Source organism: Alosa sapidissima, chromosome 22 (genome assembly GCF_018492685.1).
Source record: "Alosa sapidissima isolate fAloSap1 chromosome 22, fAloSap1.pri, whole genome shotgun sequence".
NCBI classification, from domain to species: domain Eukaryota; kingdom Metazoa; phylum Chordata; class Actinopteri; order Clupeiformes; family Clupeidae; genus Alosa; species Alosa sapidissima.
Genome location: NC_055978.1, coordinates 19,218,654 through 19,362,832, shown reverse-complemented (window position 1 = coordinate 19,362,832; position 144,179 = coordinate 19,218,654). Strand labels below are relative to the sequence as shown.

The window sequence follows — 144,179 nt, the reverse complement described above, 5'->3', positions numbered from 1 at the left end:
TGTATAAATAAACTCTCTCCTTCAATCCTTTAAGCAATAATAAGCCTAATAAGGCTCATTTCCATAATGTTACACTTTCTTCATGGAATTGTGTGGCATTTCATTCATTCATCATTGCTCTGTAAGTATTCTTGCGTGCGTTCATTTTTGAACAGAATTCACAATCAAATTGACAGATTCACATTGTCAGATTCAGATGGGGTTTTTTTTATGTTTTCACGAGTGAAGTGCACTGAGTAATACTTACTTACTTAGTATAACTTCATCTAGATAAGTTCCTTTACTTGTCTTTTCCAGGCAACCGGTTTCCAAATTGATTAAAGTGTAGTTGTATAGTTAACACATCAGATTTTACAGTGTACATTACTGTGTGTACATAATTTAAGTGTAATCGGCCCATTTGGTGTGTTCGTGATTTTTGTGAACAAAATAGAGTTTCATTTTAAAACAAGTGTTTCATTTTGTAAAAGATCCGAGGGATACTGTTATTTGGCTGTGGCGGCTGTGTGTTAATTGTGTTTTTTGAAAAAAAATTGAATTTGAAATTTCAAGCAATGGAAGGAAAAAACTGTAACAACAGTTCTGCTCACACCGTTCTCTAACCATTTGCTCCACGATCTTACGAAGCCCCCTTTAGTCAAATAAATCTCCTCAGGTTGTAATATATTCTCTTTTGACAACTCAACTGTTTTGACAACAACTTTGTTTTCTGGAGATTTTAATCATTTTACATCTCTGAATGACAATATATCTTGTTTTATACTTTGAGAATCCCCACATTTTTTTGTTTACCTCCCTCGTTTAGATCAGAAAACCGTATCGGAAATCAGTTTCCGTCCTTTAATAGAGCATTGTTCAATTTCCAATAACCTCATAGTGATGGAAAATCTGAGGGGTCTGTTTATCCGGACAAATAGCAGACTGGGGAAACGTAAGACATGATCAATCCAGGATTTGAGCGTTACGTTTTTTATTTGACATAGTGATGTCCAAACCTCCTGCACATAGCTGTACATGCAGTACTGTGCATATCTGTCTATATGTTTTTCTTATAATCATTTCTTATAATATATTCTGTAAATACGCTGCATATAGTATTCTTACTACTATTATAAAGTTACTGCTACTTCATTGCACATATCTGTAGCCTACATGTTGTTCATACATTGTTCATATGCTATAGGCCTATACTGCTAATACGCTGCACATATTTACCTTCTGGGTTTACCTTCTGTAAACCAGCTATTCTTTTCAATTTCTTGTCCTATCTGTCTATGCACCACCCGTCTATAATTTATATATCACATTGCACTTTCCAGCTTTTTTGCACTTCTGGTTAGACGCAAACTGCATTTTGCTAACTTTGTACTTGTACTGCATAATGCCAATAAAGTTGAATCTAATCTAAGACCCAGCAATTCAAGTTGAATCTAATCTAAGACCTATACGTAAATCAAGCACCACACTGGCAAATTTGCAGTGCATGTATTTGAGTCCTACTGCACTCTTTGTGTTGCACCCTGTGCATGTAAAATGTGTTATATAAATAAATACTTACTTACTTACTTAACAGAGCGCACAAACTTTCTTTTCAAAAAAAGCTGACGCAGACCGCACAAACTTTCTTTTCAAAATGGCGGACATAGCATTTTTCTCAATTTTATAGCGACACAAGGGGTGATTGATGACATTTTTGGGGAGTGTTTGGGGGTGTGTCTTACATAGGCATGTTAGTTTTTCCACAGTGTTTCATTGGTTGATAACAGTTCAGGGGAGAGTGTTGTAACATAAAGACATAAAAAGCATCGGGTAGGTGTGTACCGAGCAACTAACTTTCAAGAAAGTCAAACCAATAACTTGTCAAAAGTTTCTGGACCTGTATTTACAAGGATGGCTGAATCGCATACACCAAGAGTATCCGTTTCCAAGAAAAGAGTTACGGTCACGTCGGTTAGCAACAGGCTAACGGATCCTGAAATAACTTTTGCCATCCTAGAGTGCCCCCCACACTCATCTCTGTGGTCCATCACGCAGAGGTCAGGGGTCAGACTGTGAGGGTCCCTAATACAGTTCACTGATTCTTGGGAATTTGTAAAAAATAGGTTTTAATTTTGAAAATAAAAAGTTAGTGAAATTATAAAATCTGAAGGTACATCATTATAGAGCAAGGTCTTGGCTGTTAAGCAATGTACTGATGCACTCTCCTCATTTTATATTTTCCAATAGGTAAATTTATATCATTATATGGGAGAAAAATCACTTTCAGTGACATTATACACAATACTCTGCATGAATGCAGGTACAATAAATGTTAACATTAAATCATGTTCATATCAAAACATCAAAGTATCTTGCGTTCATATCAATATACATATTAATGCAAAACATGCTCTTTATGTAAGTGTAAATAATAAAACACTTTGATTTACAATATTTTATACCATATAGGTGGTCAACACTAATAACACTTTTATTTTATCTATATTACAGCAATATTTGACTTAGTAACATTTCACACAAAAAACTACGGAGCCCTCCGGGTGACATGGGGGAAAAAAACATGAAGAAGAAAAAAAACGAACCGGGAGGAACAAAGGTCCGTTAAATTCTGTCAATAATTGCATAGGCCTTTGATCATAATTGTAGCGCCGAGCTTAGTTGCATTGTGATGTTCCTGTATGTTGTGTGTGTGTGTGTGTGTGTCAGAGGCGTATCAAGCTTTTTAAAAGTGTGGGGGTTGTGGGATAGGAAAATGAAACACTCTGGCCAAATTATAAATAACTCCCTACAGGGACGTTGTAAGTATTTTCTAAGAGGGGTGCGGACTATATTGGTGTCCGGGAGTTTCTCCCCCGAAAAAAAATGTAAATTCTGATTGCTAAAAACACCATTTTAATGCAGTTTAGGAGGGACAGAAGAAGCAGCGCCCGTCATATGTGTGGCTCATGTGACATGTAGGCCTACATGCTACCTGCTATCACTTCACTATTTGACACTACCCTACATGGAGACATATCTCATGTTATAAATCAAGAAATCATTTCAGAAATTATGTTTTGTGCATATGGGTTAGCAGGCTACAATAAATTTCCTAACAGACAGCTGCCTAATTTCGAGGTATCACTAATACCTATTAAATAAATGTAAGGGACACAGAACTGTAAGCTCAAATTCAAAAACGTTTGAAGTCTACCCACACATATGCAAAGGGAATATAAATAAATTGTGTTGCATATAGCCAGCTTAATTAATGTCAATTTAAAGATTATGATTAGCAGTTTCTATGCATTTTTCCATTGATCGTTACAGGAAGCCACGTTGTTGTTTAAACTATTGTTGCTTCTAGCCCACGTTACCTCCAGTTTCACTTGCTGCAGGGACGCACACATTGCATGAGCGTTCTTCTCGATGTAGCCTGTCTTGATGCCGCCGTTTGTAAGATCAGATCAAATAAGACGTTCTAAATGGAACGCGATGTAATTGAGCTGTTCCTTTCCAAGCGTCTTGGAGACGTACTGTATGTGTGCTGACTGGGCTATGTCTATATAGTTGATGACACCAAATTAATAAGTAGGCTATGCTGCAAATGAGCAGACGTGTGAAGCACCGGGCATAACTTAATTTCGCGGCTACATGGAGCAGTAGTAGGTTAATTGTTGAGGAGGCCCATAGTTTGAGAAAAGCTGCAGATCATAGGCAGAGAAAGCATAATGCTCTGAGAACAGTAGCCAAAGGTTTTCCTGCAGAAACAGGTGCCTTGGTGCATGCACCCCGCTTTCACTTTGACTCCCTGCATTGTGACAAAAACTGTCAGTCAGACAGTGAATTTTGGTTTACTAAATTAGCATAATGGGGTAACAATTATCATTTCAATTCCATCTGAAATCTGCTCACTGCAGACGTTACAATGCAGACCCAAGCAGCAGCATAGCCTTGAAAGACGCACACTTTGAATTTGATCAGAGCGGCTCTGGTTCTTCACCTAAATTGATGTGATTGGCTGGATGACCGTTCAATCAAATCAACAGACCTATTTGTGTCTCTGTGTGTGAGTTATAGATACGGTTCCAACTCTTTACGGGAGCGTTTATTTCCATATTTTACTTTCAATTTAATCTGACAAAAAGTGTGGGGGATAGAATCGTGTTCCAGCAAAATTGTGTACGTTATAACACCCACATCCCCCACGCTTGCTACGCGCCTGTGTGTGCGTGTGTGTGTGTGTGCATGTGTGTGTGTGTGTGTGTGTGTGCGTGCGTGTGTGTGCGTGTGTGTGTGTGTGTGTGTGTGTCTGCACGCAGGTGTCTCCCCCTCCCTCCCGTGTCATAGGCCTACTGTATGTAATGTGTCCAGAAAACCCACAAAACGCAACAGTGATAGAGCAATCATAGTATCATGATATGATTGCCATCTGGCGGTAGTGGTTTGTGGGCCTATTGGGGTCAAGTAGGAAGCCCAGCAAGTTCCAAAAGTAGAAAAAAAGTTTTGCGAGATCTCGCAAAACTTTTGCTAGATCCCGCAAAGGTTTTGCGAGATCCCGCAAAAGTACATTGTTTTTTTTTTTCTTCTTCATGTTTTTTTTTTTTTTTTTTTTTTTTTTTTTAACCCATGTTTTTTTTCCCCATGTCACCCGGAGGGCTCCGTAAAAAACCTTGCATGCTTTCAAATTCATATCAATGAGTGATGAAAATACACTCTCTGCTTACCGTCACCGTTACAATTACATTAACACACAGGATTAAAATCCCTTGGCCAAAATCCAAGGTAAAAACACATTCAGAAGCCCCTGCTCAAGTTTAACTTTAAAACACACTACCCACAAATCCGTCAACAAATGGTCACAAACACAATACAAATGGCCCATCCAACAGCAGTATATAGTATGTGGCATGTCATTGGGGTTATCAAGTGGGCACCCTCATTCACCGATGTTTCGTTAAGTTAGGCCCACGACACCTCATGAAGGCTTAACAGTGAAATATCCAATACCCAAAATACTCTTAACCAGCCCAGGCATGGTCAAGGTTAGCTAGGTTGGTCCTTCCCGTTGATGTGGACTGAACCATAGCCATAAAACCCCTGGCCAACCAACCATCAACCTAGGCACAGTCCATCACAAACACAAAACAAATTAGCCAGTTAGGTTAGGCCCCATCACAAACACAAAACAAATTAGCCAGTTAGCTTATGCCCCATGCTGCCACCATATTACCACAACAAAAAAACCTTGCATGCTTTCAAGTTCATGTCAATAAGTGATGAAAATACACTCTCTGCTTACCGTCTCCATTACAAATGCAGAATGTTACAAGACTTCACAGCTCTATGTGTGCTTGTCACTTAAGGTTTTACAAAATTACTAAAGTCATTGTAGTAACTTTGCATCTAAGAATTTTCATGTTTGGATTCATAGCCATATAATTGAGTGAACAATGTGTTTCTTTAAGTATGATGTAATGACTCATTTAGCAACATTTTAGAGTAGTATCTCAGAAAACAATGCACAAGCCTTGGGACACATGAGCAAGCCTGTAAAAACATATAATATGTTCATATCATCACCAATAAATAAATAAATCAGAAAACACACTCCAATCCTTCCAACTGGGCAGTCACCATCGGTGACTTTACATCATTTGAATACCTGTGCGTGCACACATTACTGCAAGTCTTCTCCTCAGATTTTATTATTGACTATTTACATGTCTTCAAAACATTCAGCTAAAGTCTTTCTTGAAGAGCTAGGTGATATGCTGTCAGTCATTTGCATAGAGTTTGACTGTCTTATCAGTCAGTCTTATCAGATTATATCAGAGGATCTAAATTTACATGTGGATAATCCTGAAAACAATTATGCCAAGGAATTAATGTACAGGGGACCAACACACTCTCTTAGCCATACCCTCGACTTTGTTATCACAAAGGGTCTCAATGTCTCTACAACTGTTAAAGACCTGGCCTTTCCCGATCATTTATGTGTGTTCTTTTATAATGTATCTATGTTCCCACACACTCACAACATTTCTATGATGACAAAAAAAGGAGAATCATAAATGAGCACACAACTGCTCTCTTTGAGCAAGCACTTTCACAGACTATTTCACAAGACTATTTGGATGACTTTAACACAAAAATGGCAACCATTATGGTTATGGATGACATTGCTCCATTACAATTCAGGAAAGTTAAGGACAAACAAAGCACCATGGTAGCAAAATCCAGCGGTTAAACTCCTAAAAAGAGAGTGTAGGAAGACCGAAAGAAAATGGCGTAAATACAAACTTCAGATCCGCATTGAGATCAATAAAGAGATGCTCCGCACATACAGTATAACTCTGACGTATGCAAAGGAAGATAGACTTTATTTTCTAACATCATCAGTAGAAGTTAAAATAACACTATTTTCTATTTTCAACTGTCAAGAAGTTAACAAATCCCCCCTCAAAATAAATGCCTGAACTTCTCTCAACTAGTCATCTTTTTCAAAGGTAAAATTGACAAAATCAGAGTCAACATATCAGCTCAGTTACTACTTCAACATCAGGAATTTCCAGCTACAAATAGAGGGAAACTTAACTTGATAGAGAACAGAGTTCAGCTTGATAGACTACAAAACACTTGAAAAAAATGGTACAGCTCTGTCGCCAAATGACTATGGTTCCCTAGAATCTCTTTGTCAGTGTTTTGAGCAAATGAACAAATGGATGTCTCAAAATATTCTTCAGCTGAACAAAGAAAAAGGTTGAAAGCAAAGTATACTGTTAGAAATCTAGGTGTATTAATTGACAGTGATATAAATTTCAACAGCCACATGAAAGCAATAACTACTGTAAATCAGATTTTTACCACCTCAAACATATTGGCAAATTTTTGACATGTCAGTTAGCCTACTCATTTGCACCACTGGTTAGATGAAAAATAATATTTCACTCGTGCAATGACAATAAAGTTGAACATACTCTAATCTAAAAACTTAGAAATATGAACTAAACGTGAATTTAATCTTAGTGGAACAAAATCTTCAGCACATCTTCTACTTACTCAAAAATATATGAACTGACTTACAAAGCGTATAAGAAAAATGAACCGCCTCATTCTCAATACCAATTTAAAAATTTTGCCTGAAATTGCACAGCGCCTGCTTCAGAGGCCACCTATCCAATGCTTGACCTCTTTGGACACTGTAGTCAGACAGAGACACTGTAGTTTCTTGGGAAACAATCAGAATAACTGTACTGACACAGAGTTACAAAGGCTAGAATATAGATTTTTCTTTCTGTCGGATTACAAGCATCTCTGAACTGACCACATTTCAGCCCTCTAGGTCACTTGATATGACTTAGAAACACAACTGAGCCCTAGCACCAGGTCTTGTGGAGCTGTGTGCAACAGTAGATCAATATAGAATGAAAATGTGGGTACTTTAGACCATTATTTGCCAAGATATGCTCATGCGTTTTCGTAAAATGCCCTATGGAACCATAGGCCTATTGGTTATCCAAAATGCATACTGACAATCAAATGCTTACATGCATATGAACCCCTTTTGTGTAGAAGCATAATCTTGGTCTCAAATAAAAGATAACACTCTGAAGTTTCTTGTAGACTATTTGGATTGTATGTCAGGGTTTCTGATATAGAATGACTACACAAAATATGGAATAATTACACAAAAGTCTAATTTTTTTCATTTTCTTTGTTGCTTCAATGGGTGTGTATAAGATGGACTATATCTGCACATCTAATATTGGATATAACAGCATGAAGATTCCATTTCTATGGATTCCTGTGAATATGTCAAGACCCAATATGCTGAATCTACTTATTGCTAAGGATATACACTGCAGCTAGAAGATAGGGAAGCATCAAAGGTGATAGAGGGGGAGGAGGGCATTTTTAATGGAATTTAAGTGAGACATAGTAAGATTAATCTGACAATGTAAAGCACTATACAGATTGTACATGAAAAAAGTTGTCATGTTTGGAGTCCAAGCTTTCAAATGGTGTATACCATTACCATTACCAATGTAGCCGGGTGAGATGTTTACAACTACAAGACCTTTTATCAATCCAGTTGCAGTAGCCCTATCCCAACCACAATTCATGAACTGTGATGAACTGCTCTACTTGTGATTGTTTTTAGAGATTTTAGAGGTTTTATTCCGATGAAACAGAATTTATGGCTGGTGCTACAAAACTTTTAACCTCTGTAACACCAGTGTTACTTGCAAAAAAGTTAACGTACAGCCCTGATCATGCTTACTGCATGCATCCACATACCAGGCTTCTTTCACCAACACTAATGTTATAACGTTAACATCCTTTTTGAATTAGCGCATATGTGTGGCTTACCATGTTAGTCTATACTCATATCTATGAGCTAACACTGCTAGTTAAGAAAATGATAGCTAATGTTTGTGAAAGCTGGCTTCCACAAAAAACTTAACATTTACATGGGAAAAGATAGATAAAACACACAAAACATCCTTTCCTTAACATCTATCACAATAGTCATTATTGAAAGCATTTGAACACCATTTAATGATAGCCTATTGCTAATTGAACCAATATGTTTCTTATTGAATGTTTGCCACAGTGCTCACAATTGTTATTTGTCATCTGTTCTTCACATCTTACATAAAGTTTACAATCCAGTTTTCAGAACAATACAATGTATTATTATGAATTAGCATGAGTAGGGGCACTAGATGATGGTTTAAGATAATGTCAGTGATGCATAATTCCTACTGGTAATGACTTTATTTTTTATGATATTTGATGATATGGGGATGGCTACTTTTAATAATGATATTGCTTAATTGTACTTTATATTCCTTGAAAAATGTTTATCTCAGTGCTTAGGATTATTTAACTTTTGGTACAAAAAATAACAAAGTTGTTAAGCAAGAAGCTATTGACTTGAGTGGTATAAGTTTTGGAATTGTATGTTGTAATGAGGCCACTGTCACCGCCGTCAGATTAGTGTCCACAGTCAGTTTTAAAGTCACCATCGTCAGAAGGAGTTTTATTTGTTTTAAATGAACAGGCTTACAATATGTTTCTTCAGTGCTGTTGAGTTATTAAAGTATAATAGTCTCCTTATAATACAAAAAAATATGTTTGTTGAAGATTTCTGTCCCACGGTCCGTTTGCATGCAATTTCTGAGGCCCCCCTCCTTTAAAATGGATTCAACTATTTATACAATTATTATTATTTTCAGAACACATACCCAGGCATATTTGCTAAAAATGTCTATGTGTGTCAACGTATATTTAAAGTTATCATTCTACTTTGAGTATATAGGCATCCACCAAGTCTGCTTGAAACTTAAAACAAAACAATTCTCTTGTAATTAACATGCATATTTTTGTGAAGTGTATAAGAATCCTCAACAGATAACCAGTCGGTGACATCTTTGTCAGACAAACGTACACCTGTATCTTTAAATACAGCTTCTTTTAATCTTGTTTTATCGCCGAAAGACCCCTCACTGGATAGTGTGTATAGTAAACCACATTTAGAGGGTCCGCCATGATAACCTTTTCACCAAATAATGATTTTGATAAAATTTATTGTCACCCACACAAACACATTTACAATGGTAAATCTAAATAGTTTAAAAGCTAAATAGAAAAAACACATTTTCATTGTCATACAAATTAATGATAAAAACATCTACAGTATATGTACATACAGCTGTTATATGTTGTCTATGACATGTTTTTTCAAATTTCACATACTGTTACGTGATGGTTTGTTAATGGAGGCCCCTACTGTACATACAATAGGTTAGAGCAGTCTTCAGACAATGAGCTAGCAAGCATCATTTGTTTTTAAGGGCATTAAACTTCACTATCGTTGGCTAGATCAAGGCGACGCATCGGGAAAAGACGCCTCTTGATCCTTTGGTATCTATCCAAGCCAACACTCCATTTGAACAATCTATCAACCTTTTTGAAATGTTTCAAAATGAGTAGTTTCTCCGCCTACAAACACATAAAAAAACATGTAGTAGGCTAAAGAATAAGGCTATGTAAGAATATTCCAGAAGCAAATCATTTCATAGGCTATAGGCCTAGGCCTCAACTTACCAGGAGTGGGCGGGTTTATCTCTCCTCACTAATATTTGCGGTTGTAGGTCTAGCCTCTCCTATTGTGCTCTGTTGGATTCTTTTGTTTGGCCCTCTCTTCTCTTCTCGGATCAGGAAACAAGTTCTTGCTGTCTTCTCTATAACACCACTAAAGATGAGGTGCTTTTATTCTCCTCCCAGGCTAAAAAAGAATGCAATAGTCTTTTGACATTCTTCTCTAAACTTAGACCTTACCTTAAACGTATGGTATTGTTTTACCCTGAGTTGAGACAGTAAGACGCAAGCAGCCATTGAGGCGCCCGCGTGTGCATGTGTGTGTGTGTGTGTGTGAGCTGGGTGTCTCGTGACTGGCGATCTGCGTTTTTCAAAAATCAAGATAAGAGTTAAGCCTACCTCATTTCTTACATTCATTAGGGGTTGTGTATATGACCCTTGTATGAATAGGAGGCTTGCGTGCATGGTCCTTTGTATGAAAGGCCCAATAGTTCAGTTACTGTTATTTTATTTTTAAAACGCTCTCTCAAGGATGATTATCAGATAAGGTGCATTTCTTCTCTAAACTTTGACCCTAACCTTGAACGTGGGGTATTGTTTACAGCGAGTGGAGACGCTGAGACGCAGCAAGTGATTGAAGCGCACATGTGTGCGTGTGTGTGTGTGTGTGCGTGTGGCTTAGGGTGTCTTTTTAAACAAAAATCAAGTCTACAGACAACATTGATGATAGAGATGAGGCAAGAACACGGATGAAGACATAAAATAGAAGTTTATTTCATTCTTAAAAGTAAACACGTTTAAACATCAAATGTGCAGGTGGTGATGTTGAATAACTTTTATATTGCATCATCTCATTTGGCTCATTCGGGGGTGAGCTGAGTTCAGACTATACCGATTTCATTTCAATATCATTCATTTCATCATTTGGAGGTATAGGCGGGGAATATTGTAGACCTGTAGTTTTTACATTCAAATAGTACTGAATTTCTTGTAAGGTTTGAAACAATATAGGCAAATCTATTAGGTGAAAGGTCATTTTTCTTGGTACAACAAGATCATGCTTTCTTGCGTTCATTCTTCTGAAACGAAACACGTTAATCCGAGTCACATCCTTACACATACGGATAACTAAAACATCTTTGGAGAGGCCATCGATATAAATGCTCTTTGAATAAGGTTTGTACAAACTTTGGTTAATCATAACCTCAATCAAAGCACTAAACCCACTGAATGGTGTAGCAATGCTCTGATTTACACTTTGGCATCCCAACACAAACAGAAAAAACTCATGAGGCTTCAATTTAAGACATCTTATAAACGGGGAGAAACGGCATCATGGCTAACTCGACTCCTCCTCCCGAACACTCGTGACATGTCCACATTAATCTCCGCTCCCTCCCGAGCAAAACAATGTTCCAAGGCAGTTCAGGCTGCGGCTCCGTCTCAAATAACGCTGACCCCTCGCCGGTTCCAACATTAGCATTTTCATCAGTGAGGTAATGCTTTGCAGGCTGTAATGGGACCCTCCGCGCTGGAGAAGGAATTCTCTGCTCAGACATTTTTTCACACAATGGGTATGTTGTAAAAGCACCGTCGGTTCCATTATTAGCATTTTCATCAGTGAAGTGAGGCTTTGCAGGCTGTTATGGGACCCTCCGCGCTGGAGAAGGAATTCTCTGCTCAGACATTTTTTCACACAATGGGTAGCCTATGTTTCACCTCTTATGCACGCTGATGCTGCCCAAATAACTTTCAGTGTCCCGCCGGCAAAAAGTCCTATGGGGAGTATCCATAGGCATTTTACAAAACGCATGGGCATACCTTGGCAAATAATGGTCTAAAGCACTCATATTTTCATTCTATATTTATCAACTTTTGCACACAGCTTCACAAGACCTGGTGCTAGGGCTCAGTTGTGTTTCTAAGGGATATCAAGTGACCTAGAGGGCTGAAATGTGGTCAGTTCAGAGATGCTTGTAATCCGGCAGAAAGAAAAAAACTATATTCTAGCCTCTGTAGCTCTTTGTCAGTACATCACACAGTTATCGTGACTGCTTCCTACGAAAGCTACAGGTTCTCAGCTTTCTATAGAGGTCCAGCACTTGATGGTTGACCCCAAAAGAGGTGGGAACAATGCCCTTGTAAATAGACACAGTGCAATTTCAGGCAAAAACTTGAAATTTTTACTGAGAGCTATGTAGTTAAAGGAGAATTTTAAAAGGGTTGCCTAGGCCTGATTGTATCTGCTCCTTTTATCCTCTCTGTTTTTACGACCCTCGTCCTAGATGGCCCAGCGTGTCTTAATGCTTAAGGAATGCCTGCGTTTGCAGCATAGGCTACATGTGTGTAATCCTACACTACCCCCTATTGTGCTTGAACTTCCAACCGCATGCCATAAGGCTTAAAAGAGAATTTTAAAAGGGTTGCCCAGGCCTGATTGTATCTGCTCCTTTTATCCTCTCTGTTTTTACGACCCTCGTCCTTGATGGCCCAGCGTGTCTTAATGCTTAAGGAATGCCTGCGTTTGCAACATACATGTGCAAGTTCAACCCCTACTGTGCCTGTACAGTAGTTTAATCACGCCCCCAGACCTCATTTGCAGTCAAACCATCAGAGGGAGAAGACGTACGCCTAGGAGCTCCAGACTCCAGGCTCTCTCTCGCAGGCATCCCCAGGACTCTGCCAGCCTGCCTCTACTACTAGGCCCAGGGAACCCAGGCTCTGAACCCAGGGAACCCAGGCTCTGAACACAGGGAACCCAGGGAACCCAGGCTCTGAACCCAGGGAACCCAGGCTCTGAACACAGGGAGCCCAGGGAACCCAGGCTCTGAACCGAGGCCTCTCTCTCTGCCTCGCAAGCCACACACACAGGCTCCGCACAAATTCCTCCTCCTCCTAGGCCACACACACTGACTGGACTCTGTTGTCTCACACTCAGGTTTTACAGACTTACAGACTACAGATTTTAATTTCTTTTATTTTTCAATAATACATTTTAAAAGTATTACTTTAGGTCTAAATGTTCTACAAGGTTTCAAGGTACAGACCAAAGTTACACCGCTGTTTCTAAAAGTTCCAGAAACAACGCCTCCCCTTCGTATGATGTCATAAGACACGCCTGCAGAAAGTAAGACCTCCCATCATGACGTCATAAGACACGCCCACCTCACATGATCAAGAATGATCTGGAAGGTAACGCCCCCCGCCCCCCTGAATCAGCGCATTTTTGATATGACTTCTGACCTTAGGGCCATCCATTATCTTGACAGAAGGTGTATTATTACTCTCTTACTGCAGATGATGGCTTTAATGCACTCCGGAGCATTGGTTAGTGAAGCAAGCAAGTAAGTTAAGCTAACATCCTCTGGCTGTTGTCCAGCCTTTATACCCCTTCAAGTCATCCCAGACAGCACACACTCTGGCTTTCCCACCATCTGTGTTTACAGATAACTGACCAAGTAACGTATGGTCCTCCACCTTTGCCCTCTCATCCTGTTATTCCTACATTCTTTAGGTTTTGCTTACATTTTCTGGCACCAACTTAGCCTAGAAATCTAGACGCACCCTAGCGGCGGCAAATTAATTTGCTCAGCCTGTACGTCTAGTATCAAACCATAGGGATTTCTATTGGCTAACACCGTGGATGTTATTCAATCACAGCGCTCTATTTTGTCTTAAGGCGGGCTTAACAGGATAACGACAGTCCTGCGACGGTGAACAATAAGGAAGGTGGCTATGGCGAATGAAGAGCGGTTGTTTGAATCGGCGTTGGCGTCAACTTAGGAGAAGTTGGACTTGTGCTTTTCTTTGAAAGTTGAGCAACACAATGCACTTAAGTCATTCCTTTCGAAGAAGGATGTATTTGCCGTTTTGCCGACCGGATACGGATATGGTCGTAGCGCTGGCCTATTGCATGCCTAGGCAGTTTGAAAGACAATTCTCTGCCCGGCCCTTGGATTAAGCGAGGTGAATGGTTCGATGCCAGACTATACATTTCAATGATATAGGATGGCCCGCCAGGCTAGCACCAACCCTTATTTATGACATTTTCTGAAAGGTCTGCTCTTTCACTTAAACCAGTCTTCCTTTCCCACACTTAAACATACAACATACAACTTACTAACCATAATTCAGCTTCACAAAATAATGATATTACACAGAATAAAGATACTACATAAAAGATATATAAACTAAAGGATATATTTCCATAAAACCCACAACAACGAACAGAAAAAACTCATGACGCCTCAATGTAATACAATGTATCTTATACACTGGGAGAAACTGGGCCATGGCTAACTCAATTTCATGCCCTCCTCCCGAGCATTCAAGACATCTCCACATTAATCTTCGCTCCCTACTGAGCAAAACTATGTAAGGCACTTCAGACTCCAGCTTCATCTCAAATGACGCTGACCCATCGATGGTTCCATCAATAGCATTTTCCCCAGTGAAGTAAGACTTTGCATTCTGTAATGGGACCCGTCGCGCAGGAGAAAGAATTCTCTGAATTTCTCAAATTCTCTGAAAAGAATTTTTCCAGACAATGGGTATGCTTCAGATCTTATGCTCGCTGATGCTGCTTAAAATGATGTTTTTTGCTTCATAAATAGTCTTTTGTTCAATCAAGTTCAACCTCACTCCAGGTCTAACCAACCACTGCTTCAATCACATTTGCTGGACTCTGCGTGCCTCTACTAGGCTCCGGACTGTGCGTCTCTCTCTCCCTCACATGCCAGGCTCCACAGTTCCTCCTAGGCCACAGGACTCTGTCTCACACTCAGGATGTCCTCACAGACTTTTTTTTTATTTCTTTCATTTTTTTTTTTCAGTAAATACATTTCAAAGTATTACTTCAAAGTATCAAAGATTTTTAAATAAAATGATTCTTTCTAAATGTTCTACAAGGTACCAGGGGGGAAAAAAGTTACACCATTCTCATATGATGTCATAAGCAGTGTTGGGAGTAATGCGTTACAAAGTAACGAGATATGTCATATCATATTTTAGGCCATATGTTAACACCCTGATTGTATGATCTAAAAGAAGCTTGCCTGCAGAACAGAGTCTTGGTACGAACCATTGTTTTGTATCATTCTCTCTCTTTGCAGTACAATTTGTTTTTTGGATCACTGGCTCCTGTCTTTTTTGCATCAAAGCGTACAAAATTATCCAACAGTAAACGACGGGAAGTGAACCTCACCAAGTTATATTGCACAAAAATCTTGTCAAAGAACGAAAAAAAATAACGGTATTAATAACTGGTTACCATTATTTTAGATAAACGGTTCTGTTCCAGAACATAACAAAAAGTTTCTGGTTTCCTTTCTGTTCCTAGCAAAACATCAAAAGTTTCTGGTTTTTGTTCCGTGAACCGGTTCAAAGCCTTGATTAGGACACATAAGAAGATGCTATATCTTTCATTTTAATGCATTTTCATTAATCACTTTTTTAAATGATTATTTTGTTTTCGGAACTGTAATTGGGTAATTGTTATTCACTTCAACAAAACAACACAACTGCACTTTTATTGATATTACACAAGAGCTCTAGCTAGGCTATATGGTTTTCATGACAGTCTAGGCTACCCATATCTGGGAAAGTATGATGTGATCATGCTTGCATATATCTTAGGTCAGCCTTTGGGAAAAATACTTTGTGCTGCATCCATGCCACCCGAAGCATGTTGGTAGAAATATCTATTCAAAAGCACAGTTGGTCTGTGCATGTCATGACCAACTTTTGATTCTTTGATTTGGAAAGCAAGTTCATTATTTTGGGCTGCTATTAGAATATAATTAGAATTTCAGCCCAATGTTGGATGTAGAATTTTGCTACAATTTCAAAATTGCATTACTCGGGATCCACTTACTGTACAGAGGAATGCTTCATATCCCCGATTTGTGTTTGTGAGATATAACACCGAAAGTAATGGGTGTGGAGATAGACAAAGCGCTGTGTGCACAATGGACATATGATTAAATGCCATGTATACCCAACCAGTAATATCATCATGGGAAATCTCAGGTATGCTCTTTCACGTGATATCTGTGTAATTTATGTGTGATAAGTACTCTGTGAGCAATTCAACAGAGAATGTGAATTTTGCGTCCGTTGGCCACATAGCCAGGGGTGGCCAGAGTTTATGTTGTGGTGGCCGCAGCCACCCCTTGGTGGCACCCCTGCGTCAGATAGGCCTCAGATAAATGTTGCCTCTACATACCATCATTCTTTCCTTACAGCATTGGGTACTGTCATCCTCTTTGACCAGTCACATTGAGTACACATAGAAAAGGCCTCCAACTTAAAAGTAACAGTTACATAAGAAATTAAAATTATATAAATTATTAAAATGATTTGTGCCCTACACATGACATGACTTGTCCATCATATTTATTATCATAGGACAGGCTGGGCACACATCACTATTTCCCACACACATACACAAGTCACATTCCATTTGGAAGTCAGTCAGGGGCAGACTCCAATTACATGAGCACTGACGGCTTTTATTAGTTATTTTTCCAAAATTGCAATAATAAAGAGCATCCTTCAAGCCTTTTGGATAACTGAAACAATATGATCATGGGGGAAAATAGTGCAAGAACATAGCGGTCATAGTCTATAGTGTTTAATAGATTAGCACACAGCGTTTAATAGAATAGGTGCATAGGCTACAATAAAAGTAAATAGACTATAACAGACTCACCACTAGCAGGCCTAGGCTATAGCTGAGCGCAAAATTTCATCATCACTGCAGTGTTTCCTCTACGTTTATTTCAGCATGGCCCGTGAGGGAAATTTGGTCTCTTCATTTATCCCAATCCGTGAATTAGTGAAACACACACAGCACACAGTGAACACACAGTGAGGTGAAGGACACACTAATCCCAGCGCAGTGAGCTGCCTGCATCAACAGCGGTGCTCGGGGAGCAGTGAGGGGTTAGGTGCCTTGCTCAAGGGCACTTCAGCCGTGCCTGCTGGTCGGGGTTCGAACCGGCAACCCTCCGGTTACAGGTCCGAAGTGCTAACCAGTAGGCCACGGCTGCCCTGAGATGCTGAAGACTGTTGATATTTGCCGACTTGCAGTGAAGATACAATTCTAACAGCGTCAGGACTGGATCGTCAGGCAAGAGAGCGATGGGTAACAGCTGCTTCCCCGATGAGATCTGATCTGAATGTGCCTGTGCTCTGCCTTTTATGCTTCTAGGGGCCTGAGAGATGTCTCTTTCTCCTAAGAACCCAGGCCCCTTTTAGCCAATCAGAACGTTTTTCGAACTTGGGATATTGGTGAAAACTCCTCATCATTTAGACCAGTGGTCACCAACCTTTTTGAGCCTAAGATCCCTAACCTCACCCTGAACAAAGGCAAGATCTACCTTGAAGCGTCAAAAGAAAATCAAAGCTAAAATACTTCCAATTTAAGGCCTTTTATTTAGGCAAATGTATCAGGTCAAAAATATCACATCCTCCACCCCCTTATACAGGCGTCAATGAGATAACAACACTTTAACATAGTCTTTACTTACATGATTTTGGTTTTGATTTTCAAATTGGAGTAAGTGTTATACGTCATGATAAATATGATGTTTGATCGCTGTTTTGGTATGAAGCATCTTTCACGTAATTAATGCGTACTCTAGAAAGTGAAAGTAAGCCTAGGCCTACAATGCACTCCGTGTCTGTGCACGTCCGCAATCGATTACATTCTTCAAATGGAGAACAAATTCCTGATCGCTAAACTTTTGTTTTTTATTTTCTGTCAGTTAGCAGTTGATGTAGAAGCACCTAACATAATTTGACTTCAGCGGTGACAAGTCCTGTTGCGAGAGAGAGAGAGAGCGCACCTGCAAAGTGGTGCTGTGCGCGTGTGTGTCTGCATGGGGTTACGTTCGGTTCAAGTCAGAAGTTAGTTTGTCCGGTCCCGCATTCACGCTGCTCCATTATTAGATTAACGTTATCAGACAGCACTGTAAATGTATGCAGGAATTTCTTGCATTATGATGGCTAGGTCTTGAATAAATCATGTGCTATCCTATCCCACGCTGAAATGTAGGCTACGCCCTGTAAACGTTAGCTAACATGTGGGTTTTTAATTGTCCTGTTATTCTCGGGATCTACTGGGCAAGTCCTAAAGATCTACTGGTCGATCGCGATCGACGGGTTGGTGACCACTGATTTAGACATTAAAATATGTATTGGCCAGGTTCTATGGGTAACTAGAAAAGCATTTCCTGAAGGAAATACAGTGCATGAAAATGCAAAAAATATTATGTAAAATATCATACAGAGTAAAAACAAACTATATTGGTTGCTAGGTAGATGAGGTTTAATATAGTTGGAATGACTGAACAGTTAAATAGGTGGATAGTTTATATAGTTAAATGATTTGCTTGGTAGTTAAGGTTTAATATAGTTGGAATGATTGAACGGTTAAATAGGTGGATAATTTAAATGGTTAAATTATTTAGGTAGATAATTGACGATAACTGACAGTTGGAATGGCTCTAATGTTTGCTAGCAGTTATGCTAACTATGTTATCAAAGATAATAATGTTAACCAAGTTACTTAACTTAGCTAATGTTTTCATTTTTAGTAGTTATGCTAACTAGCATGTTAGCAATGCTAACATGTTAACTATGTTAACCATGTGACTTAGCTAACCTAGCTAATCATTTTTAGTAGGTATGCTAACTATGCTAACTAGCATGCTAACATGTTAAGTATGCTTACCATGTGACTTAGCTTAACTTAGCTAAACTATCATTTTTAGTAGGTATGTTAGCTAACCTAGCTAATCATTTTTAGCAGTTATGCTAACTAACATGTTAGCATGCTAACTATGCTAACCACGTTACTTAGTTAACTTAGCTAATCGTTTTTAGCTGTTTTGCTAAAAATGCTAACTAGCATGTTAACATGCTAGCATGCTAACTATGTTAACCATGTTACTTAGCTAACTTAGCTAATCCTTTTTAGCAGTTTTGTTTAAAATGCTAACTAACATGCTAACTATGCTAACCATGTTACTTAGCTAATCATTTTTAGCAGTTTTGCTAAAAATGTTAACAATGTTAGCAATGCTAACATGCTAACTAGCTACAGTGGGTAGGAGTCATAGTTGATGACAAGTAGCAGTTACAATGGCTGAACAGTTAAAAAGTTCAGTAGTTTAAAGGGTTAAATTGTTTAAGAGCAAAATATTGTAGTCCTCACTACAATATTTCACAGTTAAAAAGTTCAGTAAAAAGTTAAAAAGTTCAGTAGTTTAAAGGGTTAAATTGTTTAAGAGCAAAATATTGTAATCCTCACTACAATATTTCACTCTTAAACAATTTAACCCTTTAAACTACTGAACTTTTTAACTGTTCAGCCATTGTAACTGTTACTTGTCATCAACTATGACTCCTACCCACTATAGCTAGTTAGCATAGTTAGCATGTTAGCATTTTTAGCACAACTGCTAAAAAAGATTAGCTAAGTAACATGGTTAATATAGTTATCATGTTAGCATTGTTAGCATGCTAGTCAGCATAGTTAGCATAACTGCTAAAAATGATTAGCTAGGTTAGCTAAGTCACATGGTTAACATAGTTAACATGCTAGTTAGCATAGTTAGCATAACTACTATGACTACTAAATGATTAGCTAAGTCACATGGTTAGCATAGTTAGCATTTTAGCAATGTTAACATGATAGTTAGCATACTTAGCATAACTACTAAAAATGATAAGCTAAGTTAGCTAAGTCATGTGGTAGGCATAGTTAACATTGTTAGCATGCTAGTTTGCATTGTTAGCATCATTATCATTTTTGCCAAAACTATTAGTAAACCTTAGTTAAGTTAGCTAAGTAACATGGTTAGCATAGTTAGCATAACTGCTAAAAATGAATAGCTAAGTTAGCTAAGACATATGGTTAGCATTCTTAATATTTTAGCATAACTGCTATAAATTATTAGCTAAGTTAGCTAAGTCACATAGTTAGCATTAACATAGTTAATAGCATTAGCATTATTAACATTTAAAAAAACTGCTAGAAAACATAGCTGAATTAACTAAGTTAAGTAACTTGGTTAGCATTATTATCTTTGTTAACATAGTTAGCATAACTGCTAGCAAACATTAGAGCCATTCCAAGTGTCAGTTATCGTCAACTATCTACCTAAATAATTTAACCATTTAAACTATGCACCTATTTAACTCTTCAGTCATTCCAACTATAGTAAACCTCATATACCTAGCAACCAATATAGTTTGTTTTTACTCTGTATGATATTTTAGTCCCTGGAAACAAATTGAGGTACAGAACACAAATGTTCAGATTCCAAAAATAATTCAGTGAAAATGCATGGATTCCAGTTGCTGCTACTGGAAGAAACTGGAATCCATGCATTTCCACTGAATTATTTTTGGAATCTGATCCCTTATCATACCTGTTCATTCTTACTCGTTGCTCGACTTATCGTGACTAAATTCAAGATGGCTGCAAACGCTAAACTTTGTGAAGGTACTGTCTGTATAAATCGTCTTGTAAGTAAACTACCAGTGCTTTTTCAAAGTTCTCAATGTCTCGTTTTTAAATGTCAGGGCCCTCGGAAGTCTACCAATGAAGTGTGGAGATACATTGAGCCTCGTAAATGGGTGTAAAACAGTGATTTATTTGCATGGCTAGCCCGATGCCGAAGCACCACTATTGAAAAAGCTGTTGGTAGCATCGGCTAACTAGCGCCAGATTTTGGAGTGCAGGGGACAAGCCAAGATGGGCTATGAGACATACGTTCACACTCGGTATCATGTTTCAATACACTTTAGGTCAATATCACACCGGAATTCTCCTTTAACACACATTTCAACAGATCTTTGGTTTGTTTCTCGTATAATTCTTTGATATAGAAAGGAAAATATCCAAGGCATTCCTGTGCTTGATGTGTGTAAGTATAGTGCACATGCCTCTCCCAAGGTCTACTGAGTCCTTACCTCTTATTACACTAGAAAGGCCATGACAGGTCATTTTGACCATTATTTTTTTCCCCCAACATTTTTACAAAATGACCTTGGCAGTACTAGTGTTAAATCTGCTTCTCCCAAGTTTCCCATTTTTTCTGCATCTTTCCGTTGAAAGGAAGCCTGTGCACACCCGCGCCTAATAGTACATCCGGTGATCTAGCACCTTCACCAAGCCTCTATTGACTGCTGTCATGTTATTTCATTACACAATTAAGCTATAGGGACTGGGGTCATGTTCACAGTTCGTTTGATTTAGCATACTATATTATACCCAGCTCCAGTGTCCTTTGATTTTCCCCTCTATCTTGACCTCAGTTCTCTCTTGTGTCTTATCTCTAATTTTACATCAATGAAGCAAACACTTCTACGTGAAAATGGCTTAAGTCACTCAAAGCATCCTCACAATTGATGGCAGTCCCCCGCTCATGTGACTGGGCTTTGTCAATAGACCCAGTCTTCTGCCACTCATTATCTCCTACCCCACTGTGACTGTTGTAAATCAATTAAATATCTTTTCTCTGGCTTTTAGCTCAATCTGAGGCTGCCTGTTTTTTGTCAAGTATACCTCTCTCAATCTTACATTTAAATCACATTTATTTGTTTAGTTTATCCTCTTAATTTATCTATATCTTGCTAGTTTTATACTTACCAAATTTCTTATATTTATTGAAAATTCCTTTTATTGTTGCTATTCCTCTTTAAATCCTTCTACATATTTGCTTTAGTATCTTCCTGTTTTAAACATTCATTATATGAATAAAGTGGTTTGACTTGACTCAGTGACTTAGCCTTTGCATCAGTAAGCAGATACCTTGATTATAGTAAAATTAATCAGAGGTATTGTCGTGGAAATCATCCACTTCCCAAAACCTCCAATCCAACTAGCACTCTGATGTCAAAGACCCGAAGGAGAACACCAAGACGAGAGAAGCTGAAGACTGTTGATCCTTTATTCACCGTATTGCAGTGATAATACAATCCAAACAGCGTCAGGACTGGACCGTCAGGCAATAGAGTGGTGAGTGGCAGCTGCTACCCCGATGAGATCTGATCTGAATGTGCCTGAGCTCTCTCCTTTATACTCTCGGGGGCCTGAGAGGCGTTCCTATCCCCAGGAACGTCACCAGGCCCCTTTTAGCCAATCAGAGCGTTTTGGGACTTGAGATATTGGTGGAAACTCCTCCTCATATAAACATTAAAAAATGTGTGTTGCTAGGCAGAATACATGTGTCCAGGTTCTATGTGTAATCTGTTGCCAGGCAGGGTACGTTTTGATTTGGTTCTATGTGTCACTTCAACTTTGGTTTCACTTCCTCTCTCTGGAAGTCCCTGCTTCTCCTTTTCTGCTAGCCCCTTCTATTTATGCCCTTCTGGTAAGCACCTTTCTCCCCCAGGCCTTGTTTTGTTTACTTCCACTCTTCGCCTTTGACCGTCCAGTCTCATGACTTCCAGTAAATGTTTGCATAACAGCTGCACAAACAGACTTCCAGTAAATGTTTGCATAACAGCTGCACAAACAATGTTTTCATATTAAATGGAAGGTCCCCTTAATAGACCAGCACACACACACAAGCATTATTATTATTATGTCTAGATAATTTATGTCTAGATAATATCACCACAGTATATTTATATTTGGGTCTTTTAAAAAAAAAATTGTCATACCCTCAGATAGATATATTATTCTGTGCCCCTTGCTCATCTGAGTTGTGTGTGTGTGTGTGATTGGCTGTGTTCTTAAATCCACAGGCAGATATCTTTGTGGCCTTTGGTGAGCTGTTCCAGGCTGCTAGCTCCCAGCCTGCCCCCTATGGTATAGCTGACTATCCCTCTTCCAGAGCCATCTATGCCATCGACCTGATGCTGAAATGGGACAAAACTGAACAAGGTAACACACCTAATAACTGCTCCTGCGGATGTAATTTATTGCTGAGTACTAGTGTTGGATTCTCTGGTTTCCCAGGAAAATGTTGCGTTGTGTTTTGGTATTAATGTCTGTATGTAAGACGTTCTCAATAAAGCTTGACGGTTGGATCAAGATCGGAGATTAGATGATTTTATTGTAGGGAATAAAACAAAATGAGTAGGCTATAACAACATCAATGACTGACAGGGGACTGTGGGGAGACAGAGGGTTTAAATACACAGGGGTTAACAGGGCACAGGTGAACAAGGAACAAGACTCAGGTGGAAACCATAATTAAACTAACAAGGATCAGACACAGGCACATGGAACAGAGACACATGGCAAACAAACGAGCACATGGCACAAGACACAGGAAGTAAACAAAGCAAACAGGCAAGACAAGAGGAGCAGACATGATGGAAAAACATTAGACGGGGAGAACAAGACAAGACAGAACAGGAACTGATCCTGACAAGTATATTCAGCTATACACTGCACAAAATAAAACCTAAGCAAGTGTTATTAATCTTTTATTAAGATCAAAAAAGTTTTTTAAAGATCAACACATCTATTTGAAATTGTTTTTAGTATTATACTGAAACTCTTTATACTGAAAACAATACCAACTATAGTTTCTGATCTTGATATAAGATTAATAACACTTGGTTTGATTGTATTAGATATGCAGTTTTTGAGGTATATCAATGTTGTTGGATTCACGATCGTTTTGCGTTGTGTTTTAGTTCTGATGTCTGTATTGAAGATGGTCAATAAAGCTTGACGGCTGGATCAGGATCGGTGATCAAAAGAATTTATTGTAGATGGTACAACACTCACTAACCGAGCACAGGCTAAGTCTCAAACAGTAAAACTGCACAGAGTCTAACAGGTGTAGTAGTCAGTAAAAGCGGGCCGCTGCTGAGCGTCTTGGCATAAGATGCTCCCCGAATCGCTTCCTCGATCCGTCTCGAAGTCCAAACCTGAGACAAAGCCTGTTATACTAAAAACATATCAACGTAAATCATGCCAACGTGGAAGGTACCAGCCATAGCTCAAAAATAATAGGAAGATGGAAAAGTACTAGCCCTGAAAACAGAATAACAAAGTGATATCTTATTCTGTCCATGCTATCACTAAGGCCATGAACAACTGTATGCAATATGGCAGTCTGACCTTCCTGATGGTAAATCCTATGTGTACGCCACACAGGCGCCTAAAGATTAGAACTAGGGAGTTAAACAAAGGCATGCACCTCTCCACGTCTCTACTACACACAAAAGTAACACAAAAGTAACACAGATGAACACATCAGAATACATACAGAAATACCCCAGATTTCTACAATGTCCATGCAGCTGTTGATGGCTCTAACAGCCTAAGTTAAAGTCCACCACATCTTGAAACAACAACCTTCCTTTAATATTCCAAGCTACTGATTATGCCCCATAAGGCATACTGCTGGGTCAATATCAAATTCAGTAGCCTAATGAGACACATTCTTGCCTCTGAGTGGATACCCGCTCCTTGACACTAGATTGAACGTTGTGCTTAACAATCAACAAATTGCACGTATGCAGCATTCACTTCAAAAATTCACATTAAGATTATACCATGACTGCTGCTCTGCCATATGTTTGACCAACTTGGGGCAGCTACTAAAATGCCATTGCAAAGCAGCAAACAGGTATTTGAAGCCGCTGGTGCCTCTGTGGAGTCCCGCAAACCTCAAGGTGTAGGATCCTCAAGAAGTTTGCAAATGTGCATAAACCTACTATTCGGCCACCCCTAAACAATGCTCACAAGTAGAAATGGTTGCAGTGGGCTCAGGAATACTAATTGACTAATTTTCAAACAGTTTTGTTCATGGATGAGTGCCGTGCAACCCTAGATGGTCCAGATGGATGGAGTAATGGATGGTTGGTGAATGGCCACCATGTCCCAACAAGGCTGAGATGTCAGCAAGGAGGTGACAGAGTCATGTTTTGGGCCGGAATCATAGGGAGAGAGCTGGTAGGCCTCTTTAGGGTCCATGATGGTGTGAAAATGTTTCTGACTGACCACTTTCTTACGTGGTACAAAAAGAAGAACCATGCCTTCTGTAGCAAAATCATCTGTATGCATGACAATCTTATGCTGCAAAGAATACCTCTACCGAGAATACCTATTGAGAACCTTTGGAGCATCATGAGGCAAAAGATATATGAGGGTGGGAGGTATTCACATCCAAGCAGCAGCTTTGGGAGGCTATTCTGCAAAGACAAGCAGAAGCTCTCCAAGAACTCACAAGTTCAATTGATGGAAGAATTGTGAAGGTGATATCAATGAAGGGGTTCTATGTTAATATGTAACTTGGCCTGTTGTAACTTGGCCTGATGTTTTTGATTAAAATAACTTTTGATTTAATTTGTATCACCTCTTAATGCTGCAAATTCTACAAATGACCATTTTTAGAAATTATAGCCTACTCTAACGGTTGATGACTTGAAAATTATACTGACTGTCATTTGCATGAACTAATTAGAAAAATCTGAGAAAAATATAATTTGCATAATAGGCTAATTTGGAACGCATGTGTAGTTGAATGCACAAGTCAGCCCATTTCTGTGAACTAGAACTAAGTTATTTTAGAAGTTTTATCATAGCTTCTGCATCTTCCATCTTCCATGTTATTCTAGCAGTTAACTGTAGACACTATACCAAATGAATTTGTAATAAGTCTTCCATCTTGGGTTTCCATATCCATGTCAGTCAGTTAGTATGTTGCTTTGACATGCTTCCACTAGAATGGTCAAGTAAATCGATGGCTCCACCTCATAGGCCCTACGTATTCCAAGTCCAATTCCCACTGTATTCATAGGCTCCACCCACTGGTTCTGCAACAACACTTGAGGGGTATTTTATCTATTTGCAAGGGTCCGTCCTCGTGGTGCTGCAGTCCGGAAGACTTGGGATCTAGTAGGCGGAGAGATATCTGAAGATCTCATTATAAATACACACTAGAGAGCTATGAAGGAGAGCCAAGTTGTCACGAATTAAATTCTGGACTGGATATCCCATTATGTGGAAGAAATGCGTGAGTCAACTTTCTTTTTCTTTTCTTTTAACACAGCGTTTTGCCAGGCATGCATAGCCCAGTTAGACCACACAGTGCAGTTGTAGTTTGCTTAGTGGCATCTCTTTAAGCAGTCATTGCTCACAATGCATTTTCGAAATTGTCGTCTAACACCCACCTAGCATTTCTTGCCTATATTAGGAGTAACCGAATAGCCTACACTAAAACTAAATACACTTTTTAAAAAGTTGCTCCAGACCACATTTGGACCACGATTGACGAATCCAATTAAACCATCCTTAATTAAACCAGAAGACTTTGACAAGATTTGGGAAAGAATCTTAAAAGACTTTGAATAAAGCTTAAATGGGGCATTAGTTAAAAGACGCCAGTCTTTCAATAATATTTCCCAAATCTTGTCAAAGTCTTCTGAGGCCTATCAGTAGCTACGTGAAGCTGTCTCCATAATGTTATTTAAGATTTTTTTTGTTTTCCTTTTTTCTATGAGATGGGTCGCACGATGATTGCAGTAGACCAGATGTAGGCTGTAGTTCACTGGTGCTTTAATGTTCCTCCGAGAGTGGATGTTCTATTTACTCAACCTCAAAACTCGTCTGCAAGTTCCATGATGAGCTTGAAGATGCTGTACGTGAACTTCAGCGACAGAGAGGCACTAGGCCTACTGTATGCAGTCTTCTTTTGCCACAGGAGCGCCAGTTATATTCTACATAGGCTAGGGCCAGTTATCCATTGAAAAAATAATAAACTATAGTGTCAACGGCTGCCGTTAACATTGAGCTTTGGTTTGACATAGCTTTGAGTTGCCTGTCTTTATGCCTATTTCGCGACATTTTAAAAGTAAAACTGTTGGAGAGAAGGGGGTCGCGAGACCTGGCCAATGATTTTGGTTGTGCCAGATAAACAGTTTAAGAGCCACTGTTATAGGGCTGGGGTTTCAAACTCATTTTCATTCCACATCAGCATCATCAAATTACCTTAGCCTGCCTGGCTCGACGGTCTGAAGCCGGTGTTGTGTGCCTTCTGGTTTTTCCCACCTACTGGTTTCCATGCGAGTGCTCGCGTTGTTCACAGCAGCAGGAGTTGTTAAAGATTCACAAACAAGTTGTTTTAGACGGATCTGAGGTCGCAATTCATATCTACGCCATGATCACACTACAACCACTCGGACAAAAGACATGTAAAATATAGGCTATATTTTTGCAAACTTTATAGCAATAAACTGGATTCGATCCTGCAATAAATATGCGCACCTATAAACCAGACCTCACCGAGGTGAAGTTAGTTTGATGTTGCACATTCGGATTCGACATTCAAAATAAGGAAATGTGTCTTTTTTCCATTACCTCCAAAGCCATGTGACCTATTGACTCCAAACCAATGCAGAATAGGTTTCCCATATGCTCAATCAGACACACCTTTTTCCCTAGCCATTGTATGCAGTGCACACTCTTTTGTTTGCCCTTATCTTATAACTCCTTCTCTGAACGGCTACTAGGCATATGGGTTTCAAAAGTCAAATGCTCCCTGAGACAAACATTTGAAAACTAACTTTATAGACCCTTTCAAGAGAGTTCCATTATCAGCATCATAGTTGGCCCCACAAGGCTTCCTTTTTAACATTCCATATGTTATCTTAATGCAGAGGAAGTAGATTGGGGCCCAAATAGCCCGTTCAAGCATTGTTTTTGTTTTTTATTGTTGAAAGGGTCCATATGGTATGGGCATTTTTAGGCTTTCCCCCCTTGAAATTGCACTGTGCCTACTCCAGAGGCCACTGTTCCCACCTAGTTTGGCCTACCATCGAATGCTTGGTCTCTTTAGAAAGCTGAGACCTTGTAGAACAGCTGTAGGAAGTACTGGCACAGAAGTACAGAGGCTAGAATACTGTTTTATATTTCTGCCGGATAACAAGTATCTCTGAACTGACCACATTTCAGCCCTCTAGGTCACTTGAGATGACTTAGAAACACAACTGAGTCCTAGCACCAGGTCCTGTGAAGCTGTGTGCAAAAGTACAGTAGATCAATATAGAATAAAAAAAATGAGTGCTTTGGACCATTATTTGCCAAGGAATGCTCATGCGTTTTGTAAAATGCCCTATGGAAACTCCCCATAGGACTTTTGGGTTCCCAAAATGCATACTGACAACAAAAGGCTTACTGTGTGGCAACCTCTTGGTGTAGAAGCATAATCCTGGTCTCAAATGAAAGGTGACACTCTAAGGTTTCTTGTAGACTATTTGGATTGTATGTCAGGGGTTCTGATATAGAATGACTACACAAAATATGGAATAATTACACAAAAGTCTCTTTTTTTGCATTTTCTTTGTTGCTTCAACGGGTGTGTATAAGATGGACTATACATCTGCACAACTAATATTGGATAAAACAACATGAATATTCAATTCCTAGGAATTCCTGTGAATATGTCAAGACCCAATATGTGGCATCTACTTATTGCACTGCAGCTGCACTGTAGCTAGAATATGTGGGGAAGCACCAAAAGCGGAGGAGGGGGAGGGGGAGGGGGGCATTTTTTATTAATCAAATTTAAGTGAGACGTAGTGAGATTAATCTGACAATGTAAAGCACCACACAAATTGTACATGAAAAAGGTTGTCATGTATTCCCAAAAGTCCAAGCTTTCAAATGGTGTATAATATTACTATGCTACATAACAATATGGTGCATAACATTGATTTAGAATGTTGGGGGGAGGGGGGTAGGTGTGCCTTGGAAGGCACACTGTTACATGACTGTTTAAGAACATTTCTTAACTTGAGAAAAATATGCTATCTTTTGCAAACTCGCTTCATTCAACCCATGAAGACATCGCGGGCTGGTGCGCTAAAATGTAGATAGTTTCTTCTCGTAGGGTACCATTTAAATTCTCAGAATGTAGGCGTCCTCACCCAAAACAGCTTTTGTTTCTAGTTGATCAACCACATAGAATAGTAGCCGTAGCAACCCAGCAGTTGTTTTCAAATAACGGCAACCACTCAGATAGCCTACCTCAGGACAACATGTTGCCTGGGTGTTACCTGCGTCATCAATTGATAGTAGCCTACAATAGTTCATTGCATCGCATGATAGCCGGAGATAAAGTTGGCTCAGTGAGTAGAGAATCATGCTAGAGAGAGTCATATTGATTTAGCAGGATCGAATCGAGTTTAATGGTAGTTGCAAACCATATTGTTTTACATGTCTTTTGTCCGAGTGGCTGTAGGGTTAATGGCGTATGAAAGCGACTTCAAACCGCCTGAAACAACTTGTTTCAAACAACAACTTGCAGACAACTGCTGCAGTGGTAGGCTATGACCAGAAGGCACACAGCACTGGCTATTGTTGCCCAAAGGGCCGGCCCGGGGGTAGGCCTAACTGAAAGACTACCTAAATCAAATGTAAAATAATATTTATGATATTATTGCACAATTGTCTCTGCATTCTGTTATTATTTAATTACCAACAAATTAGCAACCTTTGGAAGTAGAATTACCATTACCATAATGGCAAGTTTGTTCCTGTTCTGATGACACTTTTATATTCTTATACCGGTACGTTTCATAAGTTTCAGTATTACTGACATTTATTGCAAGTCAGCAGGCTAACTTTATTTGATAAATACATGTGTGTGTATGCTTATTGATTTACCAGAAAATTAATGTAATACTGTTTGTGCAATGTCATGCAACATTTGCTGAAAATTATGAGACAAGTCATAAGACTGGACTGTCTGGAAGTCATAAGATTGAAATGTCAAGGCAGGTAAATGGGTCCAAAAAGAGGAAGTAAAATTAGGTGACAGTGACACACAGAACCAAAATGAATACATGCCCTACCTAGCAACAAGTAATTACACAATAGAACCTGGCTAAGTGCATTCTGCTGATTTTATTTGATTATAAATACATGTGTGTGTATACTGATTGATTTACCAGAAAATTGATGTAATACTGTTTGTGCAATGTGTGGTGATTTTATTTGATCATATACATGTGTGTGTATGCTGATTGATTCACCAGAAAATTGATGTAATACTATCTGTGCAATGTGTGGTGACCTTATTTGATCATATACATGTGTGTGTATGCTGCTGATTGGTTTAACAGAAAATTGATGTAATACTGTTTGTGCAATATCATGCAACATTTGCTGAAATGATAGGATGATTAATTGACTTGTTGACCAGGGCTCTGATTGACTTGTTAACATGTCAATCACCTGTCAACGGGGAGAACCTTGATTTCTGATTGAACAGGTGACATAGTGAACTAGCTGGTTTGATGACCGGTATCTAAACTATTAGCTGGTTTGATGCGCATTGAGCTCAATGCAAATCAAACCAGCTAATAGGCTAACTGAAATAACACCATGCCAATCTATAGGTATTGTGAAGGTTAGATGATGATGTGAGGCTATTTTAATTCCAAAAGCCAAGGGAACTTTATCAGGATGCATAGTATCCTGGATCCATTAAATAACTGGCTTTTAAAAATAGAAATCTGCCTGACTCTATGGGAATTTAACCTAGGAGTAAGAATGCTTAAAATACCCCTGGAAGGAAGAACATTTATTTATATATGATACATTATTCATTCACAAAGAAAATTGGTGTCCTTAAAGGTCGGAGATTTCCTCATGTTTTACTTAAGTCATTACAGTTTTTCCTCGATCGTTTTGATCTGTGTCCACTCTGACATCACGTTCTCAAAACAGTTAACACCCGTGTCTGAACAAAAACACTCTGGACAAAATGACACATTTTGCTTGCAAAAGGCTGTTACTCTCTCAAAACACTTAAAACATGCAGCAAAAGCAAATCTTGCCTTCAAACACTACAACTTGTTGCCAATTCATAAACACTCTTTAATCAAACATTACACACTAGACAACAAAATGCAAAATCTAGTTCTAAAAATGAGCATTTTTGCTATGTCTGTTCCATTACTTTCTCATTTCTGGTATCAGAAAAAAAAAACTGTGAAAAGACTAAATGTAGGCCTTCTGAATAAAAAAATAATTTATTCATTCCTCCCAAGATGTAACTGTCATTGACATGTAAGACATGCAGCAAACACTAGCAAGATACTGTACATTTCATTGAACTACAACTTTCATCGAAATAGACCTACAGTAAACACCTTTTGTACTATTTTCTCCACCAAATAGGCAATACAGTACTTTGTCTAAATGTGCAAAGGAGTTTCACACAGGTGTATCAGAGACTCAGACTTGTACAAGGAATCTATACCACCTGTGAAAAGATGTTTTACTTTTGTTTAGCAAACAATGGAAAAAACCAATAGAGTTTGGGGCTTTTGAATGACACCTGTGTTAACTGTTTTGCAAAACACATTCGCAAGAGATGACTTTTGCTGTGCAAAAAAAGCAGTCATGAAGACCAAGTGGATTCCAGTTTACTTAAGCAGGTAAAAGCAATCGAGAAAAACTGTAATATCAATTTCCAAAAGATGATTTTATATTCCTCTTTTTAGTAAACTTTAGCATGGATTCAAAAACGACATATATATTACAGTTTTTTTCAGTCGCTAACAAGCGTTTGTCTAACCAGTTGTCACATTTTCTCTTAACTCTTAACACAATTAGCACAGCATCGGTCTTTTGTGGCCATACCATTCACACATTTCATGTTGTTTTCACACAATATGCAGTCAGTGAACACATTTCCACAATGCTTACATTTTCTTAACAGACAAGCTATACCTCCCAACAAAACTATGGATTGTTTTTGTAGTATTTACGAATGTTAACACACAACATCTCACAATAGCAAACACAATATTCCAAACCTTAGATATAAAAACCTCTGCTTCTGCTCTGCTTCTGATACCAAGCAGTTTTATCCCAGGTGCATCGCCTTGGATAATATCAGATGCGATGTTGATGAAAACATGTGGCCTAACTCTGAAGATCGCAGAGATTAGATACAGTAATTTTGTGCTTTTTTTTAGCCCCCCCCGCCCCACCCTTTTTTATCTGGGCTTTTTGCTGTTGTTTTTTGTTCAGAATGCTCTTGTGTGTTTCATGGATATTTTGTTCACTGAAAGCAATACTGTAAAACTTTTTCTGTTCTATCATACTGTAAACAGTATTTCTACTGTACCTCCTGTAGTAAAGGGAAAAAATTGATTGGCTTTTTACTGGAATGCTTTTGAATGTTGAACATTACATGTGGACGTGTTCCCAACCAAGAAATTTAGTGTAAAAATGGTGGGTAGCATGTTTTGCATGCAAATACCTGTAAAACTGAAACATAAGTCTATGCAGTTTTTGTAATGTCAACAATAGCCAGTATTTTGAAACCTGGTGTACCTTGATTGACTGCATGTACCTTGTGAAGTGAAAACAAGGTCTATTTGACAGAATAATTTCATTTTGAGTCAGATTTCCAGTGTTTTTGTAAAGTTAGTGTGTGCAGAGAAAGATGTGTTCTGTTTTGAGTTATGTAGATTGAGTTTGTAGATGTGTTCTGTCTGTGTTAAGAGTTTAGAAACTTTTCAAACTTTGATCTAACATACATTAAGGTACCAACCTCCCTAGTGAAGATGGGAGCTCCATCTCAGGACCCCCTCTATCTTATCAAACCAGCACTTAGACCCAGTCACCTTGAGAAAAAATGTCACAAATGCTAAACATATCTCATCATCCCAACAAAAGAGGACATGAGTAAAATACACACAACCCATACAAGGCTCTTACACACACACATATCCTAAATGTTTAAAAATGTATTCCTACACAGGCATAACAGAACATCAAGGAAAATTATAAAAATTAAAGCATTGGAGATCTACTCTTCAGTGATTTAGGCAAGCGCTTTGTAGCTAGCTAGAAGTTGGTTACAAGATTCAAGATTCAATACTGTATTGCCATACAACTCGGTGCAAGTTGCTAGGGATTTGCTTCAGTGTGCTCATGACAGGACAAAGACATCACCGTAGACACACAGAAAAATACATAGAACACATATATACATATACGGAGTCCCACACAGGATCACCTTTGTCATAGGCAGATAAAAAGGACACACTACTCACAACATACCTGGATGACAGTCCAGGAGGCTAGAGTGACAGGTCAGGTTAAGGTGATATGGTGCATAGGGATGCAGAGTGCAAATCCACAACTTTACAATAAATAGATAAATAAAACTAATATGGGTAGCATAAAAACATATAGAAGAGTATTGTAAAATAGTGTAAAGAGATGTGCAAATTATACAGGCTTGTTAGGAGAACCTTTTTTCCTGAGATACTGGTTCAGGGATGGAGAGCTGTTTAGAGATTTGATGGCTCTGCAGTATGTGCAGTTGAGAAAGCGGGAGGTTTTTGTTTTAATTGCTCTCAACCTTCTACCTGATGGGAGGATGGAGAAAAGGGAGTTGGCAGGGTGAGTCTCATCTTGTAGGAACTTTAGGCCTTTCCGGTGGATACGGGCCTCGTAGATCTCACAAATGGGGGAGAGTTTACAGCCACTACTTTTTGAGGCTGTATTGACTATCCAGTCCAGCTGCAACCTCTGCTGGACAGTAGAGTTGCCATACCAGACAGTAACAGAAAAGGTGAGGACACTTTCGATGGCAGCTCGGTAGAACTGCAACATTCCCTTATAGGCCACCCCAAATTTCCTCAACTGACGAAGGAAAAAGAGCCTCTGGTGGGCTTTTTTGGTGATACTGGTTATGTTATCCTCCCAAAGTTTTCTAGAGTGCAATGGATTCTCTGTGACGTCACACCTAAATAAAAAACAGACCCTCTCATTAAGAAACTTGATTCAATACAATTGTATGATTTTGATCACTGGCTCCTGTTTCATCTTCTTTATTCCGAAATAATTTACCTAACAACAATTTGAGGTGAATTTAAAACATACTGAAACTTTTGTCTTTTTGCTTTCTTTTTCCAGACATTCCAGTGATTGCTCAGTCCCCATGATTGTTTCATCATGCATCCCCAATCCTGCCAAGAGACCCAGGAAAACCAGGTGCTTTACGGCTATCCTGTCAACAGCAACCAGTATGGGCAGCCAGTCAGTTGGAAATGGCCAGGGAGTTCCAAGTTCCCAAGGAATCCCAAGTTCCAATTTCAACCAGCAGGTCAATTCCAGTCAGCATCACCTTTCATCACAGCATGGAACATACCCCTCACAGGCTAGTTACCATGGAAATGGATCTCATGTAATATCATCACCAAATTGGAATTCTGCTTGCCCACCTGCAGTTTCAGCCTCAGTCTCAACTTCAGGTCCTTATTACAGTTCCTGTGGATACAGCATTCAACCAGACAATTCCCAGATGGTACAGTCACATCAAGGAGCTGTGGCACAACCTACACACACACAGCACCGGCATGCGATAAACGGCTCACAAATGCCTGTGGCACAAAGCACCACTAGGCAACCTCAATCACAAATAACACAGAACTGGTGTGTGCAGACCAACTCACACACAAACATAAATGTTGTCCCAAATGGAAGTGTCCAACCTCAGACAACTGTTAACAATCTGAATGTCAATAGAGCATCTCACTCAGCAGTCAAGCAGTCACAGCAGTCAAGCTGTGTTACAGTTAATAAGCAGAATGTTCAAAACAGATCTGCTCTCACATGTCAGGCTATGGCCCAGTTGGAGTCCTTCTGTCTACATTATATTTCAAACCAAGACCGGTATGGACAACACACGCAACGCAAGAGAAAGAAGAAGGTGGCCCATGCATATCCACCAAATTCAGTTAATAGTGAACTGCAAAATATCCAGACGAAAGGCAGGTCGAGCTCCGAAGGCCCTACATTACAACCAAAGCAAAATAGCTTGATTCCCAATGGAACAAATGGACAAAATGTGACACTGGTCTCATCACCTACCTCACGGTTGTCCAGCCATGACTTTGGCAATGACGTAAACCACAGGGAGATTTCAAGGAGAAATGTGATTGGTAATTCTCCTACCACTTCATCCACAATAGCTTCTCAATGTCACTACTCAAACATCTCAACCCACTCACCTCCTCTCTCCTCTGATGTACAGAGGTTGAACCCTTCTTATCCTTATGGACCACACTCACAGTCAGCCCCCTCTCAAAACATGAACGTTCCCTCTTGTTCCACTGATTTGCCCCCCTCAACCACCAGAGACAATAGTCTGTCCCCTCCAGATAATGTCACAGTGTCAGATCTGTACAACCACCATACACCAAACTTGCACAACAAACCTGCCGTAACTCTGCAAGACAGAAATACTTTGCTCTTGAATCTCCTTGTAACAAAAGACACATGGAATATTGACCAAAGCATTGAATTTATGGGCTGCCATGGCTCTATTATTCAAGGGCCCCCTAACAAAAGTGTACAGACACACAGAGCAGTTGCAGTCGTACCTCCTATATCAAAGCAACCTGGAGATGGTGGCAAAGGGAAGGAATGGGATGACGCCCTTCCTATCAACTGTGCACAGCAACTGCGTTCTCTTGCTGATGACAAGAAAATCAAGAAGGCCATTGTTTTGCCTTTTGACACTGACAGTGCTGCTGTGAGGAAAACATGTGTGAAGTCTGCAGAGGTTGGCTGTCGTCCTGAAGCTGATGTCACTGATGAGTCTGCAGTCTGCCACAACTTGAATTCTCTCAATAGCCTGTCCCCTGAAAACAAAGATACTCCCAAGGACCAGAACAATGAAGAGTTATGTGGACCAGATGTTTTCTTTGGCATGCCTATAGTGACGTTCAGTCTGAAAATGGTGAAGATATTGGTGATAGCCATGGAGTTGAAAGAAGAGGAAGAAAGGGAAAAAAATGAAAGCAGAATGAACAACAAACCAGAATTTGCAGATGCTGTACTTGATCTTTATTGGGCTGGCAAATATCTCAACTACACTGTAGCAGAACTAGACGGTACATTTGAAAATATATTGAAGGAGGCTGCAAAGCTTGACACAAAAGAAGATAATATGGTGTTTGATGTCATGGACGTGGAGAATTTAAATCAGCTGAAGCAAAAGGGCCATATTCTTACCAATTGTTTTGATTGTGACATAGCCACAGAGTTAAATAAATCATCGTGGAGAAATGTAAATGATGAATCATTGGACATTGACAGAGAATTGGCAGATGAAGATTTTACAAGAGAAATCTGTGGATCATTGCTGGAACATTGTAATCTAAAGTCACAGGAAAGACACTTGCTCAATAGCATCCAAGCCCCAGATACCACATCTCCCCATGAGGACAGTGTGTCTCTGTCCATCCTCACCACTGCGAAAAGACACAGCTTCTTTGCACAATGAAAACTGTACAGCCAAAGCTGAGCAGACTAAACATGTCAAACCTGAAAGTCAAGATGATCCTAGACAAAAAGTGACAGTCTCCACCACCAACAACAGTGATAGACAAAGTGTTTCAAAAAAGGAAAACAAGGAAGATGATGTCTCCCTTCAGGTTTTAATGTCTTTAAGAAATCTCAATAGACATTCATATAAAAAATCAGATGCTGCTGACACTCAGAAGGACACAGTGTTTAACATTCTCGAGATGTCTGAGGAACAAACCTCACAACATTGTTTAAGAATAGGATCAGAAAGCACAGCTGTTCTTAAAATTAAAAATTCATCCTCACAAGATTCTGTGGACTCGGGTCATAACAGCAGAGACTTGGATCATGAGATGAATGTGCCTGAAGAAGGTTTGAAATTGTCTGAAAGACTCTGTGAAGAGGTGGAAACATCAGAAAAGGACTATTCAGTGAGCCCAGCTGATACGATGTTGTCCATCAAATTAACTGCTTTGTCATCTGAGAAAGAAGATAAGGTTGATTTTGAAAATGTACATCAGGACCTCATTAGTTCTCCACAGACAGATCCGCCATCACCTAGCAATGAGCATTCATATGAGTCCCCGAAGAGTCCAGATGAACCCATGCTGTCAATGAAAATAACAGTGTTGTCAATGGAGGAGTTTAAAGCATTGTCAAAAGAATTATGGGTAGACTCTGATGACAGTGTACACAATGTTGCTCCGTCTTCTCCCATTTGTCTTGACAGTGAAGATGATGATCTGGAGGTGGACTTGGAGCACACTTTTAAGACAATTGGAAATTTGAGTCAAATGATGAAACAAGAAAAGATTACTACATTTGAAGAAGAGATTCCATCCTTTCCCTCCATAGAGCAAGTGTTGAAACAGTGTGAAATACAGACAAGTAGAACAGCTACAAAAGGGCTACCTAGTCCTCTTAAAGATAGCAGGAAGGAGAAGGACACTCTGGAACATCAACTTCCATCCCAAGATGCTTGCAGAAAGGACCATGCTCTGACAACCCATCAGGGAGCCAAGTCCCCTGGACTAGAGATTCATATTCCTCACTCATCATCATCCAGGGGGATTAAAGCCAGCTCTCCCATCTCTCCATCTGCTCCCATAAGGACAACAAACTCTGATGTAATGAAGGAATCAAGTTCACTGGAGGCAGAAAGATCAAGTAATGATCACGAGACCAGCATCCCCACCAGCACTCTCCAGTCAGTAACCCTCAAAAAATGTAGAATGGAACCACTCGAAAATTGTGAGAATTCAAAGTTGACAGATGTCCTGTGTCCATCAGGCCATTCACCCCTGAAAGTGACTAAGAAATCTAATAACTCCCAAAAGATTGTTACAGACATCACAAAGACACCAGACAATAAAAGGCATATAGATAATGATGTAAGCCTCAATAATACCTCAAGGGAGAATGTTCTGAATCTAGCAAGTACTTCAGAAAATCCAGAATTGCCAAAGTCTTCAGGTGTGCACAGGAAAAGAAAACGTGTAACGTTTAAGCTGTATGGATCCCAAAAAGTAGATTCTAAGGAAGCAAATGGAATGGATCAGTATCACACAAATTGTGACCGTAATTTGCCTCCTCTACTTAATATTTTGTATTCCCCTGACCAGACATCTGCCAGGGACAAGATCAGGAAATGTTGGGGGGACAGTTTTGTGCCCACTCCTGTCAAATGCAGAATACTGTCAAGCTCAGAAGATAAGAACAGGGAAAAGAATGTGCCTGAAAGACCAGTAAATCACTATAAATTACCTAGAAAGGACCAGGAAGAGCAGCAGCGATCATCTGACAATGAACCCCAGTCAGAAAGGAAATCGTCTGGCAAAGACAAGGATAAGCAGCAGCAGCGATCATCCAGCAAGGAGCACCGGTCAGATCACAGAAAGCGTAAACACAGGTCCTTCAGTCTAGGCGAATTGAGACGGGAAGCTGAGAGGAGGAACACATCCAAAAAATCTCTGCAAGAAAAGCAAGACATGGGACTACATGTGATTAAACGGTATCAGCAGATTCACATGAAAGTGTGACCAAGAATAACGACGAGTGATAGAAAGTAAGTATGAAACATGAGTTGTTGTTGCTTGTTAGAATGCTTCCCCTTTGTTCCTGTACACAAGGTATCTTGAGTTTGTTTTTATGTTATTCTTTGTGGCTATATGGACAGGAGGAATGTAAACAATTGCAATGGAATGCTGCACATATAACATCCTTAAAACATATAATCTAAAGAAATACTCAACAACAGTGTAATTTTCCCAAAATACATATAACAAAGCTTAATATCAAATGTCTGATATATGTGTAAATATTGCTCTCCAAATTGATCAAAATATTCTCTTTTTTCCCCTTTTCACCAGATACTGATAATGAGATTTATTGAAATTGCACCAGGATGGGCCAATTGTATTCTGATTTGTCTCATATCTGGAGGTGTAGTAAATAATCTGTCATATTGGATTACTGTCTTGCCTGGTTGTTGGTATGTAGCCCAGCATTTTTATATTTTTATGTTGTATGTTTTATATTTGTTTTATATTTTATATTTGTTAATACACTATGCAGCATATTGTTGATTGTTGACACCATGTTACACCTTCAGGTTAAGGTTGAATGATGTCATTTTTTACTGTTTGTTTTTTATGGATATTTTTTATCAACAACGTCATGTCAAATGTGTTTTTATACAGTACATATTTTTTTAAATAAAGCAATACTGCAGCAACATAAAGGATAATGCCCTAGCTAACAAACGTTGCGCTTGTACTGAATGACCCAGATCAAGGATAAGAATTTCCAGAAGAACAAAGGTGAAAAGTAAATTACATTGAAAAGTAGTGTTGGCAGTAATAAAACACACATAATGTTGTTATCTGTTATTTTCGGATGATGACGAGAACTCGAGCACTCTGGTAAAACCCGATCCAAGAAGACACAAAGAGACTGAAGAGAGCTGCCGTTGACCACAAAGTTTAATTCACAAGTACTGTGCGAACAGAGATGTGTCGTAATGGGCAAGTCCCCATGTACAGGAGTGCATAAACTTTAGGGGAACAGGACAACGTGCTCTTACCGCAGAGTGGTACATAGGCCTTCACTGGAAAACATTTTTACACTCCATAAATTATTTGCCTAAAAGTTAGATTATTGCAAAGTGGATAGAAAAGAGGATGTGAATGCTTAGACGAACGTCTTACTATATAAAATGTATTTATACAACCCCAAAACAGAAAAAGCTGGGTTGTTGTGTAAAATGTGAATAAAAACAGAATATAATAATCTGCAAATCTCTTCAATTTATATTTAGTTGCAAATAGGACAGACAAGATCAAATGTTGAAAATTATAAATTTGAAAATATATGAATTTGATACCAGCAACATGTTTCAAAAAAAGTTGGGACAATGGGGTAACAAAATGCTGGAAAAGTTGTGTAATGATAAAAAAAAAGAGGAGGAATATTTCACAACTAATAAGGGTACCTGGCAACACGATTGGGTATGAAAAAGAGCATCCCAGCGAGACAGGATCTCTTAGAAGTAAAGATGTAGGGGTATTCATCACTCGATGAATTCATCATTCATCACTCATGATGAAACAAGGTAATTTTAATGCTTCTTAAGATAAAATTTTGATGTATTTGGGGAGTTCATCATACAGGACATAATATTAAAACATTCAGAGAATCCAGAGAAATCTTTGCAAACAATTGAAAGAGCTGAAAAACAAATTGGATGGCTGTGCTCTTTTGGACCTCAGATGGTACTGTATCAACACCAGACCTGTTTCCATACCTGTTATTGTACGGCCTCAGGAAAACCTCTGATAACCCTTGGCCTTGTCTGTGTACACAGTTTGATACTCAATTCAAAAACTACAGCCAACATTATATATATATATATATATATATATATATATATATATATATATATATATATGTGTGTGTGTGTGTGTGTGTGTGTGTGTGTATGTTGGCTGTAGTTTTTGAATTGAATATATTATATGAAAATGAACATTTTGATTATTTCATGAAAAATATTTAATTTGATGCCAGAAACACGTTTCAAAAAATCTTGGGACGGGAGCATGTTTACCACTGTGCTGCTTCACCTTTTAATTTAACACATTTCTGTAAATGTTCCATTCCATGAAGAAAGTGTAACATTATGGAAATATGCCTCATTAGGCTTATTATTACTTCAACGAGAGAGTTTATTTATACAGTTTATTATCACCAAGTAGGAATGGATCAAATGTTGAAGGTTGCCAAATAATACTGTCTGGAGGAACATGAGTGGCCAACAGCAAGGCCTCACTATCACACGGAAACAGTGCATCAGACACCTCAATCTCAAAACTGAACAGTATATGTGAAGCCTCACCAAATCCAAACTAGAGGCTAGCTTTAGGCAAGTGCCAGACCATTCAAAAATAACCACCCCTTCAAAAAAGGTAGAATTCTATGTTTAGGGACTATAATGAGGGTCCGGTGCTATGTATGTATAAATAATGCGTGAGGCAGAAGGTAATTGACCGGTACAATGGCACAAGGAATGACTGACGCAAGGAATGTAAAAACACATCTACTGATATTAACTATCGATCATAAAATTATAGCTTTATTTCAAGCAGAGAGGCTGATATGTTTATATACTCAAACACAATCTGGCTTCATGAAAAATCATCATAGACTGATGTTTGACCTCCTAGATTATGCAGATTCATGTCTTTAAAGCCTATAAGACCTATAAGGCCTTTTACATGATTTAACATACATTTCTCATGCAACCCCTTAAGGCTAACTCCAACATCACCATCTGCACAAACTGAAATGTGTATTAACATCCTGAGTTTGATACAAATAGTGCATTCACACTTTGTAATGTTTGTGGTAAATCTTGTCTTTATTGTGGTGAAAACAGATTGGCATTACATTCTATGTAAATGTAAAGCAGCGATTGTGAAAGTTAATGTGCAGTATAAGTTGAATTGAATAAGTTGAATTCGTAAGGATCCTAATTCCCAGGCTGATGATAATCCTTTCAATCATATGTGGACTCTTGATCAGCTAAGTGTGGGCCTATTGTGGGCCTACTGTCACATGCTTGTCACATGTCCACAGGAACAGTTAACTATGTAGGTATGTATACCTATATGTATACATACCTACGTATAACTATATGTATAACTATAAGGTATGTATACCTTGTCATGTCTTGATTGATTCACTCTCATCAACACTCCTCATGTGATTCTAAATCAGCTGACCTCCAACCATGTGATCCATATCAATGTAACCAATCACAAACTGGGTAGCCTATTTAAGGGAAGTTGACACATTAATCTTGGAGCCTCTGTAGCCAGAACTCCCGCACCCCAGGTGTGTAGCCATCATCCTCTGAGCAGGATATGTTAATTCTTTGATTGTTTCGTATGATCTCCTAAATATTCCTTTAACCTGGTTTCATAACTTTCATTTTATTCATTTCGATGTACTTTCTAAAATTAATTGGATGAGTAACTTATACCTGACAAATAAATAGGTGTGCCACAAGGAACGGCTAGGATTAGTTTTCGACGCCATAAGGGCTAATCAGTTGGAAGTGGCATGCTACCAGAAGAACTGACCATTGTATTGTGAGTGATCACTGATTTACTAGTAGTCTGGAATTAGACAACTAGAAAATTAGTACACCCTGAACCCTCTGACTTTCACACTAGGATCATTACTTGCATTACTTGTGTCTTGGTACCTCCCAAATTAATCAGCAGAGGAGGGCCTTCATGCTAGCCTAGAAATCTAGACGCACCCTAGCGTATGTAATTTGCTGCCCAGCTACCAACTCTCCATTGGCTTGCGAGCTGGAAAAATTCAACTTCGATAGGGCCAAACACATTGTGTATAGTCGTTAGGCGGAATGTGTGTGTGCGTTTGTGTGTGTGTGTGTGTGTGTGTGTGTGTGTGTGTGTTTCTCTCATCTTCTCAAAGGAACTCTAAATCTCATTCATAGTGACCATTGGGTCCTTGGCTACCTGTCTGACCAAAGCCCTTTGTCCCGGATTACTCAGTTTGGCTGAGCGGCCAGATCTAGGAAGACTGTTAGTAGTTCCAAACTTTTCCAGTTGAGAATAATGGAGGCTACCGTGCTCTTGGACACTTTCAATGCTGCAGAATTTTTTTGTATCCTTGCCCAGATCTGTGTCTTCACACAACCCTGTCTCGCAGGTCTATGGACAATTGTCTCGACCTGGCTTAGTTTTCACTCTGAAATACACGATCAACTGTGAGACCTTATATAAAGAGATGTCTGCCTGCCCTAATAATGGCCAATGAATTAATTTAGGCACAGGTGAACTCTACTCAAGTTGTAGAAGCAGATGCCAGAACCAGAACTCAATTTCAAGTGTCATAACAAAGGGTCTGAATAATTATGTAAATGGAAAATGTCAGACTTTTATTTTTTTTTATAAATTTACCAAACACTCCAAACACCTGATTTTTTTGTGGAGTGTTGGAGTATTGTGTGTAGATTGATGAGAAAAAAAGCCGAATTGAATCCATTTCAAGATGAGTCTGAAATATACTGTAACCAAATGTGGAAAACTTGAAAGGGTCTGAATACTTTCTGGTTGCACTGTAGGCTATATGGTTCCTGGCATACTGAGATGTTCTATGTCTTTCTGATTTCCTGGTTGTCAGGCTTCATAAGCAGAGAGACACAGTGAAACCAGCCTAATGGATAAGCAAGCCCTAGAAACAACCACTACACTGCCAATTGAGTGCTGGGGTCTCATGCCATGTTCAACCAACCACCAGCTCTCCGCCCAGCCAGCCAGCCAGCGAGGATTTGACACCAGGGATTCTGTAACATGGCGCTGGCCAATGGATCTGTTGCTTTGCCATGATAACCTGTTGTTTTTGTATGTTTGTTTGCCAACATTGTAGGCAATGTCTTATTTCAAATTAGTACACACACTAATATATATGTACTTCCTTAAAGGAACACAAATTTATGGAGTCCAGACACCGTTCATCTGATTATAAGTCTGTGTATAGACCTCTCCAGAATAAGTCCCGCCTCCTAACTTCCGTATCCATCCAACCTTCGGTAGTCAAATGTCTATGGGAAATAACATGGCGTTTTGAAAGATCGTACCTGTCAAACTCTGTAGGTGACAAAGTAGAAAAAGCTGCTGGGCAGATTGGCCTACACACTTCTGCCATCTAGTTTCCACTGGATTTTTTGATTTTCGGTGTCGTTTAAGTAGTATAGTCTATAGTATACTACTTAAACGGCACCGGCAATAAAAAATATCCAGTGGAAACTAGATGGCAGAAGTGTGTAGGCCAATCTGCCCACCAGCTTTTTCAACTTCGCTACCTACAGATGTTTTACCGGTAGGCTTATGATATTTCCCATAGACAATCCACGCCCGGAAGTTGGATGGAAACGGAAGTTACGGAGGCGGGACTTATTCTGGAGAGGTCAATTAGAGGTTTACTCAGTCGCTTTTAGTGCTTTTCTCAGAATTGGACCTCTCAAAACTGCTTGTTCAAACTCCATATCATCTTATCACTTGAGCACATCATTAAAGCATTTTGTCTTAATCTTGAATAAACAGCAAATGCTTTCCCAGATAGCAATTTCCTTTGGGCCGGATCCGCATAAAAGCCTTTAGATCCGCCTGTAGCGGACATACGGTATCTGACTGTGGGCCAGGTCTACTCCTGATACAGGTTTCAGCTCTGCTAGCAATGCTGTTTTATCACCGGTTTACAGATTTGTCCCAGGTCCAATTTCCGCAGCTCAACTGGAAGTCAGGATATGCGTTTAAAATACAAAACACTGATTTGGCCCAAACCTGTGATACGGATATGAGCCGAAGGACCATTTTTTCACAGCAGACCCAGGTGGTAATGATATTAATTAAGGTGCTGATTCTGCTAAATTGACTGTCCTTTCCCTATTTCATTGTCAACTGGCTGCTAAAGAAAGGTATTTTGGAATGGCACAAATTTAGAAACCATGGGGGTGCACTATGTTCCCATGGCCACTTCATTTCTACAGTAAGGCTGGAAAAGAAGATATAGTTGGCTCAATATTGATCGTATGTTCGTTTCATTATTTTTATTATTACCTAGCAGTGGTAAAAGTAGTCAATTGTTGTTTGTGTCAGATCTAACAGTGCTATGAAACAACCCCATATTCTTGCCACGCATGCAGAAGTCCAAGCAGTAATGTTAATCAAGGATCTTTGGTTTGCTCACTATCAATCTTTTGACATGATTTGCCAGCCTGGGTTTGACTAGGACAGCCCAACTTTTCAAGGTAGTATCTGCTTTTTATCTCTGTTGGTTTATTCAGAGAGAACAACAAGCAACCGAGCGATTGATAACTTTACTATTATTTTCCAGCAACAACAACTAGCTTAACTTAAACAAAACAGCCATCACAATAACTATTTTGGAAAAAACAGTGATAACCCTAACAGGATCACTGATGATAAAAAACGAGTGTAATTGTGACTTAGGCTATTTGCAAAAAGGAATAAATGGCTAATGTTTATTTTGTGTTGTTTCAGATTGACCATGGAGATGACTGAGGAAGACAGCCTGAATATCGATGGGAACAGTGGAATTAACACGACTTAAACTTTGTCTGGGATGGCACTTCTACAGGCAGGTTGTTGAATAAAAAAAAATAATAAGACACATGTGTAAAGTTTTTTTACCCCCCTTGTGTTTGTAGCCTAGCTTATGTTTATCAGTTGAGCTGTTGGGAAAACGTTACGAACTTTAGCCTGGGTGAACCTATAACGAACCTGTTAGCAAATGTGTAGCAAACAGATTTTTCAGGATAATTAGCCCTAATTACCAATCACATGTCAAATAAAGCCAGCTGATGTCTGATAAACGGGTCCGTACCACACACAATAAGCGGACCCGTATTGCATATGATAAACAGATCTGGAACACGTCAGTAACACAGACTACCATACGGAACTGGGCCAGTCTTAGCCCTTATTGGTACCAGATCCGTCAAACGGATCCAGGCCAATTTTGGACCGATGTGCGTTTGGACGCCGGATCAGGTCCATTATGCAGATCCGTGCCGGACGTTGTGGTAGGTGTGGCCCAGTTCCGTCCCAGTGTATGTTTGCTATCTGGGTTAGCACATGTGTGATTCTCCAACCAGGAGCACATTTGGCACTATGAGCTTATGGGAAAATTCATGTGGTGTTTTTTTATGATTCAAAGGATGGTACATTTTTAATATTACTGCACTTATTGTGAGCGTCTCAAGGTGAATACACATCTTGAGCAGACCAGACCAGCCGTCAAGAGTTGGGTGCGGGAAAGTACTGTAAACACCAGAAGAAGACATCCTTAGATGGTCAAGGGAGAGGTGATGGTATCAGCTGGTGGAGACAGAGCAAGGACACGTATAGACACTTGTCTGCTATGAAGTAAACAAGATAAAAAAAAGTCCTCTTACAGTAGCCTAAACTGGAGAGAACCAGAAAAATCCAAGGCAACACCGTTTTGCATATATATTTTTATGTATGATGGGAAGATGGTTTCCACCAATATAAATACTGTACAACAGGCCCGGAGTGGGTAATCGGGAGAATTCCCGGTGGGCCGCTTCACTTCTGGGCCGGTCGGGGGAAAAATATTGACATTTGCCACGTTAATCTATCTTCTCTTAAAATTGGCTACACACGTTCGCATTCTATGCCTAACACCGCAGCCTCTGCATGGGTTGTTCTCCCCTCCCAAGAAGAGTTAATTGGTTGGGTCCATATAGCCCGTCTTTTCTAAACAGTTTTCTCAGATACCAGTCGGGCCGGCCCTACCGTAGTGATAAGCGCCAAATATGCCAAGCTTCCAGATTTTTTTTTGAAGAAGAAGACAGACATAATAGTGGCAACTGGTAAAGAGAGATAGCCATGACTATAGCGTCGTAATTATTGGGCTAAATACTGGACGTTGTAGCGTTGTCAACCTATTCGCAAGCAACATATTCAATTAATTAAAATATTAGCCTTTTTGTATCATCCAATATGGCGATTCATAGACTTTGCAAATATTATGCAAATATTGATAACAAAACTCAAGCTTGATCTGTGCATGCAGTAGCCTAGGCCGAAAACAAAAGTAGCCTCTAAGCAGCAGATCAGCAGTCCCCAGCTGAAAATGATGAGCCCGAAATTAGCTATGACTACAGGGACAAGTAGAAAGGTTAATAGAGTTAACCGTATGATTTAAAGTTGTTTTATGTAAGAAAGAACAGTAGGCTATGACAGATCAACCTATATACCTTGTTTGCTCAGAAGTGGGTGTAGTAAAGGAGAAAATCACCAAACAACAACATGATAGCTGACCCATGCAGAAAAAACATGTAAACAATACAGTAGGCCTAGTTCAATATGCCTCTTAGTGGAATTATGGGATACATTTCAAATGCTTCATTTCTTCCTTCCTGTTTTTGTTAACTTATCAACCTATCCTTGTGGAATAGTGGAATATTGGTAGCCTATAATAAAAATTATACAGGATAGTAAGAGCTGAAAGGTTGCCTTATTTATCAAATTTCTACCGCCACTAAAAAAGTGGGCCGGTCTTGGGCCTGAAACTCCCGGGCTGAAAAGTGGCCCCACTCCGGCCCTGGCCTATCCCACGCTTCCACAAAGAGGCATATTGAACTAATGTTTAGGCTACATGTTTTTTGTATGGGTAGGCTATATTGTTGTTTGGTGATTTAGCCTACTCCTTTACTACACCGTCTTCTAAGCAAACAAGGCATATAGCTTCATCATGTAGCATACATATTTGGCTCTTTCTTACATTAAATAACTTTAATTTATCCTCTCTACTTGTCCCTGTAGTCATGGCCTCCTCATCACTTATTTCGGGCTCATCATTTTCAGCGGTCGACTGGTTGATCTGCTGCTCAGAGGCTACAATTTTTACCGCATAGGCCTACACAGATCGGTAGGTAGGCTAGGTCTACAACCCATGCAGAGGCAACGGTGCCATGCACAGAATGCGGAACGTGTAGCCTACTTTAAGAGAAGTTAGACTAACGTGACAAATGTCAATATTTTTTTCCTCAACCGGCCCAAAAGTGAAGCGGCCCACCGGGAATTCTCCCGATTACCCACGTTCTGGGATAGGCTACCCCCCGGTCCTGGGATAGGCTACATTTCAAAGGCTTTCTTTCTTTCTGTTTTTGTTAACTTGTGGAAAAGTGGAATATTTTTTGTTAACTTCTCAGTGAATTAATATAACCTTTACACATTTGTTGAACCATGGTAGGCTACTAATAAAAACTACAGGATAGTAAGAGCTGAAATGTTGCTTCATTTATCCAATTTCCACCACTATGGAAAACGTGGGCCGGTCTTGGGCCTGAAACTCCCGGGCTGAAAAGTGGCCCCACTCCAGCCCTGGGAAGAGGTGCTTATTATTGATGTGGATGCTGCTGCGGGAACGTCTAGCGAAGTACTCACTCCTCAAAACAGGATTTCTGAACCTGACGAACGCTTGTCGAACACTCCCGCAAGGAAAAGGCCGAGACCCATTCTTACCTCCATTGAGTCTGTAGGCCTAGTCTACTGTGACGGAACAGATCGAGGGGGCTCCTCCCGACAACACTGTCATGACTTTGATCTTACGATTGGAAAACGTGTCAAGAGATCGTCACTAACTGTATGAAAGGTAAAACGGAGGGATCTGAGAGTATCTCTGCGATGTGGTGCTGACAAAGTGTATGTACGTTTTTTTTTGCTGCCTGAAGAATGAAGCCCTTTTGTCTTTCTTTACACTCTCTCGTCAAGTGGGTGAGGATGAGAAAAAAGCTACACTGTAAATTGTCATTAGTTCACTTTACTTAAAAACTGTGAAAACCTGTTGCCTTAGAAAAAGCTGTTGTACTGTATATTGTATATAATATTATCATGGGCGGATTATGAACTTTCGGGCCCCTGGGCCCAGATGTATTAAGGGCCCCCCACTAATTGTCGTATATGAAGGGGGGGTTTAGGGGTCCTCCCCCAGAATTTTTTTAATTTGTTTGATGTGATTTCCTGTATTCTGGTGCATTTTGGGGATGGCCAATACTAAATTCAATCAGATTCATAGCCTACATCCTAATTTGTTGATATTGAGGTAATGATTCCATGCAAAGGCTTGGGCTTCAGGGCCCCCTGACCCCTGGGCCCGGTAGGCCCGTGCAGTAATCCATCCCTGAATATTGTTGATGTTAATTGTTGAAGTTCATACGAAAGTTGTTGTTACTCACACACTCACAAACGCACACACACACACACACACACAACATCCATATATACATGGATAAAGACACACACACATTCAACAAAATGTAGTCATTCAAACTAACTTGAGCTTCAAACTAACTTGCTTGCTTACTTAAAGATTATTAATATTCCAGTTGTTAATACAACTTATATAGCACATTAACTTCCACAATAACTGCTTTTTGCATTGACATAGAATGTAATGCTAAACTGTTTTCATTCAAATAATGACAAGATTTTACCATAAACATTACAGAGTCTGCACCCTGCATGTATGAAACTCAGGCTTTTAATACACATTTTTAGTTTGTGCAGAAGGTGATGTTGGAGTTAGCCTTAAGGGGTTGCATGAGAAATGTATGTTAGATTGTGTAAAAGACCCTATATGTGTATAGGGTTTATAGGCATATAAAGGCCTGCATCTGCATAATCTAGGAGGTCAAATATCAGTCTATATGACGATTTTTCCGATTTTTCATAAAGCCAGATTGTATTTGAGTATATACTGTAAACATATCAGCCTCACTACTTTAACTAAAGCAAACATTTTATATTCAACAGTTAATATTGAGATTGGATGTCAGTTGTCAATAAAAGACTGTGTCGTTACATTCCTTTTGTCACTGATTCCTTGTGTCATTGTCTTCTGCCTCACACATTCTTTATACATACATAGCACCGAACCCTCATTATAGCCCCAAAATGAACATGGAATTCTACTAAACATAGAATTCTATCTTGTTTTGAAGGGGTTGGTTGTTTTGAATGGTCTGGCACTTGCCTAAAGCTAGCCTCTAGTGTGAATTTGGTGAGGTTTCACGTGTACTCTTCAGTTTTGAGATTGAGGTGTCTGATGCTCTGTGTTTCCGTGTGATAGTGAGGCCTTGCTGTTCTGGACAGTATTATTTGGCAACCTTCAACATTTTATCCATTCCTACGTGATAATAAACTGTATAAATAAACTCTCTCGTTAAATCCTTTAAGCAATTATAAGCCTAATTAGGCTCATTTCCATAACGTTACACTTTCTTCATGGAATGGTGGGCATTTCATTCATTCATCATTGCTCTATAAGCATTCTTGCGTGCGTTCATTTTTTTGTTTTCAACCTGCTGCCCGAGGGCCAAATGTGGCCCTTTAGCTCCTCTATGGCTCCCTGGCTTTCTCTAAAAATGGAAGTTATGAAATATTTCTAACAATTTCATATAGTCGTTAAGCTTCAAGCTGTTGTCGTGGAAAAACTATCCACTTTCCCGAACCTCCAATCCAACTAGCACTCTGATGTCAAAGACCCGAAGGAGAACACCAAGACGAGAGAAGCTGAAGACTGTTGATCCTTTTTTCACCGTATTGCAGTGATAATACAATCCAAACAGCGTCAGGACTGGACCGTCAGGCAATAGAGTGATGAGTGGCAGCTGCTACCCCGATGAGATCTGATCTGAATGTGCCTGAGCTCTCTCTTTTATGCTCTCAGGGGCCTGGGAGGCGTTCCTATCACCAGGAACGTCACCAGGCCCCTTTTAGCCAATCAGAACGTTTTGGGACTTGAGATATTGGTGGAAACTCCTTCTCATATAAACATTAAAAAATGTGTGTTGCTAGGCAGAATACATGTGTCCAGGTTCTATGTGTAATCTGTTGCCAGGCAGGGTACGTTTTGATTTGGTTCTATGTGTCACTTCAACTTTGGTTTCACTTCCTCTCTCTGGAAGGTCCCTGCCTCTCCTCTTCTGCTAGCCCCTTCTATTTATGCCCTTCTGGTAAGCACCTTTCTCTCCCAGGCCCTGTCTTGTTTACTTCCACTCTTAGCCTTTGACAGTCCAGTCTCATGACTTCCAGTAAATGTTGCATAACAGCTGCACAAACAATGTTCTCATAGTAAATGGAAGGTCTCCTTAATAAACCAGTACACACACAAGTATTATTATTATCATGTCTAGATAAAATCACCACACTGTCCCAACACATTAACAGTTAGTGGTAATATCATACTGTACCTGCAGAAGAGTATGGCGTGTAGGCTATGACGTGCCTGAAGCTAATAAAGATAGCCTAATAGAGATGTTTAAACTGATTTCTTTTAAATGGTTCCGATATCTTTGCGGCCTCAGACAGATTTATTTGTATTTCTGATTTAAAAAATGGCCCTTTTAAGAGAAAAGATTGCTGCACTCTGCTCAGATGCAGCCAAATGGATTTAATGGGTTAATTAATAAGTATTATGAATTAATAATTCAATTGCAGTCTGATTATCAGAGAGTATTTTGTTTTTTTCCCTTGTTTTATAAAATCCAACAAAAAATAATCTCGTGACCTCGCATATTTGATGCTGTAAATTACGGAAAGACGGTGGGCGGGCATATATCCGGGCTGGGCTGTGCAGAGTATAGCCGTGAACTTCGCAGTGACCGCATTTAAGGAGCTGTATGTCATGTGGGAGAGAAGTCAAATGCTGGAGGAGTCGCGCTGCGTAAGTAGCCTATTTCATTTATAATTAAATTTAATTAATAAACTCATTAGGGTTCTCGTACGGAAATACTAAAGTTTGACAAATTTGGGATTTGCTTTGCCGGTCTGTCTGGCCAAGATCCATTGAAGCCCATTTCCAATGTCCTTAACACACAGGCACGCAAATACAATCGCTAATCCGGCATGTAGGCTACGTCTAGGCTATTTCTTTGGAATTAAGCAAACAACTGCGTTTAAAATATTCGTTTACATGATCGCTGCACTTTTGAAACGATTTGGTAAGAGTTAATGCTGTTTCTTGTAAATCATCTGTTTGACCTATCAGGCAGTTGTGATTTTTCCTTTTATGAAGTTTCTAGGCTTATAAGTTTCATTATTAATGTTGGAAAGTACCAAAAACCCAGACTGACGCAATAACAAAGGTAGTGTGGTGACTTTATCTAGACATGATAATAATAATACTTGTGTGTGTACTGGTCTATTAAGGGGACCTTCCATTTAATATGAAAAGCATTGTTTGTGCAGCTGTTATGCAAACATGTACTGGAAATAGTTTGTGCAGCTGTTATGCAAACATTTACTGGAAGTCATGAGCTGTTATGCAAACATGTACTGGAAATAGTTTGTGCAGCTGTTATGCAAACATTTACTGGAAGTCATGAGACTGGACGGTCAAAGGCTAAGAGTGGAAGTAAACAAGACAGGGCCTGGGGGAGAAAGGTGCTTACCAGAAGGGCATAAATAGAAGGGGCTAGCAGAAAAGGAGAAGCAGGGACTTCCAGAAAGAGGAAGTGAAACCAAAGTTGAAGTGACACATAGAACCAAATCAAAACGTACCCTGCCTGGCAACAGATTACACATAGAACCTGGACACATGTATTCTGCCTAGCAACACACATTTTTTAATGTTTATATGAGGAGGAGTTTCCACCAATATCTCAAGTCCCAAAACGCTCTGATTGGCTAAAAGGGGCCTGGTGACGTTCCTGGGGATAGGAACGCCTCCCAGGCCCCCGAGAGCATAAAAGAGAGAGCTCAGGCACATTCAGATCAGATCTCATCGGGGTAGCAGCTGCCACTCACCACTCTATTGCCTGACGGTCCAGTCCTGACGCTGTTGGGATTGTATTATCACTGCAATACGGTGAATAAAGGATCAACAGTCTTCAGCTTCTCTCGTCTTGGTGTTCTCCTTCGGGTCTTTGACATCAGAGTGCTAGTTGGATTGGAGGTTTTGGAAAGTGGATGATTTCCACGACAGTAGCCTAGCCTAATGGCGCCGGCAGCTGTAATTATGCTACGCACTGAGCGTACATTTTTTCCACCGATTAGACTGTTCATAAAATCATTCAATATCTACAACAACTAGATTTACTACCGCATAGTGGTAGGCTACAAAATATGACCGCCGCTCAGTCCTGTACCAGTTCCGCTCCTACTCCACCCCTCAGCAAACTTTTGTGTAGGCTATTATTCCTGTGTGTGTGCGCGCGCACGCTTGTGTGGGTATGCATGTGTGCGTGTTTGTGTGTGTGTGGGTGAAGACGTATTATGCAGCCAAAAGAGGGAATTCCACCAGCGGAGATTTATGTCACGTTGGGAGCCTATTTGTAGGCTGCGTCGCTGATTTATTCGGAATAATGTCGATTACTATGTAAACAGGAATATGCTCAAAACGTGACATTTTACTTGCTTCCAAACAGGTTAAACTATGAAATTCCATGAAACTTGGCATACCCCTGTGGTGATTTTATCTAGGCATAATAACTTGTGTGTGTGTGTGTGTGTGCGTGTGTGTGCATGCTGGTTTATTAGAAACATTCCATCTTATATAAGGATATTGTTTGTGCAACTGTTATGCAACATTTACTGGAAGTCATGAGACTGAACTGTCAGAGACTAAGAGTGAAACTGAGGAGGAATGGCAGTGAAAGTAAAACCAAACAGGGCTTAGGAGAAGTGGAGGGGTTTACAAGAAAAGGAGGCAGAACCAAAAGTGAAAGTACACATAGAACCAAAACAAACGCATACTCTGCCTGGCAACAGATTACACATAGGACCTGGTCACATGTATTCTGCCTAGCAACACACATTTTTTAATGTTTAAATGGGAAGGGGTTTCCACCAATATCTCAAGTCCCAAAATGTTCTGATTGGCTAAAAGGGGCCCGGTGACGTTCCTGTCCTATGTACCACTCTGCAGTAAGAACTTATAGAAATGTTTAATAAAGTTATCATTGCTTACATTTTATACACAGTTTGAGCAAGCTGTAAGAAAATGCAGGATGTTATTGTGAAGAGGAAAAAAAACAGGAAGACACCCCAGGTGTGGTGAAACTGATAACAGATAAAGAGGAACTGAACAGGAAAATAATAAGTTATGAAACTAATGACTGATGACTTGCTATTCTGCGCTACTAATAAAAAGAGCTTGCTCTGGTTCGGAGGCATAGACTGTTCTGGAGAAAGGGGGAATCCCTGCTCTGTGAACACTCTCTCCTCTGATCAGAGTTTGAGGGTTGAAAAGCTTACATGTTGTCGTGTTTCTTGTTTCTTAGGAAAAGGGGATTTTTCCTTGACAGAACTCATGGGGTCCGTCCCATTTCTCCCCCCTTAAAACTTCCACTTGGTTTTGATTGCCCTCAACATTAAAGCCCCCTCGACAAGGGAAGTGGAGGTGAAGATCTTTCCCTATGAATTGGGACACCACTATATGCAAATTAGCGTAGCGAACGTGCTCACCTACGTCACGCGCAGCGCCGACGTGTCTACCGGTAGTAGCCTGCTACTATTTTCATTCAGGAACATGCCCGTTCCAGCGGTCATTGTTGTGTGGGCTGTGCTGGTTTATCTACGTCTGGTTAATCAACAAAGATATACGTGTTCATGTGAATGCCAGAACACACACCTTAAATACTGACGAAACTACCCAGATCAGATGTATAACTTTATTTGATGGGCAGACTCTCTCAAAGCACTCAGCAGATATCATGAACATCGACAGATAGCTTCGTGAGATATTTTCTAATATTAGTGTTCAAAACTCAACAGTCCATCAGATGTGCATCAAACTAACATTTCAACAAAGTTTTGAAATCAAAATTTTAATATGCTTATTTGCGAAAATATATGAAAAATGTGGCTGGCTCGGTGAGCTTGCACGGTATCCTGGGTAATTTCATATCCCACTTCGTTTTAAGCCTGCATCGGTCCTGGCTATATTTTGAGGGTTGATTTTAAGGGGAAAATAGCACTTCCCCTTGCTCCCTAAAGTAATGGGACACCCTAGCCCTACACGTGCACACGCAAAAACGAGGGTTAAGGCAAAAATCTAGGGGTAGGGGAGGTATTGGGGCGGGCCCATTGCCTTGTTTCCCTAAAGTTCATGCACTCACTTGTATGTAGAGACTTGCCCGTTACGACATCTCTCTATTCACATGCACACCGTTACCTGATACTACCAAGAAGCACTTAAGAAAGCATCGCCATAACAAAACTGACATGACTAATGGTAAAAGTGTGTACTCAAAACACAATTTGATAGTGCTTAGGGGTGATTACTCAACAAAACCTGAAATTGAGAGCCAGGTGAAGTCAAACACATATTTTTTTTTAATAACAACTGTAAAAGAAAACCCACCAATATGATTAATTGACTTTTTGATCAGGGCTCTGATTGGCTTGTCAGCATGTTAATCACCTGTTGAGGGGAAGGACCTTCTGATTGGACATGTTACCTATGGAAACTAGGAGGCACTGAGACATGTATATTGCATAAAAGGCACAGCACGTTCTATGAGTAGGCTATGGAAATGCACCATAGTTTATCTTTTATTTCTTTGCATTGTGCAGGCTACATTCAAAAATACATTAGCATAAACAGAATATAGGAACAGGAAAATGTCTCGGATCCATTGTTTATTGCGACTGCAAGATTGGTAGCCCAATTAATAGTCAGTGATGGTGAACTATTCTGTTCTTTAGCCTGCAACTGTCCGTGCGGCACACCCTTATTCAACATGACTCCTAACTTTGGTTGAAAGATTACAGAAGCTAGGTTTAGCTGTGACAATATCCTGGGTAATGCCAGCAGCCAGACCAATGGATACCTTGTCTTAGCTGAATTACTGAAGCTAAGCAGGTGTGGGCCTGGTTAGTACTTGGATGGGAGACCTCCTTGGAAAACTAGGTTGCTGCTGGAAGTGGTGGTGGTGGGTGGCCAGTAGGTGGCACTCTTCCCTCTGGCCAAAAAAGATCGATTCCAATGCCCCAGTGCTGTGACGGGGACACTGCACTGTAGGAGATGCCGTCCTTCGGATGAGATGTTAAACCGAGGTCCTGACTCACTGTGGTCATTAAAGATCCCATGGCCATTATCGCAAAGAGTAGGGGGTTCCCCAGTGTCCTGGCTAAATTCCCAACCTGGCTCATTCAATCTGGCCCCCTAATCATCCCCCACTGTAATTGGCTCATTCACTCCCTCACTCTCCACCTCAAGCTGGTGTGTGGTGAGCGTTCTGGCGCATAATGGCTGCCGTGCATCACCCAGGTGGGTGCTACACATTGGTGGTGGTTACTAGTGAGGTCCCCACATCCATGTGACGCGCTTTGAGTCTCGAGGAAAAAAGCGCTATATAAATGTAATGTGTTTGTTAATATCCTAACAGCTAATGCTATTTTACACAGTAAAATCCGCATTTGAAAGCCTGGTCACCAGTTGCCAGTTTGTATGGCTAGTAATTTTGCCTACTCTGCATAATGGAAAAAGCTTTGTATGTCCCCTTTCTTCTTCTTGGGTGGCATAGCTGATCTACAAACCACAAAAAGGGCAAACATGTACATGCTGAAGGGCAAAGGGAATATCAATAGATATGGGGCAGTGTGGTGATTTTTAAAGGAACCATATGTAAGATTGTGGCCAAAACTGGTACTGCAATCACTTTTCAAAATACTGAAGAGCGGTGTATCCCCTCCCCCTCCCCCCTGACTCGAGGTTGCCAACCCTGATGGCGAAACACTACTGACTTTGTGATTAGTAGATAGGTGGAGGGTGGCGCATCAGGCCAAAACACAACATGACATGACAAAACACAACATCAACATCAGTTGAGGGCTGCAACTTCACTTTTTAAATGACAATATCCTGGCCGGACTACTGTTGTCAGTGATATAAGTATTTGAAATTAACATGATTTCTTAATGTCTAGTGACGTATCAGGGCCATTTTATGATTAATTGAAATATTTTTCTTACATACGGTTCCTTTAACTAAACATTTACGCTTGCATATTATTCTGTTCTTGGTGTGCATGCTGATTTATCAGAAGTGATGTATCTGCTAAAGAATGTTGTTTGTGCAAATGTTACTGGAAGTCATGAGACTGAGTCATGAGACTGAACCGTCAAAGGCCAAGAGTGAAGTAAACAGGATAGGGACTTTCCAGTCTGGGAGAGAAAGATGCTTTCCAGAAGGGCAGAAACAGAGAGGGTTAACAGAAGAAGAGATGCAGGGACTTTCCGGAGGAGAAGTGAAATCAGGTGACACATAGAACCAAACAAACACATACCCTGCCTGGCAACAAAGTACATATAGAACCTGGCTAAATGTATTCTGCCTAGCAACACACATTTTTTTTAATGTGCAGATGAGAGGGGTTTTCCACCAATATCCCAAAACGTTCTAATTGGCTAAAAGGGGCCTGGTGACGTTCCTGAAGAGGGAGACGCCTCCCAGGCCCCTAGGAGCATAAAAGGCAGAGCACAGGCACACTCAGATCAGATCTCATCGGGGTGGCAGCTGCCACTCATCACTCTATTGCCTGACAGTTCAGTCCTGATGCTGTTTGGATTGTATTCTCACTGCAATACTGCGAATAAAGGAATAACATTCTTCAGCATCTCTCGTCTTTGGTGGTCTCCTGCGGGTCTTTGACATCACAGTGCTTATTGGATTGAAGGTTCAGGAAGTGGTTAATTTTCCACGTCAAGCGTTTCTGAGAAAACTGCCAGAGGAAGAACACAATAACATTAAAGTACCTGAGAGCCCAGGCAATGGTAATGACACGCAAGCAGTTGCAATATGGCAAAGACGTGAGCACATATTTTAATGCAGAAAGGGGATGTGGTTTCCACCATTGTACAACGCCCCCTGAGTGCTGATTGGCTGAGCAGCGTTTTCGCGACATCCCAAGGAGGGGCGCTCCTGGGACCACCAAAGCGTATATAAGGCAGAGCACAGCCAGCAGAGAGTCAGATCGATCTCAGTGAGGGTACCAGCTGGTAACATTGCCTTCACCCTATTGCTTGACAGCTCAGTTCAGACATTGTTTGGATTGTGTTTTCATTGCAAAACGGTGAAGAAAGGATCAACAGTCTCGAGAACTCTGTCTGTGTGGTCTCCTTCCAATACTCGATTCCAGTGCAGTGCTGATTGGTGTTTCAAGAGGTTGATTGGTTCCAGAGTGCTAGTTACTGCAAAGTCTAGGAGGGTGGAATTTTCCACCACAGTAGGTCTTGTCTTTGTTCTGGGCCGAGGTTAGGGATCTTGGGCTCAAAAAGTTGGTGACCACTGCTTTAAAAGAACATCTAGTTATTTTCGTGTTATTGGTGTTATCGATAAATTCAAACTTCTTGCAACAGAGGTGTAAGCCTACAGAGGAGACCGCAGGTAAGTTGACCGTTTGAGGACTTACTTTCTAGTAGGGTTGGGCTATGTGTACAGTATAGTATGTATAGTTAACTCCAATTGCCATATGTCTAGATACATAAATACATTTATAATGTTCTACATATAATGACATCAGTATCAGTATAGTTACACCGCATATTATATATACTGTATATGGCCTGATGAAAGTGGACAGCTAAGTTATAGGGTACCTCAGTTATGTGCAAGAGCTGCTCCAGTGAAATCCGTGTAAAAAATGAACAGACAACCAATCTGAACATTTGCTTGTGCACCAACCAGTGGAATACATTGCCAGCCTTTGCTGGGCCTAGCAAAAAAGCTACGTAAGACTACTATCGCGGTCACTCATCTAAAATCTTCAGTAAGCATAGGTCAACCATCTCATTTCTACGTTATTACCGGCCAGGCCAACTAGAGGAGCGGCAGCAGAAAGTGTAAGGGAGGGGCTGCGATCCAGGCTACCAGAAACAACAAACCCGCAAACAACTTTATACAAATAAGGAATCCCGATTACCACTCCACTGCTGTCTGGGGCTTTTGCCAAATGCACAAAATACAAGCCTTATAGTGAAAGATGGAGGTCTTCTGATCCTATAACTCTAACAAAAGAATTCTTAAATCTTTCCTAAAACATGATGGAGAAGAATGTATTTGGCCATTCAGTTATATACACCACAGCTATATACAGCGGGGAAAATAAGTATTGAACATGTCAACATTTTTTTCAGTAAGTATACTTCCAGTGAGACTATTCGCATGAAATTTTCACCGGACATTAGTATTAACTTAGGTAATCCACACATATAAAAATCCAAACATTAATGTCGAGTATAAAAGTAGAGTTATGAGTAAAAAAGTGGAATGGCACAGGGAAAAGGTATTGAACACGCTAAGAAAAAGCAGTACACAAAGGCAAGGAACAAACTGGAATCTATAAGTAGTTAGAGAAATTATCCCTCCTATCTGTGCAAATTAATATAAGCTGGGTTAGTACATACTGGTAGGCTATAAAAAGGTGTTTTGTTACCAAGGTGTTGTGGTGATATTATCTAGACACATTTAATAATAATGCTTGTGTGTGTGTACTGGTCTAGTAAGGAGACCTTCCATTTAATATGCAAACATTTACTGGCAGTCATTGTGCAGCTGTTATGCAAACATGTACTGGAAATGGTTTGTGCAGCTGTTATGCAAACAATGTACTGGAACATGTAGTCTGCCTGTTATGCAAACATTTACTGGAAGTCATGAGACTGGACGGTCAAAGGCTAAGAGTGGAAGTAAACCAGACAGGGCCTGGGGAGAAAGGTGTTTCATAAATAGAAGGGGCTAGCAGAAAAGGAGAAGCAGGGACTTCCAGAGAGAGGAAGTGAAACCAGATGTTGAAGTGACACATAGAACCAAATCAAAACGTACCCTGCCTGGCAACAGATTACACATAGAACCTGGACACACATTTCTGCCTAGCAACACACATTTTTTAATGTCTCTATGAGGAGGAGTTTCCACCAATATCTCAGGTCCCAAAACGCTCTGATTGGCTAAAAGGGGCCTGGTGACGTTCCTAGGGATAGGAACGCCTCTCAGGCCCCTGAGAGTATAAAGGAGAGAGCTCAGGCACATTCAGATCAGATCTCATCGGGGTAGCAGCTGCCACTCACCACTCTATTGCCTGACGGTCCAGTCCTGACTCTGTTCGGATTGTATTATCACTGCAATACGGTGAATAAAGGATCAACAGTCTTCAGCTTCTCTCGTCTTGGTGTTCTCCTTCGGGTCTTTGACATCAGAGTGCTAGTTGGATTGGAGGTTTTTGGAAGTGGATAGATTTCCACGACAGTGTCACACAAGAAACATTTCATGATGGGTAAAAGCAAAGAGCTCTCCCAAGACCTTTGCAACCTTATTGTTGCAAAACATATCAATGGGACTGGTTACAGATGCACTTCAAAACTTCAGAATCATCCAGCGAGCAGTATTGTAGCCATTATCTGCAAGTGGAAGGAACATCACTGCATCATCAACTGGCCATGCACAGGATCTCCTTGCAAGATTTCTGATCAGGAAGTCAGAAGAGTAGCCCAAGAGCCAAGGACCACTCGGAGAAAGCTCCAGAAAGACTTGGAGGCAGCAGGTACAATTGTTACAGAGAAAATCATAGGTAATGCACTCCACCGCCATGGCCTCTATGCACGCTCATCCCGCATGACTCTATTGCTGAAGAAAAAACATGTCAAAGCTTGTTGAAAGTTTGCTACATAACATTTGGACAATCATATGAAATACTGAGAGAATGTATTCTGGTCAGGCAAGAGCAAAATTAAACTTTTCGGATGTCATACTACACACCATATTTGGAGGAGAAATGGCACTGTGTATCACCCTAAAAATACCCTACCAATAGTGAGGTTTGGAGGTGGTGGCATCATGGTGTGGGCTGTTTTTCATCTCATGATACTAGCAGACTTCATACAGTTGAAGGAATGATGAATGGAGTCATTTTGGGAGATTATTTCCATCCACCAGGATGATGAGGATGAGACATGGCTAGACCTTCCAGCAGGACAATGATCCAAACCATTCAGCAAAGGAAGATCTCAATTGGTTTCAGAGAAATTAAATCAAGGCCCTGACTTCAATCCAATTGAACAGTTTTGGAAGTTAACTAAAGATCAGGATTCACAAGATGGACCCCTGGAATCTTCAATATTAAAGGACTATCTGTTTAAAAGAATGGGCCAAACTCACACCAGAATACTGTGACTGAATAGTTTCGTCATACAGGAAATGCCTTGAAGCCGTCATTACAAAAGGCTTTTCCACAAAGTATTTAAGAAATTTCAGCAGGTGTGTTCAATACTTTTTTTCCTGTGTGATTCCACTTTATTACACATAACTCTACCTATGGACTTTAATGTTTGGATTTTTTTTATATGGGTGGATTAACTGAGTTAATACTCAGGTCTGGTGAAAATTTCATGCAAATACATTGGAAGTATACTTACTGAAAAAAATGTTGACGTGTTCAATACTTATTTTCCCCGCTGTATTAGCTATATGTGACATCAGCAAGAATTTCATCTAGTTGTAATATTAAGAATAATTCATTAGGACTATTTTCTGCTAAAACATTAAATATTTTTAGTTCAATGTAGGTAACAGTGTGAGGAAAGGAAAAAAAGATAATAACAACACAATCAAGAATTATTTTAATAAGACTGTAGTTTCACATCGCTTCACATGCATAATCGCTTCATTTTTGCACACCCTGGCTGACAGTCATGCATATGCATCAGTTCTTGGCTCAATTTCATTTCCAGTGAAACATTTTTATGTGTTAGCCTATGTTAAAGCAGGGTCTATAGAATTACTGCTTACACACTCCACATTACTGCTAAAGACACTGATGACACACAGGAGTAGTGATCTCAGATGTGTATATAGGAAAGGGAGTCCTGTACACCAGAGCCGACATAAAATGTAATAAAAGACTGTTCTCTGTACACTACAGGGCTTCAGGATCCTTTAGGAGCTGACCAGCTCATTTTAGGATCAGATCACACCAGACACAAGCAAGGATAAGGAACTTGATTCTGCCAGAGAGAGTCTTAGGCAAACACATACTGGACTAGTGATCTCAACTGTAACCCGAGGGCACTAGAGTAGGCACAAAACAAAACAAGACAAAAAGTTTAACTAACAGCTTGAAAATGTACTTACTTGCCTTTAACTTTGGCCCTGTCCCACTCAACCTGACATGCCCTGTCCGAATTTTTCGAACCCTGTCAGGTTAAGTTTTTTTTATTTTTACAAAATTTGAGGTCGGGAAATTTGGTCTGGCATTGCTCCATTGAAGTGCTTCTATGTCCGTATGATAATCAGCCGACCAATCAAATCGCTTTATATAAAAATACAACAGAACGGAAAACGGTGATTTAAGGCATTTGTTGAGAATGATGTTTTGGCTGTTCTTTCTACACGTCTCATGGTAGACTATTTCATTGCTCTGATTAGTTAGGTCAATCCAATTGTGTTTAGATGCATTTTTTTCCCTATATTTGAAGCAGTGTGTTTAAAGCAACCTTGAGTTTGAGAAAGGCGCTACATACTGTAAATAAAACTTCCTCAAATCACTGATTCTGCAGGTGAGGTGCATGTTAGTTTTCTTTGTCTTCAAGATGGTTGATCCTGCTGGAAATTCACTCGTGTGTTTGTGGCATGTAACTGCTGACTAGCACACTGGTCTTTAGACATGTAAATACCATTTGTTAATACGGTGTATCTGTATCAGTGGAAAAGTAATCAACAGGACAAGTGTGATCATTAATCTTGGACAAAAACTACAACCCCTATAGATTAGTGAAGCAGAAATAGCGTTGACATAAACCACAATTCTCTATTACATCATGATGTCATTTCTCCTTGATAACAACATACCATCTGCACTCGGTGAAAACAACCACATGAATGCATTGAAATTATTTGCTGATTGAAGATGTCATACAACTATTCTGATAAGCTAGATAAAACAGTGAAAGAAGGGCAGTCTGAAGTTGATGACCGCAGGATTGAGTCATGGAAAAATGATCTGACTAAATTGTTGAATATTCAGTGGCATGATGTTTATTCTTATCTTGCGGACACTCCTTAGACCAGACTGCAAACGTCAAATGTTTAAGGCGAAATGGCAGAGGCAAGGACAAAGGCAGAAAGAAAGGAAAATAAAAGTGGACTGGACAAATGACAATGTATAGCTGCAATGGGTGGCGTATACACAGAAGTAAATCACTAGTGATTCTGGCACCTTGGGAGATAGAGGAATAAGGGGAATAGCATGGAGAGTTTGGTAACAGCCCCTTTAAGTGCCTGATCATGATGAGCAGCAGCGAACGCAAAGCCTGAAGCAAAGAAGCAAATACAGGTTAAACAGGCAAATTCATGCATCCCATACACAGCAGATAACGGAACAAGCGACTAATATGGACCATGAAGAAAGGTTCGAAAAGTTTGAATACTACACCCCCAAAGACCAATCTGTGACCGTGGTCAAAGGAAAGGTGGACTCATTTGAAAGACAGTGTGAAAAAAAAACATGTGCGCAAAAATAGCATGCTGAGTGCTGGAAAGGATAGAAACAAGGTCATATTATCAGGGATGGATTACTGCATGGGCCTACCAGGCCCAGGGGCCCAAGGGGTCAGGGGGCCCTGAAGCCCAAGCCATTGCATGGAATCACTGCCTCAATATCAACAAATCAGGATGTAGGCTATGAATCTGATTGAAGTATTGGCCATCCCCAAAATGCACCAGAATACAGGAAATCACATCAAACAAACCCCCAACCCCCCCCCCCCTCCCACATATGCGACAATTAGTGGGGGGCCCTTAATACATCTAGGCCAAGGGGCCCGAAAGTTCATAATCCGTCCATGCATATTATAATGGTTGGATGTTGGTAGTTCACACAGGGCATTCCACTTGTGAACCTCTGGTGGGCCTGTGGAAAAGAGCGGGAAAAGATAACACCCTTCCTCCAAATTGGAAAAACTGGGAGATGTTCATGCAGCTGACTGAGATGATACCCATGGACGAGATTGGGGAACTGGGAATCTTGGGAAGCAGTAATGGGATATTAATGACTTTGCAATAAGAAAGAGTTGGATATACAGATGTGTGCAGATATAGATGTGTGTCTAGTGTAGTGCACTGTTTTGGGAGGAGGTCTTGTGTTGACTCTTGTGTTGACTCTTTGTGCAAAATATAATGGGGATGCGCAAAAGGAAATATAAGAGTGTAAAACATAAGACTTTTTCACTTTCCTTTTAGACCTGCCAGTGCTCGGCACTCATCATGCATCCTCAGTCCTACCAAGAAACTCAACAATATCAAAACCACTACGACTGTTCTATGAACCGCAACTACTATGGGCTGTCTGTTGAAAACCCACAGCTAAATGGAAGCCAAATCCCAAGTTCCAATTTAAACCAGCATGCCAATTTCGGATCCAGTCAGCATCACCATTCTTTGCAGCATGAAACATGCTCCCCACATAGTAGTTACCATGGAAATGGATGTCATGGGACATCTTTACCCAATCAGAATCATCTGTGTCCACTTGAACATTCAGCCTCAGCCCCAACTTCGGGTCCTTGCAACAGTTTCTCTGGATGTAGCATGCCACTGGGCGGTTCTCAGAATTCCCAAATAGTACAGTCACACCAGGGAGCTGTGGTACAACCGACACACATACCCTCTTCAAGAACATCACAGGACTGGCATCCAAGGAACAGCCCACTAACCTACTTGAGACACAGTACACCCCAACTTCAACCAGAATCAACACATGGCTGGCATTTACAGAACCACTCACAAAGTAATGGGAACGGCACAGTCATGCTAAACAGAGGATTACAAATGTTAAGTGGCCAACTTCAGGCCCCTGTTAAAAATCTTAATGTCAACAGATCATCTCTCCCAGCCCAGCCCCAGACATTACAGTTAGAACACCCTAGCTGTCAAGGTGTACTTCAATATCTACTTCTATTTCCGGCTACCAATATCTGTTGCTTAAAATACCAGCTCTATGCAATTTGGCATGCCTTATGTGAAAGGCAGAATATGCAGCAGTTTTGCAAACAAGGTCATGTTCAAATGCCTGTTGTCAATAAATGCTGCCGATCATGCCTATACCAGGTTGTGCGGATCATCTCTCATAAAATGAAGACAATAATGACAATGACCCACCACAGCAAGCATCAGCAATATATTCAAATGAATGGTGTGTTGAGTACCAAAGGCCATGCATTAAAGCCGCTTGCAGATGGTGGCAAATTGAAGACATGTGAAGACGTTCCACTGAAATGTGGTGATGACCTCCCATTGCTAATAAAAGACATTCAGCCCCTTGCTGTTGAAGAAGTAACAGAAGAGGCAATAACGGCATTAGACACTGACTGTTCAGCTATGAGGAAGTTGTCAACAAATGTAAAATCATCAGAAGATGGCAGTTGTCTTAAAGATTATTTCACAGGTGGTCAAGGCACAACACACCAAGAGTTTGTACTCTACCCAAGTACGGAGTCCGCAATCTGTTCAAGCACATTGTCTGCAGTCTGCCCAAACTTAGACTCTGTGATCAACCTGTCCCCTGAGAACAAAGATACTCCCAAGAACCAAAACAATGAAGAATTAAACCAACCTGATGATCTCTTTGATGTGCCTATAGTGACTTTCAGACTGGAAATGTTGCAAAAATTGGTGGCAAGCCTGGACCCAAAAGGAGAAGAAACAAAAAAAGATGAACGCAGCATGAACAAGAATGAACTAGATTTTGCACCTAGTATACTTGATCTGTATTGGGATGGCAGCTATCACAACTACATTGAGGCAGAACAAGGAGGTACATTTGCAAATATATTGAAGGAAGCTGCAGAGTTTGACACAGAGGAAGACAAGAAGATATTTGATTCCATAAAGGTCGAGGATTTAAATCAGCTTCAGCAAAAGGGCCACATTCTTACAAATTGTTTTGATTTTGATTCTGCTACCAAAGTAGATATGTCATCATGGAGAAACATGAGTGATAACTCATTGGATATTGACAAAGAATTGGCAGATGGGTCATTTCCAGAAAATTGCCATGAAAAGTCACTTGAGAGAAGCTTGCTCAATAACCTCCAGAACTTGGGCAAACATTTAGGCCAGGACCTTATCAGTTCTAAACCAGAAGATCACCCGTCATCAACTATTATCATTGATGACCAGTCATATGAGTCTGATCAAGACTGCTCTAAGACTTCAGATGACCCCATGCTGCCAACTAAGATAATACTGCTGCCACCAAATGAGTTAAAGCCTCTTCCAAAACAAACATACAAAGACTCTGATAGTGCGTGTGGTGTTGCAGCACCTTCAACCTGCGTTGATGTTAATTATTCTGAGATGAAGTTGGTACCAGACGATTCTGTGAACTCACAGGATCAAAATGAGGTTTTTCCTGAAGGTGGTTGCAGATTGTCAGAAAATCTCTCTGAAGAGGTAGAAACACCAAACAAGGACTTTCCCAATAGCCCAGATGATTCCATACTGTCCATAAAATTGCCATCTGTGAATGAAATAAAGAAGGTGGATTTAGACAATTTGTATCGGGACCTTGTGAGTTCTCCGCAGAAAGACCCCCCCTTACCTATTATTCTTGATGAGCATTCAGCCCGTCTTAAGAGTCCAGCTGATCCCGCACTGTCAATGAAGATAACGGTGCTGTCAATGGATGAGGTAAAGGCATTGTCAGAGGAATTCTGCAAAGACTCTGATGACGGTGTACATGACTGTTGCTCTGTCTTCTCCCATCTGTCTTCTCCCATTTGTCTTGACAGTGAAGATGATGATTCTGAGGTGAACTTGGGCCCAACTTGTCAGATGACCAGAGATCTGAGTCAAACATCAAATCAAGAACTGATTGCCATACTTGATGGAGAAGAAGAAATACTGTCCTTTACCTCCATAAAAGATGTGTTAAAACAAGCCAAGACAAGCAGTAAAAAAAGAAAACAAGATGACCACTTAACAAAGACAACTGGAAAAGAGCCAACTAATCCCCTTATAGATAGAAGGAAGGGAAATGAAGTTCAGAAGCCCCAGCAACACCTGCAAAAGGAATACAATCATCCAAAACTAAGCCGTTGGTCATCCATTCATCAAAAGGTTTCCAGGAAGGACTCTGCTCATACAGCTCACCAGCCAGCAAAGCCACATGGACTGGAAACTGTTGCTAATTCATCCCCCTGTGGGATTAAAGCCAGCCATCCCATCTCTTCATCAGCACCCATTAGGAAAAGAAAGTTCAGTGAAATGAAGGAATCAAGTTCACTGGACACAGTAAAGGGTTGGGAGCCTGGAAGGCTAGGTGCAAATTATGGACTTCAAAGCAGCAGCCCCACCAGCATTCTCCAATCATTGCCCCTCAAAAAAAGAATGCGATCACTTGGTGAATTTGGGAATTCAGTCAAGTTGACAGATATCATGGTTCCCTCAAACCACTCACCCGTTAAAGGGACTAAGACATTTAGTAATTCCCAAGACACTGGTGTAGACACAGAGCTAACAGACAGCAAAATTCATACAGATGAAGCTGTAGGCCTACCTACTACTTCAGAAGATATTGTTTTGAATTTGGCAGGGACTTCAAATGTTTCAGAATTACAAAAGTCTTCACGTGGGTGCAAGAAAAGGAAACCTGTAACTTTGAGGCTGTTTGGAGCCCACCTTGAAGACTTAAATAGAACAACTCAGCATTATACAGATTGTGACCGTAATATACCAATTCAACTTTCCATTATGCATTCCTTGGAAAAGAACTCTATAAAGGACAAGGTCAGAAAAAGTTGGGAGGACTGTTTTGTGCCCACTCCTGGGAAATCCAAAAGACTATCAGGTCCAGAAGGTGTGTACAGAAAAAAGAATGTGCATGTAGGACCAGTAGAGCATCAGAAATCACAAGGAGCACCTGGAAAGGACAAGGAGGAGCAGCAATCATTTGCCAAGGAACACCAGTCAGAACACAGGAAACATGCCAAACACATATCTGCCAGTCTAGGCAGTTGAGGTGGAGGTGATGCAAGGGTCCAAGAAGGTATGAAACATGAGTTGCTGATGCTATGTTTGAATGCTTTCTTTTCATTCCTGTACATTTTAGATGCCTTGAATCTATGTTTCAAGTTTTTGTCATTCCTTAAGGGCCATTCACACCTGGAGAGATAATTATAAGAATAACGGTAACAGTATGACCGCATCAGGTGCGGTGGTAATGTAGTGGCTAAGGAACAGAGTTTTGCATGCAGTCTGAAAAGTTGTGAATTCGACTCTCAGCTGCAACTGTTGTGCCACTGCAATCAATTTGCATCTGTAAGTTGCTCTGAATAAAAGTCAAGCCATAAAAAATTAAGATACGGACAGATCAGGATGAAATGCAAAACAGCACCATCAGGAGAACATAAAGGATAAATGATCCATGTTACAATGTTAATGAAGGTCTACTTCAGAGTTGGATGGTTTCTTGGCTCATGCTGCACACTTCAGTGTATGTGTATAACTTATCGAGTGAGTTTGTTATGTTCATAAATAAAATTCACCGACATTGCTGGACCACCTGCTATTCAACCGCTATTGTTTACTAGCAACAACAGCACAATAACATTGATTACAGGTCACCACACTGACAAGGCCGATACCAACTATGCAATGTTTGTTGACTTAACGCAATGGAAGTTAATTCAAGCGTGATTTATGTTTTGTAGCTAAGACATATTCAGAGCCTACACCGCCTACGCAAACAGGCTAGGCTACACCGTTGTTAGCAGAATTCAATGTGTATCAGCGTGTCTGCTGATATATATTCAATATAGCTAGCTACTTTATCATTGCTGGTGTGAATGGTCCTTTAATGAAAGGTCAAAATAAATTTAAAATATTAAAGGTAAGCATTTTGTCTGATATCTGAAAGAGCATATTGGGATCTGAAAACTGATTTTCTTTTTTCCCTCTTTCACCAGATATTGCAGATAAGATGACCTAAAATGACTATGTTGTGTTCATCATTGTTGTGTACAGCACTCCATTGATTTCTAAAGTAAAGTGTCTGGTACAACACTGTTGCAAAGTGGATTTGAACCCAAGCCAACCAATTGTCCAGGCATTGTTAATTTACTCTTTAATTTTGTGTTTAATTTTCCATTTTACTGAAATAAGTAACAAACAAATAGAGCATATGGACATACAAAAAATGTATTTGAATCTTAGTATGATGATGTATTACTCCTCTGTTATAGCAAATGTGGATATTATGAAACAGTTTTGGTCAGTGATTATGATACAGCTATACATTAATATACACTAACCAAAACCTTGTTGCTGTTGTGCTTCTCGGCAACCATGCTGCTATATTTTGCTGTGTAACCACATTCCCAGATAGCAAGAGGTTGGCGGACCACTATTGGCCCACTGGGGGCAGATCTATTGGTCCACTGGCGTTTTGCTCATTGGTTTTCTGGCAGTCCGCTGGCGGGTTGCCTACCTATGCCCCAGTATTTTGCCAGTATTGGTCTAAAATCTTTTTCATGTATTCAGTTATAATGAATCCATCATTTTAACAACATTTCATGTAATGTCTTAATATTCATAAAAAGTTACATTTAAAGAGATGGTCGCCCCCTCATTGGTCCAGCGTGGGAAGTCACACTAGTTTTGCGGTGATTTTCCACATAAATATTTTGTACATAACTCTACATTTGATATTGTTTTCAAGCTAATTCTTGCATTCCAATGATAATGCTATATTTCATGCATGCATTTACTGTATGCTAAAATGCTGAAGTTTTGTGCAAAAATGTAAGCTAGCTGTCACACACAACCCGATATTCATGTGACATTTCCAGTAGGCATATTTGTATGTATATTGTTGTCAGCAACAAATATGAAAGATGACATAGGGAGGGAAAGTAATCTCATTGCCACCTACTGGTTGCGTTCCTAGAGTTGAGCGGAGTGGATGGGATTTGTTTTTGGAAAAAATATATCTTGGTCAACATTGGGAACTTAGTTTAACTTAGTTAAATACACATCTACAATTGTGAAAACCAATTTACAAGTTACAAATATGATTTTTTTTTTATTTGTAGATATCAAAACACACATGCAAATCAAGAAATATTTGTGGATTCGCCTCTGCCCATATACAAATATTATTGAGACAAATTTAGCTCCATAAAAGTAGGCTACACGTTCCGCATTCTGTGCATTGCACCGTTGCCTCTGCATGGGTTGTAGCCTACCGTGTGAGTGAGTTCTCCCCTCCCAAAAAGAGTTGGTTGGGTCCATATAGCCCGTCTTTTCCAAAAAAAATTTCTCCGATACGGATAGCCGGGCCGGTGTTACATGGCAACTGGCTCCCATGTTAACTGGCTGCGTTGATGACGTTTCATGATTTGATGACGAGTCTTTGACAGATGTGGCCGCGTGCAGATTTGTCACTTTCTGATACACTAGAGACGCACACAAATATGCATGACATGTTTAAAAGTCAAAATTGTATGTAGTACTACATGCACTGGACCATGAATATGCCACCCAAAAAACCCCTAAATAGCATAAATTAACTCCACGTGGGTATCGAACCACGAATAAATTGACTGACTTGCTTACTTGGTAATCCGACGTTTATCCACTTGCGCCACGAACCAGCTGACAGCTCTCTCAGAAATTGACTTTAGTTGTATGATTAAAAGAAGGCAGCTAACGTTATTATAATTGTAACAAGTTAACATAGCTGTTCATGTTATCTGGCTACCATGTTATCATGCTACCGTTGCCCAAGCCATTTAGTAGGCCTTCAAAGTATCGTGGTTAAGTTTTACAAACGTTCCACTGAGGTTAGGCTGTGGCCACCCCTACCTGAAGTGGCTGTAGAGCCACATGAACGTCAGCAAATAAATCAAATAAAAATATGTTGCCTAATTGTGTATTTTGACAGGGAGAGTCAAAACTCTTAGGCTTATAGGCTATTAACGTTAATGTTGCTGACATGTAAACATGGGTTTGATGTTTTTTTTTTTATATTTTGTTTCCTAAAATGCAAGTTAGTGCTTCTCCTGTGGCGCAACGGGTTAATGCTTCCACATTGCTTTTTCACGCAGTCGACATGGGTTCAATCCTCCCGCACACACGTTTTTTATTTTATTTATTTATTTATTTATTTTTAGACCAGCAACGCTTCCTCAATTTAGGCTACACATACTAGGTGGCCACAGAGACCCTGACCAGCAGTCAGTGAAATGTTTGAAAACTTAACCATGATACTTTGAAGACCTATTGTACTGGCTTGGGCAACTGCTGTAGCAAGACAACACCATCAGCCGTGTTAACTTGCTACAATCATCAGCTGACTTCTTCTAATTGTATAGACTAAGTCAAGTAAATTTCAATGTAGCTTATCAGCTGGTTCGTGGCGCAAGTATGTAGATGAATGGTTATCATGTAAGCAGTTTCATTTAGGAAGCAGGTTCGATACCCACGTGGAGTCATTAGGCTGTTTAGGTATGTATTTTTTTGGTGGCATATTCATGGTCCAGTGCATGTAGCGTACTACAGCCAATTTTGACATTTCAATATGTCATGCATATTTGTATTTTACCGTCTCCAGTTTCCATCAGAAAGTGACAAATCTGCAAGCGGCCACATCTGTCAAAGAAACGTCATCACTCGTGAAACGTCACCAACGCAGCCAGTTAACATGGGTGCCAGTTGCCATGTAACACCGCCCTACAGTAGCCATAAGCGTCAGGAAGGATGGATGGTAGGAAGAGGCCAGGAGGGACTGAAACGGCCAGGTAGATGCTGCTAAATGTTCCAAGCTTCTAGATTAGGCCTACAGACAAAAGTGGCAACTGGTAAAGAGAGATAGCCTATAGGCAATGATTATTAGCAGTTATTGGGCTAATATTGGACGTTTGCAACGTTGTCAAGCTATTTGCAAGCAACATATTACATTTCTTAAAATATTAGCCTTTTGTATCCGATTCATAGACTTTGCAGTATGCAAATATTCATAACAAAACTGAAGTTTGATCTGTGTAGGCCTATGCTGTAAAAAGCCTCTGAGCAGCAGATCAACCAGTCAACCACTGAAAATGATGAGCCCGAAATTAGTGATGAGGAGGCCATGACTATAGGGATAAGTAGAGAGGATAAATTAAAGTTATTTCATGTAAGAAAGAGCCAAATATGTATGCTACATGATGAACCTATATGCCTTGTTTGCTTAGAAGAGGGTGTAGTAAAGGAGTAGGCTAAATCACCAAACAACAATATAGCCTACCCATGCAAAAAACATGTAGCCTAAACATTAGTTCAATATGCCTCTTTGTGGAAGCGTGGAATAGGCTACATTTCAAAGGCTTTCTTTCTTTCTGTCTTTCTTTCTTTCTGTTTAAAATGTCTTATTAATTATATATTTTAGTATTTGTTAAATTCTGTTTGTTGTCTGTCTTGGTGTCATGAGTACGCCGCATCCGGCATCTTTTGTCTTGTGTGGCATTTGTTATTTTGTAAATTTGTTAGGCCTAGGCTGTCTTGGTGTCACGGGCTTGTTGTGACTACTCCATCCGGCATATATTCTCTTATGTGTAAATGTCTTGTGAGTGCTGATTATCATTATATTTTATTACTGTGCTTTACTGTATTTACTCAAAAAAAGTGACCTTGGGTGCTTTGAAAGGCGATGTAACAAATAAAATGTATTATTATTATTACTTTTATTTTACATTTGCCCAAACTCTCACTTTCTTGCGAAAGTCATATGCATTGCTAACCTATGTGTCTATTTTATCTTGCTGACATATACCTCAGTAATTAGGATATTTTTTTTCCATACATAGGCCTAGACATATAGTTCATTTACTTATAATGAAACCTGACAAAAGTGATGTACAGTGGATAACTAAAGATAAAGTCTAAGACAAATAGTACTGAAAAACACACTGGACCAACAGGGGCGGAGCCAGACATTTGAAACATTGAGGGCTTAGCCCAGTGTCACACACAGGAAGACCAGGGGGGTCCGGGGGCATGCCCCCCCGGCAGAACATTTTGAAATATAACCCCTTAAATAATGACTTCTAGTGAATTCTATGTAAACTAATGGACACGTAGAGACTTTAAAAATGTGAGACTCAAGGTATATCTAACTGCCACTTTGGGTCTTTCAAGAGGGGTCTATAGGCATATATCCTATTTGATCAGCATGCACTTAGTTAATTAAGCGTATTTTATGAGTTATGGTTTGTATATTATAGGATAGTATACTATGTTGAGATAACCCTGATGGGATGTGACGTGGAAAATTAACCACTTCCTGAACCTCCAATCCAATTAGCCCTTCTATTTCTGCTCTTCTGGTAAGTCCATACCTGTCAACATTTAACTTTCCAAAAACTATATTTAATACGTTTCATACACGTGTGTCACCAATGGACTATATATTTATTCATGATGCGCCCTTCTCAGCTCGTCTTAGCGGCACGGCAAGTGGCAAATACTAGGAACAAACTCAGCGGAGAAAGATATCAGTAGATACTTCTGATTTGTATAGTGTTTTGTTCACTTGGATTTTGGAAATGTTACAGAGAAATATGTTAGCCCTTCTGCCTCCAGACCATATAGTTGCATCATAGGTCCTCTTGTATCAGACAAAAGACGATGACTGGCTAACCACTTTAAACTACTTTAGCAAAGTCCTTGGCTGCATGTTGTGAGCAACAGGCAAACGCAAGATACAATTGCAGTCCAATGAGATGCAACTTTATTCTCTGCGATCATGGCAATGTTAGACGATGTCGTTGGTGGAACAAATATAAGTTCGCCAACCTTGACTTGCCTTGTCTCCTTCAGCTGCGACGTGTACCGATGTATGAACAAGACAGTAGGCTATAAATAAATATCAGCTAATATCAGTTACAGCTGACAATAATGACAGATCTTTACTTAATGCTATTGAGTTTATTAGATATGGGTCCATACGTTTATCTACTTATATTGACGAGATGAAGCCGTAGGCTATGTGCTCTGCTCAGCTCAAATCTACGCGCTACAGGCGATTGTCACATAGAATAGTCTATAGAACTGGAATGTCAAATCAACAATATGACCGTGGCGGTGTTTGCGAATAAGCCCTATTGTAAAAAGCTACAATAATGATGATTAGTTTCTGTATTAATGCATTACATTGCACATTTGTCAAACAAATTTGAGTGTGCACAGTGACATAATCATCCCCCCTCCTCCCCCTACTCCTCCATTTCACCAATTGCCCTGTTACTCATCCTTACACAGGGGGGTGCAAGCGGTCATCGCTCTATCGCGATATCCGCTCCAGGCACTCCAGGACCACGGACAGCTACCTTGCCAAACACGCACTTCTCCCATACATTCTAGTCTAGCTGAAGCAATCATATAGAAGGGCGAACTAGTGAACAGACACAAATACATGCACACATATTATAATGTTATTTGCTATTCTACGTGTGTGTGTGTGTGTGTCTGTCTGTCTGTCTCTACCTGGTGAGTGAACTCTCTTGCGGGATTGGAACTTCTTTTGTATGGAAGTGGCACACATTTGGAATATTCCAGAATGCACTCAGTGTTCTCAGGGAAGCAGTCCTCACAACTCGCTGCCTGCAAACAGGGAACAGAGGGAAATTAAGATTAATAAATTGCAAAATACACATAACATGAAAAGACCATCACTGAAGCACTACTGCCCTCACATGCATCTTAAATGAACACATGCCTTGGCACAAGTCAGGTACAACCAAATAAGGGCTATGAAATGAAGAAAATTTTGCCTAATGCTACCCATACATCAGAATACTTTGACAAGATTTGGGAAAGATTGGCGTTTTTTAACTAATGCCCCCCATTCAAGCTTTACTCAAAAGACTACAATCTTTCAATAATCTTACCCAAATCTGGTCAAGTCTTCTGGTGTAAGGATGGCTTAAAATAACACTATAGGTTACCCTTCACAAACTAAAAATCCCTTGACTTGTCTACATATTGAGGTAGGTCAACAACCTGTTCACATAGACTCTATATATACAGTCTATGAGATAACTAGTGGATATGACAAGAAAAAATAAGTTGTACCAATTGTGTCATTGGTTTTCACAACTAAAATCCAAATATATAAGTTATCTGAACAACAGAGTTAAATTTAAGTCTACTTGGCTAAATATTACAAGTTAACATAACTAAAAGGGAAAATATTTTTTACAGTGTGATTTTTAACTAAACATTATTGCATGTATCTGTGTCTGTGTGTGCATGCTGATTTATCATAAATAATCCATTTATCATAGGAATGTTGTTTGTGCAACCGTTATGCAACATGTACTGGAAGTTATGAGACTGAACCGTCAAAAGCCAAGAGTGGAGTAAACAAGACGGGGCCTGGGAGAGAAAGGTACTTTCCAGAAGGGCATAAACAGAGAGGGCTAACAGAAGAAGAGATGCAGGGACTTTCCGGAGGAGAAGTGAAATCAGGTGACACATAGAACCAAACAAACACATACCCTGCCTGGCAACAGATTACACATAGACCTTGGCAACATATATTCTGCCTAGCAACTCATATTTTTTAATATGGGGTTTTCCACCAATGTCTCAGTCCCGAAACATTCTGATTGGCTAAAAGGGTCCTGGTGACGCTCCTGGAGAGAGAGGTGCATCTCAGGCTCTGAGAAGCATAAAAGGCAGAGCATAATTATCTTTGGCATAGGCACACTCAGATCAGATCTCATCAAGGCAGCTGCAACTCATCATCCTATTGTCTGACAGTTCAGTCTAGACTTTGTTTGGATTGTATTCTCACTGCAATATGGTGAATAAAGGATCAACAGTCTTCAGCTTTAGTTTGAGAAAAGCTGCAGATCATAGACAGAGAAAGCATAATGCTCTGTAGCCAAAGGTCTTTCTGCAGAAACAACAAGTGCCGCGCGCACCCCCGCTTTCACTTTGACTCTCTGCATTTCCACATTGTGACAAAAACTGTCAGTCAGACAATGAATTTTGCTTTACTAAATTAGCATAATGCAGTAACAATTAGCATTTAAATTCTACCTGAAATTTGCTCACTGCAGACGTTATAAGCAGACCCAGCAACACAGCCTTGAAAGACGCACACTTTGAATTTGATCAGAGCGGCTCTGGTTCTTCACTGGCTAACTTGATGTGATTGGCTGGATGACCGTTAAATCAAACCAACAGACCTATTTGTGTCTCTCTGTGTGTGCATTATGGTAGATCGGTCAACTCTTTACGGGAGCGTTTATTTCCATATTTTACTTTCATTTTAATATGACAAAAAGTGTGGGGGATAGAATCGTGTTCCAGCAAAAGTGTGTACGTTATAACACCCACATCCCCCACGCTTGCTACGCGCCTAAGGGGGATTGTGGTAGTTTTAGTCAAGTATGATACTCATGTATGCTGGTTTACCAGAAATGATCCATTTATTATAAGAGTATTGGTTATGCAACTGTTATGCAACATTTCCTGTAAGTCATGAGACTGAACTGTCGAAAGGCTGAGAGTGAAATTAAAAGGGACAAAAGTGAAAGTAGAACCAGACAGGGTTTGGAGGAAATGGAGAGGTTTACAGGAAAGAGAGGTGGAACCAAAGGTGGAGCTACAAATAGAACCTAGCACACATAATACACATAGGATAGGTTTCCACCAATAGCTCAAGTCCAAAAACATTCTGATTGGCTGATGACGCTCCTGAAGAGGGAGGCGCGTTTCAAGCCCCGAGAAGCATAAAACGCGGAGCGCAGGCACACTCACATCAGATGTCATGTCAGAGTGACAGCTGCAACTCATCACTGACAGTTCAGTATAGACATTGTTTGGATTGTATTCTCACTGCAATACGGTGAATAAAGGATCAACGGTCTTTCAGCATCTTTCGTCTTGGTGGTCTCTTTCGGGTCTTTGACATCAGATTGCTAATTAGATTTGAGTTCAGGAAGTGGTTAATTTTCCACATCAGGATTTCCATTTTTCACAGGAAACTGAGCTCCCCTGAGGTCATCTGTTTCCCGTGGGCGTGGAATGGACACCCAAAGAAGGAACGCAGTCGTGATTTCAAAAACTGAAAAGAAAATAAAAACTCTTCATTGAAGGTTTGACCATGATATCAATCGATTGAATAATTGAAAACGCAAGTTGCTAGCCTAGTCTACTTAACGTGTTGGTTTGTTGTGGTGCAGATATAACGTTTTCCAAACAAAGTCTAATTTGTCTGCCTTAATTGTTTGCACCTGCGAGTTGTGAGGGAAAATAACCCCACTGAAGATAAGCATGCGTTCTGACTGAGACTCCTGAACAAAAAAGGAAGAGGGACGTTTAAATAGGTGGGTTTCCAGCTAACTCTGGTTTTAACAGAAACTAGACTTAATGCTCTGCTGACTAGAAGATGTTAGTCTCCAACCTTTTGAAACAAACAAACCCTCGCCCCTTTTTGCAAGGGCAATCCTCCTAAATAATAGTCCTATGTGATTTTTACATTTCAATTATCAATATTATGTAGGCCTATACGCCTTTATATAGGCTATTAAACAACTGTATTTTCATCTGATTCTTGAATAGGCCTACTTAAATATCAATATGCAACACTACCAACATGTTTCTTCATTTCAATTTGATTTAATTTCCATGGGGAATCTAATCTATTTTTTTAAATGAAAAAGCAATCTTTTTGTGCTTCTGACTTCAGTGGACAATTCGGTTGTAAAATTTCAATAGCAATCACCAAAACCACCCTAAGACGCCTCTTCTAGATATTGCACATCTGAAATCTCTCCATGATTAAGATAAAAAAGATTTTGTTTTTCGCCAGGTAATGCACAGTCCAGCACACGATTTTCAGCGCTATACCAGTAGGCTATGGAGGAGAAAGGGCCCGTGAGATAAAGCAATTGTTTTTCAGTCCTTGAACAATCATGCACGAACCGTAGCCTATGGGACGAACATGGAATAGCCACAGAACTTTTGCAAAGTTATGCTTCCATTGGCTACACCAGATGAGCAAGCTTTTTTTCTGTTACTGTCTATGCGTGTGAGCAACGTATATGCGCTCCGCTTCCGTTGTTGTTTAAAGATTGAATGGGATGTTTAATGGCTTCTACATACCTGACGCACCCGACCGGTAGCGCGACAATCTGACGTCAAAATGACGTAGATCTCTCTGGCGCGCCAGGGTTTTGGCCGTGTAGCACACGGTAGCGCACCACTCATTTTTTTTTTTCAGACGAGCGCGACAAGGCGGAAACCGGAAGATGGACTAGTTCGAGGGCAAGCGAGTTGCAGTGTTTTGTTACAGTGGTGAATTTTTAATAGTTTGCTGGATAAGTTAACAAAGTTACCAGTGAGTTGCAACACATGGAATTAAGAGGAAAGAATAGAAACGATTTATTTTTAAACAAAGGATATCTATTAATCCTGAACAAAATCTCTTTCCACTTCAGGAAATTACACAAACTCAGCCAGCTGCTAGCTAGCTAGCCAGCTAACTAAACTGTTTAAATATTAAAATTTCCCTCAGGATGACTAAAGTACCTATCTATATATCCATCTATCTATCTATCTACCTGTGCACACACCTTGGAAACTACATGATAATGATGATGGTAGTTGTGAATAGTAGCAACCAAAGTCTGAAGTACCATCACAGAGGCTAGCTACTGGTGTTTCTTACTGCAGCTTCTTCTGCTGTGTAAGTAGTTAATGTTAGTCTTTTCACAACAGCGACACCTCTGTTCAGGAGAATATTGCAACTAGTGTTGCGACCACCAGCGCGAGTATAAATGGTTATGGCGCTTCTGTGACGTCACATTGTCGCGCTACTGGACGGGTGCGTCGAGTATGTGGGACGTTTAACGGTACCGATCCACTTGCACGACACTTCATTTTGTCGTGCCGCATTCCACTCTAGTCCTATGGGTGACGTCAAGCGACTTTAACGCGCCCGCAAAGCATTCCGGGAAGGCAGCGATTTGAAAATATGTCGTGCGTCAAAAAGCTGGGCGAAGCCAGAGAATGTCTAATAAGGGGAGAACTGCCACTCTCGGAAAATTTCCGGTTTCTGAACTAGTTGCAGTTCCTTCTGTGGTTCCACATGAGGGCGCTCGTCCACGAGTGCAGAATGCATGGAGGTCTATGGAGCTGTACCCCTCAAAATCTACTTTTCTCGGGATATAATTTTTTTTCAAGTAATTTGAGTATTGTATTCGAAAGGCGAGGCAAAGAAAATACACTTGGTTGAGTATTATATTTTTTGAAGTCAGTTCTTAAAAGCCTTTCAAATGTGTCAGACGTCATTCATTAGCACAATGCTAGCGTGTTATGTGCAACAACGACCCAACCTGTAAGAAATCAAAAGGACATAAGTACTCGTTCATTCAACTTTTGACCTATAACCCATATTGAAGTTATACAAACTACAATCAAATCTGAGATTTGTCAACGACAATCAGGTGAAAGAGACAATTTTAGCCGTCTAGCTCCATTGACTCCCATTCATTCTGCACTCATGGCGATCGCCCCCAGTGGAACTCTGGTGGAACTGCATCCAAAATTCAGTACAATGGGACTTAATACGGAGTGGCAAGGCTCTCCGTAGACGGGCTCTGGCGAAGCCCATCTTTATGCAAATGAATCCGTTGAACCCGAGGCGACTCTCTAATGAAAGGACGAGGTTGTAGGTCCTTTGTTCTACCACAACGGTGCCTGTGAAACTTTGGTTCCGCTTACAAGACAAATAATGTTTTAACGATCTCTTCCACGACCACCTAGTAGTCCATAAAACAAACGAAACTAGGATTTGGATGAATATATTGACTGTTGGTGTTTCTGGTGAGGATTTGAGATTGCATTGAGTAGTTTAAATAAAACAAGATTTCCAAATGGCTTGCATAGTTTGTTTAGGCTATTAATGTGTTGTATACTGTTAAGTACATGCCTAAAATTGTGGTCCATTTGTGGAAAAACACTTAAGATACGTTAAAACGAACTGAGTATGAGCTGGTAACTGACATTTAAAACAAAACGCCCACACACGACTGAACGTGGGGAGGCAGTGCGACATCTATGCGACACGACAAAATGAAGTGTCGTGCAAGTGGATCGGTACTGTAACAGGCTCCTACACACAGTTGCGTGCGCTGCAGTGCTGGAGTCGCATCCCATTCACTTTGCATGGACTCATATCATCTGTTGCCGAAGTGAATTGTAGGTCCGTTGCGTCGTTTCTCCCGCTGCTCGCGTTGAGAAGTTCAGCTGTTGCTGCACCGACAGACGGCACCGGCCAATCAAGCCAATCTACGGACGGCACCAACCAATCACATTACGGTTTTACTTCAAGTCATTTGCATAGCTACCGTCGGGAACACCCACTGGAATGCGCTGACGGAACGCAGCTGTGTGTGGGAGCCGTAAAGCACCCACCTCCTTCATTTAGTGAATTCCCGATTGATGCACGTTAGTCATAGCCTACCGTTTACTAGTTAGCTATAGCGCGGGAATGATGCCAAAAACCTCCCTTCCTACCATCCGGTGGATCCATCAAACGTCATGTCAAACGCCTACCAGCACGTTCATTGCTTTATCATGCAACAACAAATGTGTAGCTACCTCTCCGGAGGTTTTGTTTTTGGTGCATTTTGTCTGTTTGTCTAAAATCTAAGACAGTAGAAAATTATGTTTAAAGACTTAATTAAATTAAAAACATAATTTTCTACTGTCTTAGATTTTAGTTTCACATTGCAAGTAACGCTGAACATGACCAACAGGGCTACAAATTGTGGTTAACTAGTGTCGAGTTGTCGACAGCATATTGCGAGTAGGCCTAGTTGTGAACTTTAATCGTAGCCTATAGCCAAATTGAAGTAAATGCGAATTTATGATAAGCCTGTCAGTTCGACTGGCGACCCACAGTTGGATAAGCAGGTCCCCCGAAAAGTCTGCATTGCTACACTGAGGGCTTCTCTGTCTGCTGATGTTTTGCTCAAAGGTCCAGGCGGTCCACATATAGCCTTCATGCCATTTCAGCTGAAAACACTTTTCATTTGTTAGCCTATTATAAACGTATCTTTATTAGTGTCAACATTACAGTATTTAGGCTATGTTAATCTCAAGCCACTCTAAGAAATGGCCGTAGGTCTACTTTTAGAGTAAAGCACAGCAAAATCTATTCAAATTGCAGTCCGAGGGATATTGTCCATAAAACGTTGTTAAACTTAGCCTATAGGCTAGGATACATAATCACATATTTGGAGATTTGAAGTGGGCTCATATGCTTCCATAACGTATTGATGTAAGAAAGAGAAAATGTGGTAAGGCCAGCCTATGGCATTTCTCATATCTCGCAGATAATTGGTTGTCCTGTTTTGCCGATGGTTATAACGCATAATAGTTTGAGCAACAATAGCAATAGCTTGTCACTAATAACGACACAAATAGACTAATGAATGTTCATTTAATGAAGTTTCAACATTGTGCAGTGTTCCTACATTCATGTTCCAACACAAGCCTACATGTATCCATCATGTTCCAACAGAATAAGTACATGTTGCAACAATTCTGGGCACATGTTGGATACGTGTAAGTTCATGTAGGCTGCTTATAAAAAGGAAATTATTCTGATACATGTAAGTAAGGCAGGTGGTATGACGTTCGGTTGGTCGATCGGTTGGTTGATCAGATGGACGGTCGGAAGGTTTTAGGCACGATTCCCGCGCCATAGTTAGCCTAAAAAAACCTGTGCTGCGCGTCGGGAGTTCTTTGCATCCGCCTCGTCCATTAATTGTGAATAACGGGACACCTCGGCGGACGTTATCCCTTAGACCTACATAGTAGTCCTAAATTATGCGATAGCGAACGTCAAAAAGTCTAGTTGCTGCTTTTTGACGGACTGTCAGAAAAGACTACAGGCACCCAGGGTCAGCCGTAATTTAATCAGACCTGAACTAAATCGCTTCCTGAGCTTACAATTACGTGCCTTTTAGGCTCACAGAAGTGTAGTTTATAGCCTACATATGGACACAAATTGCATGCTTAAATAGCCTAAGAACTATTTTAAAACTGTTTTGTTAAACTATTAAACCATAACACTTGCCATCACGCATGCACCTCTTCCTCTCCCTATCCCTCTCTCGTGCACTCACACACACGATGGCAAAGCATCCTCTTTGTGACAGGTCTCTTACAAGCACATAGCCCATTGTGTATGCCTATGGAAATAATTGCTATCAGTCAGCTCTTGGATTAACATGATACACAGGATTTACACTTCAGATGCAAGTTGATAGACAATTGTGTATCAAAAGAAGAAAGAAAAGTTAGCATAATTAAATGCTTTTGAATGAAAATTTTCAGCATATCGCCATAGCCTAGGCTACTATCTACCCCCCTTTTTGACAACTGAAATATCGGTTATATATATCGGTTATCGGCCTCCTGTTTTTGTAATAATTGATATCGGTATCGGCCCTGAAAAAACCATATCGGTCGATCCCTAGATAGGAGCAGGCTTCACTCAATTTGTCTATTTTTAAACTTTAAGAGCGCTGGCCTGGATAGTTATACATAAAGTAAAGTAGGAGAGAGGCCGCACATATGCATAGTGCGGCCTCTCTCCTACTTTCCTTTAATTTCACGTTTCCATATTATTATAACCCGATTCAAAATTATTTATTATTTATGAATTAATTCGATTATTAATCATTGAATCAATTTAATCATTTTTACCACCTTTCCAACATTGCCCTTTTCATCTCGCGTACCCCCTAGTGGCAGTTTGATCTGCTGGAACATGGAATTGTGACGTGCATAGAGTGTATAGGGCACATCATGGAATTCTTGATTATGGCAAACGAAAATGAATGCACTTCTGGCTCTAGGCTATATTTTTGGACAGGGTCTTTGAACATGAGGTTTTGTCACATGTGTGTATTCTCACCTTGAAATACGTCTTTACATGACTGAAATAACTCTACACATGTTCCTATTACTAAATCTGTCACCTTTGCTTTGCAGGAATACCTTTGCCAATGACCCGACACATTGCCTCATCATGCAGTCCGAAACTCACTGTGACCCTCCTAGCAATCTCTCCCACAATGGACAATCAGTTGGAACTACAAATGGAAGCCAAATCCCAAATCCCAGTATGAACCAACACCACTATATTATCGGGTGGCAGCCACAACTTTTCACACAGCATGGATTACACTTTCTACAGACTGGTCATCATGGAGATGGAGTTAATGGGAGGTCATCAGCAGAACAGACTCCTGTGTACTTATCTGTAGGTCCAGGTTGTGGCACTCTTACCAGTGGACACAACATGGCCTCAGCTGGAACCCAGCACTGTGTGCAGTCACAGCCCATGGCCATGGTACAAAGTCAACGGACATTCCTCATTAACACGTACAAAGTTCGCTTACACAGAGGTAATCGGCCACAGGACAAGTTAAACAGTGACAAGAGTTCCTCCCATTCATCTCCTGTTTCTCAATCTCACCAATTCAGTGGTTCAAAGCAAGTTCAAAAGCCCACCATGGATCAGATCTCCAGTGGGATCTCGAATCACCAAAAAAGTTTTCCAAGAAAAGTTACTCTTCTCATCAAGCAGAGTGACTTGGTTTGTGCTGCTAAACCAGAGCATGTCCTTAAGGAACAAAGAACTGTTGTTTCATGTGGAGATGACCGTTCACAACAGCCTGAGCAAGAGCGCAACATGATTGGGAGGGGAATGGTACAGGCATCCTCAACTTTATCTACAGGACAATCAGGGAGCTCAGTTCTTCACATAAGTGACGGTCGCTTTAATGGTGTGAAATTAGCTAACAGGTCATCTTTGTTAGCTTCTCAGTCTGTCTTCACTACCAGTTTGACTAGCTTGCAATCCACCTGCTGCTCATCTGATAACGGTGTCCCTTCTCCGCCTACCATCATTTCCCAAGGTCTTCAGTCAAAGTATACCTCTTCTCAGGGTTTGAGTACTTCCCTCCCGACGAGGAGTAGTGCACATATTTCCACCTCCTACCCCAATAGCCTTCCTCCTGACCTTTCCAGGCCCACTCAGACCCGTGTTGATGTTAGAAACATGCTGGTGCAAACAGTCCAAGGACAATCGAAAACACATACGCAAAGGGCTGTTGCGGTTGTCCCTCCTACATTACAACAGCGTCCTGATGATGATGAAAGAAAAAAAGAAAAGGGTGATGAACAATCTATTAAGATATATAGTGTTTGGTCAGACGCTGCAGAAAACACAGATGAAAATATATCTAAGCCTGGTTGTCATCCTTCAGTAATTGGCATTGATGGGTCTGATGTGAAGTCCTCATCTGATCACAAGAGAGTAGTAAATGAAGGCTGCCATCAAACTGTTGTCTCGTTTAAAAAATGTGTACCTAACTTGTCACAATCAACAGAACAGAAATCTGATGTAGCAAAACATCCAAAAATAAAGGGGAGCATTGTCGATCTGAAATCAAAGACAGAGGAGATCACCACCCAACCAAACCAACATGCCACAACCAACACTCATCCAGAACAAAATTACGGACTATTAGGTTCCTTCAGAGACTCCGTAAAGTTTAGTCTTAGGATGTTGAAAGAGTTGATTGCTAATCTTGAAGCAGAACAAATCAAGCAAAACGGCAAGAGTGATGATAGCTCAGACCCTGTGCATACTTTACTTGACCTTTACTGGGGTGGAAGTTCTTATAACTACAAGACTGCAAAAGCAGAAGGTGTCATTGAGAATATACTGCAAGAAGCCACCGAGTTTAACATTGCAAATGATTCTGTGGTTTTTGATGGCATGAAAGTGGAGGATTTATATCAGTTAAAAGAAAGATTTCACATTCCTAAGTGGGATTGCAATGTTTCAGTGTCAGATGATATCTTTAAGTCATCTTCAAGAGGCATTGAGGAAAAAGTAGGAGGGCTTGACAAACAATCTACAGAGAACAGTTTTATCTCTGAAACCTGTTCTCTATTACCACCAGAGCACATTGAGACCATGGTAGGTGTATCTATGGAAGATCCTCATTGTTCCCTATCAGCCAAAACTTTGGACAAAGCCACTGATCTTGAGAGGACTGGCACAAATAATGCAGAAGATTCCCAAAAGCCAGCCATTAGCCTTTCAAATCTGCATGTTCCTGACAATGAAATTGTCACTGACACAGAAAAAAATGCTTTTTATAGCAGCAATGTTCCAAACATCCGTAAGTGTAAAAAACAGGATGATTGTGGTATCCTTGAGCTGGAGAAAACACCAGAGAAGGACTACACAATAAGTCCAAAGTCCCCTCCAGATTTTGCAGTGAAATTAACCATGCTGTCCTCTGAGGACATAATGAAAACGTTTGATTGTGAGAATAATGGCAAGATGAAAAATCTCTGTGAGAACCTGTCTTCAACAGCACCAAGCACGGCTGAAGAACCAACTCAAGGCTTTACCAAAATGAAGATGCAAGTGTTGTCACCAGATGAGGCAAAGTCCCTCTTTAAGCTATTATATGAAGATGACAAAGAGGGGTTGTGTACATCTTCTCCTGACACACCTCATAGGCATGCAGATGATGAGGATGAGACAGGGCTTGTTTCTCTGCAAAAGGGTAATGTAAACCCAGATCAGATCCAAGCAGAAACTGTTGATGGCAAAACTCTAGACTTGTCAGGTGGTGTTTTGCCATGTATTTTCGCTAACAATTCAGGTAAAGGGTTTCACAGCCACACAATTACAGCAGACAAGATGGTACTTGACAAGAACAAGTTATCATTGTTTAAAAAGGTGCAGCATAGTTCTCCTGAAAAAACCCTAACTGAAGAGGATGCAGTGAAACCAAGGTGTCTCCAACCCAAAAGCAGTAATGCACAGAAATCATGTGGTACAACAACCCTCAAAAAGCTATCCCATGGTCCAACAACCTCCCAGAAGGCTAAGAAAGGTTTTCTTTCATCAGCCAAATATGTGCATGGAGCAAAAGGGGTGCTGCATCCACACCTTCTCTCAAAATCCAACAGTTGTGCCACACTTTCTGTAAAGGATCTTGCCAGAAGCAATAAAAGGAAGTGGGTTGAACATGGTAGTGAAGATCAAGTAACATTAGTCACATCCTCACCACCCAAACCTTCAATTGTTTTCTCACCAATGGAAACATCTGCTAAGGAAAAGGTCCTCAAAAATTGGGAGAGCACCTTTGTGCCAACAAATGTTAAGTCAAGAAGACTGTCTGTCCCTAGTACAAAGGAGACATCCTTCAGTTCATCAGAGTTTAAACCTAGAAGACATGAGAAGACATGACAAATTAAGAATGAAGCCAGATATTGGACCATTAATAATTTTACGTCTGGGTGACATCTCTCAGTTACACTATTCAAATGAAGAGTTTTGTATGAATCTCTGTTAAATAATTTCATTGTAGATGAGGTTGACATTATGTTTTTTTCAGTATATATATATTTTTTAAATAAAACATTTACACCTATTTTTGGTAAGTGATGTTACTGTTGACCTTTATAACAAAAAAATAAAAAATGTATACACTGAACTTGCACATGAACAGAAGATAAATGACCATTCAGTATATAAATGTTGACTATATAAATATAAAAATGTTCAATTTAGGAAAAGGTCCTCAAAAATTGGGAGAGCACCTTTGTGCCAACAAATGTTAGGTCAAGAAGATTGTCTGTCCCTACATAAAAAGTACAAAGGAGACATCTTTTAGTTCATCAGTGTTTAAACCTAGAAGACACGACAAATGAAGAATGAAGCCAGATATTGGACCATTACTGATTAAGTGGAGAAAACTTTTGCAAAAAAAGAGCTAAAGCTAAGTTGTGTGTCATTGTGAAATTACTTTCTGGAAAGTTATATTTAATTTCAGTGACATTTCATTTCAGTAAAATGTCAGTTATAAGGTCCCTTGAAATGCATAACTCAGCATGTCTTTCATTGCCTCCAATTTCATTGACAAAAATGCTTCCATGATGGCATTCACAAGTATAATACAGTTTTCCCACCGTTTCTGGGCTGACCCAAGTCTTGTTGGTTGATGTGCCAGAGATGTTACCCAATCAGCAGCAGCTATGTAAACCCCACCATATTAAAGGCCCCCCTATGCAACATGTCCAACTTTAAAAGACAGTTTAGAAATCATTGTGATGGTTAAATGGCCTGTTCTGGCGAGAATGGAGGCTTTCCCTGCTTCTTCTACCGTCTCCTATAGTGGAAAACCAGCCTGGCAAGATCTGCACTAGTGTCCCGGCAGTGTCTGAGTCAGGAAGTCCCATGAGAAGCGAGAAACACAAAATGCTTAAAATTCTCTAGACACATGGCCCTGTCAAGCACTGATCAGCCATGCTGGCTAGCTATTAGATTAGATGGCTTCAATTTTTAGATGTTAATCATGGCAGAGCCAGCGAAAAGACCAAAAAGATGGATGTGAAATATGCACCCAAAGGTGTCGGAGGTCCGTATAGGAGGAGCTCCGGAGAGAAAAATGTGAAATTCTCCAAGAGGGATTCTTTTTTCAAAGTTCATAGGTGTCCCTGTGCACCAACCTTCAGTTGAACAGGTGCAGGTGAGGCAGGTAAGTATAATCCAAGAGTGAAAAATCAAGAATCACCGCACACTGATCACTGATTGATTTTTCACTCTAGGATTTCTTTTTTCTTCAGGCAGCCTTAAAAAAGGCAAAAAAACAAAACAAACAAAGACCCTCAATGGCTCACAATCTGCCCATACCTACAGTAAACAATGTAGACTCTCCCTACATTCAATATTTGTATAATAATGTATGTTTCAGTTCACATTAACATTGGCAACAAATAATGTTCCTTTTTCAGTATTTGAGTGTCTCATTAATGCAACATACATTACTGTACATCCATCTAGCCCTCTATGGCTCTCTAATAAAGATCATGCAACATTCATTGTTAGGATAGTGAGGGATTTCTCTTAAGCATACAAGTGAATATGTGGCATGCATTGCTCTGGAGAGAATAGTGCTGACATATAATTAACATCATGTGATGCAGCCTCCAACAGCAGGACACTGAAGGATGCATATGGGGTATTGCGCTCAATATTTGTGTTGTCTACTGTCTCTCTGCTGGAAACTACAGCATGATGGTCATGATTTTTTTTATTGTGAAATTAAATTACCACATGTATGTATGCATTGGTTTTGTTTAGAAACAATGTAACTGTGTGTGATGATCTTTGGGACCTTTCGATTTGCTGCTGGTAATTTTCCATGGTTGAGATGTTCATCTGTTGCAATGTGTGAGTGTGACCTAAAAGGTAATAATAAAGCTTATTGTGGTAGTAATTTGCCAATTAGGCCAGTTAATAAGTAGAAAATGGTTTACTGTTGCCAAAACACACCAACAGCAAGCGAGTGTAGGCCTACCGTGAGAACAAGAGTTTGCTTCTGCTCACTGGCTCTTTGTGTATGCTGACTCATCATCTTAGCAGGTGCTAGGCTGAGTGTTTTTCCCCAAAAGGGCTTCGAGAGACTTCACCGGGATACAGAGAGCTCAAAGAGAATAACTTAAGTAGAATAACTTGTGTGTTTTTCGTTATTTGTTAAAATTGTTATTTAAAAATTGTATTTATCAGTAACTTCCGTGTTTTACTTAATTACCATTGAGGTTATATAAATACATGTACAATACATTTACTGTTTCAATCTTTCTTCCATCATCATGTCTTCAATTCATGTTATCAATTATACCACAGCTTCAAACCCATTGCTTTGGTCTGACTTGATTTTCTAATCTCAAGAGCTGTGAATTATCAATTCATGATTAGAAATGGAAACATATTGACAAAATAGACAGTTTTTTTTGTAGGCTACTTTATTTTTTTCAGTCATGGCATTTCACAGCTCCTGTAACAATGCAACAGAACAGTATCCTTTATTGCATCAGATTAGAAATCATAATGTGAAATGGTAAAATTCTTCTTTACTTGTTGGATTCTATCACCAAGGTTACATATTACATTTTAATTGTAACATAAACATAGAAATAAATGTAATGTTGGAGTCAGAAGTGGCATTAATTAATGACTTCCATGGATGGTGCGCCTGAGGATGTCTTCCCCAACAGGTACAGTTGCATCACCTATGTTCCTTTTTAAACCTGTGTGACTACTGTAGGCCATACAATGAAAATACCATGGCCTCAGAATAACAAGAGGTTATTTTACCCATGTAGTGTTTTAACATTTGATGAACATTAATGTCTAGGCCTATTTCAAACCAGTTGACTAACTGTCAGGCAGTTAAACCAAAAGTAAAGTATGTTTTGTGTGTGTGTGTGATCAAATTTTGCATTGCTTTTTAAAAAGGGGGAGGGGGGGGTTCTTATATTGGAAGTGAAACGTGTCAAAGAGGAAGTGGTGACATCATGGTGTGTGTGCAGAAGTCATGGTGTGTGTGCAGTCTCTTTACATGATCAAAACCAAAAATACAGGATTACACATGTTTTTAATATTAAATCATATCCTGCCTTCCACCAGGTTTAAGTTATATGTTTTTGATCCCATGCAAACGCTGACTAAAAAGAGGAATATAAAATCATCTTTTGGAAATTGATCTTAATGCTTTAAGTAAAAAAAAATGAGGAAATATCCAACACCAAGGACACCAATTTTCTTTGTGAATGAATAATGTATTGTAAATATATAAATGTTCTTCCTTAAAATACAGGGGTCATAAGTACCCCTTCACATGTTCCCATAGAGGCAGGCAGATTTTTATTTTTAAGGGCAGTTATTTCATGCATCCAGAATACCATGCATCCTGATAAAGTTGCCTTGGCCTTTGGAATTAAAATAGCCCCACATCATCACATACCCTTCACCATACCTAGAGATTGGCATGGTTTTATTTCAGTTAGCCTAATAACTGGTTTGATTTGCATCGAAAGACGATCTTATGGAAAGTACCCCATGCCAATCGTGAGATATGGTGAAGGGTGATGATGTGGGGCGATTTTCATCATCATGTAAAGAGCCTGCACACACACCATGACTTGCCACCTCGTGTCACCACTTCCTCTTTCACACGTTTCACTTTATGCATGTGGGCCCGATTGATGGTTGACGGCACTTCTCCACCATTAATCATGACAGTTTGTCATTTGGACGGGCCCTTGAGTGCGCCCTTGTTATGGGCCGCTTCCTTGAGAGCAGGGTAGGAATTTCACGGCGGCCACGGCGGCCATGGCCGTCGTAGCCCCTTGCGTTGGCCGTGAGGCCCCTTTGAAAAGCAGAGGTTTACAGGCCACGGTGGCCTTGGTGCCCCCTTCTTTCAATATTCTGCTTTGCGTCCTACTAATAGCGATTTTTATTTAGCCTGTGGCCTGTTAAAATAATCTTAGCATTCACAGCGCAAATTAAGCAAGAAAGAAAGTGCATCCAAATTCACCCATTCTCAGTTGAACTACTCGCGAAGTAGCCTATTCATCACACAGACATCACACGTATCACATGAAAGAGCTTTTTCTCAGCTTTTAAACGATGTTAGCCGATAATTGCTGTGTTGAACGGTTCGCGAGAAAAGTAAATAATATAATTCAATTTAATCATACATTCTACTGAAGGTTTTGCGTCCCATGATCTCCATACCCATTCATCTCGGTGTAATACTTTACGAAGCCTTCTTTTAACACATGATAACCCATATATCAGAATAAACAGGAGACCTTACCGAACACAAAGGTGTAAAGCAGTCCCCTGTACAGTTAGCCGTTCCAGAGTAATCCAGTTTTGAATTTGCAGTAAAGTTCGACATACATGGATGTCTCCAAATTTGGGCTTTAAGTTTTACAATGTGTTTAAATTGTTCCACATGATTTCATAACGGGCCAAATACAAAATAAATGTTAAATATCGCCTATATATTGATAAATCAGAGGACAGCTGACTAAGAGTTTGTAAAAGTAGCCTTAATGATCACAAAATGCTAAGCATGCATCTAGGCTATTTGAGTTTCTTAAAGCTGAGCTGTGCTTAAATTGTTCAATACATGATTTCATAACAGGCCAAATATAAAATAAATGTTATATATAGCCTAGATATCTGTAAATATTAGATAGTCAGATGATTTACAGTTCTATGTAATATGTCATGTTTTCATTTCATGTTTTTGTAATGTTTCATACAGTGATGCAGGTCTACTGCAGTGAATAGGCTAAATACAACTTTGATCATTTTTATAGCCTACTACTAATAGTTAACTTTGGCCTTGGTGCCCTGACATGTGGCCTTTGTGCCCCCCACCAAATATGCCCAACTGAAGGCCAAGTGGCCTTGCCCCCAGAATGGTGAAATTCCAAGCCTGCTTGAGAGCTATCTGTTGTTCTTGTAAGTCTATATGTCAATATACCTGTAAATACTATATACGTGCGAAAGATGCTTGGTGTGCGTGCGGATACTGTTTGGAGTGCGTGCGAGCAGAAGTGTCTTAGTGGGCAAATCCCCACGTGTAGGTGAGTGCATGAACTTTTTAGGGGAACAGGACATTCTGTTCTTTACTGCAGAGACACAAATAAACATACGTTAGTTTTGGTCTAACTGCCTGACAGTCAGTCAGCTGGTTTACATGAAATAGGCCTAGACATTAATAAAATGTTAAAACACTACATTTTTTTTTTAAATTATTTATGATACATTATTAATTCACAAAGAAAATTGGTGTCCTTAAAGGGTTGGATATTTCCTCATTTGTTTTACTTAAGGCATTAAGATCAATTTCCAAAAGATTATTTTATATTCCTTTTTAGTCAACTTTAGCATGGCTTCAAAAACGTAACTAACTGTACAATAGGAGGGAGGAAACCTCAACTCTGATTGACTGAGTGACATTTTGGGAAGGAGGCACTTCTAGAGTGGCCAAGTGTATGAAAGGCAGAGCACAGCTACCTCCAGATCATATCTCATCAGGTTTCCAGTTGGACAACTACTTTCCCTCTACTGCCTGATAGTTCGGTCTACACCAGGGGTCTCCAACCTTTTGGGGAATAAGGGCTACCTGAAGGACCTGAAATCATATGGAGGGCTATTCATTTGAAACAAACAGACACTCACCCCTCTTTGCGAGGGTAATCCTCTTGAATAATATGTGATTTTTACATTTAAATTATGTATAATGTATAATGTATAATGTTCAATATTAAGCAACTGTATTTTCATTCACTATTTATTACCCTAAATAGTGAACACACACACAGGCTTACATAAATGCTTAGACATCTGATTCTTCAATATCAATATTCAACACTACCAACATTTTTGTTTAGTTTGTTCATTGCAAAGTTTGCATGGGGAAAACGAATGTATTTTTTAACAATAAAATGCAATCTTTTGTGCACTGAATAATTTAGTTTACAAGAATGAATTATTTTCTACAAGAATTTTGAGTTTTGTTTTTCGCCGGGTAATGTGCAGCCCTATTTCACGGCATGCATGCCACAAGACTTTCAGTGCTATACTACACCAGGCAGTAGAGGAGAATAGGCCCATGAGCTGAAGCAATCATTTTATAGACCTTGAACAATCATGCGCGAACCCTATAAGACGAACCCTGAAAGGCTACATAACTTTTGCAAAGATATGCTCTTCCACTGGCTACACCAGACCAGCGAGATTTTTTTGTTGTTGTTTACACTCTATGCGTGCAAACAGGGTGTAGGCGCTCCACTTCTGTTCTTGTTTGGAGAATCGACGGGAAAGGGATTCAGAGCCAGAGGCTAAAATTAAAGGGGAACTATGCAGTTTTTTTTTAAGCTACAGCCCAATTCTTAAGTTCAAAATAGTTTAGGCTACAGAACAAATTCTGAATTTATTTTCAAAGTGCACCAGATTGATGCATTTAAAAGTTAATACGCTACAACAGAGTAAGATTCTCGAGCAAAAACTAAAAGTCTACAGTCTGCAGAATTGACGCTTGCTATACCGCTGCAACAAAATTCCCTGATATTCCATGACTTTGGCCCCAGAATGATAGCATTCCCTGACCTCCCATGGAATAGACTTTCCAAAATGTCATGATATTCCAGAAATTCCATGACCCGTGGGAACCCTGTCATTATTAATATGTTGTGATTTGAATAATATAAATCTTGTCATCTCAATATATCAGCTTCCAATTCAGCACATACTGAAATCCAACTGACTCAAGATCTGCCAGAGGACTCAGGTGGGAAAATTAAGGGCTGTGCAAGTATGAAAAGGAAGACAACGAAGAGAGTAGAGGCTGGCCCGAGTGGGAGAACAGAGGACGAACGGACCCTGGACTCCTCTTCCTCAATGCAACTGGCTGACAGGGATTTCATCATCAGTGTGTTGCTGAGCCTGTCCCAAGAGTAAGTATGGCTGTTTTGAGGAATTGTTGAGGTATAGGATTGTGGTTCATTTTTGCTTTGCTGATCATTTCTGTCTTTTATATGTTGCACATATATATTTTTTTCCATTTATAATTTTCTGATATATTTTTATTTATTATACAGAATGTAATGGATTACACTGAGAGAGAGAGAAAAACAGGTCAGAGAGGAGAGAAAAGAGAAAGAACCAGATTAAGGACAGAAATAATGAAAATTAGTGAAAAGATTGGAGCGAAAAAAAGAAAAACAGGAGTACACTAGTTACATGGTTTTATGCAACCCCTATGGTATAGCCAAGTTATAAACTTAGTAGTAGTAGTAGTAGTAGTAGTAGTTTGGAAAACAGGAACAGTAAAACAGAATTTGGTGTGGTTATTTCCAGGGCCGGAGGGACTTTTTTATTATCCTGGGTGCACAAACGTACCTGCTAAGAAATTACAAAATGAGCTTTGATTTCCATAACTTTCCATAAGAGTTTGGTACCACCAGTTAGTGAGTTAATTTGGAGAAATTCCGATGCTGACTCTGCACCTTAGAAGGAGCCTACACAGTGTACAAAAAGAAAAGTGCCGGCATTGTAAGTCAGTTCAGTCCTGGGACTTGCTCTGGTTGTTGGTATTGAACATTTTCAACTTCAACCACGAAAATCAATTGGAAGTCACTAGCTGATATTACTCCTCACACTGACCTCTCTTTGTACAGGCAATTCCAGTGTCTTTGGGATGACATGGCAAATAATGTGAGTACAAAAATCCTTGGACAGTTGCAGAAAAAGTATAGAGATGTATAGCTTATGTTGATGAAATGCAGCCCTTAGGAGTCCTCTAAAGCAGACACACTGAGTCCTCCGTGATGGTAGAAAATTGACAGCTCTTGCTGTTTGCTGGGTCAGTGTTCATAACCAATTACCAAAGATGCTGATGCAACCAGGGTCTTTTGCTTTAACACAACCTTTCTTTAAATACCTTCGTAAAATGACAGCATATAGATCATTTAAAAAGAAAACCTTTCAATAGAAGAGCTAGGACGACTTGAGCAACAACATTCACTGTATCGCGTTTGCGGTCAGGTCTTTCAGATACAGACTTACTGTACTAATATTGAGAGACATGTTTCATGTCCTGAGACTGTGGCACATCCAAATATCTTCTATGGAATCACTTGTCTTCACCAACGCCTCTAAGGAAAACTTTTTACAACATTCCTATTGAGAGGAATGAGATCAATATTTTAAGATTCCCATACAAGGACAAGTACCCAAACCACATTCATATGAAAAAAAAATGTCCTTTAGACCACACCTTTTTAACAGCAATCTGGGTTTTCAGTCAGGAACGATTATTTGCCATCACTCTGGCCTTGTGCTCACTTTTTTAATGGATTGAGGTCTGGACTCAGGCTCTGCCACTCTAAAATGTTAATATTGTTCTCAGTTAACCATGTCTTGCCTCGTGTGGCTGTATGTTTTGGATCATTGTGTGGTTTAATGGTCCGATGATGCTCATTGGGGTAGGTCTCTCGGCAGACTTCCTGACCTTTTCCACCAAAAATCTCAATGTAGCCCCTTGTTTTAGTTTTACCGTTTTAATTAGAGAAGTTCACCAGGTTCCATTGTCTGAAAAACACCCAAAACTAATACATTTCTATAGCTATTCTCCACATTGTGGATGGTGTTTTGGTGGTTGAAATTTTCACTCCATCTCAAAATGGATCACTTGGTCATCTTGGATGCTGATCATGGATCACTCTTCTCCAAACATGCATAACTCAGCTAAACCTTTATAAGGACACAACTGTCCTTATACACAACGCTGGATTTTTTTTTTGACCCAGGGACATGGCCTGAGATTGGCATAAAAAAAAGAAGCATTACATTCCAATGACACCATGTCCCATTTCAATTGTGGGGGTTAGAAAAGTATTCTTTTGGGATGTTTTTCAACCAGGAGGACCTAGTGACCTTCTCAAAGTAAACATTAACACTAAAGCAAGAGGCTACACTGAGATTCTGGAAGAAAAGATCAGGCAGTGTACCAAGAGACCTGCCCCAATAGGCATCATTGGACCATTAAACCATACAATGATCCAAAACATACAGCCAAACAAGGCAAGAAATGGTGGCTTGGTAGGTATTATAAAAAAAACATTTTGAGAGCTTTGATGGCAAATAAAGATGTTTCCATTGATTATTTAAAAAGAGTATGAATAATTTTCATGCCATTTTTCATAAAAAATTTAAAAAGGATAAAAATGATTATTTGTTTTGATTCCATGTTACCACATTGTCTTACAACCTTTTGGCATGTGGTAGTGTCATTTTCAGTCAGAACAAACATATTGGTCAAGAGAAAATCAACATTGCATCAATATTTGCCAGGGGTACAAATAATTTTGTTCTTTATTTCCTCCTAATTGCAAAAACGTTTGTTTTCTTTTTCTGTCGGTCCTCGGTTCCTTGATCGATTACACAGCAAATTATCAGACGAGTGACAGAAGAGTCACCTAAAGTTTGAGAAATGCTGCTTTAGAGGAAGGGGGGCTTTGTTATTTGCCTCGAATAACAAGTTATTTGTGCTGCTCTATGGCAGGTGTCCGTGTCTAAGCTGGCATGGACTTTGTCATCGTGGGTGAAGCAATCTGCGAGGCAAGTGCTTCCTCAAGCGATGATGGAAGTCAAAACTATTTGGGCTACTCTTCCTGTCTCCATGGGTGCCTCACTTGAATCCTCTTGCCCCGACAGAGTAAGGATGAATCTTCAGGCCTTGCAGGCCCAAGCACCAGGTGTCTCCACTTTTGCATCCAAATGCCTTCCTGAGCAGCCGGAGGCGTGGAACCAGGATGAGTGCTGCCATTCCAGTAGGGCTGCGCTCGCTGATGGGGACAGAAACAGCATGGGTGACTCCTGCTGCTCAATGCCTATTGGTGCAACTCCACTGGACTCTCCGACCAGACTCTGTAGGTTAAATGTAGCTGGGGAATTTCTGTGGAATGCTGATGTTTCAGAGCATTTGCTGAAAACCAGGGGAGAGTTGTCTAATGGTTTGTGCTCTGTCAGTGTTGGGCACAGCTCTGGCATTACCCCTGGAGGTTATATAGGTCATAAGTTGCAAGAGGTTCGCCAGCTGGGGGGCCCTGCCAAAATGTCTTCATACACCTCCTCTGGTGGCCTTGTCTGTGGGAGTATACAGTTTGACATTTCCTCCATTGGATCAAACATGTCTTCTGCTATGGATGCTCTGAAGAGCACCATGGAAAGGATGGTTCTCTGTGTGGATAATGCCAGAGCTTCTCAGGAGAGGCTTGAGACCCTCTTCGCAAGTGGACTACTCCGACCCTTCATCCAAGACCTGGTGGATCAGCTCCGGGAGGTCATCTCCTTTGGGAAAACCTCAGCTCCCTCCCATATTGAGAGATCGACATCTGACCCTGCCGTTTCGCTGTCTAGATGGGCCAACAAGAGTCAAAGGGGACTCACAACGGATAGAAGCGTAGAGATCACTTGGGTCTACATACAGAAGGTTGTTCGAACTTTACTGCGGGAGTTACTGATCACCCTACACATGCTTCGGGCTGAGAATGAGAAAAGTACCTGCTCCTCCAGGACTTACCAGAGGCCCTCTGAGAAGGTGTGCGCTGAGGTGGTGGAAGTTTTCACCGAGGCCCTGTTGCGGCAGGTAATGACATTGTTACCCAATAGACAGACAACTTGCTTATCCCCTTCACCATCAAAAGCACCCTTGCAGTCCCACTCCAGCCTGGCCAGTGACATTACCCATATCTCACTTGTGCCACCACCACACACATCAGGCCTAAACTTCCAAGGAGACGACTACCGGTGCCTGGTCACAATCCTGGTGGTGAAACTGCTGCTTAACATCCACCAGACAGAAGAGTATGACCGTTTTGTAAGCATTCCAAAACTCTCTCAGATGCTAGCCAACAGGGTGCTGTTTGAGTTCTGTGCCATGTCTGGCCTCTCCAAAAGTGAACCTTATCCTCCCACACTGCCAATTCAGAAGGTCTATCGGGACGTCTACAGGAAGCTGCTGGCCGAGTTTGGCACCAAGGGAGAACTTCAGAGGGCTGTTTTTTCTCAGCGAGTCTCTTTCAGCAAGAGCCTGGTCAACCTGCTCTGTGAAGAGCTACTGATGCAGTGTCGAAAAGAGAAGGTGGCTAACCTCTCAAATCCAAACAAGAAAGTGATGAATGCAGCAAACCTTCCTAAAACTACATTACAGAAAGATCAAGACAGAAAGATCTCTACCAAAGTCTCTTCATTCTTCAAGGAGAGGCGGTCCTCAAAGAAGGTATCTAAACATTACAGTTTGACTTTGATTCAATTCAACCAAAGATGCCTCAGTGTTTGATTTTATTGTCTTGAAAGTTTTTCCGCAGGACCAACCAAGTGACGCCACATGGTGGTGGGGCCCATCAGACATCGAGAGCGTCTGCTGATCACTGCAATGGCGGCAAGCCTAAATAGGAGGACCTATGATTATCATGTTTAAATCTCATGATGCATAAAATTCGCTGTAAGCATCTTTGCCCTCTACAGGGCTTGATAGCTTAAATCTTACTAACCCCCCCCCCCCCCCTTCCAATATGTGTAGTTAAATGAGGCTTTGAGAGAGTTAAAACTAGAATATTTAGTCATCAATTCTTTTTTTTTTTTCATTTTTTCAAATGAGAAATGCATTGTGTTTAGTTGTTATGTTTTGGTTTGTTCTTAAGGCTCAAGCTCCCTCTCATTCATACAGACAACTCAGGTTCAGGAGACAGGTCCCTCACCCTAACCACTTCTGTGGACGAAACAACTGTCAACGAAACAACTCTCTGATCTTTGTATCCATCATAGCCTTTTTTTCAGTAAGATTTGGTTTAAAAACTTGCATTTTATTTTATCTATAAAAAATAAATTCCAATGAACTACTGTTTCCAAAAAGTCAAGTTTATACACCATGAATTACTTGTGATTCCACACAAATGGTGGTTGCTTGACCAAGACATCAGCATTGCATCAAAGAAATGATCAAAGTATTTATTATTTGTGGTGCAGGGCACAACTCCACCCTATTATGAGTTACTAGGTCATTAAGAATGACAACACAATTACTGTCAGGAAAAACACATGATTGTTTATGTTCAGAAGCTGAAAAAAGAACCATCATGAAGAATGAAAAGTGCAAATACAAAACATGTGCAGTTCTGACCTCAACTCTTTAAACTCAAAGTAACACAGACGAACTATGGTTGTGTTTAATGCCTACATGCATAAATAAGCAATGTCTTGTGTCCTAAATCCCTATGTAGGACATTATTTTTTCAAATCTGAAAACATGGTCTCAAACATAACACTAGAAACGCATGAACTCGAACACATTCACACATACACACCCCCACACACTGTGGTGTGCCAAAGCTCTCTGATAGAAGCAGGAAACAGGAGAATTTACCACTCTCACATGCTGAGAATGGTGATGGAGTGCATTTGAAACAGGTGGCCTTTGCTTTTCTTTTCATCTTCATTTGAGATATCCATAAGGTTCGAAGTCTCCACCTACACACACACACACACACACACACACACACACACACACACACACACACACACGTGATGTCAGTATAGCAGATGTTTTTTACCCTAATGACAAGTCATCCTACACATATTCAGTATCGAGTCTACGGTTGTCACTTCCGATTCTGTCTGACCTACTTGGTGGTAACTGGGACCCTGGACATTATCAATAGATCTATGTATGTAAATGCAGAGTTTGTGTCATAATGTAGCATGGGACCGGTGTATGTAGGTGCTAGGTACTGGCTATGTACAAAATATGGATGCACACCCAAAACAGTACATTTGCAGGCATTTCAGGCGATAGCCTATGTGTACAGACACTGAGTGAGTACTGTACCTGATTCCATTTCTTGGGTTTCTGGTGGTAAACCGACACCTTCTCCTCTCTGGGAGGTGACCTGGTAAAGAGTCTGTTGAATATCAACAATCTGTTAATTATAATAGCTACATGGAATTAACACAATCCCTATCACATGATTACAGACGACAACCTGGAATATATAAAGTTTGAAACATGTTGAAGTGACAATGAATTAGGGGTGTCACAATTCTCCAAATCCTTGATTCAATTTAGTAATCTATTTTAAAGTCACGATTTGAAATAATATTTCCACACCCGTGATTTCAGAGAAGCAGCTGGTGGTTCGAGTTTGTTTGATGTGTTTTTTAAGTGGAGAAGTTTGGAGTGGAAGTTTGAGGAGATCCTGTGCCACACTTGAAGCATATTTGTTTTTTTTTTGTCCCCCTTGGCATGCATGCTGGACGTGACATTGTGGGTGTGGCTGCATCATCAATTCTACCTTTGATTTCAAAGTTTGAGATTGATTTCGATTGATTTTTGACTTAAAACCAAGATCGTGACACCCCTTCAATGAACCACTTCCTGTAAACTAAATATAATCCTTTAAAATATTCACAGTCTTGAACTATTTATGATTATAACATAGCATGGCAGTAACATTAATGGCAGAAGAAATTTATTCAGTGTCATGGGTGAAATGTTTGTCAACTCCCTGAAATTATGGAATGTTGACATTTGTTGCAACCTTTAGGGGTCGGTCTGTCTGTGCTGTTACAACATTTCTCTGACTATGGACTTTTGATGTGTCACTAGCATCACTGTTGTTAATTTTACTTGTAGTTGGATATTGTTAAACTGCAGATAAAGCTGGTGTAAACTTGGGCTGAATTAAGAGAGAGTAAGAAAATAGTGGACTACCTTATGAGGCGATCTCTAGCATCCTGTTGAAATCCGCTGATCTTCTCTGGTGTCAAATGCAGAACCCCGTGAGGTCCCTCACAAACCAACCTGTTAATTGCTGCACGCAAGTTATTTATCTGAGAAAGAAAAACAGTTTGAGAGAATGACTGTATGAGATAGAGACAGGCTGAAATCAGACATTCATCATTTAATCAATACGTGACAAGCACCAATCGTCTGGGTGGTCTGCTCATCATTTTGGAAATGTACATACCCATGTCAATATATGTTATATCTAAATATATATGAACTATTATTACTTTGTATTCTGTCTGTTTATATATGTAAATGTAATTATACATTATATTTACATGTCTGTCTGAATATGAGAACGACAGAGAATGTTTGTGCTTTGTGTGTGTGTGTGTGTGTGTGTGTGTGTGTGTGAATGAAAGAGTACAAGGATGACTGGATTAAACAGAAACCTCAGAGATGTCGTCTGTGTCCATCTTGACATCGAAGGCAAGCTCAATGTCGTTGTCTGGCAGCAGACCCTCCGCAGACTGTAAACTGGGGCCGAGCCCACAGAGAGCCCCAGTGAAGTGTGTGCGCTCTTCATCAGTGCTAAAACACACACATGCACAAACAAACAAACAAACAAACAAACAAACACACACACACACACACACACACACACGTGGGGTAAATTTGAGACTACCATGTATTTAACATTACATTTTTGGTATAATAGATGTTTTAGTTCAGGTTCACGTACAACGTGTTAAGTTTGGGAAGGAAAATACACCAGTATGCAACAAATAAAACAACTCAACTAAATTATGCACATCAGACTAACACATTCAACAGTCTCTACATTATGCACATCAGACTAACACATTCAACAGTCTCTACATGATGCACATCAGACTAACACATCCAACAGTCTCTACATGATGCACATCAGACTAACACATTCAACAGTCTCTACATGATGCACATCAGACTAACACATTCAACAGTCTCTACATGATGCACATCAGACTAACACATTCAACAGTCTCTACATGATGCACATCAGACTAACACATTCAACAGTCTCTACATGATGCACATCAGACTAACACATTCAACAAATAAAACAACAGTCTCTACATGATGCACATCAGACTAACACATTCAACAGTCTCTACATTATGCACATCAGACTAACACATTCAACAGTCTCTACATTATGTACATCAGACTAACACATTCAACAAATAAAACAACAGTCTCTACATGATGCACATCAGACTAACACATTCAACAGTCTCTACATGATGCACATCAGACTAACACATTCAACAGTCTCTACATTATGCACATCAGACTAACACATTCAACAGTCTCTACATGATGCACATCAGACTAACACATTCAACAGTCTCTACATGATGCACATCAGACTAACACATTCAACAGTCTCTACATGATGCACATCAGACTAACACATTCAACAGTCTCTACATGATGCACATCAGACTAACACATTCAACAGTCTCTACATGATGCACATCAGACTAACACATTCAACAGTCTCTACATTATGCACATCAGACTAACACATTCAACAGTCTCTACATTATGCACATCAGACTAACACATTCAACAGTCTCTACATTATGTACATCAGACTAACACATTCAACAAATAAAACAACAGTCTCTACATTATGCACATCAGACTAACACATTCAACAGTCTCTACATTATGCACATCAGACTAACACATTCAACAGTCTCTACATTATGCACATCAGACTAACACATTCAACAAATAAAACAACAGTCTCTACATTATGCACATCAGACTAACACATTCAACAGTCTCTACATTATGCACATCAGACTAACACATTCAACAAATAAAACAACAGTCTCTACATTATGCACATCAGACTAACACATTCAACAGTCTCTACATTATGCACATCAGACTAACACATTCAACAGTCTCTACATTATGTACATCAGACTAACACATTCAACAGTCTCTACATTATGCACATCAGACTAACACATTCAACAGTCTCTACATTATGTACATCAGACTAACACATTCAACAAATAAAACAACAGTCTCTACATTATGCACATCAGACTAACACATTCAACAGTCTCTACATTATGCACATCAGACTAACACATTCAACAGTCTCTACATTATGTACATCAGACTAACACATTCAAGTGTACTTCAACCCACCGTAGCTCCATGACAGGGCAGAAGATCATTGTGATGAGAGCAGGCAGGCCAGGAATGTGAGGCATCAGAGTGGTCTCCCTCAGGAGGATGCTGGAGCCTACACACACACACACACACACACACGTGCGTACACAGGTATGCACGCACATGAGCGCACACACACACACACACACAGATAAATTGGCAATCACACAGACACAGAAAAAACACATTAACACACATTTGCAAAATAAATATGAATGCAGTTAATGACCTATGTGGATTTATGAATGCTCTTGTAAGATAAGGTACAAAGCTTTATGCTCTGCAGAGAAGGCTGATCTGAACACAACAAGTGTTCGCAGTAAGCGCCTGCCTATCCATTAGCTCTTTCTTAGAACTCAGGTTTTTTGTGGTTTTTCTGACAATTTCTAACCACAGTCTGTCGTCTAAAACATATGGCAGTTGCAGACACTTACTTGGGTTGTGGATCACAACTTCACAAGTACATTTGGTTACAAGAAGACTAAGCAAAACAAGAGAACATTAGGTTATCTGAGAACAGAGAAAACAAGAGTAACAACTAGGGTATAAATTGAAATTAAAGGGGTGGTTCAGGATTTTGGACATAGGACCTCATTTCCAAGTAAGCAATATTATCAGTGGAGACCGTTTTCAACACGTTTCATCCAGTCCTTCTAATTGCAGAGTTCGCAGGTGCGAGGCTAGTGCAAGTCAACGGTATGTGTTAGCCTGCCACTAAAAACAGTCTTATATATATATTTTTTTGGGGCTTTTTATGCCTTTAATGATAGGACAGTGGAGAGTGACAGGAAGCGAATGGGAGAGAGAGCGGGGGTGGGATCCGGAAAGGACCACGGGGCGGGAATCGAACCCGGGTCGCCGGCGTACGGTGCGGGTGCCCCAGCCAGTTGCGCCACAGCTGGGGTCAACTAAAAACAGTCTTACCCACGCCGTTGACTTGCGCTAGCCTAGCACCTGCGAACTCTGCAATTAGAAGGACTGGATGAAACGGCACCCTCCAGATGTCAGGGCTATAGCTAAAAAACATAACTTGCTGTTACATAAAAATTTCCATTACAACAAGCATACGCCGGGTGTCACACATAAGCGCACGCGCACACGCACACACCTGAGCCACTGACAGACACCGATCCTGCCACCAGCATTCTGGAGTGAGTGTACTGGGGATTCTCATTGATGGACACCTGGTTAATGCTGTCCTTTTCCAGGACAACAGACCTGGGGACAGACAAACACATTTCACAGGACGGAAATAACAGTTAACAATAATGCAGTTAACCAAGTCAGGTTGAGTGCACGTGATTCACGCATGAACATTTGGATCTTTCTTTTGGAACTTAGACATGTAGTTCCTATTCCTTTTCCTAAGAAACAAGAACTACGACAACATGTAAGCTTTTCAACCAGCAAACTCTGATCAGAGGAGAGAGTGTTCACAGAGCAGGGATTCCCCTTTCTCCAGGACAGTCTCTGCCTCCGAACTAGAGCCAGCTCTTTTTATTACAGCAGCTCAGAATAGCAAGAGTCATCAGTCATTAGTTTCATAACTTGTTATTTTCCTGTTAGTGCTCATCTGTTATCAGTTTCACCACACCTGGGGTGTCTTCCTGTTTTTTGTCTTTTCACAAGGACATCCTGCATTTTCTGGAACACTCTATTTACGGCTTGCTCAAACTGATGTGTGTATAAACTGTAAGCAATGATAACTTTATTAAACATTTCTATAACACCTCCGCTGCGCGTCGGGGTTCTGTTCTCCCTGTCGGGACTTATTTTCTGATAATTACCGTGGCCAATACATTATCCCTTACGTAATTGATTCAGGACAGTCTGCCCTACACACAGATGAAAGACGTGTCCAGCTGGCAGCTTGCTGTGGTGAGGCATTTCAAAATGTAAGAAAAAATGCTTTTTGTCTTTTTATTTTAATTTTATTATTTAAAAATCAAATCAATGCAAGTATTAATGCATGACATTGTGGCAGATCTGGGTAGCCTAGACTCCCTGAAATAAACAACATATAGCATGTGTGAATGGCGCTTACAATGACCAGAAAAAATACTTATAACTAAGGTAGTGAGAATGCCCTGAAAACAGACCACATAAGGTTAAAAGTGTTAAATGCAATACTTAAAGTATTTCCTGTTAACTTGTTCATCCAAGTCAATTAGATTTTAAATATTACATGTTAAATGAAGACACATGCAGAGTTAAAATCTATCCTGAAATGTTAAATGCTTAGAAAGAGATTAGGCAGAGGAGATCAGCTCTATTTTCTACGGAATTAAATTTTTTTTATTTCAGATGGAATCTGATGAATTTCCCAAACTCAAATTTTGTGGTCGAGGTAAGTGAACTCTGACCTTTCTTTGTGCTACACACTGGCCACTAATTATACCAAGCTGCCTATTGCTGAACATACACATGTACTCACTCTCTCACTCACACTCACACTCACCTGTAGTGTGAAGTATTGCTCATGCTGTAGAACTTGACTTTATTAGGGGTGTAAGGGCCATGCACCAGGCACTGGATGGGACAAACAGATAAAGGATACAGTAGGCTAAGAATCATTCTGACACTGTCATAGCAGGCCAGTTGGCAAGCAGAAAATGTAGCTTATCAGAGAACCGCAGTGGGAATTTATTTAATATAGTTAATATTTAGTATTTAATGGAATTAAAATAGTAAGGTGCAGATCCATTAAGTGTCCTTTAGGCCAGAGTGAGGAATTTGCGTTCATAAGACATTAACAGAAAACAACATTTAGCTAATGGTAACTTGGTGACAAACAAATACTTAGAAAACAAGTTACAGAGTTGACATTTTGTAGAGCATTATGCTATAGTCCGATTCATTTTCATTTCAAAGTATCTGTGTGAGTTTGGAACATTTCAATGGGAAATCCTCTAGGAACAGATTGAAAGGGTCTATAGGAAATCAATGGGGAAAAAAATAAGAGGAATTACATGTCTTGTGGTGTTTTTCTCTGTTGGAATGCACACTGCAGCTGGACCAACTTTGCATGTTGTCTAGACCAACTGTTCTATGTGGTGTTGTTGACCAGTATCTTGCACCTAAACCAACTTTGCATGTTGTCTGAACTGTCTGTCAGAACAGTAGGACTGAGAGTAAAGTGTAAAAGGGGAAGTAGTGACACCAGATGGTCAAAGGGTTCCACCATTACAACAGGCCCAGCTCAATTCTGATTGGCTGAGAGACGGTCTTGGTGAGCATAAAAGGCCGAGCCTGACCTTCAGTAGTTCAGATCTCATCGGGGTAGCAGCTGCATACTCTTCATCCTATTGCCTGACAGTTCAGTCTAGACATTTTTCTGAATGTATTCTCACTGCAATACGGTGAATAAAAGGATCAACAGTCTCTAAGTATCTCTCGTCTTCGTTGTCTCCATCGGACACTTGGTTCCAGAGTGCTAATTGAATCAAAGAGGTTCAGAGGTGGAATTTGCCGACACTTCGTTGGCTGATTAAAGACCAGACAGGGTACTGCATTTTGAATCCAGATAATGGTTTCACTACACAAGCAGATAGGCCAGCTAACAATGCATTGCAATAGTCCAGATGGGAAAGAACCACAGCCTGTATATGTATGTACATGTAAATGTGCAGTTGAGGTCCTATATCAGTCACCCTTCACTAGTAGCTTGCCCTTAGGGTTGCCTGAGCAAGTTATGGAAGTTTCCACTTCCTTGTACAATACGCCTTGTACAATAAGTCTTTTACATTTGACAATGTCAACCAAATGACTGAAGCAGCACTCAGACAGTGTACATTTGAGGCTGTTCCATACTGTAGGGCAATTCCACGCAAAACTGTCACGTCCTTAACGCCAACTAAATGCCATGGTATTATGATTATGTGAAACGTTTTTCATGTAAGTTCTACAACCAAGAAGAGTGACTGCTCAAATTTCAATTAATCGTCATTCACATCATACCATACCGTGACCGTTTTGTGTGGAATTGCCCTGTACGCAAACACAATGCAAGACTCACAAATCCCTCCTGAAGTCTAAGCAAGCCATGCAGATGTTGTGCCGCCATGGGAAATACATGGCATGACACACGTGCATTGTGCTAAAAAAATTCAGACATCACATTTTGATTCACTTCACTGGTACCTTGCCCTTGGGGTTGCCTAGGCCCGTTTTGGGGTCGAGTAGCTTGTTGATGAGCAGCTTGTCCTTTTGCTTCTGTTCAGTCCAGGAGCGGCTGGCACAGCTCGGCAGATAGGTCCCGGTGGCCAGGTCCTCGTACATAGACATCAATGCCTCGTGACTTTGCTGGAAAAAGGAGCACATTTTAAATTCTATGCCTCACATTTCACCCAGACACAATCTGGTGGAGGCTGCTATGCAAGGCATGAGCCTGCATGCACTTTGGTGTCTTGCTCAGGAACACTACAACAGGGTCAGGAGGAGCCAGAGTCCTTTGACAATCCTAATACAACAGGCATACCCCGATGAGAGGCTGATAGCAAGTCTCTGACACTTACTTTCGACTCAAAGCTCTCAGGGGTCCGTCGGGCATGTCCCTCTTTCACCAGGATGTCGGTGACGCTGACGCTGTCGGCGATCTCGGTGGGCACCAGCAGGTCCACACGCACCACACCATGCAGCATGGAGTAGAGCGAGGCGGCCAGCGCGCGGCCGTGCACCAGCGTGGCAAAGCGGTTGCGGGCGCGTCGGCTCCACTGCTCACCACAGATCATCGACTGAGCCGATGGGGCAAGGAAGGCCAGACGAAACTCCAGCGCCTGAGAGATGGCGAGGGAGAGAGTTCATACCTTTTTTTGTTTTTAAACCATTGAAATAACACTGAAAAAATGTAGTACAAATTCAATTTTGTAAGTCACTTTGGACAAAAGCATCTGCTAAATTACATAAATGTAAACATCATTAATGGAGATGATCCCCTTTGCACTACCTCACCCCGAAATAAGTCATGTTTTGCTTTTGCTGATAGAACGTGAGAGTATTGAAATCTGAATTCATGTAGTGAATTCTTATATAGTCATAAGTAGCTCAGTTCCTTATGTTTCTTATACATGTCCTTATGTTTACAGTCAGAATTATGGTAGAATAGAAGAATTTAAGTCAGCTGTTCAGCGTTCTTCCACATATGACATGGCTGTTTTATTTATTTATTTAATTCTGTTCTTGTACCATGCCTGAGTATATCTTTGTTTAAACGATGTCTTTAGATTTTTTATCCCATCCGCAGCGTATGCTGAGTGATAATTCCATATTCTTCACAACGCCTGCTGGCTACATCTACTACAAGTAACTGTCTGCAACTGCCATATGTTTTAGATGACAGACTGTGGTTAGAAATAGTCAGAAAAACCACAGAAAGTGACCGGAAAAAACACTTGTGTTCAGATGAGCCTTCTCTGCAGAGAATAAAGCTTTGTACCTTACCATCGGGGTGAATTTATTTTTCTTTATGCTTTGGCAACACTCTATCTCAACAGTTGTACTAATAAAGCACAAGATGAAAGAAAGAGTGGGTGGAGGAAAAGAAAGAGGGGGAGAGAGAAGAAAAAATACAGAAGATGAAGATGGAAAGAGAATGCATTAGGGGGTAAACAAATTAAAAGATCACCAGAGCTTTATTACAGATGCATAGAGATGGTGTGTTTGTGTGAGAGAGAGGGAGACAAATGATTTACCTGGAAGGGCAGCGTTTGAAGCTCTGGTGGCAACTCCCTCAAACTGTTGCTTGGCACTCTAGCAGTGTTTCCAAAGTCCAAGAAGAAAACCTACACACACACACACACACACACACACACACACCAAATTAAAATGAAAGCTGTTTTGAAAAAAACTCAAGCTGGGACCAGAGCGGATGAGTGCCAGGTACGGAAGATAAGGTTCATGAGAAAGCTCAATTACATGGCACCAAAGCTATCCACAGGAGGATATGCATACCACAATGATTGTGATTCATGCTGGTAAATTGGACAATAAAATTACACTGCCAAACAATAAATTAGTCTGGCATCTCGTTTATGTTTCATTTCATTTATGGCCATGAATTATTATGTTTGTGCTTCTAACCCTTAAAGGTGTGGGTTTTTGAACATTCTAACATCGATTCCGCTCCGCAACAATTGAAGGTTCTAAAATTCTATGTTGAATTCAATGAACCCAGATATTCTTTAGAACGTTCATTTTCCAACATTCCTGTCACACCGGTCTTGCCCCGGTTTTGCTGTTGGTGTTGTACTGGCAGAAATGAACCTTTTTGCATCAATCTCTTGTTTGTTTGGAGACTCATCTTTGATTTCATCTTAGTGTATGATGATTGTTTTTATTTGAAGTCGTGAGCCTAATTTTCAGAAGAACAAAGGACCACTGACAGTTTCCTAAATTTCAAACAGCCCTTAAATAAACTACTCTACAAACCAGACAGATCTGCAACTTTTAACCCTAGCGTCCATGGCCTCCTTGTGGCAGTGGAACAGAAGTGCAGCTTAGGTGAGCAACTAGACCTGATCTATCTTACTTTCTGCTTTGCTCATATACACAACATTATTTAGAGTTAGGCTGTGGCTGCATGCGTGGTGTGTGACTAGTGACACTCACCCCTGTATATGATTGTACATATGTTGGGTATAAGTGAGACATCTGAATTCTACAGATATCTTAAATAAATATTTTGGGCAATAAAGATAGAATATGCTTAGCTTGACCTTAAATAGACCCTTTGGTTAGGCCATTGTAATGTGTCTCACTCTGTTTGTGTGTGTGTGTGTGTGTCTGAATTGTGGGGAGGATATGAGGTAAAGGGTATTGTGTGAGGGAAGTACTGACAGGAAACGTGCATCTGTCAAGCTTCTAAGTGCATGTCTGCTGAACAACTTTGACTTATTGCCCCATTCTGGGGCTGCATCCGTGTGCGTCTTTCTTACCTTGACCAGCAGCCTCTATTTGCAGATGTTTCCTCTGACTCTGCACACACCCCGCAGACCGACTGTCATCATTATTATCAGTGCCAAAGTGCATGTGTCAATATGCATGTATGAATGTGCAGGTACATAATATGAGAGTGTGTATGAATTGGTTTATGTGTGTGTCTACACCAAGAACATGCAGTGTCTTGGCCTTACGATAACTCTGCCTGCCTGCCTGCCTGCCTGCCCCCCCCCCCCCCCCCCCCCCCGCCTGTGTGTGCGTGTGTCTACTTCCTAAGTCCAGCCCAAACATGCAGTATCTTGCAGTGTCTACTTCCTAAGTCCAGCCCAAACATGCAGTATCTTGCAGTGTCTACTTCCTAAGTCCAGCCCAAACATGTGGATCTTCATATGCATGTTTTTGTTTGTGTGTGTGTGTGTGTGTGTGTGTGTGTGTGTGTGTGTGTGTGTGTGTGTGTGTGTGTGTAGAATTAGTAGTTCTGTAGAATTCTGGGGTATTCTTACTGTATTCTGATGTGTTCATATGTTACTCCTGTGTGTAGTAATGGGGAGAGGTCCATACCATTGTATACAACTTTGTTTTGACCAAAAGCTTGACCAGATGTGGACACGGGTCAGGAGGATTTAGGCCTATGCCACAAACACGTAGGATTTACCATCGAGGGTCATACTGCCATGTTGGTTGGAGAAATCGCTGAGGCCTCAGCCATAACATGTGCCCAATGAGATATCGTTTTGGTCCAGGGTCAGTATTTTTCCATCTGGTCATAGCCAGTTTTGTGCAATGGTTGGTACCTGCCACTTTGACATGATTTACATCGAGGAAGCGACTCGAGGAACATCTTCTGTCAGGACGCTCAGAAGCCCGCTTCTAATAACAACCACGACTGTTAGACTCTGTGCACTTTTTCTGTTCAAGACTTGCCTGTGTTTTGTTATTCATTGTTTTACCATCTACAATAACTTCATCTAATCACCGATCCTGATCTAACCGTCAAGCTTTATTCAGACCATCTTTCCAACACGACACAAAATTTTCCTGGGGAAACCAGAGAATCCAACAGTACATAGTATATGTACTTACACAAACATCTCGATATCTCAGCCCTCTAGTAGCTGTGTGTGTTGTGTGTATACACATACCGTATGTATACTAACGTATGTGTATGTGGCTATCCACATGTGCTTGTGAATATTTAGAGTGTGCTACTCGACTCGGTGTACCTCCACTTCCACAGAGCTGCTGGGCACGTGCAGTATCTTGGCTCTGTAGTAGCGGGATGGGGTATCCGGCTCCTCGTCCTCACTGAAGGGGGCCAGGCACAGCAGGTTGGGGTACAGTGAGGAGGCCAGAGGCTGGAGCTCGCACGTGTTGATGGCCGCCGTCAGCTGCCGCTGCTTGGTAACGCTCGCCTCGCCCGCCTGGAAGCCCCAGAAGTGACCCACCTCCATCACCTGTGAACCACGGGGTCAAAGATGAGAACGTTTTACATGCTAACAGCTAAGGAACAAAGTTAAAAAGCACACAGGTCTTGGTTAAGAAATAGATAAAAACAAGGCAAAATAACAGGCACAACAATAAGCACAGACCAGAGATACTTCAGCTCAGGAGGTAGGGAGTAGAAAATGAAGGAAAATGACCGCCAACATTTTTTGTCATGGTTTTGGTACTTGGTAATATACCAAGCACATCCCCCACCATCCCCACACCAACCGAAGATGCTGACACACACACACACACACACACACACACACACACACACACACAGACACCTTAGTTATGTTGACGATGAAGACCCGATTGGAGGGAAGCCTCTCTGGATCAATGAGGCTCAAGAAATCCACAGGAGACACAGTGTGGTTCAGGAAGTCCACATTGACCCTAGAAGAGAACCGAGACAGAATTTGTGTACAGATGCATGTTTACCATTTTATATGTGTTTATTACCTTGTGTCCCATTTCCATAGTTTGGTTGAAGTCCTTTCCTGAAAGGCAACACTTGACAAACAATATCTCAATAGTTGTTCAAATAAGGCTAGAACAGTTCACTGCTCAATTATTTTCCTGTGGCTATTGTTACAGTAACAATGAGAGTAAACAGAATGTTGATCGTCATTGATTGTCTCAATATTAACAGGCCAGAGGTGTGTTCAAATTTGGCAAACAGTGGCGAACGTTCATGGTGAACATGTTTTCAGTTAAATTTGAATGATTTGGTGTAAACATTCCATTGTAACGGTAATTGCATGGTAATTGTATGTTCGCAGAGAACTACCTCCTCAGACTGTTCCAACTCTTCCAACTTTTTGTGTATGTAAATGAGTGTGTGTGTTCACTTGTGAGTGTGGGGGTAATGAGGTGTGTGTTTATGTGTGCGTGTGTGCATGCGTGTGAGTGTGTGTACACATGCATGTGTGTGTGTGTGTGTGCCTGCATATGTATGCATTTGTCTTTATGTGTTTGTGTGTGTGTTTGTACGCATGTGTGTATGTGTGAGCGTATGTACGCATGCGTGTGTGTGTTTGATTGTGTATGAGTGTGTGTGCGCGTCTGTGTGTGTGCGCGCGTTTTTGTGTGTGTGTGCACGTGTGCGTGTGCTTATAGAAATGTAGTACGGTCACATCAACATAATCCTCTACTGGCAACCCTTCGCTCAACTCCACCTGCATCTACAGGCCGATTGGTGTACAGTCACTAACTATACAAATTAATTGATTGTATGACCCCACACCCCCCCCCCCCCCAAGAACGGAATTCATCTCCAACAAGTTTTGTGCAGCCCGGTCTTTCAGCGTCCCGGGAATCAGACACAAAATTACTGAAGAAAAATACAATGTTGCAAAAACAAATCCGGAAGAAAAAAAACTGACCAAACCTATATGACCACTGCTTCGTTAGTACGGCGGTCATAATGACTAATTATACTTATAGTATAGTATTTTGGGTGCAGCTGTGTGTGTGTGTTGTGTCGGGTCAGACTATTTATGACCTGACTGAGACATTCTGTGTCAGTCTAGGTCAAAGAGCAGCATTTTCAGCCATAGAGGGGGAAAAGCCTGCATGCCCCAAGTGGTTGCGTTCCTAGTAGTAGAGTAGATTACATGTAAAATCCCATAGACCTAGTTTTCAAAAAAAATATTATGAAGCCATATCAGCAACGTTCAAACTAACTGAACATTTCATGAGATATTTTGCTTAAATTAAAAAAAATTGGCTCCTTTTGTTTTTTAAATGGACTACAACAACTACAATTCACAACACAACTCACACAAGTACTTGCAAAAATGGTGTTCCAGTCGTGTGTAGTCATATATTGTAGTAGTGTGTGTGCATGTGTGGGTGTGTGTACCGTGCGTTGCGCAGGTGTGTGATCAGGGCTTTCTCCCCAGCGTAGGTCTCCACCTCCTCGTTGGAGTAGACGGCCAGCCTCAGGTCCTGCTTCTTCTGGGCCAGTAGCAGCGCCAGAGACACAGCGCCAGAGACACCTCCTGGAGAACGCTGGCCCCCTGTGTGGCCGACCGGCAGAACTCCACATACGCTCTACCGCACGCACGTGCACACACACACACACGCGCACAGACATACAAAAGTGTGTGACAGACACACACACAGACATAAAAAGGTGTAATTGTGTGCATGAGTAAGTCTTTCATGCATTTCGTGTAGACACTACTTGAACATCTGAAAGCTCTTGGAATAACGTCTGGAGTTGGATTAGGGTTAGGAAATGGACGTGGATCTTTCTCATTTTTTTCTAAAACTGTTTTTCACATCTGTTTTCCAGTTTTATGACTTCCCTAGATAAAATCCCTTAGGTCCTTAAGTTGTGTGCTGTCCAAAAGTTATTAAAAATAATCACAGACTACAAGTCTTTCAATTATACTAGTTGACTGTAAATGTGTACTGTAAATGTTTACAAATAATAGACTCTCTTCAAAAGAATCTTAAAATGTGCTTCTGATGTAGCCTGGGAAACCCAGAAGAACTTCTGGCAAATTTGGGATTTTCTTAAGGGTCTGGTGTCAACCAGGCTACTTCTAATGTGCTGTTTTCACACACTGAATCAGGTGATGTCATTCTTCAGTCAAAACTATGCTTCATAAATAAGACATATTTTTTTCGTTTTTGTGTCATTGCTCAGTGATATCTCTATGATAAGAAATTGGGGAAACTTTCATACCTGAAAAAACAGATAAAATGAATCACGCACGCACACACGCGTGTTACCTGGTGCTGTCAAAGGCGATGGTCTTGACCTGGCCACATTGGCGGAACAGGGACTGGACTTGTTTGTAGTACAAGAAGGCAAACGGTGGCATGTTACGAATCTAAGAAAAACAAGGTGTCATCCAAAAAAGTTCAAAATTGCCTACCGATATAACTTGTGTCACTTAACTATATATGCAATGTATAGGTATAGATCCTTCTGTGTTGACCCCAAGATCTTGAATATGCTTCACCTTTCTATTATACTACTGTTCTAAAAATTGCCCTCTGTAAGTCTACAAGAGTCCTTTTTACCCCACTGCAAAGCTAAATCTGTACACTGATCTAGATGAGGATATCTGTCAAATAAACTATAAGGGGAAGGGCACACTAGTAAATGTGGATTAAGGCAACTAGAGATGCACCGATATGGAATTTTAGGGCCAATAACGATAACCAATATATCGGTTTGTTATGGCTGATCTCGATAAATATCAGTATACGATAACCGATAATATTACTCTTGAAAAAATTTATTTTTGAAAAGTGGGACATGTAGTAAGAAATGTTTAGCCTTAGAGATGAGTACCATATGTGTGTGCTATATTCATCCATTTTCTCTTTTGGTGTTGTTTGTGAACATGTTAAAAGATGGAAATGCAGCAGTAGGCAGAAAACAGAAGGAAAGATTTATGTCCAGCACCTGTGGAATGTCATGTTCAAGGTGTTTGTGAAATCATGCTACTTGTGTTGTCCCTTGGAGAATGTTTGCCAGGCCTACGCTCAGGCGGGCTGGCGCCCTAGGCCTTATTTACTGCCTTGGGGTCCAGACTGGATTCCACAGATGTCGGTCACTAGACATTATTTTGAGGAAGAAGCAGCCAACCAAGCTAAAGTAGCTCAGTGTAGTCAGGCTAGAGCTTTTAAAAAAATATTGGCACAAATTATCAGCCAAAATTCTGTTATCGGAATAATATATATTTTTTTCCCACTTATCAGCCAATAAGGGGACAGCCGTGGCCTACTGGTTAGCGCTTCGGACTTGTAACCGCAGGGTTGCCGGTTCAAACCCCGACCAGTAGGCACGGCTGAAGTGCCCTTGAGCAAGGCACCTAACCCCTCACAGCTCCCCGAGCGCTGCTGTTGTGCAGGCAGCTCACTGTACCGGGATTAGTGTGTGCTTCACCTCACTGTGTGTTCACGGTGTGCTGAGTATGTTTCACTCCGTGTGATTCACGGATTGGGATAAATGCAGAGACCAAATTTCCCCTCACGGGATCAAAAGAGTATTTATACTTATATACAATAATGTATCAGCTGCCAATATCTCGTGAATCCCTAAAGACAACAGAAGCTACTGTTGGGGAGCTCAGTGTGAACTGGTGTAGACGTACCACCACAGTGGTTGTGGGATCGTAGCCAGACAGCTCCTTAGCAGCTAGCTCATCATCAATCTCGCCCTGCTGGTAGTAGTCTGGGTAGAAGGCTCCAGCAATCACCACCTTACACACACACACACACAAACACAAAAACACACACAAAGGCTTCAGTCACCCAAACAAGACTCTTTTGGACTGTAACAGCTCAAAGGGGCTGGTTTCCTGAAACTTTTTTTGGTTGTCATATCATACACTACAGACATAAACTATATGGACAAAAGGTGGCACATAACACATTATGAGATGTCAAGTTTCTGTAGGTATTAAGGATGGCCATGTGTCCCAATATTGTTTTGTCAGTACATAGTATTTCTGTCAGTTATAATCAATTAAGGTTTGGTGCTTATTGTCCAAGTGTTACTGCTGGTGTTCAAGTCCAAGCTGATGCTTTTACATGACAACACTTTCCCGTCCCTTTCTCACATCCTCACCTGTAAGATGAACTTCTGGATGTGCAAGTTGGTGTAGTCCAGGGAGGAGTGACTGGAGCCGGAGTGCATGTTAAACTGGGCAACACGCCTCTTCAAGTCCTCATACAGCTCTGCTACCTGAAAACAAGACACACCTGCATGAATCCTTGAGACATTGTTTTGATAACTTTTCTGTTTTCATGAGTTTTCTGTGCAATTGATTTGCTATGTAATTGTAGTTGAGCAAAACAATGAAAATATGTCCATGATCAGTGTTTGGGGTTCTTGCTTGTCTCAAGCTTGTTGAGACAGGGAGAAACCCACTTGGCCAAGCGGTATCAAACATTATAAGATTATACAAATAATCTTTAAACCATTGCTGTGCGTCTTTATAGAACTTAGGAGAGCATAAGTGTCTAAAGAGAATTTTCGTGACAATTGTGATTTTTGATGTTCATGGGTGTGTTTGTACCTCTCTGACTCTTTTGATAGAAATGCAATTCTCTTTCCCCCAATCCAGTTCATCCTAGTAGATGTGTTGGTGAATAAGAAAATACAAATGATAAAATGTACAATACAGCATACACAGAACATATATTTACTGCTACATACACACACACACACACAGTCATGAAGTAAAGTTACAGAACCTTCACTATCATAAACCTGAGAGCAAAACATTCTCATGTTTACTTGACTGATTAGCAAACTTTTTTTTTTTTAAATAAGATCATTCCATACGCAATATCTGCAACTAAGTTCTTTTTTTAAGAGGCATCTAGTGACTTCTGCAAAAAAAGGTCTCCTATTCTGGAAATGACCTCAAAACTAAACTATCAAAGGCGGCCCATATTCTATAAAATATACCACCAGAAACATTTCAATGTCTTACAAATATTAACTTATCAGAGTCAACAGCACAAATTATGTCAACAAACAAAAAACAATGTATGCTGTATGCACTCTTACCTTGGTATGTCGGAACTCGCCCTTTGATTTCAGAGAGTGCCATGCCTTTAAAACAAAATGACGCATACCACATGAAACATCACAAGACTCACATCACATATGAAACACTATGCAAGGATATGGTGTAAAACATAAGTAGTTGTTTTGAATGTCGTGACAAAACACGCACGCACGCACGCACGCACGCACGCACGCACGCACGCACGCACGCACGCACGCACGCACGCACGCACGCACGCACGCACGCACGCACGCACGCACGCACGCACGCACGCACGCACGCACGCACGCACGCACGCACGCACGCACGCACGCACGCACGCACGCACGCACGCACGCACGCACGCACGCACGCACGCACGCACGCACGCACGCACACACACACACACACACACACACACACACACACACACACACACACACACACACACACACACACACACACACACACACACACACACACACACACACACACACAGTCAAAGACAGACAGAGACACATCCTAACACACACACACACACACACACACCTTAAAGGCATTGAGGCAAGCAATGTAGTCACTGGGAACGCCATTTGCAAATGTTAACTTGCTCCTGTGGGAGAAAAATCCGAAGCAATGGGTCACTTCTAGCAGGAAAGAGGCAAATTCTTTGAGCTGGATGCACCACACTAGGATCAGTTTATGGCCCAGCGACAAGTATTTTAGGCCCATCTCAGGTCAGAATAATATTTATAATAAATTACAATGCAGCTTTGTTGTGTAAAGAAGGATAAACCTTACAGAGGGAACAGTATAGAGAGGAAAGAGAGGGGGAGAGGGGGAGAGAGAGAGAGTGAGAGAGAGAGAGAAAAAAAGAAAGAAATAAAGAACGAAAGAGTGAGAAAGAAATAAGTTGAAGTTTATAGACAAACATATTTAAGTAGTCATATGTGTGTACCTTCAGTTTGAATATCTTACTCCATGCTAAGTGGACTTGTAGGTCAAAATGTATGAACTCATACTAAAGTCTAACATAAACACCCATTTTCTGAAAAGTAGTAAAACATGTTGGGTTGACAATCTCTCAGTGTTGGAAAACTGAATTATTAGCAAAACACGTTAAATAGAGGGAGGATGCTGACAAAATGTCAAGAGCAGGTTCTCTTGTTCTCCTGAATGTGGATGTTTATGGCTGCTTTCGATAACAAAAAAAGAGGTATGGGTCTCTAGCTGTACATGATAACTGTCTGTCCTTGACATTGAACATTGTTTTTTGTTACTTTTCATTTCAATGAATCAATGAAACAAAACAAAACAAAAAATTCCTAACAGACTGACCGGAACCCTGCCAGAGGCTGCAGATGAGGTGCGTTAAAGAAGCTCTTCAGTGACAGACAAGCAGCTGGGGAGAGATAAATGGACACACGGGTTGGGTGAAAGTCTCATAATTTCATTTCTAAAGTCATGTAGGCTAGCGTGTACACATACAGCCTTTCAAAGTCATGCCATAGAGTTATGTCATTATACAGCCCATAGTTATTCACACCATGACTATTTTTGATTTTATATAGTTTTTCTTTTTTTCAGCAATAAAACATAGAATCTTTTTTTTTTTTTTAAATCTGATTTATCTCTTTATGTCAGAATGTATGGTCTTTGTCATGTGCTTATGTTGTTTCCAGGTATAAAAACATATAGGTCAAATTAAAATGCTTTATAAATCAAAATTTTGCATGAATATGAATAATTTTGGGCTTAACTGTGCATTATTGTTGCCACTGTTGCTCAAACAGTTATATGTATATAACAGAAACCTGTTACATATAACAATCTATATTCACATTTTTAACTGCCTGACCCATGGCTCAGCGCTTAGATGGCAGATGGCACAGCGCTTAGAAACTTGAAGCCCTGTAGTAGCAAAGAAAAGACTGTACCGATGATTAGGCAGTCGTCCAGAACACCAAACACGTGCCCAAGAACGATCATCTTCCCGAGGTGCAAACCCACAGGTAAGTGTGCAAGCACACGGCCTAGAAAGGTCATCTCCCCATCATAGCGCTTCTGACTGGGGCTGTTTACAGACAGTGCTCCCATCTACACAGTGAAACACACAGACACACTTTTAGTAGATCACATTCTGATACTCACTTTGCCATTAAACTTAAACTTGTCTGTGTTCCTATTCAAATTAGTGGGAGACTTTAACCTTTCAGCAAATGGACACATATCAATTTGTGTGTCATTAATCTGCAAATTACATCTTTGATTTTTTGTTTACATATGTATGACCAGATCCTGACCTCTGTCTAGGGAACCAACCGCTGTTGAATGTCTGTCATCTAACAATGGCAAAAGAAAATTGAGAACTAAAGGTATATGAAGGAAGATGAGCAAAGAGTAAAACTGAGGTGATGGTTTACGTGTGCAGTTATTTGATAAGACCTGCTTAAGCCCTCTGTTCATCAAGAAATATGCATATATGCTATGCTAAAATAAGTTCACACATACTCAAATACATATTAGTTTGCTTTGACAGTAGACAGTAGCTCAAATATTATGTGCATGTCATGGCCAGAGCAGAAGTGAAAAAAAGCCGTTATGTGAAAAGAGGGGGTAGGAGTGGAGACTCTACCCGGGGAAGCCATGTAGCAAAATAAATAACATGAAATGAAGACATCAAGATGAGAAAAAGATTGAAACAGTAAAACACGTATTTACATAACCTCTATAGCAGTCAAGTAAAACCCTGAGGTTATTTTTTAAACATAGTGAAGTTATTCTTCACTGATATTATTCTTCAATAACATACTGAAGTTATTCTTTTTGTACTCTCTGTGACCCAGTGAAACCTTTTTGAAAGGAAAAATAAAAAACCTCTCGGCCTTGCAGCTGCAAAGATAATGACACAGCAGACCCACGCTCTAGAGCAGGGGTGGGCAAACTTCTCGAAAGACACCTTTTGGCCAATCAGCATCTGACAGGGTTACTAATATTGGTGGAAACCATCTTCCCATCATGCATAAAAATATATGCAAAACTGTATAGTTCTGGCTCTTTCCAGTTGGGTGTAAGCAGGGCTTTCTTATCTTGTTTACTTCATAGCAGCCAATGCCCACCTCTTACTTGTCCTTGCTCTTATCCTCACCAGCTGACATCATCCCCTCTCTCTTGGCCATCTAATGAGAGGCCTAGTGTCTACTGTATCCTCCTGCACCGTACCCCATTCCTTGACTGTTGGTCTGGTCTGTTCAAGATGTGTAATAGCCTTAAAACGCTTATAATAACTGCAGTAATATTAAAGCTTATAAAAAAACATAAATGCATCAACACCACATCGGGCCAGATCCGGCCCGTGGGCCGCAGTTTGCCCACCCCTGCTCTAGAGTCTAAACTAAGAACTGCAGAGGAAAACGTTTGACCCCAGTGCTAACGACCAAAAGCTATTTCCTCTGGCAGCATTAGTGCTGACCCTCAAAAGATAAGAGACCAATAATTCTAAACAACACACTTTTCATAGGAACTAGGCGCCACCTGCTGGTGAGTACTTGAAGTGCAGGAGGGGCTTGAGCAGTGTATAAGAAGTGTTGTGTGACTATTACATGACTGTGTGCTTTACTGTTATATTGTTTTATGTTATATGTTTTATGAATTGTATATGTATGCTTACATTTGTGAAGTAACTTTGTGTGACATAAAAGGTGCTTTTTCAAAATACATTTAATCACTATATATGTTTACTTCCACAAAGATTTATAAATTCAGGCATAGTTATGGGTAAGAATCACTGAAAAGGTTACTGTGAAATGAGCAGACTTCGGCTTTAACAGTTTAAAAAAAGAGGTGAAAAACAGTTGTGAGGCTGTTAAGAAAGTTGTGATTAGCAAAGACACAGACCGCTTTGAGCTTCAGCACAGTCCTCTCGATATCGTTGAGGTTGGGTGGGGAGAGAGCCGTGGCAAGGAGTGTCCGGGGGTCACCCATGTCCAGCAGCTTCACCTTCAGTAAGATGGAGTCCAGAGGAGAACGCTGGACACACACACACACAGTTTGTTTTGTTACTGGGTCATTCCGTGTCAAATCACCCAGTGGCTGGCAGGTCACCCTCTCCCAAAAAAATCACAGGTGTTTGTAGACCAAACCTATGCATAAATCTTAAATAGTATATCTGTATCACTAATGGTTCCAAAACTACAGCCCTTTGAAGTTTCAAGTCATTTTAAGCATCGTGGTGAACAATCCTTTTTGTTCAACTTCCAACATTATTGGCTCTTTTGGTATTTTACACACATTAGTGAAACTATGTGAATAGAAGTACATTTTCCTGTTGAATTAAACAATCCAATCAAATCAGGTGTATCTTGTGTAATTCCCCCTCTGCAAAGCTCTGAAAATGGCTATAAATTCATTATGTGAAAAAACATCACCACCTTTGAGGGCTTGTCATTCAAAAAGTATGTGACAAAAATTCATCAGATTTTTTTCCCACTCATGTATGGATTATAAGGTCATGTCCATGCATTAACTTTGGTTGTTAACATTATCATATTGTCAGAGCATTTTTATTAAATTGGGCTTGATTTTCAAAAAGCCCGTTTTCATCTTTTCATTTCATCATTTCACCACGTGGACAGTTAACAGGATTTTTTTTAAATTTTACCATATATATATATATATATATACACCTCTGTATGTGAGGATCATCTGCCCAAAATGTGGGCTTGTTGCTGAGTTTCTTCATTGAGATAAGATTTTTTACAAATATTGTCTATAAATCCACTGAATTTGTACTTTATCTGCAGTACCACTTTGCACCACACGTGGTGCTCTTTTAATACAATGGAAGTCAATAGAAGAGTAAGAGAGTCACTTGTTTGCTGCACATATCCAATCTAAACACACAGTTTATGGTTCATATGGTTCAAGTAAAAAGGGGTTTCTAAAATTCAGTGCATTGTCAGATGCAGAAAAATCAATACTAAAGATTTATCTTTTTACAAATGCCTCTTGGATCCACGAGTCCTCAAACCTTGTTAGGAATACTTGTGATGGAAACACACATGGTCATCTTCATCAACCTTGATGAACTGAATTTTAGAAACCCATTGTTTCTTGAATATGTTCCAACTTCTTTCCCAGATCACATGGAGACAAAGCACTGATCTCCATCTTGATGCTCTTTGTCTATGTATCACAGAGGACTGCATCCCAAGCATATGACGATGGATATAGACTTTGCCTAACCAGCTGGCTAGAAATTATTAAAGTGCTCACATAGGCACTGATAGGTTGAAGCTGGTGTAGAAAATTCATTACAAAGATGGTAATTATGCTAAATCCTGTTGCTGCATGTATGATGACCAGTCAGTCTTATGTGTGTATAATTTACTTGATCAGTTTATTTTCTCTAAATAAGATTTATGTATGAGTAGTATGTTGTTCATGTTGCAATAATTATTTGGACCAATTAAACTATGAACCATAAACCGTGTGTTTAGATTGGATATGTGCAGCAAACAAGTGACTCTCTTACTCTTCCATTGTATTACAAGAGTACCACATGTGGTGCAAAGTGGTACTGCAGATCCAATACAAATTCAGTGGATTTATAGACAATATTTTTAAAAAATCTTATCTCAATGAAGAAACTCAGCAACAAGCCCAACTTTTGGGCAGATGATCCTCACATACAGAATGATATATGGTAACATTTAAATCCTGTTTACTGTCCACGTGGTGAAATGAGAAGATGAAAACAGGCTTTTTGAAAATCAAGCCCAATTTTAAAAAAATGCGCTGAAAATATTCAAATTATAACAACCAAAGTTAATGCATGGACAGGACCTTATAATACATACATGAGTAGGGAAAAAATCTGATGAATTTGTGTCACATACTTTTTGAATGAGAAGCCCTCAAAGGTGATGATGTCTTTTCACATTATGAATTTCTAGCCATTTTCAGAGCTTTCCAGAGGGGAAAGTACACAAGATACGTCTGATCCGATTGGATTTTTTAATTCAACAGGAAAATGTACTTCTATTCACATAGTTTCACTAATGTGTGTGAAATACCAAAAGAGCCAATAATGCTGGAAGTTGAACAAAAAGGATTGTTCACCACAATGCTTAAAATGACTAAGTTTCAAAGGGCTGTAGTTTTGCAACAATTAGTTATACAGATATACTATTTAAGATCTATGCATGGATTTGGTCTACAAACACCTGTTATTTTTTTCAGATTTCTTCGGAGAGGGTCACCTGCCAAATTGCGCTGAAATTGGGTGATTTCACACGGAATGACCCTACTGGTAGACTGAGTCTAGAACGTTTTTCAGAGCATCCCACAGATACATGCACACACAGATTGTGTGCAAAAAGTGACACACCAAATGCTTTCCTCTGCTCTAGGCATATGTCTTACAAGACCAGTGGCACATAGGACAACTCTCACCAGCATCTCGGGAATCACAAAATCTGGGATCTCTCTTTCCCAGAAGTCCTTGGTGACCAGGCGGTAACAGTAACCCTTGGAGACCCGCCCTGCTCGACCTGAAATGCCAAACAAAACATTCTTCAGTGGTGCATGCAATCTGACCACCTGAACATAAGATCTAGTGAATATGGTTAAGACCAGCAAAGCTATGCTACTGCAGTTTGGCTTGGTAATAGAGATGTACCGATATTTCACTCGCTAAATATTGTGTTATGAGCAGACCGGGGCATAATTGTTTTTGCCACTGAAGGGTATGATTAACAACAATAATAAAACAATCAAACAAATATTGGCATCAGCAATCAGCCAAATTGTTATTTAAAACATTGTCAAGTCAAGTCAAACATTGGTATCAGCACCGGCCCATCATTTCACAATCGATGCATCCCTACTTATTAAGTAGACTAATTCCCATGTGCTAAGTGAATGCAAGGAATGCAATACTTTTAGATAATTTAAAAACAACACAGAAGTAACTGTGGGAAATGTCCAGTAATTAGACTTAACACTTTAGCTGTTAAATGTCTACTTGGGTTGGGTCTACTGACTATACTTTAAAGAAATGTAGACATTTACAAGGATGACTTTTGTACATGAGCTCTGAGGTCAATCTCCCTTAGGGAGTATGGAGTAATACCAGCTTTTCTTTATCATGACAGGTCTTTTATTATTATTTTATGAAATCAATCAAGAATATCCTGTGTATCCTCTTTTAGTTCTATAAATAGTGGTATAACTGTCTAAGACAGACTTGTTGCTCTCATGCTCGCTAGGATGCTTGTGTGATTGTAACCTGTCTCCGGCGTCGTGAATAAAGGCTTGCCTGTGAGTTACTTTTTTTTTCTTTCCTCTTTGTGAATTAATACTTAATCTTTACCACATCATGGAGCAACTCGGTCTGAAGATCTGTGCCATGAGAACAGGAAGGCTAAGCAGTGAGCACACACCTTTGCGTTGGTTGCAGTTTGTCTTGGAGGACCACGTGAGGCGGAGTGAGCGGAAGTTTGTGTCTTTGTCACACACCAGGTGCCGTGCCAGACAGAAGTCAATTACTGTTAATGTCACACACACACACACAATATAAATTGCACTTGGTATTAATCATTGATGATGCATTGATGTAGATGGTGCAGTGGTCAAGCCCTGCCTTTCAAGAAGAAAGGCAGGGCTTGTTGTTGGGTTTAACAAAACACAAATGTCATGATCTGTACAGACAGAGTGACTGAGCAGAATTCTTTCTGTGTCGAAACGTGACACACTTACCATATTTCACATCTGGTACTGTGACTGAGCTTTCAGCTATGTTAGTGGAGAGGATGATCTGACACACAAACACACACACACACACACACACACACACACAGAGGACAAGGGTTTAGAAATGATCATAGATGACCTAGATCTCTTCACATGCAGCGTTGACGTAGTTGTTCTTAATCTTCCCATTCTGCCCACAATTACCTTCCTGTATCCAGCCACAGGAACCAAGAAAACCTCATTCTGCTCTTCCAGCGTCACTGTGGAATGGAGTGGGTAGACCTGCAACCTACACACACACACACACACACACACACATTGTAATCAGAGATAACTACAAAAATGGCAATAGTCACAAATGAGCTGTATCATACATTGATTCACTTGCTTACGCTGCACACACATATTACACACACACACACACCTCTTGCGCCCAAGTTTGGATAGCGCATCCTGCATGTACTGGATCTCAGCAAGGCCAGGCAGGAAAACCAGAACACTGCCCCTCACTGGAAGCTTCACAAGCCCCTTCCTCTCCCTCTCATCCCCTTCATGACTGGGGGACAATAAAAACAACAAGCAAGTGCACAGTTCAAACTCACACATTCACACTGGTCACCACTGGTCTTCTACTCTACTTTTACTGTCCGGGTCAGACCCAATAAGTGGTGGGAGTAAAGTTGGGTGTTGGAAGAATGCGGATGGGGGGGGGGGGGGGAGCATGTTTGGTATTTTAAGCCCCCAACAGCAGCTCTGCATGGAAGGCACTAGGGTTAGGGTTAGGGCAAAGATCCTTGATTACTAGCAAGATAGAGCAACGTAATTCGTTACTATGGGAGCAAAACGGGACAGTTCCGGTCTGCATAAGTGGGAGTGTCACCTTACGTCACTAAATAAACTCTCTCTTAATAAGCAATAAGAACAGATAAACATAATTGTGTTCACAGTATTATTGCCTATAATCATGTATGATACCAATTAATCATTCTTTAGGACATGATATGAATAATTTAATTAGTCATGTGAACTGAGCTAGCTAGCTAGCTAACGCTAGCTTAAAATGCTATACAAGAGTAGCTATGGCAATACAGCTATGCGCTAACAAGTGACTAGTAGTTGAAGGACTTCGCTTAAACTTAATATACTGTTGCAAATTCACTTGAGTATAAACTATCCACTTTAACTAATGTCAGTAATGTTATTCAGCTAGTTGTCATTTCAAAGAAATTACACTTCTCCGTTTAAAATGTTACCTTAGCTAAGAGGCTAGCTAGCATGCTAACAACCGGACAGTAACTGGCAGCAGCATGGTCTGATATTAAGTTATTTTATTACAAATCCGAACGCTAAAAAAAATTACACTTTTAGGCTTGAAATGATCCCAAACAATTACAGATTATGACAAAATTTTCCAAAAAACCCTCAACAAATCCAGAAAGACATAATGACCAATTTATTGGTAAAATTCCACAAGTCTCCATTGACATTAGTGCAGCGAGGGTTTACTGTGGTCTGCATAAAGGGGGATTTCCCCCCCCTCCCCCTTGCAATAATCGAACGCGGAAATTGCCGAACGTTTGCGCCTCTAGCTCCGCTTTAACCCTCTCTGGTTAGGGTTAGGTGCCTTGAAGTCGACGGTGGCAGCACTGCCTTGAAGTTGACGAGAGGGGCTTAAAACACCATTGAGCGAAAAAAGCAGTCCAGAAAGTAAACGCTTGCAGTGGCAGACAATACTACAATTTGGGTATAGCTGTGGCACAAGTGGCTGCAACGTCCCGTACCACATTCAGGCCCAGGTGCCCACGAGGTGCCCACAAGGACCTGGCTTTGAAGCTGACCCACAGTCATTTCCCAATCCCACTCTCTCTCCTTCTCCCACTTGCTGTCCTATCTGAATTAAAAAGCAACAAGCCCAAAAATATACTTTAAAAAGGGGAATTTTGCGTAAAGGTGAAGAGTTTACATCCCTGTAGGGAAATACAGAAGCACAAAAAATGTCCCTCTTAATGTGACCCCCCCCCCCCCCACGACCCTCGACCCCTCTGACCTTTGATCTTTGTCCTCCATGGTGTCAAAGCTCTCAATCAGGCTGATGGCTACATTGTACATCTGCACACTAATGCCAGGCTCATCCATGTACATGGGCACCGCCTGACACACAGACACAGACACACACACACAGGTAAGTCCATGCATACAAACCAATGTTTTGAAACAGACTATATCTATTCTTATGTTAACTAGCTTCTATGTGTTCAGAAGAGGAACAACAAATGTACACAATGTAGTTTAAAATATATGTGTCCCTGTGTGTATGCGTGCATGTGTGTGTGTGTGTGTGTGTGTGTGTGTGTGTACGCGTGCGTGTGTGTGTGTGTGTGTGTGTGTACGTGTGTACGTGTGTGTGTGTACGCGTGCGTGCGCGTGTGTGTGTGTGTGTGTAAAGTTGCTTCACCGAGAAGGGAATAAGCCCGCGGATGTCGTCCAGATAGAACTGATCAATTGCATAAGGTGTTCCCTCCACCTCAAACACATATGCAGGGTTCAGCTGAGTACGCAGCGGTGTGCCAAAGTACTCTGCAAACTCCTTACAGTTGATGGTGGCCGACATCAGGACAACCTGTGAGAAGAATGGATTCTGTTAAGTATCGCAATATTTTGCGCGCACAATTATATCGATACAGTAGCTCAACATATCGCGATATTTAATTATATAATTATTTGTTTTACTTTCGTGTTTTCTCCATTGGTTTTCTCGGAGTTTAACGTTACTCTGATCATTTACATTTGCGTATTAGCCTACATCCACAAGGTGGCGCTTGTTGCAGTGCTTTGTTGTTGTGGTGCATTCGACAGCATATTCAAATGAAAATGGCTTCATCACAACCGGTTGTACACGATGCTCCGTCGTCTTTCAAATCTAAAGTGTGGGTAAATTTTGGTTTTCATTCAAAGGCAAATAGTAAAGACCTTGACATGCAGTATGTCATTTGCAAGGAATGCCACATGAAAATTAAGTTCTGTGGGAATACGACAAATTTGAGAGCCCATCTCACAAGGTACCATTTGGAGTTAGCTGCCCCCGAGGAAGTGAAACGACCCAAAGTTGTTGTCCTACCCCCAAATCAACGCACCTTGGACCAAACAAACATGATAAAGCTACCTCCAAACTCCGAAAAGGCTAAGAAAATCACTGAGGCGATAGCCTACTTCATCTCCAAAGATTTACAGCCTTACAGTGTGGTGGAGAATGAAGGTTTCCAGAATCTGCTTAGCATACTGGAGCCCAGGTATGTGATCCCTTCGCGTAAATATTTTACCGACACTGCCATCCCCAAACTCTACAGTGAAGTCAAAGAGGGTAAATGAAACATTGAGTTTAGCCGAAGGAGTAGCTATAACGTGTGACGGTTGGTCATCAAGAGCTACGGAGTCGTACATGACCATAACCGCGCATCACATCACGAATGAATGGCAGCTTTTAGCTCAAGTTCTACAAACGAGGGCGATGCATGAGAGCCATACCGGGGCCAATGTGGCTGAGGTGCTGAAAACAGCAACCGAAGAGTGGGGCATTGCTAACAAACAGATTGTTTTGGTTACGGACAATGCGTCCAACATGGCTGTGGCTGCGCAGGTGGGGGGCTACCTTCACGTAAAATGTTTTGCCCATACCCTCAACCTCGCCTCACAGCGCGCACTAAAACTGCCTGCTGTCGCCAGGTTACTAGGAAGAGTCCGGCGCATAACCACTTTTTTCCACCGCAGTACAACTTCATGTTGGAGCAAAAACAAAAGCTTCTGGGCCTCCCCACTCATAAGCTCAAGACCGATGTTGTGACCCGTTGGAACATTGGGTACGAAATGCTTGAACATTTCTTGTCGTTTTTGGCTTATAGGCCGAACAGAAAAAAAGCCATATTATGTTTTTGTTGACTGAACTGCATGTTCTTGTTGAAGGTGGAATTAAACATTGAGAACTGCAGATCAAGCCTAATTTGCGTGGGTTTGAAGTCAAGTCTACACTCGTTTGGTCTTCATCTGTTGGTGTTGGTAGGAATTTGGGACATTAAGCAAGCTCTCAGGGAAATTCAAAGGCATCTTTTCAGCAATAGCAGCAGCATCAGGGGACGGACCTTCAGCCTCACTAAGACCACTGTGCCCCAGCCGGTGGACTGTTAGAGGGAAAGCAATCGGAGCAGCGCTCTGCCAGTATGAGAACGTTTTGACTAGCCTAGAGGAGCCTACAGTGTAACCACAGGTGCGAAGGCAAATTTGGAGAGATGTTAACCCTTAAAGGTGTAGGTTTTTGAACGTTCTAAGTTCCGCAACAATTGAAGGTTCTAAAATTCTATGTTGAATTCAATGAACCCAGATATTCTTTAGAATGTTCATTTCTCAACATTCCCGTCACACCGGTGTGACGGTACTCCTTTAAGGGTTAATTAGGACCAGCTCTAAGGGCCAAAAAACTTGAAACTCCAGTCTTTCAACATCATTCAGTTTTTAGTCTTTCCTTGAGCCAATCCACAAAAAATGTACTGCCCACGCAGTGGGCTTCGATCTGGTCCAAATCCTCTGTACTGATGATCTTATGCTGGTCTTATGTTCGCAATGACTACCAGTGATGTGTATGTATGATGTATACACAGTGATGTGCGTGCGTGCAGGTGCGTGTATGTGTGTAAGCATGTTGGACTTACCCGAACATGGCGAGAATTGGAGAACAACAATTTCCTAATGACTAACAGCAAGAAGTCCAGTTCCTCTGTTCGTTCATGAACCTGTTGCATGAAACCATTTTGCTCTGTCAGACAAACTTCCATGAATTTTATTCAGACAAATCACTGTATTGATACAAGATGCCCCTCATTCACTCTGAGGAAGACACTATATATATATTATGGAAAATGCCTTTTGCTGGCATTTGTGGAAATCTGCTAACACAGCATAGCATGGCATGGCATAGAAGTTATGCTACAATTGGTAGATGTTATGTTACGTCATTGATGAGGCAGCGTTCACACTGACACATTTTATTCACCCCCAGAAAGTGAGTATTCCAAAGTAGTGAGAATGTTGGAATCACAATAAACAGTGGATTTTTGCATTTTCTTTGTAATGTTTTATATGACATATTTGAGTATGTACTTTACACAATGCAGAGAAATAAAAGGGAGACCACCAAATTTACAGTCAAATTAAGGACCATCTTTGCATTGCGTTGCTTAAGACTCCTTGTTAAGGACACTGTACCGGAAAGACCAGAGGCTAGCTACCTTACCGTACGTACGTACACACCGCCGCCAACTTTAGCTGCAAAAGATACAGGAAGTCATTCAGTTTCAATGGAAGCCGGCTTCGCTCAGCTGCAACAAGCAGCAAATCAGTCGGCGTTGCGTTTTGGGCGTCTTGAGCAACTTGAGCGTCAAGCAGAAAGTTGGTCAACCTTATGCTAATGAGCTATGACGCGGTTCAGCGGCAAAAGACAAGCAATGTAGAATGCTGCCACGTCAGAGCAGCCAAAGCGTCAAAAGCTTCCCCATACTTTTTGACATGTGTCCTTGACAGGGTGGCCAGAGCTTCTTTTGCAGCTCAAGTCGGCAGTGGTGAGTACATACAGTTATGCTCTTGATTAATGGATCCTCAAAAGAGCAGCGTTGCTAACGCAAATAACCGGATAATAACTTATAACACTGTCAGTTATTTGAGTATTTTAAATTGCACGTGATGGTTCATACCTCATCTATGAAGATGTGGGAGTACTCAGTCAGGCTCTTGGCCCCCACTAGTTTCTGCAGGAGGACTCCAGTGGTCATATAAATTAGCCTGGTGTGCTCTGACGCCATTTTCTCCAGGCCCACCTACACAGAGAGAGAGAGTGAGAGTGTGAGAGTGATGGAGAGAGAGAGTGAGAGAGACAGAGAGAGAGAGAGAGAAATTATATTCTAAACAATGACTATGCTCATGATGTTCCGGTTTTATTCTGAATAATCACAGTATTCCGATTGCGCATGAGTCATACATCTTATTCCAGCTGCCATAACCCGATTTAGTCAATTTACAAGCTTAACACCATCGGAAAAGTGAAAACTTGACTCGAACACACATTCACACAGAAATGTGTCTGAACTGTGGAGCACATCTGTAAGATCAATACACTCTCAAACTATGCCCTGCCTGTATCATACCTGATAGCCAACCAAACTACCCAGAGCACACTTGCGCTGACGTGCAACCCAGCGTGCGATGCTGGACGCGCCGATCTTGCGGGGCTGGGTGACCACCAGGTTGCAGGGCACATGCCTCTCATTATAGTAGTCCAGTACAAACTGAGGCACCTGGGTGGTCTTTCCACTACCTGTGGCCCCGCGGATGATTACCACCGAGTTGTTCTCTATTAGAGACACAAGCTGTGGAACACACAATTATTCTTTCTTAGAGGGACAAGCTACTGAACATACACACAGACAAGTCACAGCTGAGTTATTCATTAATAACCGAGTTATTCTTCAATCTGGCCTTCTGGGTGCACATCACCAGTGTTAAAGACTCCATTCTGCCTATTGCAAGTGAGTCTGATGTTGTAATTTGTAATTGTTAAATAACTACATTGTGTTGCTTTCAAGGTCAAGGTCAGTAAACACACACAGCCACCAATGATTTACACAAGGGAAGTATACGAGTAACAGCAATTTAAACAGTATTTGCTTATTCTCTCTAAGGGCCTACCTCATGTCTGTCCTTGGTGATCGGTAGGGAAGGATATTCAACGCTGGTCAGGGAGGGTGGGGGCTCAGATGAACCTAGTCGTTACAAAGACCAAATTAGGCTAGTCTTGGAGTGCTTTGGAGAGCAAATCTCATGGCATAGTTCAGGATGTAATACTAATGGATCTACTTGACATTACTTATTGTTAAATGAGGGTATTTGTGCATGCATGAAGACAGCAGACAGCCCTTGATGTCTATATGGTCAGGGGCATTTTATACAAATTAATTGAGACAAAGTAAGATTAATTTGACAATGTAAAGCACTATACAGATAGTACATGAAAATTGTTGTCATGTATGGATTCCCAAGATTCCAAGCTTTCAAATGGTATATAATATTTCTATGCTACATAGCAATATGGGCCATGCAATTGATTTAGTATTTTGGGGGAGGTGTGGTTAATGATGTGCAGAGTGTGGTGCATTAACTACTGATGTTGGTCTTTGCACAGTATGCCCAGTGAAATTATTTTTCTTTAAGGGGAGTGCACAATGTGCCTTTAACTTACTGTCCAATCTGATTTTCCTCACTCCATTTTGGCGTTCAGAATAATTCCTCTCTTCTGAGTCACCAGAGCTGGGCACACACAGAAATATTTTTCTTCATTTTGATAACGTCTGTTGTGAGCAACACTAGACTAGATAATTCAATTTCATCATCTAACATTACCTCTGTTACATAACGTTAACGTCAATTTGCTAACCATTTAGAGTCAGATAATGTCAACGGCATGCTAAGCTAACGTTACATTCCATAATGACTAGACGGTATTGTTAGCACCCCATATGTCAGACGACAATCATAACATTGTCACTTAACATTAATGTTTTTAACGTTAAAACCACATTTTAAAAAAATGTGCACGAAAACTAAATGCCAAAAATGTTGGATAGAGTTGGCTAGATGGCCACCTGCATAGCAAACTTTACACGTGTTCAACATTAACAATCAGGTGACAATTGAACAGGCTTAAGACACTCCTAAAACATGGTGATTTCAAAAACCCATCATTCCTTATTTCTATGTTATGTTCATTTTACTTCCCACATCATACTGTTTGTAGTGTGGTAGTTACAGACTGGTATTGCCATTGACATTTTACTGCTAAGTATCTAAAATTGACGAGTTAGCAAAGTTACCTAGCATTAGCTTCTGGGTTGGATTCCTTCAATTCCCTTTCAGCATTTTCTTTGGCAGACTGTGTTCCGATAGCGAACCAATCTGCAATCTGGCCACCAGTCACTGCTTTCTTCATTTTGTGTAATATTCCGCTTTCTGTGAAACTACAATGTATTTCTTGAGCTTCTCTGTTTCAGCCGTCGTGCAGGTGTTTTCCAATGGCAGCCACCTCAACTCAACTCACCCCTTGACCTAGACATCAACAAGTGCGAATTCGAACAAGGAGGGGGACAACGGCAAATTCTAAACGTTAGATTAATTGTGCATTTTTTCTTTATATTCGGTGGATACACTGAAATATTTAACATACGAATTAAACATAATTATATATTTATTCTCTGTAATTATAAGGTCTAACTTTTTCCCTCTTCTGAAAATTAAACAAAGCTTTTTGCCGAGTTGTCGACATTACTTTGATGAAGACGTGTTCTGCAACTTTTTTGCTGCGATAATGGTCTCTAAAGCAAAAAATGTTCATGTAAAAATGTTCTGCAAGTTCCCTAAAGAGCCCTAGCTAAAACCTTGGCTGCTTCGTTTTCTAAGAAGCTAGCGCCATCTGCAGTTCATTGACGTTGGTAGGGCCAGAGAATGTCTAGTCTGGCGAAATGACTACTGAAAGTATTTTTCTGATTTATGAAATTTTAATAATAATATATATATATATATATATATATATATACCTTACCTATATGGTATATTGGTAAGGTATCCAAAATGTCCTATGTGAAAATGTTCTAATATTCTAAAATATAACACGTCAACACGCCCTGTGTATCTGATTGTGTTAGATGGCTGTATTCGAGCTTTTCACCGATCCACCAGCCGGTCAACAAAGGGTTAAGGCAGAAACCTTTGCCTTTAACCTCTGACGTAGTGATGCCCACGTGGTCTACAAAACACAGAATGACCTCCTTAGCTCGCTGTGTAACTAATGTAGCACAGCTATCTGGGTAGACACTGCACAGAATAAATGGATCAAAGTAAACAACAAGAGGACGACTATGGCTACAATTTATTCCCCGAAAGAAATTCACCCAAGTATAGAAAAGACTCGATTGCAGAGAGCTTGTTCACTTTTAACCACAAGTGTCAGGTCATGCTTCATCTTGCAATGGAAACAAGTATGCGGAGCTATTTCAGTCAGCTAGCTAGTTTGCTAGTTTTGCTTCTGCAAGTTCCACTTATGTCAATCTTGCCTGCCGTAGCATGTACACGGCATACAGTTGTACGAACAGGAAATCTGTAGTAAATATTGACATTATGCCTGTGTTTATTTGAACTTAACATGATGTGTACATTTTGTAACGTTGATGACATTATTAGCTAAGGGAAATGTTTCAGCTAGTATGATTGACAGTAAACTGAATTATTTTTTTTAACAGGTCCATATGCTAAACTTTTGCTGGGAGCAATGAAAAATTCAGGGTGGTACGTATGTAAATAAAGTTCGATTTGTAATTGACTAATGTTCATTCTAGATGTCGTGCATAACTGGCAAGTGTGCTGTTTTCAAATTAGCCAGGTGTTTAAAGACAGACATTTCTCCTGTGAAGACTGCGATGGAACTGTCAGCGGAGGTTTTGACGCAACATCGTCGCAGGTAAATTCATAAAAAGGAACGCAAAGTCCTTGAATTGCCATGACGAATATCACTGTCGTCGTTATTACACATTTCAAACCTTTGCTGATTTTTTTCTTTTTCTTTTTTGGTGTATGGATATTTTTAGGTTTGGTATGACTGCCAAACTTGTCAGCCCAGGTGCGCATATTGGGCAAGCATGGTCAAATCTCTCTCTCCCTCTCCCTAGATAGTCTTGTGCCAGAACAACATTCACCAGCAGGCTCACATGAACAGAGTGGTGACCCACGAGCTCATTCATGCCTTTGACCACTGCCGAGCACATGTTGACTGGTTCAATAATTTCAAACATCTTGCCTGCTCAGAGGTGAGAGATTTTTTGTCAAGTGCATAGTTTTTATGTGCCAAATGTCATGGCTTATTCCAGATGTCACTGTTTTTTGAGGGTCCACAAAGTTTTTTGTGGCTTCAGCATTTTCTAAGTGAAGCAATCTAGCATATATTGTTCACTTGGCTACACCAATTGTCATGCATGTCGTGAAATTGTTTAAGTGTAGGAATTTGCATGATCCATGATTCAAAAACGTAATGTTATTATGTTGTACCATAAGACATACCTGTGCATGATTCACTTTTCAAGATTTGATAATGGTTGTATTGTTGTCTTTCTCAGATTCGTGCAGCTAATCTCAGTGGGGATTGCTCTTTCTCCAATGAGCTTTCCAGGTTTAACTTTGGGCTCAAACAGCACCATCAGGTATCATTTTACAAGCTAACATGACTTATGTCAATGAAAACCTTGGCTTTGTCTGTCTGTCTGTGTCTATGTGTCTGTCTGTTTTATTTAACCAGGACGAGCTGGGAAAGTGAGAGGGGAGGCAAGTCTATTGTCAAATAGTGTAATGTTAGTTTGCACTGTACCTCTGAAAGGCACAGTGTTAACCATTACTACTCAAGAGACGATAACCCCTTACGTCTGCCATTATGATGTACACTATGAGGAGATCCTTTTCATATAAACCATCATTGTGTAAAGAATGTTTGCTTGGTGGCAAATATACTTTGCACATTGCATTGTTGAGTGCTTTGCATCTGCTCTGTCTTCTTTGCATCTGCTCTAGCCTATTGCGCAAGCGCTCAGCTGAGACAGCAGCGTCGCTGTCAAATCTGTTCCTGGGAAAAGTAATGTTGCACCGATTTGAAAAAGGAACTACATTACGTTACCAAATTTTCAGTAGTAGCACGTTCCACTACATTTTATCCGGGGGGAAAAAAGTAGTTACGTTACTGTAACGTGTTACACACAACACTGCTGACCGTTGCAAGATTTGGTTAAATGCATCAGAGGAATACCACTTACCTTTACATGCCTCCCTGTTCCCCCCAGGAGTGTGTTCGTGGGCGGGCCCTGCGCTCCATCCTGGCCGTGCGGAAGGTGAGTCGCGAGGAGGCGGAGAAAGTTGTGGACGAGGTCTTCGACAGCTGCTTCAACGACCACGCCCCTTTCGGACGCATCCCACACAGCAAGAAAGACGCCAAGTTTGCCTATCGAGATTTTGAGAACCGGGATCGGTATTACGCCAACTTATAACCAATGCTGTAAAGCCTAAACCAGTAGGACTGACTGTCTTTATTCCATTTGGTGCTTTTGTAGGGTGCAGCTACTGCTACCTTCACCAAGGAGGGTAGTTATTGTCTAAAGCTATGATAAGGAGGCACTGCATAGCATCCTCATCCATGGAATTGATCAGCGGAGTAAATTATCCATTTTAAATCAATTAAAATGGCAATGAAAGAGATTTTTTTTAAAATTCACAGTACATTTTGAGGCTTTTTGATGTTGTCTAATGAAAAAGGGACTTTTTTTCCAAGAAGCTGAAATGTTTGACAAACTATTTGTCTTTGGTCCTTATGCTTTAATGGTATAAAATTCAATGAACCATGCCTGACAACCTCAGACAATGAAAGTACTTACCTCTGTCATGTGGCCTGCGCACTACATTTTCAATATTACATAGTGAGAATGAGCAGGGTTCACAGGTTATAGGCCATGTGTAGGAAGACATCAGGCCAGATACTAGTGGTGATGTGAGCCTGTCCCATGGTCTCCTCTCCCAGTCTTTCTCTCTCTCCACACTCTTGAGTGAAATTAAATTTATTGTGAATACAGACCATTTTATAGTGTCAACTTGTGTTGGAATAAAATGGATTCCTATGACGCTTTTCTTTTTGCAATTGTGTTTATTAAAATATAATGATGTTCAAATGTTTGTCAAGTGAGTACGATCTACTGATTTGTCCAGGGAGAATCTAGAAACGTATAAATATATCTTGAAATAATAAAATGCATTTGAATGCAAGAATTAAATTGCACAATGGAGTCATCTGTAGTTTGTTTATCTGTATCATTTTGTTCTCTGTCTTGATTCCAATATTGTCCACTAGATGGCAGTATTGACACAGCTCTGGCAGAGATCTGGAGTGTGTTTCCCTGGACCATAGTTGCTAACCTGTTAGCAACTTAGTTGGTTGGCAATAGGAAATTGCATTGTAACCAACAAAGTTGGTAATTTAGTTAGCAACTATGGATTTTTTAGGAACCGTGCCCCTGAGCTGTAACACCATTTCTTTTGGCTATAGGCCTGTCTCTCTCTGCAGTTCAGACAGATAAGCTGATACAGCTGTCACTGATATTTAATTATAAATGCTTGTACATTTCAAAGCTGAACAGTATACAGTGTGGAATGCTGATTTGACAGCATTGCAACTTTATTTGAAAAATAGTATCCGAAGTATTTTTGTAGGGTAATCCTTACAGTTTATTTTGTAGCATTAGCATCCCAGTATTTCTCTCTCTCCACACTCTTGAGTGAAACTAAATTTATTGTGAATACAGACCATTTTATAGTGTCAACTTGTGTTGGAATAAAATGGATTCCTATTACGCTTTTCTTTTTGCAATTGTGTTTATTAAAATATAATGATGTTCAAATGTTTGTCAAGTGAGTACGATCTACTGATTTGTCCAGGGAGAATCTAGAAACGTATCTCAAATATATCTTGAAATAATAAAATGCATTTGAATGCAAGAATTAAATTGCACAATGGAGTCATCTGTAGTTGGTTTATCTGTATCATTTTGTTCTCTGTCTTGATTCCAATATTGTCCACTAGATGGCAGTATTGACACAGCTCTGGCAGAGATCTGGAGTGTGTTTCCCTGGACCATAGTTGCTAACCTGTTAGCAATGGGAAACTGCATTGCAACCAACAAAGTTGGTAATTTAGTTAGCAACTATGGATTTTTTAGGAACCGTGCCCCTGAGCTGTAACACCATTTCTTTTGGCTATAGGCCTGTCTCTCTCTGCAGTTCAGACAGATAAGCTGATACAGCTGTCACTGATATTTAATTATAAATGCCTGTACATTTCAAAGCTGAACAGTATACAGTGTGGAATGCTGATTTGACAGCATTGCAACTTTATTTGAAAAATAGTATCCGAAGTATTTTTGTAGGGTAATCCTTACAGTTTATTTTGTAGCATTAGCATGTTGTGTATGATTAGACAAAGTGGCATAAAAGATTTTAAGTGGCACCTGTGGTTTTGAGTTTTCTTGAGTAAAGAAAAAAAACTCCTTAATGCACCTCCTCAGGCACAAATGGCTTAGACTATGGTTCCATTTTAATCCGAAATACTCAGCTCCTGTGCCTCTTTCATGGCAGTTTAAAGGGTGACCTCTGACCCTGGTGGAAACCCTCGTGGAAATAGTTGTGATGGTGCGCTGGTGGCTGGTCTCTCGCTGTGACCTCGCTCTCTTCCTCACAGAGAGAAGCAGGAGAGGAGCAGAGGCTTAACTTTTGCTGTACAAGGGAAGGGGATTAGCTGTCTGCACCTAGGAAAAGGCAGTCAGAAGAGGACAACAGCCCCAGCTGCACCAGGTCTCTGGAAGTGCCCAATTCTAGGGCAATCAATTACATGAAATGCCTAGCCCAATTCTAGGAAATCTAGTTTGATCCAGAATCAGTAGAGTAGATGTCACAAACACTGAATGAGCCAATAAACTAATTATCTGTTGAAGTGTCCAAGTCTTGGTATATATATGGCAACTGCTCCATATAGATAGTAGGCCTAGAAATGGACATGTTTTTTTAACGCTGCCTTGTTCATCATATAGATACAGTATGATATACTCCTTAGTTTGCACAGTTAAAAAATTAGTCAAAATCAATATAGGTGTGATCGAAAAAACCAATTGTTTTCTCTGTGTTAGTAATTTAGCAAAAATAATAATGACAATGACAAAAAGAACTTTCCTGATTTCCTGTTTATTTATTACTTGGCAGGGCTTGAGCGCTTCAACACTAGATGGTGATATTGTACGCGGGATAAAATGAGTTGTGGCCATTCATGTACTTGACTGCCTCCAGTAGCATCCTCATTGGAGAAATTCTCATGGATCACTGATGAAGTAAGGCACTGTAGGCTACTGTTGCTTGATATTTTACTTTAGGGTAGACTAATGTTAAATGTCAGCACTAGTCTTATTGCCCTCAAGTCTTCAAATACTTTCCCCAAATCCTTTTTTTCAAGGTAGGAAACAGGGTGACATGGGCAGCACATGGCGACATGGGCAGCGCCATTTTAAAACACAATAGCCATAACTGGTGTTACTATTTGATGGTTTGATGTTTTGCCTCAAAGTTATTGGAACTTTTCGTTTTATTTATTTTAGCCTCATCTAGAGCACCACACCTTGGAACAGGACTCGAAAAGCTGTGCCCTTGTCCCAGGCGTGGGTGGGGGGGAGCATGCCTTTCTCCCCCCAGAAAGGTCATCACACCTCATTTGCACTGTGGAGGCAAGTTGACTTGATTACCCAATTAGAGCCGCTTGAGATTAGCAGACTGGATTGTGGGAACTTGGTCGGGGCTGTGGACCGTGGCACCAGGCAGTCTCCCACTTGTTCAACAAGGTTATTGGTTTCTGGAAGCAGGAGGGGGAGAGAAGGGAGAAAAAAAATGTCTGTCGGTGTGAACAATCAACCAGAGGGGATGTTGGGGGAGGGGAAGCCTGCTGTGTACATGAAGGAACCCAAATTAAGTTCTGCGTTTCAGCAAACGGGAGAAAAACACACTTCCCACTTTCACTGGACTCTATTTGGCCAAGAGGCCATGCATTGGTTACTATATACATCAAATTAAGCAGTACGCTCTCCACGCAAGACTACGTTTCTGTACAGCTATGATTCCTTGTTCATGTTAAAAGACCTCTCATTGGAGAGTGACAAAAAAAAAAAAGAAAATGTAAGAGCTTTGTTAAATATTTATTGAAGTATTTAGCCGAGCCTTGATTAGGCTGTCCCTCTTTTGAGAAACAATGGAGTTTTAACTGATTACAGGACATTCTGAGCTTTTCTGCAAAGCCAAGAAGCTGATACAATATATACAGAACCACTTCATTTGGAAGGATTTGATATAATTAACTTTTTTCAGTTTGAAAATATTCCATGTTTGTACCTCATAATATCTCATCGTTGGGCGACATTAGAGAGGATCCATCACAGCTGAATGACTGCTTCAAGCATATCCCCCCCCCCCACACACACACACACACACCACCCAGCTCTCTGTCTGGTTCTGCCCTGTCAAACTTCTATCCACAAACTCCCACCCCCACCCTATCCCACTCCTCTCCTCTACTCCTTTCTCCTTCCCAACCCCTACCTCTGACACACACTCCCACTCACACACACACACACACATGCACGCACACACACACACACACACACACCACACACACAGCAGTCAGAAACCACTTCTAATGGAAAATGCAGATGTTTGCAAGTTTGCCTGGCGAGTGCATGGAAACGGTTTCAAAGCAGCGCTCCACTGGAGACAGGCGTAGGGCAGGCCCAGAGACAGAGACGGAGAAGCACGTACAGGCCACATGTGGTCAAACACTGGGTTGTGACTTTTTCACCAGGAATTATCCCCCCACTCCCACTCCTTCCCCTTCCTCCCTCTCTCTCTAAGTCTCACACTCGCTCTTTATTTCTCCGCCATGGCCTTCTTTTCTCCCTGGATTTCTACCCTTCCCATTCCTAGTTCTCTCTCCCTCCCTCCTTTCAGTTCCCCCCCACCACCTCATTTTTCACCTATTCCATAGCCTTCTCTTTCTCTCTCTCTCTCTCTTTCATCCTCGTTCTCTCCCCTTTTCTGCTCCCTCCCCTCTTTCTCTTTCTTTCTCCCTCCTTCACCCTCCCCTCTCTCTCTTTCTTTCTCCCTCCTTCTACTCTTGTTTCCCCTTTTCTCTCCCTCTTTATAGGCTCCCCCTTTCTTTCTCCTACTTTCACTCTCTTCATCTACCTTTTCCCACTCTTCCTCACCCTTGTTTGCCTCCTCTCTCTCTCTCTCTCTTTCTCTCTCTTTACAGCCCCACCCCCTTTTTCTGTTTCTCTCACTCTCTCTTTCTACCCTTTTCTTCTCTCTCTTTCTCTCTCTCACCCCCCGTCCTGTTTCTCTCTCTGTGTTGTTCATGTTATGTGTTATGCAGTTGGCTCGCTGAAGCCCTGAGTCTGAGTGTTTTTTTTTTACTACCTCTGAGCATGAGCCAAAACAAATTAGAAACAGACATGGAAGACCCTCCATCAAGAGCAGTATTCTTATGCTGCACAGAAAAACAAAAATAAATATCTGTGTCGCCAAAAGATGTCATGCCTTAATTTCTGAGGGGACATTTTATGAAAGCATTTAGATATGGTTAAATGTTGAATTTTTGTATGGTCTAAAGTCCCATGAATAAATGTGATCAAATTCATTCTTTTTTATGCTCTTCATTTTACTGTCAAATTGCTCTCCTTTTATGGCGGGGTGAAATGGAAGACATTAAGATATCAGCCCATATACTGGAGCTGAAAGTTTGCTTGTGAACTCTATTTTGCTCAGCTTTCCAGATGATTTTCCTTTTCATATAGAAAACAGGTTTCTTTCCTTGAAGAAACAGTTTAATTACATTTTTGTCTCCTATTGTGTTTTAGAGGCCTTTCTGAGTGTCAAAGAATCAATGTCTCGTGGTAGATTGATTTAAAACGTGCACTGTTTGGTGACGGATCCAATATGGCCAGCATATGTGTTTGGCATCTGGTAATTACCACACTTTGAAAGCCATGGAATCTGTTCTTTTGATGCGAGCCTGTCTGAACCGACTTTGAAGAGTCAGACTGCAAAAGACCATCTGGGGTCTGGAAAAAAAGAACAGATTCAAGGAAGGAAAGACAGAATCAAAGAAAAGAGAAAAGGAATGGAGAGAAAGAGAGAGAGAGAAAGAAATGCTTTGTTGAGAGTGCAGGAATCCACAATCATGAGCTCGTCACAAAGACTTGGAAGCGTTCATATCGATTCTTAATTTTATTAGTGACTTTGAACTGTGAGATGTGGAGCTGACGTGGGCTGCCTCCGGCATTTCTGTGAGGCCCTGGGACTTATTTTGAGTGCACGTGTGAGGAGATGGAGGTAGGGGTGGTGCACTCATCTGGACTTTATGGAGCATAGGGTTTAATGGGGGTCACTGGCTGGTAGAGTTGCGTACCGCAACAACGTCATGCAAGGTTTGCATCGGTGTACAAAATGTAATATCACAAAATATGGCGTAAACATACAGATTTTAAACAGAGGCTCCCATTCCAAACAGCTTAGATGAGCCTCTTACTGCCCATACCAGTCAGTACGTTTACATGACACAAAATGAATTATTGTGTTAGTCCGACCAAAACCGAACTTGTGATGTAGTAGGGGGTAGCCAGTTGATACAAGAGGGACTGTATGGTTAGAACATCTTAAATAAGTCAAGGTCAGTCTAATCTGTGATTTTTGTTCTGGACATGTTTAGTGTCCTCTTTGATGATAAACAATTTTGTGAAAGTATGCCTCTCCTATATCTGAAGATTTAACCCAAGTTGTTTTGCATGGGGAAGATTTTTACTTTACCACATTACCTCACAGCTAGACTAATGGCTGTGAACTTTAATCTATGCTCTAAAATGACACATTTCAAGACTTAGTGACCTTCATTGTTATCATGAGGTGCTCAGATGATGCAGGCACAGATAGCACCGTTGTAACACACTGCTGCACCTTTACTGGCACACCATTGTCTCACTCACATGATCTAGAATTTCAAACTGATCCTACTAGTCATGTGCAGATTTTATTTGTGAAAACAAATTAAACCAATGTGTATATTTGTAATATTTGAGTTGTCTCTCAATGATTGGAATATTCTAGCATGAAGGATATCAAATATCCAGGCAAGTTGTAGTTTTGTGTGATTTAAGCCTATGTGTATTTACATATCCATTATGGTAGATGTGTACCACATCAGGAATAAAAAAGATGTGAAAGTAAATATGATAACAATCATTTGTTCACACGCTAGTGCTGGTGTAGTAATGCGAAAAATAAAAAAATAAAAAAGAATAAAATAAAAAGTACCAACTTTACTTGCTGTACCTCACTCTCCACACAAGCACTCATTCGTCTGTGCAGTTTTGTTTTGCAGTAGTTTCTTTTCTAGTTTTCTTTCTCTCTCCCTCTCTCTCTCTCTCTCTCTCTCTCTGTGTGTGTGTGTGTGTGTGTGTGTGTGTGTGTGTGTGCTTAAATAGGGATTATTGGACGTCTCTGCACAGCAACAGATTTATAGTCCAGAAAGTCTTCAGTGAGCCACATAGGGGCCTGCAAAGGGAGATATCTTCCCTGAGAGTTCTGTTCTGTTTTGGTGGGTGGTTGCATGTTTGAAGAACAGAGCCCTGTCCCCCACCCCACCTCCAAATGTGGATACATCAGCGAAAGCCCAGTCTCGCTAATGAAGCCCCAACCTCGCTATCACTGAAAGTAGTGCCCCTACCCCGCCTCGGTTCTGCTGGAGCTGGAGCAGGCTGTCCACCTGTGCTTTGAACACCAGGTTTGGTAACAATTATTGGCCCCGGAAAGCAAACATTACGAAGTCATTACAATAATGACAGTAATTCAGGACAGGATTGATGTAGGCCATATTGCCTCCTCCCCTCACCCCAAAGCCCCCTCCACCCTTGCCTACACACACTCACACACACACACACACACACACACACACGCACACACACACACACACACACACACACACACGCGCAAATACCCACAGTTTTCCTCTGGATTATTTGCCTCTTGTCCGTTAGTGCTCTCCGTTTCTTCTTTTCCTGAGCACTAACAAAAAATCTACGTATCCATCGTTTATAGTGTGTCGATCCAGCAGGAGGCGCCGTGGGACCCGCTAGCGCCAGCGCCAACATGGCTCTTTAATAATTTTATTTATGTTTCAGAAATTCACGCCGCGCTGCCAAGACATTATCTAACGTGCTGATGGAGCCGTTGCAGGCCTTAGCTATTTCCAGGCTGTCTGGAAAACATTAGATTGTCTTTGTTATGAAAAAGAGTGTGATGGCTGTCTAAATTAACTGCATATTGGAACATTTCTGTTTAACTCTTCACTCTGATTTCCAATAGGATCGCGCTAATTAGGATTGGTACAGAAGGGAATGTGTGCGTGTCTTTTAGTGCGGTGTGTGTGTGTGTGTGTCGGTGAGGGTGGGGGTGTCTTTGGGATGGTATATGTAACTTGGCACTGATCCGATAAACCTACCAAGAAGAGAACTGTGTACTTTATTAAATATCGAAGGCAGTGCTCTTCTGGGTGGGCTGCCGGAGGAGAGAAAAAACGTACATCTCGGATGATGTCTCCAGGGTCTCAACTGTACTCTTTGGTTTTTTGGCAGTAGAGAATAAAGCTTTTGAAAGAAGTAAGAATAACGACTGGGCTTCAAAGAATCAGACCGATCAATCATCGATGCAGTGCTGAAAAGCCACCTGATCTTAGCAAATCTTTGCTTAAAAAGTAGTGGCCGCATAGGGACTGCTGGGATTCCCCTCTTCTTCGCCGAGTAGAGCACAACCAGAGCCGAAGCAGAGGCGTCCTTTGGAAGTAGTAAGTCTGCACTGTAACACAAAACCCAACAATAAATATTAGCCGCCTGCGCGGTTCAATGTTTCCACAACAGTTCAGGCTGGAACATGTGCATGTAGGGGCAATGAATGCGCCTCCGCTGTAAGCAGCCGGCAGCCAGTTCCTGCATACCTGCCATAAACCTCTCTTCACAGTCAACAGTTTCTCATGAATGGGCTTTACTAAATTTACATGAATGTATGCAGCTCAGGTGAGGCTTGTAGTGGACCCTTTCTTCAGGGTTGTTGGTCTTATGGCCAAAAAACAATGTGTTGTGTTCCTGTTAAATGGACTGAAGAATCTCTCTCTCTCTCTCTCTCTCTTGAGGGATGCCATATGGCCTGGTATGACCAACAGGGAATGGGCAAAATGGTGGAACTCCATGCCACCTGTGGCTTAAAAAAGAGAAACCTACCTCAGTTGCTCCAAAAGAGGATAATAGTTTTAAAATGAAAACACCCATGACTTCATACAGAATGAGCACAGAGTCTTGTATGGAAATCTCCACTGTCTCTGCTTGACACTTTTACTGACAAAAGGCATGGTGCTGAGAAATGTATCATTAAATATAGTCCCCTACATCCAAGCTGGAGCCAGGTTACAGAACTCTTCTTGATAGCTCATATTATTACATATGATGCATGCAATGTGAAGTGTACATATTTGTAAATGCTTGACAGGATAATGTGCATCTTAAGGCAAAGCTCAATTGTGTCATATGGGATAGTGTCTGAAGTCGCTGCAGTCTGTCAAATATCAAGGCTGATAAAATACTAAAAAAACGAAGTCAAAGTTAGCTTTTCATTAATAATGTTCAAATCTCCCGTACAGTCATTACATGAACCATTAGACCCAGTTGAACATAGCTGTTTATCATTATATAAAATAATACTTCCGTCATTATCAGCATAGAGTAAAATAATAGCATTGTCATCATTCTAAGTTGGACGTTCTTGAGCAAACAG

General features: G+C 40.6%; 6 protein-coding genes and 1 long non-coding RNA gene across 12 annotated transcripts; 6 read left to right on the top strand and 1 right to left on the bottom strand.

Annotated features, from left to right (window-relative positions):
* Positions 1-25,925: 25,925 nt before the first annotated feature.
* LOC121697434 lies at positions 25,926-43,570 on the top strand. 2 transcript variants are annotated; one of them, XR_006026450.1, is made up of 4 exons: positions 25,926-26,075; positions 34,001-38,462; positions 38,767-38,888; positions 43,106-43,570. XR_006026450.1 is itself a non-coding variant. In XM_042078958.1 (3 exons), the coding sequence occupies exon 2, from the start codon at positions 36,310-36,312 to the stop codon at positions 38,434-38,436; it is 2,127 nt and encodes a 708-aa protein (XP_041934892.1). In that variant the 5' UTR covers positions 25,926-26,075; positions 34,001-36,309; the 3' UTR covers positions 38,437-38,462; positions 38,767-39,714. The 2 variants fall into 2 exon arrangements, 1 of the variants encoding a protein (XP_041934892.1); XM_042078958.1 differs by lacking the exon at positions 43,106-43,570 and having other exon boundaries at positions 38,767-39,714.
* A 19,685-nt stretch (positions 43,571-63,255) lies between these two features.
* On the top strand, positions 63,256-69,542 carry LOC121697431. The gene is made up of 2 exons (XM_042078955.1): positions 63,256-67,517; positions 68,437-69,542. The coding sequence occupies exon 1, from the start codon at positions 63,737-63,739 to the stop codon at positions 67,487-67,489; it is 3,753 nt and encodes a 1,250-aa protein (XP_041934889.1). The 5' UTR covers positions 63,256-63,736; the 3' UTR covers positions 67,490-67,517; positions 68,437-69,542.
* A 5,411-nt stretch (positions 69,543-74,953) lies between these two features.
* On the top strand, positions 74,954-85,995 carry LOC121697433. The gene is made up of 2 exons (XM_042078957.1): positions 74,954-74,977; positions 82,526-85,995. The coding sequence occupies exon 2, from the start codon at positions 82,563-82,565 to the stop codon at positions 85,809-85,811; it is 3,249 nt and encodes a 1,082-aa protein (XP_041934891.1). The 5' UTR covers positions 74,954-74,977; positions 82,526-82,562; the 3' UTR covers positions 85,812-85,995.
* Positions 85,996-88,524: 2,529 nt separating this feature from the next.
* On the top strand, positions 88,525-97,841 carry LOC121697435. Of its 4 annotated transcripts, none has more exons than XM_042078959.1 (6): positions 88,525-88,624; positions 92,662-92,884; positions 93,608-93,644; positions 95,494-97,212; positions 97,290-97,374; positions 97,663-97,841. In XM_042078959.1, exons 1-6 carry the CDS (start codon positions 88,594-88,596, stop codon positions 97,740-97,742), a joined length of 2,175 nt encoding a protein of 724 aa, XP_041934893.1. In that variant the 5' UTR covers positions 88,525-88,593; the 3' UTR covers positions 97,743-97,841. The 4 variants fall into 4 exon arrangements, with proteins under 4 accessions (XP_041934893.1, XP_041934896.1, XP_041934894.1 ...); XM_042078962.1 differs by having other exon boundaries at positions 97,290-97,437; positions 97,663-97,794; XM_042078960.1 differs by having other exon boundaries at positions 97,637-97,790.
* Positions 97,842-98,018: 177 nt separating this feature from the next.
* Positions 98,019-131,690, bottom strand: tdrd9 (tudor domain containing 9). Its single transcript, XM_042078954.1, is given in 36 exon segments — positions 98,019-98,462; positions 98,821-98,893; positions 99,703-99,821; positions 100,170-100,308; positions 101,929-102,025; positions 103,061-103,170; positions 104,411-104,481; positions 106,093-106,254; positions 106,467-106,727; positions 107,643-107,732; positions 110,112-110,342; positions 110,661-110,769; positions 112,238-112,371; positions 112,374-112,428; positions 113,116-113,216; positions 114,489-114,596; positions 114,965-115,081; positions 115,416-115,469; positions 115,913-115,957; positions 116,442-116,505; positions 117,231-117,294; positions 117,830-117,989; positions 119,790-119,921; positions 122,346-122,443; positions 123,335-123,439; positions 123,651-123,708; positions 123,849-123,933; positions 124,069-124,200; positions 125,692-125,795; positions 126,100-126,264; positions 128,348-128,428; positions 129,386-129,508; positions 129,836-130,057; positions 130,377-130,450; positions 130,927-130,994; positions 131,558-131,690. Coding segments are annotated over 36 exon segments (4,026 nt in total). The 5' UTR covers positions 131,674-131,690; the 3' UTR covers positions 98,019-98,363.
* LOC121697438 lies at positions 103,212-114,350 on the top strand. The gene is made up of 3 exons (XR_006026451.1): positions 103,212-103,225; positions 109,959-109,963; positions 114,250-114,350. It is a non-coding gene; the product is annotated as an uncharacterized LOC121697438 (long non-coding RNA).
* Positions 131,691-131,714: 24 nt separating the features above from the next.
* atp23 (ATP23 metallopeptidase and ATP synthase assembly factor homolog) lies at positions 131,715-135,394 on the top strand. Of its 2 annotated transcripts, none has more exons than XM_042078965.1 (6): positions 131,715-131,833; positions 132,980-133,025; positions 133,116-133,197; positions 133,406-133,543; positions 133,850-133,933; positions 134,564-135,394. In XM_042078965.1, the coding sequence occupies exons 2-6, from the start codon at positions 133,009-133,011 to the stop codon at positions 134,765-134,767; spliced, it is 525 nt and encodes a 174-aa protein (XP_041934899.1). In that variant the 5' UTR covers positions 131,715-131,833; positions 132,980-133,008; the 3' UTR covers positions 134,768-135,394. The 2 variants fall into 2 exon arrangements, with proteins under 2 accessions (XP_041934899.1, XP_041934898.1); XM_042078964.1 differs by lacking the exon at positions 131,715-131,833 and adding an exon at positions 132,481-132,718.
* Positions 135,395-144,179: the final 8,785 nt, after the last annotated feature.

Coding starts and splice junctions, on each gene's coding strand:
- LOC121697434 (XM_042078958.1), top strand. CDS start 36,310: ATGAGGACAGTGTGTCTCTGTCCATCCTCACCACTGCGAAAAGACACA.
- LOC121697431 (XM_042078955.1), top strand. CDS start 63,737: ATGCATCCTCAGTCCTACCAAGAAACTCAACAATATCAAAACCACTAC.
- LOC121697433 (XM_042078957.1), top strand. CDS start 82,563: ATGCAGTCCGAAACTCACTGTGACCCTCCTAGCAATCTCTCCCACAAT.
- LOC121697435 (XM_042078959.1), top strand. CDS start 88,594: ATGGTGCGCCTGAGGATGTCTTCCCCAACAG. Junction 88,625..92,661: donor GAGGATGTCTTCCCCAACAG/GTACAGTTGCAT, acceptor TCAATATATCAG/CTTCCAATTCAGCACATACT. Junction 92,885..93,607: donor TTGCTGAGCCTGTCCCAAGA/GTAAGTATGGCT, acceptor CTCTTTGTACAG/GCAATTCCAGTGTCTTTGGG.
- atp23 (XM_042078964.1), top strand. CDS start 132,568: ATGGATCAAAGTAAACAACAAGAGGACGACTATGGCTACAATTTATTC. Junction 133,544..133,849: donor AACATCTTGCCTGCTCAGAG/GTGAGAGATTTT, acceptor TGTCTTTCTCAG/ATTCGTGCAGCTAATCTCAG. Junction 133,934..134,563: donor GGCTCAAACAGCACCATCAG/GTATCATTTTAC, acceptor TGTTCCCCCCAG/GAGTGTGTTCGTGGGCGGGC.